At 43.4% G+C, this 135,379-nt stretch overlaps 2 protein-coding genes across 3 annotated transcripts in view; both read left to right on the forward strand.

Moving 5' to 3' along the window:
• Col15a1 (collagen type XV alpha 1 chain) overlaps positions 1-16,401 on the forward strand; it is a 108,645-nt gene extending 92,244 nt beyond the window's left edge. Inside the window, exons 30-40 of the mRNA XM_059254319.1 lie at positions 343-423; positions 914-963; positions 1,398-1,490; positions 2,212-2,356; positions 7,093-7,157; positions 9,360-9,488; positions 9,627-9,686; positions 10,414-10,473; positions 13,155-13,340; positions 13,577-13,692; positions 15,362-16,401. Coding sequence (XP_059110302.1) covers positions 343-423; positions 914-963; positions 1,398-1,490; positions 2,212-2,356; positions 7,093-7,157; positions 9,360-9,488; positions 9,627-9,686; positions 10,414-10,473; positions 13,155-13,340; positions 13,577-13,692; positions 15,362-15,575 — 1,199 coding nt within the window. The 3' untranslated portion in view covers positions 15,576-16,401. The remainder of the gene's footprint in view (positions 1-342; positions 424-913; positions 964-1,397; positions 1,491-2,211; positions 2,357-7,092; positions 7,158-9,359; positions 9,489-9,626; positions 9,687-10,413; positions 10,474-13,154; positions 13,341-13,576; positions 13,693-15,361) is intronic.
• Positions 16,402-55,257: 38,856 nt separating this feature from the next.
• Tgfbr1 (transforming growth factor beta receptor 1) lies at positions 55,258-118,357 on the forward strand. 2 transcript variants are annotated; one of them, XM_059254321.1, is made up of 9 exons: positions 55,258-55,432; positions 87,971-88,216; positions 92,477-92,719; positions 99,579-99,809; positions 105,483-105,650; positions 106,051-106,207; positions 108,396-108,520; positions 109,779-109,909; positions 114,103-118,357. In XM_059254321.1, exons 1-9 carry the CDS (start codon positions 55,336-55,338, stop codon positions 114,226-114,228), a joined length of 1,524 nt encoding a protein of 507 aa, XP_059110304.1. In that variant the 5' UTR covers positions 55,258-55,335; the 3' UTR covers positions 114,229-118,357. The 2 variants fall into 2 exon arrangements, with proteins under 2 accessions (XP_059110304.1, XP_059110303.1); XM_059254320.1 differs by lacking the exons at positions 109,779-109,909; positions 114,103-118,357 and having other exon boundaries at positions 92,489-92,719; positions 108,396-108,639.
• The last annotated feature ends 17,022 nt before the right edge of the window (positions 118,358-135,379 follow it).

Raw genomic sequence — 135,379 nt, forward strand, 5'->3', positions numbered from 1 at the left:
AGGGGAGCTGAGACTGGAGAGCTGAGCGGGATTGGGCCTCAGTCTGTATTCACAAACTGCCCCAAGGGAGTGTGAAGTCAGCCCCTGCTGAGTCACAACAGCCCCTGCTGAACTCAACTCTGTAACCCTCTTCTCTGTGACAACACTGCATGACTGTGAACTGGGTCAAGATCTGGAAACCTGTCTGATGCAGGGATCATGGTCATCTCAGGCTCTTTCCTACCCGCTGCCTTCCCTGGGGCCTTCTGCTCTGATGGACTTTGCTAAAGGGGTTGGTTCTGAAACTTGACTTCCCACAACCTATTTTTCCTCATTCTTACATGTGTGTGTGTTTGGTGACAGGTGTGAAAGGAGAGAAAGGGTCCTGGGGTCTTCCTGGTTCGAAAGGAGAAAAGGGGGACCAAGGAGCCCAAGGACCACCAGGTATGCCTGCTCCTGTTCTAGGCCTTGCTCAATCAGGCTAGCTACACAAGCTGGCCACCCAGCCCACGAGTGCTGCAGGTTCTAGTGAGAACCAGTCTGGGACCTGACATGTCAAAAGCAGAGCATTGTCAAGGGAGACCAGAGGCTAGGGCTGAAGGTAGAGTACCACCTAGTATGCTTCTATGCTCAGGACCCTGGCTTCCAGCCCCAGAACTACAGGCAGGGTGGGTGTGAGAGGGAGAGGACTGGCTTTCTGTTGTTGTTCGTAGGTACAATATGGCACCAAGAGAATCAGGGACTCACCCAGGATCCTGCAGTCCCTGGGTAGTGGGGCCTAGCTTAGGACTGGAGATGCCACCAAGCCTAGTGTCAACTCCAATAAACCAACGTAGTGTCGCTTTTACTAAGAGATAACCACGATTACTAACTTGGAAACTCTTTGCTATCTCTGCCATTACGATAGTGAACTTACAAAGCATTTCTTCTTCAGGTCCTCCAGTTGATCCAGCTTACCTGAGGCATTTTCTCAACAGCTTGAAGGTGAATATTGATTATTAAATGTTTGGTCTATTATCCTAGTCTGTTTGTTGTTGCTGTAACTGAATACCACAGACTGGGTAACTTGGAAAGAATAAAGGTTTCTCTAGCACATGGTTCTGGAGATCTAGGGCTACTTACTGGTTGGGATTCTGCAAAGTCCCAAGACTATGCAGGAATCACACAGCAAGACAGAACCAATATGCCAGAGGGTCTGTTTTTATAGCAAAGACGCTCCCTAGATCACAGGTTACTCGGTTAACCCAAAGACTTCACCTCTCATTGCTAGCAATATACAAGTTTGAGGGTGACATTTCTAACACATGGAATTTGGGGGTCCCACCGAAACTGTGGCAGCCTGTGACTCGGTTTCTTGAGTTTCTGTGAGGAAAGGTTCAGGCTAGTCTGACTGCAACCTCCCATGGTCTTTCTTCCAGGGGGAGAATGGAGATGCAGCCTTCAGAGGAGAGTCCAGCAACAACCTCTTTGTATCTGGGCCTCCAGGCCAACCAGGACATCCAGGCCTGGTTGTGAGTAGTGACTCCCTGGGGACCTGTGACTTTTCCTGTACCCTGCCCCCAATATGAGTAGGTGATTTTGGAGTTGAAGTCAGTGTGGTGCATACTCAGGCACAAGCAGGCTCTCCTCCTGTGTTGCTGGTTGGTGGGACATTAACTCAGTCTCTAGAGCTGCTCAGGCTATGTGAAGTTAGTGAGCCCACAGGCACTAGCCATGCAAACTGTGGCAACTTCACTCTGAACAGAGCTATCCGTAGTGAGGGGTTACCTCAGAGGATAAACAGAAGGTACCAGCAATAGCTTTAGAAGGACTCTTTGATTCTTGTGACATTGACTGAAGGTAGAGCTTATCCACAGGCCTGGTCTTTGTAGATGAGGTGGGCGGGTGGTGGCAGGGGGTTAGGGGGCACATCAGCCATCCAAGAGATAAGAGCAAGGTTTGCCCCAGGTTTCTGACCTTGGGGACCACATGGCTGACCTCAGCCCCAGCTGCGTCCTTAACTTACACTGTGGTTTGAGGCAAGTCCTCTCCACCTTGAAGGCTCAGTTCCTTCATGTGTGGAGTGAGAAAGCTAGATTAGATCTCCAGGGCCCTCTGGCTGCCTGGGCTCCCTGGTGTGTTTGGACTCCATGGGCTGCTGCTTGCTGGGACTGACACCACCTGCAGTTACTGGATCTTACAAATATCCTCACAAAAAGAGATTTCCCCATGACTATGTGTTTACCTCAACAGGGACAGAAAGGAGAGGCTGTCGTGGGGCCCCAGGGACCCCCAGGAGTTCCAGGCCTGCCTGGGCCACCTGGCTTTGGGAGACCTGGTGTCCCTGGACCACCGGGACCCCCTGGGCCACCAGGACCTCCTGCCATCCTGGGTGCAGGTTAGTACTGAGTGGTGCCTCATTCCTTCTGCTTCTGCCCTTGTGCTCAGGGTGGCTCACCTGGGTGGCATGTCAGAGCCTCCCTGTCTAACAGGGCTGTTTGATGGATGGAGCCTACCTTCTTTAAAATGGATATAATTCAGATAGTATAGCATATATCCACTTCAAGTGTCCAATTCAGTAATGTCGCAGGTACTCACAAGTCATGCAGCTGTCACAATTGCTTAATTCTAGACATTTCATTACACCAAAAAGAAGCCTCATGGGATGGAGCTAAAACTCAGTGGTAGAGTATGGGGGAAGCCTTAGGTTTGAGACACAGAACTGAAAGGAGGAAAAAGGAAGGAAGGAAGAAAGGAAGGAAGGAAGGAAGGAAGGAAGGAAGGAAGGAAGACTGTTTTTGCTAGAAGCAGTTACTTTCCCAGATCTACTTTTTGTATCTGGATTTTCCTATTCTGGACATTATTTATAAACACTATGTGCTGGCTAGTTCTAGCTCAACTTGATATGACCTAGAGCTATCTGAAGGGAGGGAACCCAATGGAGAAAATGCCTCCATAAGTTCGGGCTGTAAGGCATTTTCTTAATTAGTGATTGATGGGGGAGGGCCCAGCCCATTGTGGGTGGTGCCATCCCTGGGCTGGTGGTCCTGAGTTGTATAACAAAGCAGGCTAAGCAAGTCACGAGGAGCAAGCCAGTAAGCAGCATCCTTCCATGGCCTCTACATCAGCTCCTGCCTCCAGGCTCCTGCCCTCACTGCTTTTGATGATGAACTGTTATATGAAACTATAAGTGAATAAACCCTTTCCTCCCCAAGTTGCTTTTGGTCACGGTGTTTCAGGACCTTAACTAAGATACCATATAAACAGAATCATATAATCCAAGGCCTCTTATGTCTGCTTCCTTCACTTAGCATGATGTTGTTAAGGTTAATCCATGCTGTAGTATGTTTCAGTTCTTCACTCCTTTTTTCCTGGCCATCTTATTGGTATACGTTTTCATGTATTCATCCATCTATTAATGGTATTTGAGCTGCTTTGATTTTCTAGCTGTTTACATAATACCACTCATGAAGACTTGAGTCTAAGGTTTTGTGTAAACATGGCCTCAGTTCTCTGAGTGAAATTTCTGGGTCATAGGCAACTCTGTTTAACTCTTTGAGGAACTTCCAGACTACATTCCAAAGCAAATACTCATCATTTTACATTGCTGCCAGAGCGGGGGAGGGTCCCAGTCCCCTTCACCAGCACCTGTGAGGCGCTGTGGATAGGTCACACCTTTTCAGTGCTGATAGCTGTGAGGTGCTAGCTCAGTGTGGTTTTCTCTGTGTGACTTTCATTGAGTTTCCTGAGTGCATGATAGTGATGAGCATCTTTGCACAGATTCTAGAAACTTCCTGGCTGTTTTGTTAATGTTTTAAGGATCTGGATGTCCTAGTTAGGGTTACACCACAACCAAAAGCAAGTTGGGGGTGAGGGGAAGGGTTTACTTGGCTTTTACTTCCACGTTATAGTCCATCACTGAAGGACGTCATGACAGGCACTCAAGCAGGGCAGGAGCCTGGGGACAGGAGCTAATTGAGGGGCCATGGAAGAGTGCAGCTTACTCAGGCTGCTTTCTTATCAGCCTACGGATGGCACCACCCACAATGGGCTGAGCCCTTCCCCATCAATCACTAATTAAGAAAATGCCCTACAGGCTTGTGTACAGTTTGATCTTATGGAGGCATTTTCTCAATTGAGGTTCCTTCCTCTCTGATGACTTTAGTTTGTGTCAAGTTGACATAAACTTGGCTTAAGGACCAGTATTAATTGTCACTCTTGGTGCAGAATCCCATTCAACTCTTGGAACTTCTAGGATGCAAATGCAAAAATGAGAGGAACTAAAGAAAATATGCATCCACTGCCCAACACCAAGTACCAGGAAGTTTGCCGACCGTTTTACTACAGTTTTCTGGTAATTCAGGAAAACTAATAGTGAGGCTTGAGGAGGTAACTCTTGGAAGCACTCAAAGTGGTTGCCACGGCAGCATGGGCATCCAAGATCCCCAGAACTTCTGCAAAACTGTCAGGTGTGATGCACGTGTATAATGACAGTGCTGGAGAGGTGGAGACAAGAGGATCCTGGGGCTTGCTGTCAGTCAGCCTGGCCTAATTGGTGAGCTTCAGTGGGAAACACTGACCCTGTCTTAAAAATGAAAAGCAAAAAGCAGGTGGCACCTGAAAGAAGCTAACACCTGAGATTGTCCTCTGACCACCATACACCCTGGGTGTGTGTGCAGGTGCAAACACACACACACACACACACACACACACACACACACACACACACACGAAGACAACTAGTAGCTTTATTTTATAGCTAGTAAGTGACCCCCATGGGATCTAAGCCCAGGTACCTGTAGCTCCAAGGCCTAGGCTGTTCTTAATGGGCACATGGTGGGCACTCTACAGAGACAATAAAGCTGAACACCCCTAGTCCCAAAAGCTCAAGTGTGAAATACTCCAGTACCCCAAACCTTGTGAGCCCTGGTGTAGTGCCACAGGTTGAAACTCTGTACCCTGAGACTGTTTAACATCCAAAACTATTATTTAAAACATTGAGGACACAGGCTTTATCCTGGTGGTAAAGTGCTTCTCTGAAGCCCTAAAGTCAATCCCCAGGACCACACCAAAATAAATAAATAGAATGTAAAATTACTTTTAGTTTATGACACTGGCCCCATCCCCAGGATATTTCATGTATATATAAATATTCTAAAACTTAAAAACAAAAAACAAAAACTCTGAAACACACCTTATCCAGTAGCAGCAGTAAGCACATGACTGCTTCTTGATGATTGTGTTGACATGAGCCAGGTGTGGTGGAGCATGTCTGAGGGAGACCCACAGTGCCTTGGTGTCAGGGAGAGCCTTGCAGAAGGTGGCCTTGGTGCTGGCTTTAACATGGCCTTGGCTTTCCTGGTTGAAAGCAGAAACAAGGCTCAAAGCAGGTTAAGCGGAAGGAAAGTTTTCTGGCTGGAAACAGGGGCTAAGCAAGCAGCTTGTGTGATGAGTAGACCGGAAATTGGACCCCAAGAGCAGCCCGAAGCTAAGACTTACACCCTGCAAGGATGCTCTAGCCATCTTGTGTCTCTCTGCATGTACCAGCTTCCTCCTTGTTCCCCACAGACCACATCCTCTGCACAGAGAGGAAGATGGTTGCCGACAGCTTAGTGCTTCCGCTATGAGCTGGAAATCATGAGCTGCTTTCTCAACTCTAGTCTGAAATACCTTGGGATAAAGCAGTTCCAGGAAAAGATTCTAACTGGTTGTTGAGTTAGGTGCCAACTTTGGACCAATCATCTATAGTCAGGAGGTAGGACCATTTCTGTAAGGAAATGGTTGTGGGTGTGAAGGGAAAGACCTCGGGAGAAGACCATAAAGACTTTGATCCTGCAAAGGAAGGTGCTGGGTAGATAAAACCAGATGTGCCAACAGGGCCTTGATGGATGCATAGGCGTTGCAGAAGATACAGGCATTTGGCAGGGTGCGCACAGGAAACAGAGAATCTGTTGTTCACAAAAGCACCACTTTAGGGGGATCCAGACACCTTGCTGCACTGAGCAAGGATTGCCTTTCACATAACACATGACAGGTCACAGTTTATAAAACACTCGCATAGACACTACCCAGATAGTGATGGTGAAGGGAGATGAAGGGGATATTATTATACCTATAAGGAGGCAGACACTGAAGCTCGGAGAGGATATAAGACTTGTTCAAAGTCATTCATGCTCGAGGGACACATGGCTAGGACCCACATCCAAGTCCTCCCTGACCCTGTATCCACTGGCCACTTACCACCGATGTGTGGACATTCAAGCCCCATGTTGGAGCTGAAGACTTGCTTGCAATGTCCTGAAGAGTCAATGCAGTTGTTTTCTAGGACTTAGAGAGACATCTTTACATCTGCCAAGAGCTTTGCAGATGCTGGAGGGATGGGGCTTAGAGAGGCAGAAGAAAAACAAAGGAGAAATACTTCTAACACTTCTGTGTTTGCCTAAGACGGAGACCTTTCAGCTGGACACTTATGCCCCCTCATTTTTCTGGGGATTAGTCTGGCAGCCTTGAGCTGATTTTTAAGGGTCCTGTGACACTACAAGAACTAAGAAGCCCTGGCCAGATTGCAATGTGCATGCCTAGCCTGAATTTCACTGGTTCTCACCAGTATGCCAATGGACTGTTATAGTAGAAGGAATGTCTGCCAATGTCTGGCAAACAGCCTTTGGGAACCTGCTGCTTCCTTAAATGCACATCTGGCAATTGACACCCTGGTCATCACTCCTGTCACCGTCAACCTGGGCTCTTTCCTCTCTGTGGCCCACTTCCTCTACTTGGTCGTCACATGCTTTGTCTCTTGAATATGCTGTATGAGTCAGGGTATTTTCAGGTGCAAGTAACAGAAAATTGGACTGAAACTGGCTTTTACAAATAGCCACCAATGGGATTGCCTTACAGTCCTGAAAAGTCTTGGGCACAGCTTCATCCTGGGTGATGGTGAAGAATTGCAGCTCTTCCCCTGACCCAGTCAGTATGGTCCTAATTAATCTCTTGCTGGCTCAGATCCCCAGGTTCCAGTTGCAAGGTGGCTAGTCCACAGCATGGAAGGACTCTGAGCCCCCTCTGGGGGTCAGCAGGGACCCCTTGTACCAGACACTGTGCTCTATATAACTTCTCTCTTTTGTCTTGTCTCAGCCGTGGCTCTTCCAGGCCCACCTGGCCCTCCAGGACAGCCAGGACTCCCGGGATCCAGAAACTTGGTCAGTATCTTGTATATTAGCCACTCCACATTGGATAGACTTATCTCAGACTCTGGCGACAGTGTTTGGGGGCACAGAATCCCTTTTATTTTGGAATTAGAACTCTCTGACAGGGGCTGGGGATGGAGCTCAGTGGGTTGGCTGTTTTCCTATTGTAGGAGGCGTAGTTTGATCTCTGGCACCACATAAAACCAGACATGGTGGTGGATAGATGCCTGTTGTCCTAGCACTTAGGAGATGGAGGCAGAAGGATCCAAAATTCAAGGTTGTCCTCAGCAATACAAGTTAGAGGCCAGTCTGGGATACACGAGACCCTATCTCTAAACAAACAAACAAACAAAAACAAATAAAATTCCAGGACAAAAGAATGTGCCGTTCTACCAGTAATAGATGGCCATTTATTTCCTATTCAGACAACTTGTTCAATAAAGAGCTACAGAAAACAAAATGATTCGTTATTGAAATTATAGCCTGTGAATCTTTAAGTGACTGAAACCCAATCATGTTCTATTTTTAAAAACAGCACACACACGTGTGTAAACACCACCGCAGGTGCTTAGATGGTCACACTCACCCCAGGTTGTTGCTCGGCTGGAGCACGGCTCAAGTGCATTCCCAGCCCCACGGTGCACGTCAGGGTATGGTTTGCCCGCACTGATACAACGCAGAGAGACAGACAAGCCCCTACCAGACAGTCTGCAGTCCTGGAAGCCTCTTTGGCAGTTACTGGGTTTCATTCTTAAAAAGACTGACTTTCAAAAGACAGAGCTGTCCAGTAGATGACAAAACTCAGCCACTTTCCTCTTTGGGGGATTTCCATGTCACTCTGATGACTGATGTTATTGTCAAGGTGAGATAAAAGGGTTTTTTTTTGTTTTTGTTTCTGTATTTTTTCTCAGTTGCAACGAGACTCCTGGCTGATAGGTCCTTGAGACTGGGTGCTATTCAGAATCTTTTTTGCAGCTTCAGCCTCCCGAATCTGCTTCTAGATATGCTAAACGGCTGCCATTCTTATTTTAGGCAAGTTTTGAGACAGAGACGCTGCAAGCCTCCGCTTTTTAAACACATATTTAATATTGCAACCATCCAGCTAGACGAAAGACTTAAGTGCTAAGTATAATTGCCCACTTGCTTGCATTTCTTACCCCAAATGAAAATGGATCTGAAAGTCACTAAGGAATGTGAGATGACGCCATTAGCCAGTGTAGATGCTACAGAGCTGTGTTAAAAAAAAAAAAAAAAAATCAATGCAAGTGAAAAAAAAAAGCAATGTACTGATGATTTTGCTAAAACCAAAACCCAGCAAAGATAACTCTGTTGCTACATCTTTATCTTCACAGGAAATTATCATTTGTGTTTTTACTCATTTTTTATAATTTAGACTTGTGGCTCAAAGCAATGTGTGTTTTTATTTCATGGAAAAGAACTCCCTTAGCCAAGCATGATATCACACTCTTGAAATCCCAGCACTTGGGAGGCTGAGGCAGAAGGATTATGAGTTCAAGGCATGTCTTGGCTACAGGGAAAACGTCTCAAAAAACTAGGGGCTGGGGAGAAGATCAGTGGGTCAAGTGCCTGGCACACAGGCATGGAGATCCCAGTTCAGATCCCCAGTATCCACTTTTAAAAATAAAAAGCTAAGTGTGGTTGTGCACATCTATAACCCAGTGCTAGGGGAGTGGGAGCAGAGACAAGTGGATCACCCAGAGCTTGCTGGCTGGCCAGTGTAGACACTCGGTTAGTAGTAGACACTGGGTTCCGTGAGTGACCTTGGCCAGAAAGATAAGAGAGAGAGCGAGTGATAATGTAAGAGGCCCCATGTCTACCTCTGGCACCTCACCACACACACACACACACACACACACACACACACAGAGAGAGAGAGAGAGAGAGAGAGAGACAGAGACAGAGACAGAGACAGAGACAGAGAGACAGAGAGACAGAGAGAGACAGAGACAGAGAGAGAAAGAGAGAGAGAAAACAATCGTGGTCTGATGATATAGTTCAGTGGTAGAACACTTGCCTAGCATGTGCAGGCCCTGGGTTTGAGCCAGAGCACTGAAAACAAACTAGTTATTAGTGAAGTATCATTGTCCAATGCAATAAACCTTTTTCTTGAATGAGGGGTTATTTATAGAAGAGGGGGTGCATCACATTTTGCTACTGCTTGGTGACAGTTTGGAATTTAAAATGACCTGACAGGTCACAGCACTCAGCGACATGGGTGACATGCTGCAGAAAGCACACTTGGTCATAGAAGGAACGTTCATCTACCTGAGGGACAGTGGAGAGTTCTTCATTCGTGTCCGAGATGGTTGGAAAAAATTACAGGTAATTCTTCAGCTTCCTTTATAGCCCTCTCCCCTCCAAACATTGTGGATGTACAGAAACCCCCAATGGTGCCAGTTTTCTGTCTCGGGAGCTGTTTCTTACAGCTGTTTCATTTGTAACATCTTCCTTCTCTTATAGTTGGGAGAACTGATCCCCATTCCTGCTGACAGCCCCCCACCACCAGCGCTCTCCAGCAATGTGAGTAGCTCCTCTGCCTGCTCCCTGAGTGCCCCTGAGGCCCTGTACCAAGCTCTCCAAACCCAACCTGTTCTGTGTGACTTAGCTCCTGGTGAAAAACCCAGGAATTACTAGATAGAACATTGTCACAAGGGAGTGGAGGGAGAGCTGGGTGCAGAGGCTGGAGACCCCTGATCCCAATGCACCCACAAGCCATCTAGAAGAATCCCTCCCTCCCGCCTTTACTTACTTATTTTGAGACAAGATTTCACTAGTAGCCCAGGCTGGCCTGGAACTCACGGAGATCCGCCTGCCTCTGCCTCCTGAACGCTGGGATTAAAGGTGTGCACCACCACCCCTACCAGGCAAAACCCTTAACTTTACTGTAAAGAGCATAAGCAACGGGCATCATCTGTTGTCATGTTCTCTTGCGACCCTTCAAGGCCACTGCCATCACCCCATTTTTCAGATTGTAAAACTGAACCTTTGAAGAGGTGTTGGCTTTTAAGCTGAGGTCTTCTGCCTCCCCAGCCCAGGGATCTTAAAGATCTTGAGAACACTCCCTCCTTCCCTGATGAATTTTTCATTTGGCCATGAAAGTCCTCCCACTTAAGAGTCACAGTTAACGGCAATGCCTAGCTGTTTAAAGCATCATGCCAAGAGGCATTAGACTAATCGTGCTCTAGAGAGTACAATGTGTATCCTGAATGCGTATTCATACTTTATCCTTTCCCCTTTCATAACACAGCCATACCAGCCACAGCCTCCACTGAACCCCGTTTTAAGTGCCAATTATGAGAGGCCTGTCGTAAGTACAAGTCATATGTTTGCTTTTCAGGTAATGAGTAAGTGCTAAGCCCTGTGTTTGGTTCTAGTTATTATTATTTCTTTTTTAGATTTATTGTATTTCACGTATATGAGTGTTTTTTTGACTACATGTATGTATGTGCACCATGTGCATGTCTGATGCCTGTAGAGGTCAGAAGAGGGAAACATAACCCTTTTAACTGGAGTTACAAACAGCTCCGAGCCACCGTGTGAGTGCTGGGAATTGAATCCTGGTCCTTTGAAAGAGCAGCAAGTGCTCTTAACTGATGGGCCATCTCTTCAGCCCTGGTAAATAGTTCTTACCACCCACCTGCTTACAAACTAGCCAGGAAGGCACACACACAATGGTCAGTTGTATCATGGCCATTAGAGTGAGACAAACTGGAGATGCTGGCATCACTAGAAAGACAAAGGCAGTCAGTCTGGAGGAGGTGACCTCTAGCTTCAGACCCAAGAGATGCTAGAGTTCAGGAGTGAGGCAGGCAGGGAAAAATAAAAGTAGAGATCCCGGCAGAAGGGAAGATGGAACCTGGGAGGGTGGGGTGTGTGTGCTGCTCCTTCCTGTACTGCAATTCAAACTGGCCAGAGAACTAGACTTCACAGCAAAGGAAAAAGCTTAGGCTGTACAAGTCCACACGAGCTGGGGATTTGGGCCCTTTCCTGCAATCGATGAGAGCTACTGATAAGTTGAAAGGGAAACAGGGGGAAGTGGTAAGGCTGCTGTTTTGAAATGACTTTGGTTTGAGCACGCAAGTGCATTGGAAAGGACAGGAGCAGCGGTGCAAGGCTGCAGGCTGCAGAAGACGCTGTGGGGGAGACATGAGGAGGCAGGGGAAGCCAGGTTGCATGTGTGAGGTCAAGGATGATGCCCAAACTCCCACTGGGGGGATCCAGTGGTCACAGGCTCCTTCCTGGGCATCATCTGACATGGTGGGGATTGGAGATCGCAGTCACTTCAGGGACTTCACAGAACTTGGCCACAGGAAGTACAGCCAGCCTGGGAACTCTTGTCCCTGCTCTCGGTCATTTTGGTATTTCCACAGACTCCCTTGTACAGGAGTTTCTCTTCCTGTCCCCCTCTAGCCCTACCCCTACAGGCATGGTATACATGAGCTTGCACACAGCTCTGGGTACCACAGCACTGTCTCGTGCCCTAACACTCTTACTGTGTGGCTGCAGAGCTCAATCCACCTAAGTCAGTTCTGAGTCTTGGGAGGAGCAGTCTCCATGTTCTGTCTTAGATCAGTTACTCATTCCCACTCCAATAAAGAGCAGCAGGGAGATAGGATCAAACCCCAAGGCCTTCAAAGATCAGGGCATAAGCCACACAGCACAGGAATATGCTTTCTGGAATGCTGACACCTCCAGAGAAGACCTTGGGGTCAGCGGAGTAAGTCTGAGGTGGCTCCAGAACACCCCAGTGAAAGTGGGAAGGAGGGGTAGACTATGAATGTCTTACACCCGCCTGGAGGCCTTCGGCAGAGCCATGGTCATTGTCATGGGGATGGCAGGAGTCCCCAAGAGAGCCTGTACAGGGACAGGAGCAAAGAGGCTGGTGGAAGAAACACGAGAGGCAGATGAGGAGCCGAGGCCCTGAACAGAGGAAGAAGGCCGAACAAGGTACTCAGAGGTCAAAGGCTGCCGAGGGGCAGGGGGCAAAACGACTGAAAGGTGCCTTGAGGATTTAGAAGAGAGAGCAAAGCGTCTTTGAGACCAAGAAGATTCTAGGAGCAAATGCTCAGAGGAGAAGTGAATTTAGGTAAACCTTCAGTGAGTCCCAAAAGTTAGTAAAGTGGCGAATGGGGCTTTCAAGCAGTATATTGGGGTTTTAACTTTTAGATATTATATCTGTGTGTGTGTGTGTGTGTGTGTGTGAGACTCTCTCTCTCTCTCTCTCTCTCTCTCTCTCTCTCTCTCTCTCTGTGTGTGTGTGTGTGTGTGTGTGTGTGTGTGTGTGACTCTCTCTCTCTCCTGAGATGAGGCTAGAGAGAGAGTGAGCATGCTCAGGCCATGGACTGTATTTCCTATGAAATGCCAGCAGAAAAGGCTGAAGGGGGAGGTCAATAAATGGATGCTAACATAAGAGAGGAAACAAAGTCTAGAGCGGCTTTGGTTTGGGGCTGATGAACAGGGTGTCAGGAATGGGAGGCCAGAGTAGTTATATGACTCTAGTTTCTAGAAGGGTCCATCCCAGCAGTTTTAATAATAAGTGCTGTGTGTCCATTCCTGGATGTCTCTCTCCCATGATCAGCCTCTGGTCTGCTCAGGAAGAAGAAAAGACAGCCAGCAATAGCTGGAGGAAGCTTGGGAGCCAGGACAAAGTCAACTTAGAGGTCATACTGAGAACTAAGCTAGGAGCATATCCAGAGTGCTCAAGCATAACCAGCTGGCTCGAACTAGATCTCCAACGGGCTTTGCTTGGTCCAAGGAGAATTTTGCATCCTTTTTTAAATCTAAGAAAGATATTCCCACCCCAAGGGCTGTTCACAGAGCTGGAATGAACTGGCTGGAGCGCCAAGGCTGTCTTTACTGGGGATGGGCAGTTCCACTGTCGTTACAGGTGGCCAAGAAGCCTATGCCATGTCTTGCAGCCAGAGGTGGCTCTTCCTCAAAACAGGAGGTGCTGGCGGGGCTGCTGACTACACTGTCGTCCTCTTTCAGCTGCATCTGGTTGCTCTGAACACGCCGGTGGCCGGGGACATCCGAGCAGACTTCCAGTGTTTCCAGCAGGCCAGGGCTGCAGGACTGCTGTCCACCTTCCGAGCTTTCCTGTCATCCCACTTACAGGATCTCTCCACAGTTGTGAGGAAAGCAGAGAGATTCAGCCTTCCCATTGTGAACCTCAAGGTAAAGATAAACCTTCATCACTGCCTTTAGGCACACCGGTCCCCAAGTGTCCCAAGCACTTGCTACTCCGTGGCATCAAGGTGTGGCATCAAGGCCACACCTCCCCTCTTTTCAAATCACTTTCCTCTCTGAACTGGGGACTTCAGGAGAACGGGCATCTGAACCCTCAAGGATGAGCAAAAGCCTAGTTGTAGACCAATGACATAAAAATTCTAATGTGGCATTTTTCCTCATAGGGCCAAGTTCTTTTTAACAATTGGGACTCAATATTTTCTGGTGACGGAGGTCAGTTCAACACACACGTTCCGATATACTCCTTTGATGGTCGAGACGTGATGACCGATCCTTCCTGGTAAGTGCAGGCTGAGGACCTGGTTTGTAGCACTATAGGTGTTTTTAGGATATTTTCTAACAATGGGATGCCTTTATCAGCTACCCCCCCTCCCCGAATACTGCCAATCTGAAGCCACAGGGAGGCAGCCGAGTCATGGGAAAGCCATGGCCTTGGAGCCAGAAGACCCAGGTCTAGTCACTCACTATAAGACTTGGGCAAAGCACTTCACTCTGAACCTCAGCTGCCTTGTCTGTCAAATGAGTAGACAAAATGTGTATACTCTAGGACAGTTGTGCAGATGACTGTGAGTGTAAACAGTGTGCAGTAGACATACTGTGACTGGTGATCCTGCAGCCCTGTCCTATAAATGGCACTCTCAGTCTTTGAAAACAGCATGTGTTGTTCAGAATGCTCGGTGCCTATGCTGTAACATATCTAATGCCAGGTCTGGAAGGTAGTACACCGACATGGCCCCTTCTCTTTAAGTGTTTTCAGTGTCAAGGGGCAACAGATAACAGACCAAATATATATGTAGACATTTTTGTAGCTTTAAAAGATGACAACAGGAGCCTAGGGAAGCCATTGTTTTTTGAGGGTGAGAATCAAAAGTCGAGTCCTGCAAGAGGGGGCCCCTCAGGTGAAGGAGTCCCAGGTCTGACTATTGAAGAGGCGACTGAAGAAGTAACTGCAGTAGCAATGGTGCAGAGTCGTGAAAACTGAAGATGCTCTTGGGGGATGGCTGCAAGCTGAGTATGCTAGAAATAGAGTATGCCTAGAAAGCTGGTAACAGCCACAAGGCTAAAAAAAAGGATCCGGCATTGGATCATGGACTGTGGATGAGGAAGAACGTGTCTTAGTTCACTACACTTATGCCAATTCACTTACCAAGATATACCATGAAGAATTGCTCTTTAAGAACTGGGGCGATTGCCCGGCAGTGGTGGCACATGCCTTTAATCCCAGCACTTGGGAGGCAGAGCCAGGCGGATCTCTGTAAGTTTGAGGCCAGCCTGGTCTACAGAGTGAGATCCAGGACAGGCATCAAAACTACACAGAGAAACCCTGTCTCAAAATAATGATGATAATAATAATAATAATAATAATAATAATAATAATAATAATGAACTGGGGTGACGGCTCAGGCAGTAAAATGCTTGCTGCACAGGCGTGATAACCTGAATTCAGATCCCCATCATATGTCTAACAGCTAGGTGGGGGACACGCATCTGTAACTCCAGCACTGAGTGGTAGAAATTCGTGGCTCCTTGGGGTTTGGTGGCCATCAAATCTAGCTAAATTAGCAAGCTCCTGGTTCAGTGAGAGACCCTGCCTCCAAAATAAGGTGGAGAATGATTGAAGAAGATAACCAATATTGACCTTTGACCACATACATGTGCCCCTCCCCCCACATACACACATACACAAACCACACAACACAATAACTATAAAATAAAATAAGAAATAAAGAACTTCATGTTATTAAAAATGCCACTTAAAATGTAACACTAGCCAGGTGGTGGTGGCACATGACTTTAATTCCAGCACTTGGGAGGCAGAGGCAGACAGATCTCTGTGAGTTCAAGGCCAGCCTGGTCTACTGAGTGAGTTCCAGGACTGTTATATAGAGAAACCTTGTCTCAGAAAAACACATACACACAAAAAGTAACACTATAAAATTCCTTTCTAGGCCCCAGAAAGTCATTTGGCATGGATCCAACCCCCATGGTGTCCGTCTTGTGGATAAGTACTGTGAAGCCTGGCGAACCACGGACATGGCAGTAACGGGATTTGCCTCGCCACTGAGCACAGGGAAGATTCTGGACCAGAAAGCTTATAGCTGTGCTAATAGGCTAATCGTCCTGTGTATTGAAAACAGTTTCATGACAGACGCTAGGAAGTAATAGCCTTCCCATGAGTCTCAAAGAGTTTTCTAATTTTTCTTATGTGAAGAGTTGACACTGAAGTCTAAAATGTTGTAAATATTGTAAGTTTTTTTATATTACACATTTGTCAAAAGAGAAACCAAAGAAAACATACCTCAGTATACTCAAAAGGAAAGACACAAGGGACTCAGATCCAAGTCAAATCCAATCCACATATTGGTGCTAGATTCTGCAGGAAGCCCCAGCAGTATGAACACATCCTGACACAGAGTAGGGCAATCTGAAAACAGAGGCCAGAGTGACTGATTGCCCAGTGCATTCTTCAGAAAGAATTCCTTCCTTCCAACCATGACTATTGAGTGTAAGATGTCCTTCATGTTTGCTTACAAGGTCAGCTTTTAGACACATAGCCCCTTCCTAAGTGCTTGGTGATTCCATATACATGCATCCGTCCAGAGAAAGGGAACCACTCGGAAGATCCCATTCATATTCTTCTATCAGGCTTTAATATGGTTCCCCTTTAAAACACTATTGCCATCATGCTGTAGAGTTTTGCATGTTTACCCAATCATAGTTGAGCGTGGCATCTGTTTATGTAGTTCTGGCTTGCTGGGAAAGTTGAGACTCCAGGAAAGAAACAGCACATAATCATTACCTTTCTTTCCCTTGCTAGTCCTCCTTCCCATCCCCCACCCCGATTTTACCATTTCCATTTGGCAAGTCTTGAATTACGATTGCAGCTGAAACAGATGCGTTGAGATGAGTTTTCTGAAAAGTCTGTATCATTGTGCTATAGGCTTTGCTATCTTTTTCCATGTAAGAACATAAAGACATCTTTTCCAGATGCTTGCTTCTGTTTGACTTTTGATCCCTGGACCTTTCATTCTTTGCCACTGAGGCAGAAGTGGCCTGGGTGGATGTGCTAATCTTGTCACCGGCACTGGGGACGAGTCATTCCAGAATTGAAGAGGGGTGGGGGTGAGGTGGGGCAGATGAGCCCGAGTGGGGGACAAGCTCTGTTGTGATTGCACTAATGTCTCAGTGCATGACCGTGGGCTCTTCTCTCCGGGAGACTGGGGTAGACGCACAGGATCGGCTTTGCTGAGTAAATGTCACTCATCAGAAGTCCCCCCAGCTCTGCAAAGTGGGTAGTTTTTAAACCTCCACTTTACAAAGGAAGAAAACAGGAAGAGGTGGCTCAGGTCCTTCCTGGGTCCTGTCATATGGCTGGCATGTGTGGGGCTGGTTTCAGACTCAGGCTCTCTCTCCCTCCAGGGCCCAAGGTCTTTTCAAGGCACCACTGGATATGGCTGCCTGTTGGTCCCCTCTCCACCCCAAGTAAATGACTCTGGAAACATTATTAGTAGGCAAGAAGCATGCTGAGATATTTCCTCCCATTCAGTGGGGCTGGCCCAGAAAGCCACCATAGTGAATGTATCCTCCTAACTCCTTGAAGAAGGAAGGAAATTAAGAACAAAAATTAAATAAATAAATGAAACAAAACTAACAGTCCAGGAACCTCCACTTCAGATTTCACAGCAGGAAGAGCAGCTGGAATCTTTCTAATGAGTCATGAACTGAAAATGGTTACAGGGGAAAGCCCCAGGGGTGGATGAGTTACAGGTGAGGAGTGCTTGGCATGGATGACAGTGGTAGGAGAGAGAGGACAGGGGAATCCTGGGTCAGGAAGTATAGATGCCACCCACTTCAGTCAGAGCCACAAGACCTAAGACCACAGAAAGGACAAGGTGGAATGGGACTGAAGAGAGAAGCCAGGAAGAAAGAGATCCACCTCTCCTGACCCTAGGAGAGGGCATTGAGGCATGCCCCCCTGCACACACTGGAGGACCCACCCTCGCAGATGGAGTCCCAGAGTCAACTGCAGCCCCATGCACTCTGACAAACCATCACGGTCCTGTGCCTGGCATTCAAGAGTCTTTGCGGAACATCTGCCTCCACTTGAACTTTCCAGACCCATGCCAAAGTCCACCTATCTGGCCTGCCTCGTGGTCTGTTAGGCAAACTGCACAGGCTCCTCTGCTGGGCCATGTTGCTTGTGCCCTGTGCCATCTTGGCAAAGCCATAATTGCTAAGTGTCCCTTCTTTCCCCTCCCCTCTCCTCCTCTCCCCTCCCCTCCCCTCCCCTTCCCACAAAGCATCTATGACATCCCCTAGACCTGTCTACCTGGTGTCCTACTCTTCCTCCCTCTGGATGCCTGGTGTGCTTCACACCTGAAATTTGTCACTCAGTCAATTAAAATACAATGGCTTAAGGGTCTCCAAACCTTCATTACCCATTTGCTTGGAAGTCTTGGGGATACTAGAAGGCTGTTAAGCCTACTCTCACACTGCTCAAACACAGGAGGGAAGATTTGGCATGCTTGGCTAATAACCTCTATAAAGTGGAGGGCTTTGGGGTACTTGCTCTGAGTCTGTAAGAAAGGCCTTCAGATGTGAAGCTGTGGTTTCAGGCTTCCTGAATCTTCCACCAGCAATAGAACCAGGGGGGAGGAAACGGCTGCCCACCCATGTAGACGGGCGAGGGAGGGGGGCAGATCCCATGAGAAGGGGGGCAGATCCCATGAGAAGGACAACTTGGGAGGGACAAAGAGCAGAAGAATGGGCAGCTCCTGTGGTAGTGGGGAAACCAGTACCAGGAAGGCCTGGAGGACCTGCTGTGGCCACACGGCGTGGCCAGAAACAGACCCGGAAACATGAGGAAACTGGATCACAGGAACCACCCTCAGGTTTCCAGTCTCCTCTGGACCCCGCGGCTGAGTGCTGCGGCACTTGACTCTGAAAGGGACACAAGCAGAATCATGGGAACTGTCGGCAGCCTGGTAGAGCTGAGTATTAGCTAAGGTCCAAAGGAGTAAAAACAAAAAGCGGAATGAGCTGGTTCATGAGACCCAGAAGTGGGGCACAGAATGCAGACTCAACCTGGCAACGTAGCGCCTGGGTTAGGGTGTGTGCCTGTCTTCCCCTTGTCTGTCTGTCTGTCTGACTGGCTTCTGCTTTTCTCTGTGTATGTTCTTCTTCTTTTCAACCAAAGACAAGCTGCCTTCGTGGGGAGGGGTGATGGCAGGCAGCTTCAGACTTGTGTTTCCCTCTATTAAAGAAGAGCCCAAGAGGGAAGAAGAGACTTCCTCTCCCCCGGGATTGCATCAGTTCCTGAAAATGACTGTGCTTGGCCTCACATGAGTTGTGTGTCGACCTAGGCTGTGTGACTGGAAGCCTCACCAGAGATGATATGTGCAGAAAAAAAAAATACTTCCTCCATCCAAGATGCCTAAGGTTTTTGAAATGACTAGAACACTGAGAAGATCAAAGCACAGATTCATCACACCCAGCAACAGGGATGGAATGGTATGGGCATGGAATAACAGGCAGACGTGAGACCATGCCAGCCTTGATTTCTGGGAACTCAAGCATCTGAACAGGCAGTTATGAGCTTCCCCATGTGGGTTCTGGGATCTAAACTCCAGTCCTCTACAAGAGCAGCAAGCATTCTTAAGCCCTGAGCCATCTCTCCAGCCCCTCATGCTGATTTTTAAATGTTTAAATATCCAGGGCTTTCTAAGTTGATGCATATGATTGTCTTCCTTAGAACTCCTGCCCAGCTGGCCCCCCACTTAGCCTCTGCAGCATTGCCCCTCCTGTTTCCAAAGCTTCTCTCCGTGGACTTTAGCTTCTCCCCTAGTTTATTCTTCGTACAAGAAGAGACAGTTTACAAAAGACGCCACTATAATGCAGCAGTTTGGTCTGGGCTCCCTTTAGAGGGGGTTCATTTGCAAGCATCTTATAAAGGGGAAGTGCTCCCTGGAAATCCTTAAGAAATGAAACAAGGAGCTGGGCGGTGGTGGCGCATGCCTTTAATCCCAGCGCTTGGGAGGCAGAGCCAGGTGGATCTCTGTGAGTTCGAGGCCAGCCTGGGCTACAGAGTGAGTTCCAGGAAAGGTGCAAAGCTACGCAGAGAAACCCTGTCTTGAAAAATCGAAAAACCAAAAAAAAAAAAAAAAAAAAAGAAAAAGAAAAGAAGAACTGAAACAAGAAACAGACGGCAGGGCATGAAGAGTGCACCTAGTTATTGTTGTGGGTAGCTGGCTTACACTCCTCTCTCAGGAACTCTGGGACCCATCTTCAGGAACCTCCGAGTTTCCAGAGAACAAAGGTACTGTGGTATTTATATCCTTGTGGATTCAGCTTTAAATGACTGCAGCATCTTGAGTCATAGGCACCAGGATTGCCCTCTAGTAATCCTAGTCAGTTTTTCCTGCAAAGCTTCCCAGCAAACTCTAATGGATGGTTCCACCCCAATCATATGTGGAACTTTACAGCTGACCCCTGTTTCCAGAGACTTTCCTGACTCTTCCATAGATCTTAAGAAAACCCAGATACATTCCATCCTCAGTGAAGTCAACTTTGTCCTCACCCACAAATCTACCCTCTTTCTGACCCAAATTTTGGAGACCCAACTAATCTTGCTGCCAGTGAGGACCATGTTTCCATCATTAGCATAAAGGTTAATAAATTTTTCTTTCCAATCCTTGATCTGTCTGCCTCTTTTTCTTCAGTCTCAGGGCACACAGGGACCAGTCCTGGTACACCAGAGCTGGACTGTTCCAGAATGGTAGACCAACTCGGTTACTGAAAGGTCCGAGTGTGCAAGGGGGAGGGAGGGTGTTGTGTCAAACTCCAGCTTGCCGCACATAAGCAGAGTAGGCTCTGATGGCTAGAGTAAGCTCTCAGGGCAAGAAGTGCCCTTACAGGAATTTAGAGGTTTAGGGGTGGTACACCCAGACTTGTTATGTCACGTTCAGGAAACCACTCGGGTTTGATTTCAAGATAACAGTTGGAGTTACAACAACTTCTTAGAACCTTATTGAGATGAGAAGACTGAGGGGAAGAAAAAGGTGGTGGAGGAGGAGGGAGAGAAGGAGGAGGAAGAAAAATGAAGATGTGGTGCAGGAGGAGACGGTGGAGGAAGAAGAAGAAGAGAAGGAAAGGGAGGAGGAGGGAGAGGAAGAGGAGGAGGAGGAGGAGGAAAAAATCAAGATGTGGTACAGGAGGAGGTGGTGGATTAAAAAGAGGAGGAGAAGGAGAAGGGAGAGAAGGAGGAGGAAGGGAGGGAGGAAGAGGGAGAAGAGGAGAGAGAGGAGAAGGAAGGAGAGGAGGAAGAGGAGGAGGAAGAAAAAATGAAGATGTGGTGCAGGAGAAGGTGGTGGAGGAAGAAGAGGAAGGGAAGGAAGGGGAGGAGGAGGGAGAGGAGGAGGGAAAGGAAGGGGAGGAGGAAGTAGAGGAGGAGGGAGAGAAGGAGGGAGAGACAACCTTCAAGTACATCAACAGGCCAGAAACTGGACACTTCGTGAGAAGCAGGAACCTGGCTGAATATCTAATCACCACAGCAAAGAGCAGGCCTGGGTCCCAGCTGTGCGCTGACTGCTGGCCCATGCAAGCCAAGGCTGCAGTTCCATGCACACTGAGGAAGAGGTGGGGCCCTCACAGACACCTGTGCCGTCGAGCATGGCCTCAGCAGAGCTGCTCACGCTCATCTCTAGCTTTCCATATTCATGAACATCAGCAACAATCATGTCAGTCATCCGAGGCGTCCCAGCAGCTCCCAAGCAGGAACTAGCAGATGGGTCAGAACCAACGGTTTCTATTTAAAAAGAATGATTATAACAAAAAAGAGACAACTTTGTAAATTCAAATTTGTATTCTCAGTGAAATTTTAGAAGACAAGAAATTAGATAAATTTAGGAGGATCAGAAACAGTTCTTGGAGACAAAATAAGGGGCCAGTTAGGTGGTTCGGTGGGTAGAAGTGCTGCCGACCAAGCCTGCTGGCCTGAGCTTCATCCCCAGACCCATCACAGAAGGAAAGAACCAACTCTAGAGAGTTGTCCTCTGACCTCCACATATGCAGTACCAGAGAGTGCACATGTGAACACACACACAGACACACACACACACACACACAGACACACACACATACATACACACACATACATACACACACACATACATACACACACACACGTACATACACACACAGACACACACACATGCATACACACATACACATACACACAGACACACAGACACACACATACAGACACACAGACACACATACATACACACACACATACACACAGACACACGTACAGACACACATACATACACACACATACACACACGTACATACACACAGACACACACATACATACACACACATACAGACACACATACACATACAGACACACATACACAGACACACAGACACACACATACAGACACACAGATACACACAGACACACACATACATGCATGCACACATGGAGAAAGGATTTCAAAATTACATCATCTAGGTACCCAACCTGTGAAAAAAATCTTTTGGAAAATTATAACCAAATGAAAATTGGTAGAGAATTGAGATCTCACACAGTAGAGGACACGGCACCATAATAGAAATCTAATGAGAGAGAAAAAAAATCAGAATAACTTACAGTTATGTTCAAACCAGTGGTTTCTAATGTATAATATGTGTACATCATCTGGACTGAGGTGGCTTTTACTTCATTATTCTGACATGTGTTAGAAAAATGTAAGTAGATATTAAATTCACAATTTCACATTTATTTTCATTTACTATGAAACTAAAATGGATACATAAAGAACGTAAAGTGTTTGTTGAAGGAAAGATATTAGGCAACTAATGGCACAGGCTGCATGTTGTTAGGATGCATGCTGTTAGAAAGTATATGATTAGGATATGCATTGCTGGGATGGTGTAGGGTTAGGGAGTATATGGTTAGGATGGTATGTTAAGATGTATGTGGTTAGGATGTATATTGTTAGGTGGTGTAGGATTAGGACATATATTGTTAGGATTGTATTGTGTTGGGGTATTATGTTATATATATTAGGTTAGGGCGGTATATTGTTAGGATGGCTTATTGTTAGGATGTACATGGTTAGGACATATATTGTTAGGATGGTATATTGTTAGGATGTATATTGTTAGGATGTATATGGTTGGGGTGGTATATTGTTAGGATGGTATACTGTTAGGATGTATATGGTTAGGACATATATTGCTAGGATGGTATATTGTTAGGATGTACATGGTTAGGGTGGTATATTGTTAGGATGGCTTATTGTTAAGATGTATATGGTTAGGACATATATTGTTAGGATGGTATATTATTAGGATGTGTATTGTTAGGGTGGTATGGGTTAGGAAGTATATGTTTAGGATGATACCATTGTTGTTAAGATGTATGTGGTTAAGATGTATATTGTTAGGATGGCAAATTGTTGGAGTGATAAATGACTAAATTTGCACTTCTGATTCCTGGTGTGGAAGGAATGCAGTGGGGTGTGGCTTGAGATGGAATCCTGGCAGCAGGAGTTAAGTCAGAACCACATATCAGAGCTATGGCTGCAGCTGGGCTAAAGGGGTCAAGTTGACACAGGAAGCATTTACTACGCCTCAGCAGGCCACTCCTCCCCCTTGTCATTAGGGCCTCAGGCACCATTTTGTTCTCCATATCTAAGGGTTTTGTTTTCTGCAGTTTCCTTTATCCATGGTCACCTGCCATCCAGAAATATTAAATAGAAAAAGCCAGGCTAAACTATTCATAAGTTTTACGTGGTGCATCATTCTGTACAGCATAGCTACCCTCCCCTTGCTGGTTGCTTTTAACTGTCAACTTGACACACTCAAGGATCATTTGATCATTTAAAGAATATTGGTGAGGAATTGTCTAGATCAGATTGACCTGTTGTAAGCAGGTCTGTGGGATCTTCCATATATATATATATATATATATATATATATATATATATATATATATATATATATTCACAATGCATATGAATGTTTTGTCTGTGTACACATATGTATACTACGTACATATTTAGTGCCCTTGGAGGTCAGAAGAGGTTGTCAGATCCTCTGAAACTGGAGTAACGGATGCTTGTGAGCCACTGTGTGGGTGCTGGGAACTGAACCCAGGTCCTCTACAAGTACAAGTACCCTTAACCACTAGGCCATCTCTGCAGCTCCATTTTCTTAATTGCGTTGAGGTCAGAAGCCCTGCCCTGAATGTGGGTTGTACCTTTTCATGAGCTGGGCCCTGAACTGTGTAATAGTGGAGAAGGTGAGGTAAGCGGGCATGCATTTTCTCCCTGCTGTGAGAGAGACCAGCTCCCCTCGCTCCCCAGGGTACCTTTGAGCAGAGAGAAATAAGAATATGTAGATAGAAATACAGAGGAAAGATACAGTTAGAAAACACAAGATAGCCTCGGGAGGGCCTGTCTCAAAACCCACCGGCCCCTTCTGTCTCTACTAAAGGGCTTTTAAAGGAATGCCAAGGGGTGGAGGAAAAGACCTCCCCCAGCACAGCCAAGTGCAGACCATCTCAGACACCTGGAGATCATGTATGTGGTCAAGCCATCCCCTAATGCAGCCCTGCTGTGTAAAGCGAGCTCAGATCTCACCAGGAAACCTTTGTGAGCTCCCACAATGCTGTTGACTGAAGATGTGACTATTTGCCTCAAGTTCCTGCCTTGATTTCCCCACAATGACAGACTGTAACCTGGAACTGTAAGCCAAATAAATCCTTTCTTCCTTAGAGCTGCTCTTCTCAAGAGCGTTTCACTGCAGCAACAGAAGTAAAACTAGCACACTCCTGGCGGTCATCCCTTCCCAGCGGTCATCCCTTCCCGGCGGTCATCCCATCCCAGTATTAGAATGATTGTCAAAACGTTTACTAACTTTTATTTTGTTTAATGGCCCAAGGCAGAGAATACCTCATGCAAGTCCGGCAAGCAAATTTATGGCAAAAGAAAGAAAAACATATATGAATAAAAATTATAGTAAAAATATAAACCACTGACATAGGAGCCATTTTAAAATATGAAAGATTCCAGGGGGGAGTTGAAGGTGGGTATGATTAAAATACATTATATACACGTGTGAAGTTCTTGAAGAATAAATAACAGGTACTGTAAAAATATAAAAGATCCTATCAACAACTTATTAATTTGAATTTTAAGATGCAGATACAATGAATGACATGCTACGAAAATGTGAATAGCACAGTTGATGCAGACAATCTGAACATTTCACTCGCTGTAAATTAAATCAAAAAGAATATTGTTAAAAGTCTGCTCAGCTTCCCACATGCCACATATGTATGTATGGGTGGTGGTACTGGGGCAGTTCCTCAAGGAAAGAAAGATGCTATAGGAACAAAAAATGAAGGAGCACCACTGAGCCGGACTGTGGTGGTGCATGCCTTTAATTCCAGCATTTGGGAGGCAGAGAAAGGCGGATCTCTGAGTTCAAGTCTAGCCTGGTTAACAGAGTAAGTTCCAGGACAGTCAGGGCTACATAGAAAAACCATGTCTCAAAACAGACAAACAAACAAAACTCTGCCCACTGAGGCTGGGGATGTAGTTTCATTGGTAGAAAGCTTGTTTACCATGCACAAAGCTCTGGCTTCCATCACCAGCACCACATAAACCAGGGGTGGCAGCAAAGGCCCATAGTCCCAGAACTTGGGAGGTAGAGGTAGGAGGATCAGAAGCTCAAGGATATCTTTGGCTATGTAGTAGACTTGAGGTCAGCCTGGGCTACATGAGACTCTGACTCAGAAAAAACAAAAAACAAAAAACTAAGCTGCCCACTGCATCCTACCCCTTATATTAAACACTACACATGCACGTACATACACACCACACATTTCCTCATTTACAATTTCAAGACTATTTTAACTCTCAATAAAACAGACTCACTGCCTCTTTAAGGACTGACTGTCAAAGCGACATCTAGCTATCCAGTCCAACAGAAGTTCCAGGGTCTGTGGTGCAGTCCATTCCTCTTAATCAGGTTCTGGTGCTCATTAGTCAGTTATTAATTAATTACTGGGAAGGACAGAAAAAGGGCAACTTCCCTTGAGGATTTATATTCCCATGGAGCATATAAAACACACATGTAAACAGGTAAATAGATGTGGTGATTCAGATAGTCCTGAAAACTGAAAAGACAAGGTGACAGGGTTGATTGGGGCTGGGGGAGAACACGCCCTCTTCAAAGGCTGGTGTGAAGAGATGACATCCAAGTCGGAATGCTTGCAGTCCTCTTGTTGAGGTGTCTTGATGAAGGCGCAAACACGAAACCACTTGATTTCTTGCAATCGCTGTCACCAGCTCTATCCCTAAGTCTCTCTCCTACAGCATAGATTTTTAAAGACCCCTGGGAAAGTGCGTTAGCTAAGTCCATCCAAGAGACAAAAGACACTTTAAATAATTGAACCAAGGGAATTTGATGTGGACAATTAATTACATGAATAGTAGAAAAGCCTATAAATGAATGGATGACAGTAATGTCCATCCGGGTATTATGAAAAGACAAGTGAATGGAGAAGGATGTATTTGCAGAGCTTGGAGACCGAGGACCAGAACACAGAGATTGGCTTGTGCTAGGCCTGGAGTCATAGGGAGAGAGAGTCCACAGCAAGTGTTGCTGGAAACGGAGGGAGGATGCTTAGGGTTTGTTTTCCTCCTTGTTCACAGGACTCGTCTACACCAAGCTAGAAGTCAACTGAGCCAGCATCTTGGAAAGTACAGCCTGTAGGAAAGTGGTCCCCACCCCACAGAGAGCATGGGTGAAGAAGGGGAGAAGCCGGAGACACAGGACAGACACCGGAAGATTGCGTCACTTCCTGGCTAGTGAGTGACTATTCTCCTTGAGATCCAGCCTTAACATCCCCTGCAGGGTTTCTCCCTTGCCCCACCCTCACAACGCTCTCTTGAGCTGGCATCCTTTTCGGAAGGAAGATAGGAGAGGCATGTGATCTGGGCCTGAGAGATACCTTCCCCTTCCTTCTTCGTGCCCAGCTCCTCTCTCATGTGTCAGAGGTGGGCAGAAAGGGAAGAAAGCAAGACTAGAGTCTCTAATTCTCTGGCTGTAACTACAGTCCTGTATGGGTTGGCTGTTGTGACTTCTCTGACTAGTGCAGGCCCCCAATGCCCTCACTGTGGTGGGCCTTCAAACTCCAGGAAGAACACCTCTAGGTTCAAGCCTAACCACTTTCTGCCTGATCCACTGTGTCCGGCCAGACTCTCCTCCAATCAGCTCCCTCCTGCCCCATCTCCACCTTGACAGAAAGGCCAATTATTTCTTATCTCAGCCTAAAGGCAAATAGAATGCAGTTTCAATTTGAGAACATCTCCTCTGCCTAGGACTGCCTCCTCCCCTACACGCCACATTTTGGGGTTTCTGTGGTAAACTGAATGAGAGTAGTCCAGGTAGGTGCATATGCTTGAATGCTTGGTCCCCAGTTCGTGGAACTATTTGGTAAGGATTAGAAGGTGTGACCAGCCTTGTTGAAGGAGGTATGCCATTGGGGATGGACTTAGAGATTTTGAAAGTCCATGCCACTCCAGTTCTCTTTCTCTCTGTCTCTCTCTGTCTCTCTCTGTCTCTCTCTCTCTCTCTCTGCCTCCAACTTGTGGATACGATGTAATCTCTCAGCTACTGCTCCAGCACCATGCCTGCCTGCCTGATGCCATGTTCTCCACCATGACGGTCACAGACTCCAACCCTCTGAAACTGTAAGCAAGCCCCTACGAAATGCTTTCTTTATAAGTTGCCTTATAAAGGTCATGGTGTCTCTTCACAGCAACAGAAAAGTAACTAGGACAGGATCTTACCAATAGTGGGCATAGTGAGGAGGCCTTCCTTTTATCAGGACTCCCAAAGTATTCTCGAGGCAGATAATCATGACTGTCTCTCCCTCTAATCCCATCCCAGGCATCTCATGGAGATTGGGCCAGTAAGCTCTGGGAGGGGGAGGGGCATTTTAGTGGGCAGCTCTATTCATCACTTTTCTTACAATTGTTTCTTGTTGGTGTGAACCAATACTCGACAGAAACGAGATAAGGGAAGAGAAGACTGTTGGATCACGGCATCAGGACACAAAGTCTACCACGGTGGGGAAGGTGCAGAGATTTGAAAGACTCCATTGTAGCTGTGGTCGCGTGGGGAGGCAGATCCTCAGGCTTTGACACATCAGGAAACAGAAGAAGAAGGACATATCACCTTCAAAACCTATCCTCAGTGACCATTTCTGTTAGCTAGGCTCGAGGACCCAAAGGTCCCACTGCCTCCCAAAACAGCACCACCATCTGGTGACCGAGTGTTCAAACACATGGGCCTGTGGGGGGCATTACAGATCTAACCATAACAACAGCTAGCTCTCTTGAGAAGGTGTTTGGCTGACAACCCTTTGTCTTGACGGAGCCTTAGCTGGGCTTTCCAGACCACAGGAGAAGTACTGTGGAACAAGCCTGCTTTTGAACAATGGAAAGGAGGAAAATTCACAACGGCTGCTCTCAGAAGTGCTGTTGATAGCTTCGCAACTGGATTCATCTTTTTAAGTGTGGTGGTAGTGGGATCTGCAGAGGCCAGAAGAAAGCTCCAGATCCCCTGGAGCCAGAGTTGCAGGAGGCTGTCAGTGGCCTGATAAGGGTGCTGGAAGGTAAACCAGGGTTCTCTGGAAGAGCAATATGGACTCTTAACCATGGAGCCATCTTTCTAGCCCCTGATTTATTTTTAAGTGTTGAGCCTTGAACTAGGACCTTATGCATGCTAGACAAGCACTCCACCACTGGGCTGTATCACTAGCCTTTTTTTTTTTTTTTTTAATTTGAAAAAAATTTAAGTTACCTAAGTTACCTAATCCACCCTATAGTTCAGGCTGGTTTTAAACTCTTGAAACATTTGCCTCAGGCTCTCAAGGGGCTAGGATTATAGGAATACGTCACTAGGCATGGCTTTATCTTATTTATTTAGGTTTATTTAGGTCTCTGTCCTAGTTAAGGTTACTATTGCTCTGATGAAACACCATGACCAAAAAGCAAGTTGGGGAGGAAAGGGTTTATTTGGTTTGTGCTTCCACATCAGAGTCCATCACTGAAGGAAGTCAGGACAGGAACTCAGGCAGGGATGGAACCTGGAGGCAAGAGCTGATGCAAAGGCTGTGGAAGTGCTGCTTACTGTCTTGACCCTCTTAACTTGCTCAGCCTCAGTCTGCTTGCTTTCTTTCTTTCTTTCTTTCTTTCTTTCTTTCTTTCTTTCTTTCTTTCTTTCTTTCTTTGTGTGTGTGTGTGTTTGTTTGTTGTTTTGGTTTTTGTTTGTTTTTTTGTTTGTTTTTTCAAGACAAGGTTTCTCTGTATAGCTCTGGCAGTCCTGGAACTCACTCTGTAGACCCAGACTGGCCTCAAACTCAGAGATCTGATTGCCTCTGCCTCCCTAGTGCTGGGATTAAAGCCATGAGCCACCACTGCCTGGCTTCAGCCTGCTTTCTTGTGGAACCCAGGACTACCAACCGATGGGTGACACCACCCACAATGGGCTGGGCCCTCCCTATCAATCACTAGTCAGGAAAATGCCTTACAGACGTGCATAAAGTATGATCTTGTGGGGGCATTTTCTTAATTAATGTTTCCTCCTCTCTGATGACTTTAGCTTGTATCAAGCTGGCATTAAACTAGCCAGTCTCTCTCTCTCTAGGGTCTCATGCAGCCCAAGATGGCCCAGAACTCCTGCTCCCCTGCCTCCACCTTACAAGCGCTGGGATGACAAATGTGTACCACCATGCCCAGCTCCATATGACATTTTCGATTGTGAGGGAAAAAAAAAAAAAACCAAAAAACTACCCTTGGCACTTTTACACCCAGAGACTGTCTCACAAGTCACATACCTTCAGTAACATGAATTTTATTTCTGAGACTGATATGCCCATCTGGCTGTTAGCTCTCAGCAGATCTGTTAGGTTTAGTAGGACATGAACTGATGTGTGTTTGGATGACTAGTGTGACTTCTGTGTGCCGCCGGGACTGCAGGGCGAAATGGAACAACAGATAAATGATTATAGTGATGTCACCGAGAGTTTATAATGGTGTCTTGGGCTATGGGTGGAGCAGAGAAGGTGGGAGAAATAGAGAGATTCTGGTAAAATTGGAAAAGGAAACTTGCTAGAAGGTCTTGGTTACAATACAACAATCCTGGGCTTTGGGGCTGGCTAGCTGCCTGGATGGTGATGCTATTTCCTGGTATGGGAGTAACTCGATGAGGGTGAAATTTGCTCATACTTCTGTTTGTTTTGTTCATTATCCTATCCCCAGGGTCTGGAAGAGTGTCTGCTACTTAGTTGTTCAATAAATAGACGTTGAATAACTGAAAAGGCAATCGTTTGATCAGGACATAGTCTATTGGGCATAAACACTTTCCACCTAAGACCAATGACATGTTGAACCACTCTGTATGCTTGCCAAATCCATTTGAAGAAACATAAGAGGGAAATAAAGTTTAGTTGTTGTGACTAAGAACCACTCTCCAGGCTTTTTGGGCAAGAACAGCAAAACTCACTTTGTTTGTGGGAGAGAAAGCTCTTCTGGTCAGGCTATTTGCCCTGCCCCTGGGGATATGGGAGAATCCACTGAACAACCAAAAACTGACCTGCATCCTGGGGTTAAGTCTCCTCTTCGTCATAGCCCCAGAGGAGGGCTCAGCTTCCAGGCCTCAGCTGTGTCAGAGCTTCTAGTGATTAGGAAGTTCTGCACTGACCCAGGCCATGGCCCAGTCACTGCTGCCTTAAAACAAAGCACTCCTTCTTTCCTCCCTGGGCTTATCATTTCCCCATCACAGAATATGGTTTGCAGTTCTTTTTTTCTTTTTCTTTTTTTTTTTTTTTTTTTTTGGTTTTTCGAGACAGGGTTTCTCTGTGTAGCTTTGTGCCTTTCCTGGAACTCACTTGGTAGCCCAGGCTGGCCTCGAACTCACAGAGATCCGCCTGGCTCTGCCTCCCGAGTGCTGGGATTAAAGGCGTGCGCCACCACTGCCCGGCTAGTTTGCAGTTCTTAAAGGAGGAAGATCTGCAATGCCCCTGAACTCAGAATCTTGCTCTTTATTCACCTACTGCTCCCTCCTGCTTTCAAACAGCCTAGCTTTGATTGGAGTCCTCATCCAATCTTGATGCCTGGGTGTGATGTAATATTTGGGTTTTGTCTATGGTTCCTGGCTCATAATCCTCTTCTTGAGGCAGGTTATAGAAACTAGAATCTCTCTTCCTCAAGGTAAGTCATATACTTCCATCTTCCTCTGAGCATCCGGCTTGGAGCATGATGGCACATACCCATAGTGCCAGCTCTTCAGTAGTGGATACAGAAGGATCCTGAATTCCAAGCCATGAGGAGTTGGTATAGACGCCTGGTCTACTCTCCTGACATCAAATCATAAGACTCAAACTTGAGAATGGTTCCTACTTCATACCCTTGAGCGAGAGATGGTACAGAATCTAACAGGCAGCCTCCTGAGCTGCCCCACCCAGACTATTCATACCAGGACACACCCTTGCAGTCCGATCCTGTTTTGACACAGTTTTCTTTGTTTTAATCATACCCATGCAATAAAGTCTCCATGAAAACTCAACAGGACAGAGTTCAGAGAACTCCCAGATAGCTAAAGACTTGGAGAATTCTGAAGAGTGGTGCTCCCCAAGGCTGGGGCCATGGAAGCTGTGCATCTCTCTCCCACTCCAAGCCCTATGCACCCCTTGTTAGAGCTCACAAGCAGTCTGTAGATCCAGAAATGAACTCAAGCTGGACTGTAGAAGGATTTCTGGCAGTTAGACAAAAGCCAGCATTCCTTGGGAACTTGTGAAACAGGTTCCCCCCCCCCCCCCAAAGGAGTCATTTTTCTTCCCTCTGGCAGAAGGGACATGTGGTTCTTCTATGGATACGTACCTGTGGCGTCTATCAGCATATTAAAGCCCATGCTGTCCTCCAGCTCCCCTCAGTATCACAAGGACCTGTTATACATTTCAAAGTCCACACTAGCATCCTAGCCCTTCTCATCTCCTCCCCTATCCTACCCCAGCTCAAGGACTTCCCTCCCCCAGCTACTCATCCTTCTTATAACCCAGATACTCTTGCTATTCATGCATTATTCCCTCTTGCTATCCCCTCTCTCTCTCTCTCTCTCTCTCTCTCTCTCTCTCTCTCTCTCTCTCTCTCTCCTCTTCTCTTCCTCTCTCTTCTCTCCTCTTTTCTTGCTCTCACTGTGCTCTATTTTCAGTCTCTTCTTCTCTGCTCTCTCACAATCTCCACTATCCCCCCCCTCCCCCGCCCTCTAACATCTCCCACCTGAAGCCTTTGGGATCGTCCATAAAGAGCCCATGGCCTAAGTATTTCCTCGAGTTTTGTGAGATGCTCCAGCAAACTAATCAAATCTGAGTAGGTGGTTGTGGGAAGCCCAGTTTATAGGGCTGGGAAGAGAAGCACATGTTGCCTAGAGCTTACAGCTGTTGTCGGAAGGAATGGATGGGGTGTCACTTTGTGGACCACCCCTCAACCTGTGAGATGTAATGCTATTTCCAGTTTGATAGGATCAGAACAACTGAATTAGAGGACACCAGTGAAAGGGTCTGCTGAACAATTAATTGCTTGCTTCCTGCTTGGGAGATATCCTACACCTTCTGGGCTCACAGAGTGATCTGTGTAGTAAGTGTATAATAGAAGAACCTGAGCCTGAGCCTGAGTTTGTCTCCCACCAGTTCTAGAGAGCAGGGGTGGGCTGAATGGGAACTCGTCACTGTGTTTGGAGCCCGGTATCCAGAATCTACAATAGACCACTGCGCCTCCCCTGAGGGGGGTGGGGTGCTCTCTACCAGAAGAAGGTAAGGATGTCTGTCTTTCTAGGAAGGGATGGAGAGGCTGGGCAAGCAGACAGCAGAGAGCCCCCTCTTAGAACAAGCCAGATAGAACACAGCATCTGGGTGCGAGTGAGAGTTTGGAAGCTAGTTTTTGTTTTCTTTTCTAACTTAAAGAAACCAAGTTGGTGATGAGTAGGTGACTGCAAGCCCCCTTCCTTTGAGGGAAGCTGTCCTAATTAGGAAGTGAGGAGAGCAGGCCCTACCTTTGTCGTCTGGCTCAGAAGCCCCGGGAGAAGGAATCTTCCTCAGGTGGTGACTCAGCCTGGTGTGTCACCACTTCCTCCTCCGTCCTGCTCTCTCCAATTCTCCAAAGCCAAACAAATAGGAAGTGCGGCAGACGGACCCATTTTAGCAGCGGTCCACTCGGGTTTGTTTAGATGGGCATGAGTCCACTGGAAAGCAGTTCTTTCCCCTCGCATCTTTGCTACAGCAAAGACACACTTTTAAAGAGCCATTTCAAAGAAGCAATACTGCCGGAGCAAAACGAACCTGTGCACTGCTAAGTCGGATGGGCTAAATGTCATGACTTGTTCTGATCCTAGGATTTGTTAAAGCCCTAGCATGTCAGAATCAGAAGGCACCTCAAGATCATAGCCAACCCTCTCACCCTCCAGAGAAAGAAACTGGATGCCAGATATGGACCTGCAGTGACTTAAAGAGTCAGTGAGCCAGAGGCAGAGAAGAGGCTAACTCAAAGGTCTTTCAAATTGCTGCACAGTGATGCTGCCATCTTGTCAGCCAGTGATGCTTGCTAAGTAAATAATGGAGCATTTCCTGTCAATCTGCTTCAAAATGTCCTTGAAAACATGTATGGAAAATTCCAACCTGGTGCTGCAAGTGAAATGGTTATGTGAATTCAATTCTTGCATACCAAAAATATCCCTACAAAGAGGTAGCAATATTCAGATGTTGTTTGGCTTTAAACACGGAGTCCTTGAGCTTAGCCATCAAGGTCATGGCTTTGCTCAACATTACCTTGCTTCCACTGGCTTTCTTAGTTTCTAAATGTCTGAGGTCTAAAGTTTTCTTGACAGGGAGACTGCTCTTCCTGTGTTTTCTACCATCTCTGATACCCTGGTCCCCTGGCTCTCTCCACCTTGTCTGATGTGTTGGGATGTTCAAGCCTGACCCTTGCAGGTCTCCCATCCTTTAACTGTTGAGTTCGAGGGTTATTGGCTCTGTACCTCTAGTTTCACACACACACACACACACACACACACACACACACACACACACACACACACACACAGAATATAACAGAAGTTTCCTTTTCTGTGGACTTCCATGTCAGTTCAGTCAACTGTCTGGAGATGGGAAGAAATGAGTTCAGGATACTTATTTCCCAGTTTCGGGTCTGTGGGACCTTCAAGGGATGGCTACATCTATCTGTTGTAAAGCATAGCTGTCCTACAGCTTTACCCTGCATAGAACACAGCCTCAAAATCACAGAAGAGCTCCCTTCCCTCCCCTATTCAGGCATGGGTGGGGTCTTTGATGAGCCCTTTGGGGTCCTGCACTTTTCCCTGTGGCTTCTCCACACCCTACAATTCCTTTTTAAAACAATCCTTTTATTAAACCTGCCTCAAATTACCTTCCTTCTGTTCAGCTGGATTTCTGGTTGAGTAACTGTCTTACTCCAACCTAAAGCATTATCCTCAGTCTGTGGGACACAGTCTAGCCAGAGAGAGACTCTCTAGAGATCATTTGATGAGTCACTGTGACTGTAGGGCCCTTGAACTTGGACTTCTCAATCTTGATTACAAATTCTTATCTTATTCTTAAGAACTAGGGTGGAGCCTTTGCATGGATATGGCCAAAGGCCAAGAAACCAGACCCTGTCTGAGCCAGCGTTAGGTGTCCATGCAACAGAGGATCAAGGATTGCGTGTGGTGATGTGGAAGGAGTGTCTACCCTGCTAGCATCCAAGCACAGAGTACTTTTTCTTTGGATTGAAGAGAACTGGGCAAAGAGCCAGGTATGGTGATGCACGACCCAGAACTTGGGAAGCGGAGGCAGGAAGCTTAGGAGTTCAGGGTCATCCTTGGCTATGTAATGAGTTTAAGGCAGGCCCAGACTACAAGAGACCCTGTCTCAAAACAAAAGCAACCACAACATAAAGAAAAGCAGAGAGGGGACCTCATTGTGTGCTTAGGCCCAGGCACTAAGAATGAAGGTGATAATGATAAGGGGATGCTACCAGGACTGAAGGACCCTTGGCAAGACTGAATTATAGTCCTCTCCCCCATAATCTGCCAATTCAAAGTTCTCATCTCCTCTTTCTAGCCAGCCCATGCTCTCTTAAGCAGCAAGCCCTGTTTTGACAATGATGAGCTATTCAGCAATAGCCACGGTCTTTATTTCCATCCCTCATCGTGCTAGACACAAAATATGTTAGATTGAGAATAATTTATAGTCACTTACAACCTGCTTCCTTCCGACTGCCACTTGAGTAGAAAACTGTGTGGATAGCAGTTTCACAGAAGAAATAGACAGTTAGCTGCAAAGCTACCCAGAGTGATAATATTATCTCACATTTTTTACAGTGTTTCACAGTTTGTCAGACATTTTCTCATGCATTATGTATATTAGTTGATTCTCATAATAAACCTACTATATATGTGTGTGTATTATATATGCATCTATGTAAATGATATACATACATATATATATATATGTATGCTATGCATAATGTGTCTAGAGAATGAGGCTTAAGAAAGAAAATGACTTACCCAAGGTCATGTAAGCAGGCAGAATGAAGCTGTAGGTACTCCTTATGATCCCATTGTACAATGTAATAGCTGTGATGATGCCTGTCTTCTACTTGCATCAATGAGCTCATTAAGTGTAGAGTCCGTGATTGGTTATAATTTTTTTTTTTGCCATGTATACTGACTGGCATGTATGCCAGGTACTGTGAATGTGTACACTCAACTGCTCACCCCATGCCCACCTCTTACATCAGGAGATAAAAAGGTGTCCTTTACTCCAAAACTCATTCTGTCCCTTCTGTATCTCCTGCTTTTTCCCTCTCTGAAACTCCTAACCACTGTTGTGAATTTTGTCTTTATCACATGAATACATCGTTAATTATAGTGGTATTTTATTTGTACTGAAATGCAATTTTAATTGTATGTTAATAAATAAAGTTGCCCGGGGGTCAGAGCTATTAGAGCCATAGCAAGAGTGTGGCGGTGGTGGCGCACGCCTTTAATCCCAGCACTTGGTAGACAGAGCTAGGTAGATCTCTGTGTGTAAAAGGATACAGCCAGCATTGGAGACACACGCCTTTAATCTCAATCCCATCCATAGAAGACCTGGAAGTCTCTACAGACAGGCAGTGACGAGGCAGTCGTGTTTGGGTTTACAACCAATTAGAAGGCAGAACAGAAAGTCTTTATAAAGACAAACACATAGGAAGTAGCTCCCTTTCGGAGAGCTCTCTTGGCTGAAGAGGATCCCTGAAGCAGGAAGGGTAAGGCTCTTAGCTCTGACCTCTTGGCTTTCTTCTCTGAATCGGCTCTGTGTTTCTTATTTAATAAGACGGTTGGTTACATCTACAGTTAATAATATAGCATTTGTTTGTGTGTCACTGAACTCTGTATGAACGGGTACATGGCTCACTTATTCTCATCAGCTCCCCATGCCTTCCATATACATGGTGTCTTATTTTGCAGGGCATTGGACTGCCTTGCACACTGTCACTTCCAAGATGTTGAAAATGTGTGGTCAGCATGACAAAACTTCTTTGAATGCCTAGTTGGGTTGCATGCCAGTCTGCTACCACAGAGAAATCTTTCACAGTCACAGATCTGGTCTAAGCAGAAGGAAGGTTCTAGTGAGATGCTTTGCTACTGGACCCTTACAGTCCTGTTGTGGAATTCAGACATCTTCCATTGCAAGGTCTTCCTCCTGAGCTTCCAGTGACAAGTGCCACCCACCCCTGTCTGTTAACTCACTTTCTGCTTCCTTACATACTTCCCTCTCAAATTTCTGGAGAATTTATACCACATTTTCACAACAATTTCAACAACAAGCAGTTTTTGCAAACCTAAAAACTGGCATTAGGGGAGTAACCACCTTGCCCAGCATGCACAGTGTCCTTGGTTCCGTCCCCAGAGCTACATGGGATGGGAGGGAGAAATACTGAGATTGTGGGTCATAACCCATTAGTGAGTTATAGAGCCAATTTAGTGGGTTCAGAATAGAATTCTTTAAAGGGGCATTACTTTCCCAAGCAGCCAAGACTACAAAAACATCAGAACATGTACCTAGTAGCAAGGGGCAAATAATAGTTTGTAAAATTTTTGTTTTAAGTGTGTGTGTATGAGTGTGTGTGTGTGTGTGTGTGTGTGTGTGTGTCCATCCTAGGTCACAGTGTAAGATGTTTCTGTGTCTGTGGACCATGTTCAAAACATCTTTACAAGCCACTACTCAAGAAGACCATTGCAAGGACAATGGCTACTTACTCATCTACCACCATTGTAGGATGGTCTGTGGTTTGGATGGGCCCCAAGAGTGGCCATGGATGACTTAAACCAGCATCCATATTCTTTTTTTTTTTTTTTTTGGTTTTTTCGAGACAGGGTTTCTCTGTGTAGCTTTGCACCTTTCCTGGAACTCACTTGGTAGCCCAGGCTGGCCTCGAACTCATAGAGATCCACCTGGCTCTGCCTCCCGAGTGCTGGGATTAAAGGTGTGCACCACCACCACCCGGCCAGCATCCATATTCTTAACTCAGTGGCCAACATGATTGGCTCAGGAATGGGGAGTAACCTTGCCTAGACCAACTAGGACATGTTATCCCCCCGTCCACAATGGGAAATACATATGACCAATTAAGCTAGATATCCATCTTTCAGGGAAGCCAAGTAAATCTATTCATGGGCCTGTGAATCTTACAAGCATGCGCTTTAGAGAAGTTCTGTCTGGTTAGAGACACAAAAAGGCTGTTTACCATTTCCCCAAGTCCTACCAGAAAGGAGAATTTCTGGGAGAGGACACAAGAACAATTTCAAACATGGGACAAAGTAATTTCCAAGTGACATCATCAGAAACCCACTTATAAAATTATAATTTTGCTGCCTTCAAGAAAGCTTTGTCAGTGACCCCAGGTCCCTCTCAGGCTCTAGACCCATAAAACGTAGTTCATACATTGGAAAGACTTACATACTTAGAAGGCTGAATTCCTAGGGAGGGAGACAGAGACTTGGGAGTCATTAGCGTGTCCATGCTGGTAGAAGGCAGGAAAGCATTTGATTGTTCAAGGAGAGGTATAAGACAAAGAGAGATGGCCTAGAACACATTTGTGAGGAGAGACAGTGCTTAGAGGTAGACAGAGGGGAGAAGAGTCAAGACCGCTACACCTGAACTCTTGCTTCATGGTAGACCCAACAGGACAGTCTCCCTACCGGCTCTTCTCTCCTGACCTGCCAGGATGATCCACTCATCTGCCTGACTCCCAGAGCTTTCACAATGGAGCCCTGGGTAGTGGGAGGGTGGAGGGAGGCCAACTTCAATGCTTTATTTACAGTGTTCAGAGTCCTTTGTGAAGGAAAGAGAACAGGCTGACCTAGACGACACTTAGAGAGAAGTCTTACATATAAAAACTCTTCTGGAACCATTAAATTTTTTTCAACAACTTAGGTGACTTTAGTGTTTGGGGTGAGTTAAGACTGTCATTTCTTTTGATGAGTGAGTGAGGAGGTGGTTGCCTATGTTGGAGTTACAACAGCAGGACAATTAAGTGTATGTGACCATCTGCCTCACTAACAAAAGAGAGATGGGAGAAAGGGAGATCTGTGGATGCTGGATGGAGGGAGGGAGAAGAGATGAATGGATAAGTTCTTTGATTTATTTGGTCCTACCTCTGCAGGGGCATTGCCTTTCCTTCCCCTCCTGTGCTCTTGAAGACCAAGGAACAAAGAGAAAAGTACACCCAGGGAGCCTACCTCCACATTGCCTTTTTGTTGGAAGCAGGAGGGAAGAACTCATCTAAGAGGGATAAATGGAACTCTAACACAGGATTCAGGACAGAACATTCTAGAAGTTCAGACACTCATTCTACAAGGTCGGTGAACCTCTGGTAGTTTCTTCTAATTCCTTTAGCATCAGGGCTAAATTCCTTTGGAAATTACCTGTCTCAACAAGGGCTTGAGGTTACACTCTAGGGCTGGAGGAAGAGGACATGTACAGTTCTTGAGGGTTGGATAGGACGACTCAGGAGGTGATGACATGGGCTGCTCCCACCTAAGCAGGATGCTCATCTCACAGAGATGCTCTGAAATCTCTCCTAGGAAGATATCCCAGCCCTGGCACTTGGCCCATGGGAGATGCTTCTATGGCTGTGTGACTCGTGAGCATAGCTCAGCCCTGGCCCCACGAAGATGCTGGAGCTCTGCAACAACATTCTTACCTTCCTCTTTTTCTCAGAATCCAAAGGTGGCTAGGCTGCTGGCTTCTCAGCTCTTTCCTAGGAATCCACAAGGCCTAGTTCTGATAGGTTCATTCGCCCCAGATATGGTGTGCCCATACATATTGCCTTCTGGCTTTAGCTTGGTCTAGCAAGTTTCTAAGCTGAGTCCAAGGGCTGAGTCCCACAGACGATGAACCACTTGATAGTCTTGGAGATTGTAGAGCAAGGAGTACATGGAAGGTAAAAAACCAGAGGTTTTTATCTGGACACTAGGATTAGTTACTGGGACAAGGAAGGTGATTTAGGGGGAGAGAGAAGAAGTCTTTTCCTCTTGGGAGCACTCCCCACCTCCAAGAGTGGGTGCAATCAGCAGCTGTCAGTCTTTGTCTCTAGAGGTCCTTTCTGTAATAGGAACCCTATGACAGTTCCTTTGGGAACAACTTTGGTTAATTCCTCCTCAGCCACTGGTGCCATTGGGTCTGGGAAGTTACCAAACACCCCAGCGGTCCTGTCTCCACTGAGAGAAAGCAGACACCTGGGGTTCAGCCATTCACACTGCCTCAACCGCCTGGATTCAGTGGTAGTTTTCAACATGAGGCAGTGTGGCACTCTCCTCACCTGGCATTGGAAATGGGGGACTGTTTTCATATTTTGGTGACTGTTGTCACAAGGATGATGGATGTTTCTGGATTTAGTGACCAGAAGTGTCAAATACCAGTCACAACCAGCAATAATTTACCCTATTTGAGAGATTATTAGCTTCTCTATGGAGTCACCTTATAGCAAAAGATGGACACCCTGTCCTTGCTGGGCCAATCTATCTGTTTCTGGGATTTTAAAAATTAATGAAAAGCGCTGGAGAGTTCTCCAAGTGGTTAAGAGGGCTTCCTGTTCTTCCAGAGGACTTGAGTTGGGTTCTCAGTATCCGCATCAGGCAGTTTTTATATATATATATATATATATATATATATATATATATATATATATAAAATTAAAACACATTTTTAGGGAAAAAGAGAGAGAGAGAGAGAGAGAGAGAGAGAGAGAGAGAGAGAGAGAGAGATTCTCTACCTCTGGGTTCACCAGCTAGAACAAGCCTGAGGCAACTTGGCTATCTTCTCCCATCTCGTGAGGCGTGCAAAAAGATGTTTGGAGCAGAGAATAAGGCTAAATCAGAAAGGCTGAGATGAGAGATGGGGGTGTGTGTGTGTGTGTGTGTGAGGAAGCTCGTAAAATCATCTGGCCTTGTCAATTTTTGTTATGATGGCCAATATTAATTTTTTATTTTAAATTATAAATTTTGTTTATACCCCTTTGAGCTGGGTTCTTTGTAATCCAAAGAATCTTGACAATACTGATGCTTCAGAAATCAATGGTCCTCCTCTCTGGGTGACAGATGGTGTGAATGTGGATTTTAGAAGGCAGCCTCACATGGCTCAGTGATTAAGAGAATACACTGCTATTGCAGAGGACTCAGGTTTGGTTCCCAGCACCCACATCAGGCGGCTCACAATTGACTATGACCCCAGCTCCAGGTGATCTCTTCTGGCCCCACGGGTACTTGCACACATGATGTGCACATACATACATTCATGTAAACACATGAAATAAAATAAATATTGTAAAAGGCAGCTTAAGCCATCTCTATTCTTCCCACTTCTCCCTTCTAAAAATAGAGAAAACATCCAGGGAAGGGCCACATATCAAATTAGTGACAGATGTAGGATCTCAGCACAATGTCATTTAATAAGACAAAGCTGAAACTGCTGCCACTGAGATGTGACGCATCCTTACTGCCCCACCTGACACTCGGGAGAATGCCAAAATCAGGTCTACTGAGAATGCGAAGCTGGCTGGCACTACCATGGCTACATGGATCCCATTGCTTTGGCTTAGAAACTAGGACTTCGGTTGGAAATGGTAGTACAAGAGAAATGAATGAAAGGGCAGGGAGTTGTTCATCCTCTAGCTGGAGTTACCATGTGAGGCAGTAAAAGGACCAGGCAGGTTCTCTAGGGGAATAGAATCCGTGTATGTGTATGGACGTGTGTAGTAAAAGGGGGTTATACTAGAACGGCTTACACGATAGCGGCTGGGTAGTCCAGCAATGACTATCTGCATGTTGAAGTGCCCAGGAACCTGGTAGCTGCCCAGTCCACAAAGTCAGACCAGTGGACATTAGGTTGACATCCTTTGATTCGATGCCTTAGCAGTCAATCACAGTCTGGTGCTGAAGACCTGGAATGTTCCTGGAGAGTCACTGGTCTTCAATCCACCTTTAAAGCCAGAAGCTAGAGTCTGAATGAAGGGTGGCTGCTGCAGAAGTAGGTTAAATGCACTCACCAGCAAGGAGCGAAGGCAGAGGGTCTGAGGGGCTTTTTCCGTTCTCTGTCTGGCCACCTGGCAGAAGGTGCTGCTGACTCTGAGGGAGGGTCTCGCCCCTCAGCTGAGCCTTTCTAGAAAAGCCCTAACAGGTCTGCCCAGAGGAGTGTTGCTTAGTTGATTGCAGATACCTGAAGTTGACAATCAAGATTAAGTGTCCTGCTGCTCCATGGGGGGTTCTCATTTCCACCAGCAGGCAGTGGACCTCTCTTTCCAGCCCAGAAACTGGTTGTGGCTAGATACTGCCTAGATGGACGTGAGATCTTTCCTATTAAGCACGCAAGGCTAGGGCTTGCCGGACTTAGCTGTGAAAATGAGGATACTGATCACCTCTAACTAGCTTCAGTATTGAACCATTGGTGCACCCGGCGCCCTGCATTGCTCACTGTTTATCACTTTGCCTACCAGGTCCCCCTCCCCTCTCCCATCACACAGACAGTTTCAAAGTCGCTGTAGCTTTCTTTGCCAGAATGCAGCATTAACGCTAACAGATATGGGAGGGATTCATATAAAAAGTATTTGGTAACTACAATACAAAGAAATTCTGATTCCAACTCGTCTAAAATTGAGACGATCACTCTCACTTTCTTCTCATTTAAGCTGATTTCTCCAAATGCTTTAGTTACTGCAATCATTTTTTTAAACTATGCTGGTTTTTTTTTTCTTTCAAATATTTGTTACCCATACCCAACTTGAAACTCTCCAGGGACAGAGGATTAGCCTCTGCTTTGGAGGCTTTCCTAGGGTTTGTTAATTTGTGATTCCTTTTGTCCCATAAGTACTTGAAGACAAAAGATGGCTCTGCTCTTTGGGTCCATGTGAGAAGGTGTGTCCAAGCACTCAGACTGAATTCTGGTAGTTATTTACTCTTCTTTGGTTTTTGAATTGCTCAAGTCATCAAGTTGAACATGTTTCTGCAGATCTGCTGTGTTTCTGTTGAATTCTATCAGCAAATGTGGAAAGCTACTGTGTGAATGTAGAGCTGTGAATGTGCATGCAAACTGCGTGCATTTGTGTGTGTGTGTGTGTGTGTGTGTGTGTGTGTGTGTGTGTGTGTGTGTGTGTTAATGTGTGTTTGTAAAATTAAACTTGTGCAGGTTTCCAACCAAGAGGCCACATGGGCATGCACCTAACTGCCTTCTGGTCTGTTCTTTGTCTTTGTGCTTTCCAGAACATGTGATTAAAGGGGAATTTGAGCCAGAGGAAGGAATAGTGGCAGTCTCTGCTGAAAACCTTCAATTTGTTTTGACCACAGGAGTACCTTTCTGATTGACCAGGAGAAAAGCCTGGCTCTATAAGGAACAATACAACTTGGATGGGGCAGAAAGGTAAGAAGAAAAGGGCCAGTATTGAAGGGAGACGAGTCATGCAATCCAGCAGGCAATAAACAAAGCAAGAGTGACAGATGACAAACAGGCAGTCAGTGTGAAGATTCTAACAAGGGTTCTAGATGGACAGAGAGCAGCAGTATATTTGAGAAGCAGAAAGACATGTACATTATGGAGGTGAGTTTGCACAAAGCACACACTCAGAATTTATGCTGGGTGTAGGCCTGTGATTCCTGCCTTGGAAAGGGGAATAGTCAGAGGGAGGCTGGGCCAGACGGGGAGGAACTGACATTACAGAAGATGAAAAGGATAGCTTAGGTACAGACTTAAGGCAGGAGCTTGCCCATGAGCTGTGTGTCCAGAGAGAGACTGAGACAGATGAATGTCCAGCGGTCAGGGGACACGCCTGATCTGGGGGCTTCCAAAAGCAGAGCAGCAGCCCACTGTTGTGGGACCAGCTCTTGGAGGCATGGAGAAGCTGCAACCTGCCAGCCCTGAGGCCCCGCGCAGAGGGTATGGGAGGTCCGTACCCCACTTTACTTCCCAAAGGAGGATGGTGAAGAACAAAGGGCCTGTTTCCAGGGACACAGGGAAAGCAGCAGGGGGTAGGGTCCGCTTAATAGCTTCTCTATTAGGCAAACCAAACAGCCAAAAAAACAAGCAAGGATTAGCTATCAGTATTAAACACACACACATACACACACACACCACACACACACACACACACACACACACACACACCCTACACCTACAAATTTACAGGCACAAAAAACAAAGTTCACTTTTGTTTTTGGGTATTCATAGAACAATTATGAAATCAACCATAAACATAAAAAGAAATTACTTCCCATAAATTAAAAAAGAAACATCTGTTGGTCACATTATTTAACAACAATGTATTTAAAATGAGACATTCATAAGAAAGGCCTAAGTGAAAACAAAACAATACAAAACACAAAACAAAATAAAACAAAACATTTTCCTAAAGTAACCCAAGCATTTGGGGAGCCAGCTTGAAAGACGGGGGTGGGGGTAGACAGCCTGTGAGCATATTTCTAATGTTAGAGAAGTAGAGAGACAACGCCAGAAGCAGAATTTCTCTGGTGCTCTATTGGCAAAATAGCTTTGTTTCAATCCACTTGGATTCCTAGAGCAGTTCCAACAGTGCTCTGCTCTAACAGAGAAACTGCTAGTGATTTTTAATTTGTCTGTGCGATGGGAGAGGTTGCATGGAAGAGATTTTGTTCCTGGTTAGTAGATTGACCCACTCATGAGAAGGTTAAATAAAGAAGAAGAAGAAGAAGAAGAAGAAGAAGAAGAAGAAGAAGAAGAAGAAGAAGAAGAAAAAGAAGACGACAAAAACCCCAAACCACAAACAAAAATCGCTGAAAGTTCATAGGAAACACATCTTCCCAAATACATTTGTAAGTTGGCAATGAGTAAGGGATTTTTAGGCTAAAATACTAAGGGAAGGAAGGAGCTCAGGACTGGAGCACAGCTGGCTGATGCTTTGAGGGCATGTGCTAGACCAGCTCCCTCGAGCTTTGCTGTCTGCTCTCACAAGGCACAGCGACTAGATGACAAAGTTCAGGGACTGCCTGGGGCCTCTGGATACCCCTCCCTCCCAGAGCTGAAACCCAAAGGGTCTACACCCCCAGTGAAAGAATGAGCCAGAAATAACTACTAACCCCACGAACCCCCAGAGTTTCCAGAACCTAGGGGCTGGGTAAAAAATGACAAGATAATGGAATCGCTGAGAATCTGAAGCCACAGACTGGCACAGATTTTGAGTTTTTAAAACACTTTATTTAGTTTTTGTGTGTATGTATCTCTGTGTGTGTGCATGTGTGCAAGATATACACACACGCACACACACACAACACACACACACACACACAGAGAGAGAGAGAGAGAGAGAGAGAGAGAGAGAGAGAGAGAGAGAGAGAGAGAGAGAGAGAGAGAGAGAACATGCCATGGCACATCTCCACTCTCCAGTGACTGCTGCCAGGAACTGAAGTTGAATTCAAGGATCAACAGAACCAGGCGAATCAAGGCAGTGATGGTCCAGAGCCCTTGACTGGCATTCTGTGAAGCCTTTATTCTGGAGAGCTAGGAGTTCAAAGCAGGGACAGAGACACAATGAAAAACAGACAGAATAGTTCTCATCACTATGACCAGATGTGCTCAGGGTCCGGAGGTCTCATGTTGGAATGGGGGCTGTTTGAGCAGTGTTCTGGAGCATGCTAAGCTTCATGACTAAGGAAGTGAGAAGAAACATCTCACAGGAGGCATTCCTTGGGCAGCCAAGTAGAAGCAACAGGGTTCACACAGCAGGATAGTGTAGGAAAGTCTACTATATGTAGACCACAGTGGCAGGTGTGTAGAGGTCAGAGGTCAGAGGATGACCCACCAGACTTAATTCTTTCCTTCTATCGTATGGGTCCTAGGGATTAAACTCAGGCCATCATGCTCTTTGGTAGGAGCCTTTCCCTGCTGAGCCACTTCTCTTTAAAATTTTTTTCCTTCTTCCCTTCCCTTCTCCCTCCCTCCCTCCCTCCCTCCCTCCCTCCCTCCCTCCCTTCCTTCCTTCCTTTTAAGACAGGGTCTCATTGTGTAGACTGGGCTGGCCTAGAATGCACTATGTAGACCAGGCTAGCCTAGAACTCATAGAGATCCACCTGCTTTTGCCTCCTGAGTGCTGGAATTAAAGGTGTAAATCTTCCTCTCATATATTTCAATGCCCAGATTCATACTATCTGCATAGCTCAAGCAGTAAGTGAATAAAAATAAGTCAATATCCTAATTTTTTGTTGTTATTGTTTTTGGTTTTTCTGAGACAGGGCTTCACTGTGTAGTCCTGGATGTCCTAGAACTCACTCTGTAGACCAGGCTGGCCTCAAACTCATAGAGATCCACCTGCCTCTGCCTCCTGAGTGCTGGAACTAAAGGCATGCACCACTACCGCCCAGCTCAATATCCTAATTTACAGTCATCGTAGACTATCAGTTGTCCTGATAGCAAAAATAATGTGAAGCCTGCATATAAAGCCTAATCTTTGGATCAGATCTCAAAGAACCTAAGGAAAATGAGGAGTTTTTGATTTTAAAAAACTGATAGTGAAAAACAATACACAGTAGAAATAATCAAATTGAAAAATATACCCAAGAGTTTTAATAGAAAAACAAATATATTTGAAAAAGACCCATATAGAACTTGCATAAATTTGAAATATGCAACAATTGAAATTAAAACATCATGGAAACTGTTAGGAAAGAAAATATAAAAATATATCTCACTTTCAAATTTATCTCTAGGTTGAAAACTTATGTAAGGATAAATTTTACACATTGTCATAAAAGTCTCCTGCTAATAGAAACTCCAAACATTGTTGAGAAAAATTAAAGAACTGAAATATACCATGTTCTTAGAGGATCAGATTCAATACTGTAAAGGTAACAGTCCTTGCCAGATTGATTTACCAAGTGCAATTCCAATAGAGCTCTTAGATATCCTTTATCAAAAGGTATTGACAGGGCTAGAGAGATGGCTCAGTGGTTAAGAGCATGTACTTCACCTCCAGAAGACCCAAGTTCAATTCTTGGCAACCAAGCCAGGTGGCTTACAACTACCTGTAACTCTAGCTCCAGTCCAGAGCCTCTGTGGGCATCTACATTCATGTGGGCGAAGACTTACAAAGAATTAAAAATAATAAATGATAAATATTTTTGAAAGGTATTGAAAAACTTTCACTAAAACTTACATATCATTGTAAATATTTTAGAACAGGCAAGACAAAGTTGGAGAACTTATTCTTCCTGATTTTGAGTTACCATAAAGTATGGAAATCAAGAACCAGGTCATGAAGAAACACAAATAACTAAGTAGAAAAGAAAGTTCAGAAATAGATCCACACATATATAGGGATTTTTTGGGTGTATTCATTTTCAAATTCATGTGTGTGTTTTTGTGTCCATGTGTCCATGTACATGCTTGTGTATAGAGGCCAGTGGTGTCCTCCACCTTATTATCTATTGAGGCAGGGTCTCTCACTCGAACCCTGGACTCCTCGATTCAGCGAGTCTAGCTAGCCAGCTTATTCTGCTGATGCACCGTCTCCACTAACTGAGCTCTGGGACTGTGGTGGTCTTGGCGGCCTACCCCGTACTTGTGTAGGTACTGGTGATTTGAACTTTGACCTTGGTGCTTGTGTCACAAGTACGTGTCCACGAGACATCTCTGAAGCCCTATAAATAATATTTGAGAAAGGCGCCACTGTAGTTCAATGGCAGAAAAGTGCATTCAGTAAATCATATTGGATATAGAAAAAAACTTTGATTATTCCTCACATTTTACATATGTACTAATTTAAGACCGCTTAAGGACTTAAATATAAAGTCTTAAGTTATAAACAGTAATATTACCATGTATAAGGAATTCTTTGTGATTGGAGCTTTGACAGTGAAACTATTTTGTAGGATACTACAATGTGGGATACATAGGCTTGTACATTTGTTAAAGTCCATGGAATGTACAAATATTGTGACAATTCCTTCCTTGGAGAGATATATAATAAGATATATAAACAATATATACCCTTCTTCATAAGGTCCCAATGATAAACCAAAGTGCACCCTGGGAAACCAATGAATTCATCAGGCTTACTTACAGAGAACAAGTGAGGGATTACAGGAGTGTGGGAGACCCCAAGGTGGCCACCCTGTAAAGTCTTCACTGAGAAGGAATGATAGATTCACCATAGTCATACAGATGGAGTTCCCTGTAGTTAATCTCCCTAATCTATACACTTGAGTACCCAGAGGCCATGTCCAATTAAAGCAGAATTGCTTACATGCTGGGAGGAGTGGTTGGACTCTCAGGTAAGAATCTACTTCTTCTCTAAAGAAATATGCACAGCCAATGGGCCATCGGCTACAGTCTTTGCAAGCAGGCATAGCTGATCTGGTGTGAACAGTGGCTGTTTTGCTTGGAGAACCATGTTCTACAACACTGAGAATGGACCAAATGTAAACTGATGTGACTGTGTTTCCATGCAGGTTCACTGTTTGTAACAAACTGTTTGTAACTGTCTGGGACATGGATAGTGATGGGAGTCGTGTATGGGTAGGGGCAGGGGACACATGGCAAATAACTCCATGTAATTTCAAGTCATTTTGGCTATAGACCAAAAAATGCTTCAAAGAGTGAAGCCAAGGGCTGGGGAGATGACTCAGGTGATAGAGTGCTTGCTTAGTGTGCACAAAGTCCTGAGTTTGATTCCCAGGTCTGATCACTGTACAAAACGTGAGTGGTGGCACATGTCTGTGAGCCCAGCACTTGGAAGTTAGAAGCAGAAGGATGATAAGTTCAAGGTTACCTTTGGCTACATATTGAGTTTAAGGGCAGCCTGGGCTACATGAGACTCTGCCGAAAAGAAAGAAAGAAAGAAAGAAAGAAAGAAAGAAAGAAAGAAAGAAAGAAAGAAAGAATAAAATAAAGTCTATTAAAAATAAGAAACATAAACATGAGACTCTGCCTCAAAAAATAAATAAACAAATAAATAAATAAATAATAAAGCTTATTAAAAATCAGAAACATAAACACAACCAATCAAACAAACAAACAAAACCAGCTAGGAAAGAAAGCCAGGCTGCCTACAAAGGAGTAACTATTAGACTGCTGTCTGATTTCACGTCAGCAACAGTGGAAGGCAGGGCCACTCCACTACTCCAGTTGCTGAATGCAAACAATCCACCCAACATTCTGTGTCCAGTGAAAACATTATCTAATAGTGACGTTGAAAGAAAAACATTTATATCAAACCAAAGCTAAGATGACATATTCATTCTATGGTTATGATAAACATCATGACCAAGCTATTTATAGAAAGAGGGTTCATTTTGACTTATGGTTCCTGAGATTAGAGTCCATGATGGCAGAGCAAAGGCATGGCTGTGGGAGCAGCTGAGAGCTCACATCTCCACCCGAGAGGAAGGCAGAGAGAACTCTGGGGATGACAGGAGGAGTCTGAAGCCTTAAGCCAACCCTAGGGACACACTTCTTCCAACAAGGCCACACCTCCTCCTACCCAGACAATTCCACCATCTGGCAACCAAGTATCATCATGGCGACATCTAATCCAAAGCACCACAAAGTTTCAAGAAGACTCAAAAGGTTGTATTTCAAGCAGAATGGAGGTGATGTACAACAGGGTGTCAGAGATAAAGGAAATGAAGATCAGAAGAATCACTTTGCAATGTGATTTTACCAATTCTTTTATTTTAAAAGATGGAGTCTATTTCACCATTGAGTAGGAAAAAAAAATCAATGCTGACCCAGTTTCTCCTATTTTGTTTTTTAAAAAGTTGGTCTTTAAAAAAGGATTTTCTTCTTAATTACACGTTTACATATGTGTGCCTACATATGCATATAAACACATGAGTGCAGGTGGCATGGAGGCAGTCGCTGAAGTTACAGGTGGTTGTGCGAGGCTGGGTGTGGGTTCTGGGGACCAAATTGGGTTTCTCTGTAAGAACAGCACAGTACATACTCTTAACCCCTGCCATCTTTTCAGCCCCATCTCCTGACCCTCTTTATGCGGATATGTATTTCTAATTGACCTCATTTTTTGTGAGTCATATGCGTCAGGGTCCCACAAAGACAGGGAAGCTGTACCCATGATCTCTACACTATGGTTGCTTAAACAATTCCCACACAATAACACCAGTTAGCATCCCAATATGAGTGGGAGAATTTCATAAGGCTCTACCCTCAGATCAAGAGCTGCATGGGTACTGAGAGAAGGAGAATCAGTGTTCTCAGGGACAAGCTCCCTGATAGATTATCCCAAGGGGCCAGTCCTAAAGTCATGTACATATATAAATGGACTCAATGGGTGTGAGTGTGTGTGTGTGTGTGTGTGTGTGTGTGTGTGTGTGTGTAATAATTAAAGAAGAAGAGGTCATGAATTTGAGAGGGAGGTGGTGGTGAGATGGAGGAGTTGGAGTGAGAGAAAGAGGGGTAGAAATGGTGTATGCAATATTCATGATAAAATTCCCAAAACATAAAAAAATTAAGTTAAAAGTAAGGGGAATGATGGTACTATAAATAAATCATTTAACAAAACAAATAAGAATAGCCTTACAAAGTAGCATATATGCTATATCACACACACATATATGTCATGATATATATATGTCTACATATATAATAGAGTTGCTGAATTTGATAAGCAAATAACTTAAGCCAATAACGCGAACAAGACACAAGAGATTGGCAAGATAAAAATCAGTTTGAGCTTTGACCAGAAATACCTCAGTTTAGAAGCTGAATAGAGTAAAACCCAGCCTGTAATGTCCACTCAACTTGATAAGGCTAAGTCTCTGTGTTCTCAAATATGTGGGCCTGGGGTCAATGTCTGTAAAATCTCCTTCAAGCTTCAAATGTGTTAAAGAACATTCTTCTGATGGGAGTCTCAAGTCCAGGTTGTTTATACTTATGCTTTTGACCAATTTATTTAATTAGATTGCTTGAACGGCTCACAGATCTCAAGAAAACCCCTAGACTTACTAGCAGATTATGAGGGGTATTCCAAAAGCTGTGAATGAAGAGTTGCATAGGACTAGCTGTGAGGGAGAAGCATAGAGCATCCATACCTTGGAAGGAGCATCACCTTTGAGAAGCCTCCACGTGTTCAGCTACCCAGAAGTGTTCCATCCTCATGAAGACTTCATCTCATAAGCATGATTGAAACACGGATAACCACGTAAAACATGACTGGACAAGAAGATATGTTCTAGAGTGCCTAGCCTGCGTAGAGAAGCATAGCAAGGCTACCAGTCTGATTCTGCAGCATCCCTGGAGAGTCTAGAATAGGACCCTTTCTCAAGTTCAGGTATTCTGTCAAACAGGGTGGGTAAGTTTCTTCATGTTCACTGCCTCCATGATTGAAAGGGGTGTGTGCGCGTGTGTGTGTGTGTGTGTGTGTGTGTGTGTGTGTGTGTGTGTGTGTTGGAGACAGGGGTAGTTTCTATGTCCAGCTTCAGGGAAGATAAATTCTAGTTGCTGTAGCTTGCTTTGAGGATGAAAAGGAAGCTAGGAACCATGTATCATATACATGTATATCATATACATATACGTGTGTGTGTGTGTGTGTGTGTGTGTGTGTGTGTGTGTGTGTGTGAGAGAGAGAGAGAGAGAGAGAGAGAGAGAGAGAGAGAGAGAGAGAAAATTTCTATGCTTTGATTTTTGTCTCTGCTCAGTTCCTGCCCAAACCAGTGGGGTAGGGCAGAAGTGAGCCTAATAATGTGCTAACTCTAAGCCTAACAGCCAGGCCGTCTTACACACTTTCTCTCTTTATCTTGGATCTCTGCACTGCCATGGTAGCAAGCCCAGGCTGGCCTGCTGGAGGATGAAAACTACCTAGAGGAGCTGACTGGCCCTGACAGCATGCTCATGTCAGAGCTTAGCTGAGACTGCTTACATTGGCCTAGACCAGAGAAGCCACTGTGCCTACCCACAGTTCTTATGGACAATAACACGTGCCTAGGATTCCCAGCCACTAAATTGTGAGGTACATTTTATCCAGTTAGGAGCACCAAGAGTTAGCAGCCTCTCACAAGGATATACATCAATAATATTCCGAAGGTGAGAAAACAAGATAGAAAATTCTATATCAGAATAGGCACATGAGTAAAGTGTTCTGAGGGTTAAAACAAAGGCTTATCTTTCCTCACGTAGTAGGAAATAAGTAAGTGCTTTAGAGGCGGTGTAGTTGATCGCCGGATTTTTGGGGACCCATTTTCCTTCCTACTAAACCTAGTTTAAGCCATCACCATTATACTTACAAAAGGCTGCTGTGTCTCCAGGAGTTGCAACTATATTCCAGGAAGAAAGAGAGTGAGAATGTGGTGTGTTTGCCTCTTGTTTAAATGGTGTTTTAGTCAGGGTTCTCTAAAGGAACTGAACTGATAGACTATAGATGTGTGGGTTTATTAGAATATCCTGCAGGATGTGCGTAGTCCAACACTGTCTCTGTCACACTGGAGAGGCTGAGAATTCAGGAGTTGTTCAGTCCCCAGGCTGGATGTCTCAGCAGTGCCAGTCTGGTGTTGAAAGCCTGGAGGATTCCTGGGGAACTGCTGGTCTTCAGTCTGCATCGGCTGCCCAGAGAAGCTATTTCTAAGGTTGGTGAAGAAATGCTACAGCAATGGGGTCCAGGAACTTGCTGGTGGAAGCAGGCAAAACAAATAAACAGAAAAAAAAAAGAACACCACTGGACAATGCCATTTAGGGTGAGTCTTCCCACCAAATAACCTGACTGAGAAAGTCCCTCACAGGAGTGGCTAGAGGCTTGTGTTTTAGTAGATTCCAAATCCAGTCGAGTTGACAACCAAGGTTAGACACCACAAATAAAGGGAAACAAACTCAATTGGGAAGGAAATGGTTTCCTGTTCATGTTGCTGGACTGAACCCTGCTGCTTGCTCATATAGGTGTGGAGCTGAACAAGTTGAGATCCCCCCACGCCGCCCCCACCCCCGTGAATTGCTTTCCCTAAAGAAGTTAGGATTCTATTATTACCAAGCAAGTCTAGGAATGGACACGGATGAAGCAACTAGCACCCTTTGCTCTTTATTTCGGAGAAAGTATCTTACTTAAGAGAATCATCCAAAAGGAAAAACAGCCGATGTACTCAGTGTAAAGACAGAGGTTTGACTGTGTGGAGGGCAAGGTGCTGGAGTAATTTCTAGGCCGAGCTCCACAGATGATCTGCCAAGTGATGATCCTCTTTCTCTTCCCCTTCAAGTCAAGATTAGAGCGAACATCCTATTGGCCTTTTGAGAACCTGTGGAGACTAAGATGGGGATAGACATTTGTAATTGATTCCCTATGTGCAAGCATTCATTGAGGCCTCACAACCAAACTGTGTGTAGGTTGTTATCTCACTTTAGGGAGGGTAGGTGGGAGGTGTGTGCCCGTGTGGCTGTGTGGGGAGTGGGGAGGCGGAATGAGTGTTGGATTTAGGGAGTGAGTAGAAATCAGGCAGGTCACAGATCCATATGCAGAAAATGTCTAGGGTGACTAGGGTCTGTAGATCTCCAAGGCTGGAGGCGTCTTCCCACTGTCCAACCTTTCTCAAAACAAACGGGGGTTCATTCATTTCACTGTACGGAAGTAAGTCAATGTCTTCTGAAGTGGCCAGGTGTCCTGTGCAGCAGACCCTCCTGAGAAGTTGATTGGCAAGGCAGATTCTTGGACTGCCTCCAGAGGAACTTAAGCAGGCTTTCCAGGGCCCAGACCCAGCATCTGCATCAGAAAAACTGCAAATAGAGAGTCCCAATTTTAAGCTGACAGTTTAGTGTTCCATTCTAACACAGCTTATTTCCAGATCTGTAGCTCATGGAAATTTCCCCCAATATTAGGAAGACACAATTTAAAAATAGTCTGTTCCTCCTTCCTGTTCCTCAGTTCCTTAGTGAACACACTTAGTTCCACGGAAAATGTTCAGGACCTGGAAGTGTGTCACAGAAGAAATCCCCGAGTTGATCAGTACAGGTTTCATAAGGCAAAGGGTAGAGTTAGACTCAGGGTTAACATCATGCAGAGGGGATAGGCAAAGGAACTGGTATTAACCAAATATTTACTATGTCCCAGACACTGTTCCAGACACATTATGTCATTAAGGAACCCTGGCCTTGTGATTCAGTCCCTTTCATTTATAAGCGGGATAGGTGCTTTTATTGTTTGCTACCCACTAATAAAGATAACCAGAGAAAAGTCTCATGGGATTAATTATTCGTGTATTAAATAAAAATCTCCCGAGATCTTATGCAAGACACACACTAGACTAGGAAAAGTAAAGTAGGGGGAGGGGCATCTTGGCACTCTAACCCCAGTGGGGGATGGGGTGGTGGGGGTGGGGGGTGGGAGGGAGGACTGAGGCAGGAGGATTCTAAGTTCCAGTCTAGCCTGGTTTGCATAATGAGATCCTGCCTTTAAAAACCAAGGACTGGGGGCTGGAGTGATAGGTGAGTGCTTCAGGACATTGCGGCCCTCCCAGAGGAAGGCGTTCTGTTCTCAGCACCCTTGTCAGGCAGTTCCCAACCACCTGTGACTCCAGTCCCGAGGGATTAGAGGCCCTCTTCTGGACTCCAAGAGCACCGCGTTCACGTGGTGCACGTACTCACAGGCACACACATGAATCTTAAAAAAAAAAAAACAAAATAATCAAAACACGAAGGGCTGGGGATGCAGCTTACTTGTACTACTTGCTTAGGAAGTACAAGGTCCCTGGGGCGGGGGTGAGGTGGGGGCAGGCACCGGGAATTCCGTGTGTGACAAGGCCCTCTAAGTCTTCCGGAGCCAATTGCATTTGAAGCTGGCCCGTCTCTGCGGCCTCAGTGCACTTGAGCCTGAGGAGCTGGGGGCTGATGGTTCTGGAGCCCCAGAGAGCAGGCCCTGGAGAGCCAGCCTGTTCAGGCTCCGGCAGTCTGAGGACTCGCTGAAGCGTATCCCAGCAGCAGCCAAGGAGGAGTCTCCGACCCCCTTCTCTAACCCCCATGGTCTGGTTTCCCTTCACGGCAGGATCAAACTCTTGGAGGGTGGCTCTAAAGCAATTTACCAACCGATGCTAGAGGCCGGCTGATTCCCACTACTGAGCTTTATTTAATTACGAGTTCAAATCACACAGAAAATAAAATTGTCTCCTTAAAAGGTTCTGCGGAAAAATGCTGTCGGTGCCATGCGGCCGCCTCCGTGGCTGTGTTTGTGTCTGAAGAAAGGACTAGTCTGACAGGAAGAATTACAAATCTGGAGCTCATTTTGGCGTCCCAGAGGGAAGGTGGGTGGAGCGTCTCACAGTAAATTAGGAATTCAGAATGAAAACGGAGCTGAGTTTATTTGGGTTTTTAGTGACACCTCGAAATTATTACACAGGCGTGTCGAAGACAACTCAAAGTACCTATGACTGCTCCCGCTTCGCCCCGAGGCGGGATGCTCGGTAGGGCAATTCCCCCCTCCTTCGAAGCCCTTGGGACTCTCTGCTTCCACGCGGGGTCAGGAAGGGAGGGAGGGAAGGAGGGCAGCAGGGATCCCCGGTCTGGGTCTGTTACGGCGGCTGAGAGGCAGAGGCCAATCGGGGGTGTGTCTGAGCTCGGACTCGGGTATCCGAATCTGGGATCCGACTTTGGGACTGGAATTTGAGGCGACAAGATGATCTGGGGTGGATGTGGAGAGCTGGAAGAAATCGGGTTATCTTGCGGGGAGGCTGGAAGTTGAGGCTTGGGTCTAGGCAGGGGAAGTTGGACCGCGGACGGTACTCAGGGTCTGAGTGGCGAAGAGTTGGGCTTTGCTGATGCAGAGCTGTGCAGGGGAAGTCAGGGTGGGGTTGGGGTAGAAGAAAAGAGCGTGCAACGGTCACAGTCTTTCCCTAAGCAACTCGCACAGGCACACCCTGCGCTTAGCCGGGACTGCGGGCTCCGTCTGGCGCGCTGGCTGGACCCTGCCCCCACCCGCCGGTAGAGCGCCAGTCGCCCCGCTGTGGCAGGAGTAGGGGCGCCCAGCGGTGCGGGGGCGTGGTCAGAGGCCCAGCAGTGCGGGGGCGTGGTTAGAGGCAGAAGCCCGCGGCCGCTCATTGGCCACCCAGAGGCCCCGCGGGCGGGGCTCCCGGCTGGGTCCCTCTAGGGCGCTCTCGGGCGGCGGGGGAGGCGGGGTCGGCGGGAGCCGGGCAGCCAATGGGCGTGCGTCCCTCGAGCAGTTACAAAGGGCCGGAGCGAGGCCGCGGCGGCGGCGGGGAGGTGGGGCGAGGCGAGGCGAGGCTTGCTGAAGAGAAGCTGTGGCCGGGGCCGGGCCGGGCCATAAACGGTGGCGGCGGGACCATGGAGGCGGCGGCGGCTGCTGCTCCGCGTCGCCGGCTGCTTCTCTTCGTGTTGGTGGCAGCGGCGGCGGCGGCGACGCTGCTACCGGGGACGGAGGGTGAGCGGCGGGCGGGCGGCTGCGGGGCGCGCGGGCGGGCCCGGCCTCTGGCTCGCTTCTGCTCTTTCTCAAACATGGCGCGGGGCCGGGGGCGCAGGTGGCGGCGCCCGGCCGGCCGGGCTTTTCTGACCCGGCAGGCGCCATGCGAGCCGGGGCGGGGAGGAGAGGCGGGGCGGGGGCGGTGTCGGACGCGGGTGGCCGAGCGCCGGGAGGCCGGCCCTCCTGGGCTCCCGGGAGCAGCGGCGGGCTAGCTTGCGGAGGTTGGGGGCTGCCTGCCCTCCGGGGCGCGAGGCGGGCCGAGGACCGTGGCCCCGAGTCCCTTCCCAAGTGCGCCCGGGCCTGGGGATGCTGGGGCGTGGGCGGGCACTGGAGTGGAGGCGCTCGGGGGCTCGGAGCGTGGAGGACTCCCCGAGGGGAATCATAAAGGGTGCAGAAGGCCGAGACCCCGGGTGGGTGGCGCTGCCGTGAGTGTCAGCACCCGCCAAGGGCGACTCGTCTTTAACCGGGGGCTTTGTGTGAGAAGCAGGCGCGAAGATGCGCGGAATGTTCTTCCTTCGTGCGTCTGGGAAGAGTTAAGAGTCCGGTAACCAGAGGATTGTCTTGCTAGTACAAACTTGAACGTTTGTTCACTCCTCGGGATTGGGAACGTTTTAATGGGCTTGATCCTGTAGAATTGACCGAATGCTTCATTTTTCTCCAAGGGATCGTTGCTTTGGTATGTCGTTTCCTTAAGTGAAGGTAGTTTTAGAATCAGACCTCTGTGTAGCTGGGTTTTGAGGGGGGAATGTTGTGTGGTTTTCTGAAATATTAAAGCCCGTCGTGATACTGGTTGTCACCCCGTGGAGGGAAGAGTGAAAAACTTTTGTCATTTGCCGAGTTAAAATAGGAGAAAGCAAAATACCTAGGCTTAGCATTAGCAACTAAAATGCAGTGAAAATACATTTCTGTTGCTGAAAGTGGATAACAAATTTTTTAAAAAGCAAAACAAGCCAAAAAAAAGTCTCTTTATAGACTGTGGATGTCAGCTATTATTAAACTTAGTAGTTACTACTTATTAGGAGTCGATTATAATGCATATACAAAAGGTACACCGTAGTACAGTTGTCTGACACCCATAACTGAACCTTCAGGGCTACCAGTGAGTGTCCTGTATATTGACATGAAAAGTAAGGTGCAGGCGATTAAGTTCTTACTAAGTGCAGAAGTTAAAATTTGTACTTAGGCCTTTCTGAGTTCAAAATCGGTGCACCTGCTACACCAAAGTAGCATAGCCCACTTAAAGAACAGTTGATATTTAATACTTACAACTTAGGTATCTTCCTTAATTTATTTGAACGTTCCTTTCACATAGTTCTGCGTTAGAAGTTACAGTGGGTTTTTAACATTGGCTTAGGAAGGAACATAACTGTGGGCAAAGTGGGAGAATTGTTATAATTATGCAGCAAATATAAGTTGCCATTACTGTACACCATTATTTGGCTAAAGTAATTCATTCTTTTTTACCTAGGACAAAGCAGGACACATTCATGTGCTTAGCAGTATTGATTTGGATGCTGAGAAAGTTGGTCCATGCCCTGGAGGACTTTATCTCCTACTTAGGCAATTGTGTAATACAAAACTGGCCTAGATGCTTTTATTACTCAAAGCCTAGACTAGCACTTCATAAACTTTTCCCATTTGCCACCTTCTTTTCCCAAGAAATTGTATGTGACCTTAAGTATATAGATGTAGAAACCTAGTATATAAATCAAACATACTGATAATAGATCATAAATAAAATTATTCTAAAACAATTCATTGATACACAGTTTTACCATTTATTAAAGATTAAAGCAAATTTTTGTAGTAATGAGGTGGGTGAGTTTATTTTTACATAAAGAATTAAATCATCCAATGCCACTTCACATAATTACATATGTTTAGGGCCATTTCAGAAATTGTTGGAAATTCTGTCTTAATCACAAGATGAGATTCATTTAACAATGTTTTTTAAAATGAAACTTAAACAGTTTTTAAAATCAACATTCTAACACAGTACGATCAAGGATACACCACTTTGATAGACATGAGGAATGAAAATCTTTTCTGTATTAACCATTATGTTTCTGAAAGAGTAGAAAATTTGTATGTGTAGTTAGAACTCATAAAATAATAGTCTGGACTCTGTTTGTTGCCACTGCGTAACAGGACGTGTGTGTTCAGAACCAAAGCTGAAGTGAAGTTGCATGATTCACCACAAGCATGCACTGCCTGAAACACCTCAGATTCATTACTCATTTGATTTTGACTTAGTTTTTGGGTGCTGTGTATTCAGAAGCCCTTTACTGTTGCCAGAGTTTTTGTGACCCTCCCCCAGCACCTTTATATGGAGTTATGACTCAGTTTAAGAAGCTATGGCCAGCCCGGCATAGTGGCACATGCCTTTAATCTCAGCATTTGAGAGCGAGAGACAGATCTCTGTGAGTCTAAGGATAGCCTGGTCTACAGAGTGAGTTCTAGGACAGCCAGAGCTACATAATATAGAGACCTAGTCTGGAGCCCCCCCCATCTCCCCTAAAAAGAAGCTATGGCCTAGATAAGTTAGATTGATGTTTCATTGTATCCTTTTATACATTCAGAAGAAGCAGGCTCCCATGTTTATATATATGTGTGTGTGTGTGTGTGTGTGTGTGTGTGTGTGTGTGTGTGTATGTGTATGTATATATATAAAATTTAGCTTCTCTTAAAACTGGAAGTGGCTCTTTACTGTCTGAGTATTATTTATATTTCACTGCCAGCTTGTTTTCTCCAATATAGATTTTTTTAGAGAAATTGGTTCCTTGTCCCTGGTACACAGTATTCCTGTTTATATCTGCATCACATGTTAGAATGCCGTTTGTTGCCTGCCATTTCATGACTTTCTTGGAAAACATTCCTAACAGCTTAGTCCTGCCAGTTACCCCCTAAATCTATTGTTTTTTTTGTAGTGTTTCTTTCATGGAGGATTTTTTATGAACCAATGCCAAACTATCCTGGGCTGTCCATTGAGGTTTGAAGATTTCCTCTGTGTAGTTAGTACCCAGAGCAGCACTTGAGGCTTATGATTAGAGCCATTCAACTAGAGAGAGAACATCTCAGAACTGCAGACTCTTGAGTTCCCACCAGTTCCTGATGAGCCTTTTCACTGCATACGTCATTTTGTCCCTTTTATGGGAATTTGAGGACAGAAATTCTCAGACTGACATTCTGTGCAGGCTTCATTTAGTTCTCTTTGAACTCCATCTCTTGGAACTATATAGCATTAAAGTTTGTGTTATCCATTGCTACTATCCTGCATTGTTAACTAACTGTATGAGTATGTATTGAGTATCCAGGGTATGAATTATGCCTTTTCGTTACGTCCTTAGAACCTAGCACTGTGTCTTATATTCTGTTCTACATAAAAGTGTGTTGATTAAATAAATTCTGTAAGACTGCCCAGTCAAACAGAATTATTCTGTATTAATTTAGAATTATATATAGTATATATAATTGGAGATCATTGCATGGTATGATAAACAAAACAGCTATTTACTTTGTGATACTTTGTATAATTCATGAAATTGTAGAAATCAGATGAGAAAATTATGTTATTTAAATTTGAAGTTTCTGTTTTTTTAGCAATGAGTAGGACTTGTGTATAACCACTGCCTGCTAGGCTGCAAGTGTTTTGATTGGTTAAATACCTTTTCTGATTGGCTAGTGCCCTTGTAGTGAACATTGTTAAATGTTTTAATATCACTTTTTGTGGAGAGACATATTAGTATTTGACAGGGAAGTAGTAGTATAGGCTGAAGTGACTGGAGAGGGCTTCCTGGATACTTTCTTTTCTTTTTTTTTTTTTTTTTTTTTTTTTTTGGTTTTTCGAGACAGGGTTTCTCTGTGTAGCTTTGCGCCTTTCCTGGAACTCACTTGGTAGCCCAGGCTGGCCTCAAACTCACAGAGATCCGCCTGGCTCTGCCTCCAGAGTGCTGGGATTAAATGCGTGCGACACCACTGCCAGGCATCCTGGATACTTTCTAACTAAAAATGGTTTTGAAGAGTCTCTAGAATTCAGTTAAGCACAGAGGAGGATTTGATGATTTTTTAAGTTCTTTATGTTCCCAATTGCTGCAGGACAAGAATCAAGTCGAATGATTCTTTAGAGTTAGGTTCCTTAGTCTATACTGTGTGTTTGGATGTATTATCTTTCCCTCAGTTCTAAAAATTCTATAATACATGACTAGAAATGAGACAGAATGGTAATGTAAGTGGATGGAGTAAAGGAGAATAACTCTGGGGATTGCAGTGGTGAAGATCATAGGTATGTCATCATTTCAGTTTACCATGGAGGATCCCGAGAGTAATTGCGTTTCTCAGGGCTCCACAGTGCCAAACTGAGAAAGAAAGGAACTTTGATTTCCTAATGCCAAATCTTGTGTCCTGCCATGTGCTTTAAAAGTAAAGGACTTGAAGATGAGGAAGGAATTGGATTAGTGGTGATTTCCCTAAGTGAAGTTGGTCTGAATTAACAGAATTTAAGAAAAGTGAGTTTTTCAGGAGGGAGAGAGGATGCTTAAGGTAAAAATTCCCCCAGGGAAAAGTCACTGTTTTTTTTTTTTTTAATTGCTCATTAAGTGACTTGGTATAGTGTATAGTACTTACTGGTTGAGAGAAGTGGGCTGACAGTAGTTTTGGATTTGTCTTGGTGTTAAGTAAGGTGTAAGTAAAGTGTTAAGTAAGGATTAGATATAACTATGTGGGGAAGGGGGGCTGCAAACTGCAGCAAACTGTGAGCCCTTTGCTGTGCTTTCTTGTCATGGCTTACGTAACAATGTTTTTTAAACAGATGGACTGTGGTTTAATATCATGTGGTTGGGACGCATTCTTACTTCCTGCTTCTGGAATTAAGGGCAGATGCTGGCATGTTTCTCAGGGATGTTTTTGCTTTTCTTCATAAAACTTGCTCTAGGCAATTTTGGAGTATTCTCAAATTTATAGTCAGTTTGACCCAGCCTAACTACAGTATTTAGGGCAACATTGAAGGCTCCCCTCCACCCCCAAACCCATTTTTTGAGAAAGGGTCTCATGTAGTCAAACTGGCTTCAAACTTGCTAGGCACCTAAGACTGACCTTGAACTTCTGATCATACTGCTTCCACTTCCCTGAGTGGATAACAAGCCTGTACATCGAAGATTTATTTATTTACTATTTTTTTGTTTGTTTTTGGCAGTATTGATGATTGAACCCAGAGTTGTTTTTGTTTGTTTATTTTTAACATGCTAAGCAAGTGCTTGACCAGTGGAGCTACATCTCTAGCACTGAATGCCTTTCTGAACTGAGTTTTCTAAAGAACACATCCAAGCACTTTCCACAAAAATTAAAATGTGTTTTGCTGAAGTAGATCCATTTTTTAACTGTGTCCAGACACTGTAGGTCAGTCTAGTGACTACTTCATTGTGAATTTGTAATTGGTTGACTTACCAGGTTTTGTTTTTGTTTTTCCTTACATCCATTTTTTTTTAAACACCAGTGGAGTAAAGCTGATTATATGGGCCCAATTTTACTGATCTGGTATGGTCTTTTATAAAGCTCCCCCCCACCCCCCATTTGGCAACCTGAAAACAAGACATGCAAAAATAATTCCTAGCTCAAATAACAATCCCTAGCTATACAGATTATATACATTCATTAGGAGACTATAATATGAGCATTTACTTATCTTGTCTCATTTAACCTAGTGACCAACCCTAGATGCTAGTTAGTAGCACACAGAAGGAACAGCTTCTTGTTTACACACTGATTAATTAAAAAAAGACTGTGGTACTGCAAATCAAACCTGGGACCTTGGGCATTCTGGGCAAACCTTCTGTCCTAAGCTAAATCCCTGGGTCCACAAAATGACGCCATTTGTTCCAGGTCTAGGCAACCAGTAGATACCTGTGGATTTTGATGACATAGCTCCTTTTCAGCACTCTTTAACATTAACCAAAGATACTGAGGTTTTGTGTTTAGCCTTTCAATAATAGAGGGTTTTATAGCAGTAAGACTACTTCAGTTAGAACAGCTATAGACTAACAATAGTCCAACTACTAAGCTGCACATGATGGTGTGTTACCATTAACTCCTTATATCTAGGTAGATAGAGCTGACAGGAGTTTGCTTAGATTGGGACTTAGTTTGTATCTATGAAGATGTGTAAGTGAGAAGCTTCTGGTTTTCATTTGGCAGACAAGGAAACCAAAGTCATATTGTTAGAGTTACTTCAGCAGGAAGTCCTTTCCATGAGAAAATGAATCAGACCTTTTATTTTTCTACTTTAAAAATATATTTATTGTTTATTTATCTATTTATTTGTATCAGTGTGTGTGTGTATTTGTGTGCCCGTGTATACAAGTGCCTGTGTCCTTTATCATTCTCTGCCTATTCCTTTGAGGCAGAATCTCTCCCTGAACCTGGGGCTCATATTTTCTCAACTAGGCAGGAAGCCAGTAATCCTCCCATTTCTCTGTCCCTCAGAGCTGGGGTTACAAGCATTTGTAGGGAGCCCAGCTTGCTACATTTGTGCTAGGATCTGAACTCTGGTCATCATGATTTTGTAATGAGCTATTGTAACTACTGAGTCATCTCTTCAGCACCCCCCCTCCTTTTTTAAAAATAGTTTTGAAACTTGGTTTTGCTATAGAGTCCATGCTGGCCACTGTGTAGTCCCAGGCTTTCCTGGGGCTTGAGGCCGTCTTCCTGCCTTAGCTACTTGTGTGCTAGGATTACGGGCATGTACCACCATGCCTTGCTGTTTGAACTTGTCTTAATTGCAGTTTGGTTCTGCAACTGCAATTGACTCAGTGTGTAATTTTTCCTTAAAGTTATATTTTTTAGGTAATTTAAGTATCACTCATTAGCCCAATCATAGTTGATCACTTTATTTGTATTGATTTGTATAGCCCATATTAAACTCCTGCTTTTAAAAGTTAAGTATAGAAGTGAAAACAACTGAAATTTTGGATTAGAGAAAAGCAAAACGGAAAACAAAACAGAGCTATCAGCCATCATTAAAAATGGATGCTTTTTGCATCTCTGCACATTAAAAATAAACTCCTTTCTTTTCCAATTTTATTTGAGAGAGAGAGAGAGAGAGAGAGAGCGAGTGCATGTGCATGCTTCTGCAGATGTCAGGTGTATTCCTATATTGCTTTCAACCTTTTTGAGACAGGGTCTCTGACAGAACCTGGAGTTCGATGTTTCTGCTAGACTGGCAGGCTAGGGAAGATTCAGGGAGGGCTCCTCCTGTCTTTGCCTCCTCCAACCCTCTACCAAGTGCTGGGATTACAGATGTGTACAGCTGTGCTCAACTTTCTTCACCTTGCCTGCTTGCATAACAAACACTATACCAATTGAGCCATTACCCCCCCCCCCCCAATACTCTTAATCATTGTGTTTAGAAGTTTATCAGTGCTAATAAAAGTGCTTTACACTGGCAGAGTTCCAGTTTGAAAACATTTTTTTTTCTTAGCAAATATTTAGTAATCATCAATAAGATGAGGAATATAGAAAAATAGAAAACCTAGATGACAGGCTTTCATTTAAAAATGACAGTGCTGAGGAACAGTGACACAGACTCAGATGTAGCAGCCACAAAGACTACTTTGCAGAGGTGGTGGAGCTGTAACTCTGCCTTGCAGGGTGGTAGGATGTAGAGGATAGATAGAAAGAGAAGCATTCCTGATTCCCCAATCAGAATGGCACTTGTGGAAAAGGATCATGATAAAACTTTTAAGAATTTTAAGTGAAGGAATAAAAATTTGACATATTGGGGATAGATGTGTAGTAGAATTGTGAAAATTGGGCTAGTAGTTTTACTGTGGAAAAAGAATGTTTAATTGTACCACAGAGGAAGTGGGACAGGGCAGCTGCCTGGAGAGACTTTGGAATTGGTTTGATGATACTGGAAATGGAGTGGAAGAGGGGCTCTGGGACATTTCAGTCAAATCAGAATTATTCTGTTCCCTGGTACCCGAATGGCCTCCTCCCTCACCTCTTGAAGTTGCTCAGATGTCCCATTTTCTCAGTGAAGCTTGTTCTGACCCATTTTACAAATTGTTATACTCTTCTACTTTTTCTTTTCTGTAACACTTCCTTCCCACGTTTTGTTTACTTATGTGAATACCATATATATTCTCTATGTTTCTTTCTCTTTCCTACTAGAGAGCAAACTTCAAGAAAGCAGGTATCTTTTTGTTGGCTGGTGTATCTCAAATGCATAGAAAGTGCATGGTAAGAAAGTAAGTGGCAAAAAAAAACAAAAACAAAAACAAAAAAAAAAAGAAAGTAAGTGGCAGTAGGTCTTAGTAGTAAAAAGCAGAGTGTAGAAATCAAGGACTCCAGGTGCCTGGGCACCTGGGAAGTGTCTTTTGTAAGGAATCTGGAAGGAGAAGGATTAAAGGGAAATGAGTTCTGACTTGAGGAGGTAGAGGTAAGATAGGTAAGTGCAGTTGTTCAGTAAGGAGTGAAGAGAGCAGACTCCAGGCAAAGACATGTTTTGCCACTATCTTCCTTTTTATCCTGCACTCTTTTCTTTGGCTTCTGGTAGTCTGAAAAGCCATCTTTTTTTTTTTTTTTTTTTTTTTTTTTTTGGTTTTTTGGTTTTTCGAGACAAGGTTTCTCTGTGTAGCTTTGCGCCTTTCCTGGAACTCACTTGGTAGCCCAGGCTGGCCTCGAACTCACAGAGATCCGCCTGGCTCTGCCTCCCAAGTGCTGGGATTAAAGGCGTGCGCCACCACCGCCCCTGAAAAGCCATCTTAAGAGGAATATTCAGTCCTGAAGTCCCAGCTTAGATCTGGATCCTGCTCAGTCAGTTCATCGGCATGTTCCTCGTTCTTATGTTGCAGGACCTGCCTAACACAGAACATATGTGTGTAGAATTTGATCTTCTGGTTATACTGAACTAAATAAAAACATCCAGTCTATTTAGGAATTTGCCTGGTTCCTGACTGAGCTAGAAGACAGGAAGTCTCCTGTTTAGAGTTACACCATTGGTCTCAGGTCATGGTTGCTGATATTACAGGAATTTTCTTGGAGTTCTCTAAACCCTGTCCTATTAAATGTCGCCCCCCACCCCAATTCTGCTTCATGAATTAAACACTGGTGCTGTGTATCTCTAGACTGTTTCATTTTCTATTTGAATTGCTCTAACTGGTTTGTTTTCCTTCCAGTTTTGAAGGCATGTTCCCAGAAAGTTAGTTAGCAGTATCTTTATTTCTAAGAATGGATAAATAAAACCTGGCATTCTTGTCTGTAATTATCTTCTAATGGGTGTGTTTCATTGGGGAACACTGTGCAAAGGTTAAATGTTCACTTACATGGTCATTGTGAAGACAGTACACAGCAGTGTCTGTAACATACCTTGCATGAACCCAACATAGTAGATATTCAACAAATGGCAATTATTACATATTTAAATAAGTGAAGGGCTGCTTTTGGACTTGATTATGTCTAAGCTGTTTTTCATGGAGAATTCTGTGTATTTTGGTGTAACCCCAACTTTCTTGCTTACTGTTTTTAGCCAGTATACAAATTAAGCCCCGCTAGGATTCATGGTTTCAAGATGAGCATTATCTTCATGAGGTTGGAGAGATGGCTCAGCAGCTAAGAGTGCTTGCTACATTTCCAGAGGCCCAGAATTTGGTTCCTAACCCACATCAAGTGGCTCACAACCACTTGTAACTCCAGTTTCAGAGGATCTCACTCACTACCTCTTCTGGCCTCTGCAGGTGCCTGTACTCACATGTAGATACCTACACACACACACACACACACACACACACACACACACACACACACACATTCATAAACACACACACATACACACACTTAAAAGGTAAAATCTTTTTTGAGCACTATCTTCTTGTAACTTTCTTATTGTACTGAGATATTTTACTTGATTGTCTTGTACTCTGGCTATTCTTAAAAGAGGGATTTAACTCGGGAGGCAGAGCCAGGCGGATCTCTGTGAGTTCAAGGCCAGCCTGGACTACCAAGTGAGTTCCAGGAAAGGCGCAAAGCTACACAGAGAAACCCTGTCTTGAAAAACCAAAAAAAAAAAAAAAAGAAGAGGGATTTAGCTTGAAATAAAATAAGACCAGAAGTAATGACTGGGAAACATAAGGACTAGTTAGTGGCTAAAAGGAGGAAACAAGACATAAAACACTGTAGCTGAGGAAGGCTTTGCGTTTTAGCACAATACTTAGTTAGCTCTTAATTTTCTAGCAGCAAGGGCAAATGAGGAAGCTGAATATCTCACTGCCTATTACTAAGAATTCATGAGCAGCCCCCTTCACTCCCCACCCCCCAAGCAAGCAGCAAGATTACAGTGCTCAAAGAATCTCCAAGGTATAAAGTTATTGCTAGACCTGGCATTCCTGATTTCTTGTTCTAAGACTCACTCTTCAACACTTTCCTAGGGTTCAGTTTAGTACCTACTGCCACCGTTTTCCTTATTTAAGGCTCTGATCCAAGTGTGGACATATGAGTCCCTAATACCAGTGGAACAGCTGATGCAAAGCTGGGACATTTGAATTAAGCTTTGCTAGAAGCTGGAGGATAATGGATAGAGAACAGCATGAAACTATTTCGGCTGGCTTATAAAGACATTTTCCTAATGTTCTTAAATTGGCCTGTATCCATCTGGCAGGCATCATCAAAGAATGGTCACCAAAGATGAACAGAACCAGACATGTTTTTCTTCCATCAGTTCCGTGTAGGCCAGATGTTGAGAGTGTCTTTGCTTTGATTACTTGAGGGGAGATCACATGTACCCAGAGTATGTTCCCCCTTTTTACCAGTCTTATAGTAACTCTAAGATACCCACATCAGCTTGTGGAACATTCTCTATTTTGAGGCATTCTGGAATCTTCTTGTTTCTTAGCAGAATCTGTTTGTAAGCACTCTGAGAAATGAATGATTTGTGTTTGTTATTCTTCATGACTTATAAGGATAGCTTTTTAAAATTTTACTTATTTATTTATTACAGTAGTTATTATTATTACTTATTAGTTAAGTAGTTGTTGACTACTTTAGATCCTTTCCAGGGTTTCCTTGATTTCACCAACAGGGCAAACTTAAAGTTCACCTTATTTTTGATTACTTGCTTCAGGATAATAGTTCCATCTAGGTTTCTGAGTTATGGACCTCACTAGTTACATAATAGGGTATTTATAGTTCTAGGACACCTTGTACAGGCATCCTGTTGCATTTCTACAATATAAGATCCTTAAATATGCATTGAAATTCAAATAGATCCTGTGACAAAAGCAAAAACGAAAAGCCTTCGTACTAGAATCTAGGAATAATGGACATATTTGAGAGCAGTGAACATGGAGGATGTAGTCAGACCTACTCAGAATATAGAGACAAAAGAGAAGCAACTGTGGCTTCTCATTTGTATGTGTGTGCATATATATTTTTTGCTTGATTTATTCATTTCTAAATTGAACTGTAATGTGCTCTAATTGAGTCTCTTTGTTTAGCACATGGCTGTTGATTTGAGTATTCTCCAATTGAGAAACTGACATTTTAATTTTGTTATTCAGTGTGCAACAGATTTAAATAAAACATCAAGATGGTCTATTATAGATTTCCTTCAACAGTAATTATACGTAATTATTTTTACCAAAATAAACAGTTAAAGTAGTTTTAGTTATTTTATCTAATTTTATATTTGGAAAAAAATTGCAAGCCAGGGGCCAATTTGCTTGTGTTCCTCAATGAGGAAAGATATTCTGATTGCAAGCCCCACACAGCCTTGCAAAACAGGTTCTGGTACTGACAAGTAATTAAAGACAAAGCATAGCATGATGGATTTCTTTCTTCTTTCTGTATTGTGAATTGAGCATAGGGCCTTACTCATGATAGGCAAATCCTCTACCATTGTGCTTCATCTATCCCTAGATGAGTTATATCTATTCCTAGCCCTTTTTTTTAAGCATTGTTTTTGTTGTTTTGTTTTGTTATTGTTTTGTTTGCAAAGACAGGATCTTATTTAGCCTGGCTTTGAATTTGTGATCTTACTGTCTAAACCTCTCAAGTAGCTGGAACCTGTAAGCCACTGGGCCTGGCTTATGGATTGCTTTCTTATGAACTGAAGTGTTTAGTTATTCTTTATCAATAAAATCTCAGGAGTCCGATATTGGGATAAAGAACCTGAATGATTAGAGACGTGACAGAGAAGCTGCCAGTGACCTTCTCTCTTTCTCCTTCCTCAATCCAAAAGGGCTGAGAATCTTTGTACACCCTACCCTACTACTTCCTGTGTCTCTATATGTCCTCGGTTCTCCAAAACCTCAATGGCTGATTTTGGTCAGCTAGTAGCTAGCCCTGCCCTCTGATTCAAAGTAAACTTTATTGGCAGTCTCAAGAGTGTCAGAATATGATCAAAATATCCCACAACAATGAACTAATTGTTTCTTCGTCTAATATTTTGCTTTTCTTAGTGTATTTTACTTTTGTTGTCTTCTCTCTTGTCCTTATGAATGTAAAAGTAAGTCTATTTGTTCTCACACTCATGATTACCATTGTGTCTTCCGTGTTATTTTTTATTAAACAAAAAAGACCAATTATTTTAGTTAGATCTCATCTATCATTTATTTATTTATTTGTTTGTTTTTGAGGCAAGGTCTTACAGTGTAACTCCAGTCAGTCTGGAACTCATTATGTAGAGCACACTGGCCTTGAAGTCACAGAGATCCACCTGGCTCTGCCTCTTGAGTGCTGGAATTGAGTCAAATTCAGCTTGCCCTTATCTTATGATGGGAAATGTAAAGAAGGAAAGAGGTTGGTAGGGAAGGTGCAGGCATCAGGCAGAAATACAAGCCCAGAATTAAGGGTGCTTTGCAAAGAGTGTGCCCTGAGGAAATAGTCTCCCTAAGCAGCTGAATGCTTTCCTCTAATTTAGCTTGGAATCCCTGGAACTGGGAAAACAAGTCTCATAGAACAAGTGGTTGTAATCACCTATGGTCCATTCTAAAACATAGTTAGAGTTTAGTAATTGTTGACTTGTATTTAACGGTCGTAAGTCTGTAAGAAGAGTCTTCTATGCTGTATCTTCACTTTTCCAAGTGATACCAAGGCCCCCATTTCTCTGACCTTAGGAGGTCTTTATGTTTCTCACACCATTACAGACTTTCTTTAGTAACCACACTTGTGTGTAGCAGTTGGAAGCCTACCATATTTCTACTGCCAAGTTTCTTGATATCTAGGTTTGGGGGTCTGAAAACTTACTCTCATCCTAGACTTTCCTATACACATAGTTTAGGTTTAAAGGGCAAGTGTGTACCCCAAATGGAGTTCAGTTACTGTGAGGTGGTTGTTTCTACCCAAAGGGAGTCGAGTCAGTGGTTAAAATAGTATAGACATATTGCAGAGTTATTACTGGAGACTTCCTTTTGCTGGCTTAAGAAATCAACTTGAATGGTTTAATTCAGTTACGTTCTTGTAGGAGGGACTGTAGCTGCTTGTTTTCATAATGTCTTTGCTGGTGAAGATAACATTTCAGATGAGAGAAGGCAAGAACACACAAACTTGTACAACTACTGTGTGCTATTATTTACTAAGTTTTCAAGCTTTCTAAGAGTGCCTACCATCTATTTTTGCTAGGTTCAATAAATTCTTCATTCTGCAAACAAGTGGGAATTAAGTACAGCTAAAATACAGAGAGAATCAATCAAGGGTAGAGTGAATTTGCTTCAGTAGGACAGGGAATAAGAAGAGTTGAATGTTGGGAGTGCTACCTTTTTTTTCTTTTATCAAAAGTCTTAGAGAATTATTTAACACCATAAACTCTGTCCATAAGAGGCTTTTAAAAATCTAATTACAGGACAAATATTAAGTCTATGAATATTTAGTAAATCTGAACGATTAAATTATTTTATTTTTGATAACTTTCTTAGATTGTATTAATGCACCCAGAGGACTGTAAATCTACCTGTCCCCTCCCAAGAAATATTTAAAATGCCACCAAAAAATTCAAAATAATGTAATTTTTAAAAAGGGCAAATCTGATAACAAGAAAAAGCTATAATAAAATTAATACCAAAGTAACAATCAAGCTGCAGAGCATTAAGGTTAAAGGTATTTTATTTTGATAAGAGCTACCATTCCCCAGGATGCATTGTTAATCTTTATATAGCTAGTAAAATATGTATATATGACTAAAACTTAAAATATAAGAAGATATTTATAAAACAGCTGTAAATTAAGAAAAGCAGGATTCAAAGTATGGAATAAAGATTTGATGAATTCCAATTTTGTAATCATAAATAGCATTCTTTAAGAATTCTTCTGGATTTTTCCAGGAAGTTTACCACATGGAGGGCCACAAAGAACACTCAAATTAGAAATTAACTGTAATTATAAATAAATAAATAAATAAATAAATAAATAAATAAATAGCAAAATAAATATATTTACTGGGAAATTTTATTTTTTCTCAATAACCCTTTGGTTAAGGGAAGTCTAAGTACAGACCTCTAGAAATAAATATGCACCTTACATACCAAAACTACTTGTTAGTTCTGCTAAAGTAATACTTAAAGGAAAATTTGAAGGCAAGAAGTTTGGAGATCAAGCTGGAGATAGAACATTTCAGTAAATGCAAAGAAAATTGAAGTGCAGGAAAAAATAGATTTTATCAATTAACTACTAAGTTATTTTTTGTAAACATTAAAATAGATATTTGTTAAAGTTTAAAAAGGAGATCATGTGAATATAAAAATGACAAAAAGGAGAATGGTATCTTAGTATGTTTCCACTTTAGTTCCTTCTAAGATTGGTGCATTTTCAATCAGTGTGCTTGATCTTTCTGTATCCAGTGCTGCCCTCCCATGCTCTTATCTTACTTTTCGAATTGAGATGTGCAGTGAGCTGCCTTGCTTCTGGATGCAATGCTGGGGACTGAACCCTGATCTTGTATGCTAGGCTCTCCCACTGAGGTATATGCTCAGCTCCTCCAAGTTTCTTTTATTATGCAGTTTGCTAATTGCCTTTTTTCTTAAATGAATGTGTGGGTTTTTTTTATCAGTTTTTGTTTATGTTGTCTAAGCTGCCCATTTCACTTGTTCCTGTGTCAGCTCCCCCAAATGGTTTGCCTTTCATTAACTTTCCTCAAGTTTATAGTATGGGATCTTTTCTTCAGAGAACTTTTCCTTTTCTATACTCTCTGCACTTTGCATTGTGTTCACCAGTGGTGTGTTTTGTTCTCCATATTGTGAACTAGAAGGCAAGAGTCTTTTGTTGGCATTCTGGCCCGCCCCTTGGGGACCTGCCCTGCTTCGTGATGTAAAGCCTCTTTTAAGGAAAAACCCCTCCCTTCTTCCTCCTCCTCCTCCCTTTCTCTCTGTGAGGTGTTCACACCTCTGCTTTCCCTCTTTCCCTCCCTTTCTTTTTTCATCCTCTCTCTTTCCCTCTCTTCCTCTCTCTATTATAATAAACTCTCCATGTGGATACTGTGTCTGCATGGTATGAATGACTTTCCACTGTGTCATGCCACTGCCCGCCGCATCTGCATGGCATGTCTCCCTCACCCAGCGGGGCACCTTGGCCCAACCCACCAAGGCCTCCCGTGCTGTATCATTACAGTCTTACCTTCCTCATCCTCTGAAGGGTGTTTTCTCACTGTGTAGGGTTACACATGCCGTTGTTTTCTATGGGAAAGTCCACTAAGCACATGACACTACTAGATCATTTCTTCAGCAATCGGCCCCATAGGTCTTTTAGCTGTTTGCTGGCCCAAGTGTTATTTCCTGTACCCTAAGTCAAAGGCAGCTCTGGAAGGTGGTTACTTCTGTCTTCTTCCTCAGTTACATCTCATACCTCAGGCTTTTAGCCCAGGACGATCTACTATATACATCTCTACACAGCCAAGGAACAGTGTTCCCTACAGCCACTCTTGCTTTCCTGAGGGAAAATGTGGAGCTCTTCATCTTACGCCTTCAGTGAGAACTCTATAGGTTTTTGCATTCTTTTCTTTTTTTCCAAAATAAATAAGAATTTGTTGATGTTGCGCTTAGAACTTTGCATTTGTTCATCTGTAGAATAATGGACTAGAGTCAGCCTGAACATTTCATGGCTAACAAGTTATGGTATGAGCTTGTTATTCAGGAGTGTTGCATATAAAAGTATGCCTATTGCAGCACTGTGAATTTGGGTTGTAACTGAAATTGTATTTCCTGTAGATATCTTCTGTGCTTCCACAATGAAGTTCTTTTGCCATCCTGGTTCAGATACTACTGAAGAATTCCATGAATGTAGAGATAGTAGCTCTTGATAGTGCCCACTGCTTTTGTGTCTACAATTTATATTGTGCTCTGTGTCAGTATTGGTTCCTAGAGCTGTCTAAAGATTAGCTCTGATTATTTGCACAGCTTCTAAAATGGGTAGCAGCATGAAGTAGATGTTCTAAAGAAGTTGTTGATTGAATGTATAACAGACTTGGATTATTAAGTGCTTTGGGTGCTGTGCTGATATTTAACGCCCAAATCTACATTTAACTCTCAAATCTTCTGTAATTAGTACTGTTACAGAGCATAAGTTAAGACATTTAGGCTCAAATAAATTAGCGACGTTTTCAGATTGAGTTTATCCCTGACTGGTACAGTTAGGATTCAGTGTAAGTCTTTTTGTTTCTAAATTCTGTGTGCACGATGATTATGTTCTTATAATACCAACTAATGAAATTGAAATCTGCCAAGTAAAAGTGTAGACGCCTGTTTAGGAGAAATAAGAAATCTAGTTGTTTCATCACTCACTGTCAGAAACAGAAGTTTCCTGTTTCTTTTTAGGTTCTAGTGCAGTGCTGAGTACACCAGCCTGCTTCAAGCATACCCAGACTCAGGAGTACAGAACAAAACCAAGAAGAACTTGGCAGACTGTAATTATTTCACATGGAGCTTTACTTCCTGCTCTCTATGGAGTTAATAAAGTGATCATTTCCTGTCCTTAAACATGCTGCTAAAACCAGTCTTCTGTGTCTAATTGGGTCATAGTTGAGAATCTCATTGCAATGTCTTTCCCTCAGGTTTTTCAGTCATAAATACTGATGACCGTTTATGTGCTTACATTTTTGTTCTCATTTTTTAGACTAAATTCTAAGAATGAATTAAAAGGTAATTTTTCAAAGGATTTGTGTGTGTGTATGTGTGCAAATTATTTTCCAGAGTGAACAAAATTTTGAAATTGGCATGAAGTAGCTGCTCCCTAGGACGAATATGTTGGCATAGAATTGTGGAGGAAGTGTAGAGAAAAAAGATGGAACATAGAGAAGCACCTTAATGTTTTTATTACTTTATATTTTTATTGATTAGTTAGGAATTTCACATCATGCACCCTGATCACACTCACTTCCCAGCCTTCCCAGGCCTGCCCCCCTCAACCTCCCCCGCAGAAAAAAAGAAGAGGGGATGAAAAACCCAAGTCCAGTTTGTGTTGCCCATATACTCAGTGGAGCGTGGTCAAACTCCCAGTGGCCATCCCTTTAAAGAAAACTAAGTCCTTCCCCACCCGCTCTCCACTTTCCAGAAGCCATCAGCTGTGGAGAGCTATACTTCGGCATCTTTCTCACAGTTTTTAAGAGTTGTCTTTGATAGGTTTCTATTTAGGCTGTTAATTTTTGGGGTAAGGGGGTATGAATTGTCACATAAGCCTTCTATGTCCCTCTTTGTCAACTGTGAATCTGCAGTCATTGATACCACTGCAAAAGTAGCTTCCTTGCCCGTTGCCATCAGTGGGAGCATGGATTATGGACTTGCACATTGTTTCTGGTGTTTGCATCTACATGGTCTCTGGCAATAGCACCTATCACACAGACTCCAGTGACAGTACAGATCATGGACATCAACACAGATGGCCCTCTGCTGCAGCACAGGCCACAGACACCATCATAGTCCTCCATGGCAGCACAAACAGTAGACATTCACATGTTCTTCAGTGGTAACATAGCCAACGGACATCAATATGATCCCCAGCCGCAGCAGGACCATGGACATGATGGCCCTTGGTGGCAGCATGGCCCACGGACATCAACATGGCTTCAGGTGGCTGCACAGGCCACCCACATCAACATGGCTTCATGTATCAGCACAGATCATGGACATCCAAGTGGCCTTTGGTGGTAACACAGGGCACAGACATTAACATGGCCCCCTGGCTACTGTAGGCCAAGGACATCCACATTAACCTTGGGCTTCAACACAGCCTGGGGCAGTGGAGCACAGATACCAACGGGGCCTCCAAGGGCAGCATGAACCATTCTTCATCTCAAACATCCTGTCGTTGCTCAGAACCTGAGTGTAATACTGAGGCTGGGCAGTGTGTTTGGGGGGCTGGGGAGGTGGACTGAGTCAGAATTCAAACCCCAGGCTGCTGTACATCACCCTTTTGACCCTACTTAGCAAGGGCATGTTCCCCTGTCCACCACAGCCTTTTCTCACACCTGTAACTACCACTCTCCACTGCTCATTCACCACCCACTCCGTTCCTCCATCTTTCCTACCAGTCTATTACATATTCGTTCATCGTAGTGACATTGGAAACTGCAATGTGTCACACAGTGTATTTTTTGTCCAAACAGCTTTACATGCAAGTATTCATTGCAACGAGTCATTGGTCTGATTCAAGGTTTCTGGTTTCTGAAGCACCATAAATACTGAACCATTGCCAAGACTCGTCTCTGATATACTGCTGTTGCCCAGAGTCAAGATGATGTTGCAGCTAGGCAGGTTGTATGCAAGCTCCTGATTGCTGCACACATTCCTGCCCTCAGTGACTGCTGCCCTGAGGCGTGTGCACATGCGGGCAGCAGTCACAGCAAGGCAAGTAGCACATGCTGCAGTGGCAGTGGCTCTGTTTTGGGGGCCAGCTGGCTGGCAGGTTTAGGGCTGGTCCTATTCAGTAATGACCTGTTTCTATGGGAGTTCCAGGCTGCTGCACATCCATGCTGACAGCCCAATGGCTCATCAGGCATGACCTTTGTGCTTGCAACCTGCTGGCGGTCCATCTTTCTCTTTTGCATGCATCTCTGTTCCACCATCTTTCCAATTTCATGAGTCCACTTTTTAAAAGCATCTTTCCATAAGACTTTCTCCTTTTTTTCCTTTTAGTTGATCTGGAGCTATTGCAGACTCCTTTTCCACCTGTCATGTCACCCTTTGGAGCCTCCATGGGTCTCTCAGACTCCTTGGAGCTCTGCAGCAGGTGCTGGCAGCTGCAGCCATCTTTGTTTTTCTCCAATTATTTTTTTCAGCATCATCACGTAGGTATAATGCACTCATCTTTTTGGAAGTTCACACATCTTTCAAAATGTATGTGTGGTAAAGTCTTCTTCCACTCATCTTCTAGACACCCAGCCCTGTCCTTGGAAGCTGATGTTACTTATTTCTTCCTTTAAGCTTATTTATTTATTTATTTATTATTTACTATTATTATTGTGTATGTGTGTGCATGATATGTGGGGTGTGTGTGAGTGTGTGTGTGTGTGTGTGTGTGTGTGTGTGTGTGTGAGAGAGAGAGAGAGAGAGAGAGAGAGAGAGAGAGGTGTACCACTGCTAGAAAATCATCTGTAAAGTGAGGAAGTGAGGAATTGTCTCCATGGCCAGGGTAACTTCTGTTCCTACTTTAATTTTTTTGAATCTCTGAGTGTTTATGTTCAAGTGACACTTTTTTTTTTTTTTTTTTTTTTTGAGACAGAGTTTTTCTGTGTAGCCCTGGCTGTCCTGGATCTCACTCTGTAGACCAGGCTGGCCTTGAACTCAGAGATTTTCCTGCCTCTGCCTCCCCAGTGCTGGGATTAAAGGCATGTGCCACTACTGCCTGGCTTAGTGCCACTTATTACTCACTTATTACTATGTAGTCATTTAATAATACTGTTTATTCTTTGAGAGCTGTTGTCAGATTCCCCAAACCTCTTAAGTAGGTCTTTATGTGGTCCTTGTGTAATTGATCTCATTTTGAACTCAAAGGAAACCCTTTGTATTACTCCCTCCTGTTGAGTCTCCTCTTGTCATTGGATAGCCTATTCGTGCCTGTTTCTCTCTTACCACTTAATACTGTGCTAGCTGTTTTTGTGGAGCCTTGAGGAAAATGAAAGTCTTTTTGGAAAAACAAATGGTTGAGAATTCTGTAATGAGAGATGACTTAAATTATCAATAATGCTTAAATTATTTGAAAGTGGTAGGAATAAATGGGATTTTCCTGGGAAAACCAGTTTTTTATTTTAAAGCCCTACATTTGGAGGTAAAATGTTTTCTAAACCAGAGAAATTTACTTTATATTATATGACTTTTTAGCAAGCTCGGTTTGGCATTTTTGCTGCAGCGTAATTAACCTCAAGGGGGTTGATTGGAAGAAGATTGAGAGCCTTAAAAAACAAACCAATAGTTGGGTGTGATAGTGCATGCTTTAATCCCAGCACTTGGGAGCCAGAAGCAGGTGGATCTCTGTTACTTCTGGGTCAGCCAGTGCTACATGGTGAGACCCTGTCTTAAACAAAGAGCGAACTCAAGGTCTGGAGTAACCTGGAGGGAGAAGTTGGTCAGTCCTGTAGTCTCGTATGTACTGATAGGCAGCATATTGAAAGAAAGAAGAGAATCTACCTGGTATGCTGTGCCCAGAGGTAGAAGAGGTGGGAGGGAAAAAGGAGAGAAAGGAGAGAGGGACATGGCATGGTGCTGGGAATGGTGAGGGAATGTAGATGACTCAGAGGAATTGGAGTAGAGGAATAGGTGGATAGAAGGGGCTGACTGCTGTGCCTCAAAGGATTTGTCAGGTCTTAATTAGAATTGATCACCCTCACACTGTACAGTAAAGAAAGATACCCAAGTGGACTGCTCTCTTTTTATTAGTCACTTCATTTGACATGCTAGGTGTTGGGTATCTGATAGTCTTTCACATCACATCAAAATTAGAAACCTTGAAATTCTGACTTACTCTAGGGTATTTGAAAACCTCACTGGTAGTAATTATATTTCTGATATCGGACTGATTTTTTTTTCTTTGTGAACATAGTAGCTTTTCTTTTAGTGTGGAATCATAGTGAAATCTATGTATAGACATTTAATAACCAACAAAATTTTAAGACTTAGTTGCAGGAAAATAATCAGTGCAAATAATTAAAATGATGATTAAGTGAACAGTACCATCTGTGGTCACTCCTGTAAGCAAAGGTGCAGTGAAATCAATGAACTGGACCACTCTTTGGGTAGAAAGAAAGGTTTATTTGGGAAATTCAAAACTGCCATGGCTATCTCTCTTAGGGGCTGCTGCAACAACTTGAAAGAATATCAGGGAGGCCTGCAGGCCAGAAGAACCTGGGAGTTAGCCTGGGGACTTTGGTATGTGTTAAAGGCATGTGTTAATAGGGAACTGGGTGCCTGGTTACCCGAGGTAGTTGGCTGTGGGGCACATAAGGGAAGTAATTGCTCTTCCTTAACAGAAATCCCCTTCACAAGTTTCTGAGGAATCCTGGGTTTGGGCTTTTGTTTCTCTCCTAGCAGTCCTTCTGTTTACCTAGTCTGAGTCCAGCCTGAGCTGTCAGTTACGACATTGTCAGTGGCACTGCCATTTTGGGGGGCCCACTTTAGACCTAACAATCCCAAGTTGCAATGTCCTGTTTTACCTTTCTGTCCTGGAGGTTGGATGGTGATGGTTTCTACCCTATTCTCCCCCGCCCCCATGTCATTTTTGTAACTTTGATTGTGAAATGTATTCAATTTTAGAATGTTAAAAGTTCAAGGAAATATGGGTCTCAGAATTAAAGCTTTGCATAATCCCAGAGATTGGTGAATAGAGACCAAGTTGGACAGTATAGTAGAAGGTATGCCGGGCGGGTGGTGGCGCACACCTTTAATCCCAGCACTTGGGAGGCAGAGCCAGGCGGATCTGTGCGAGTTCGAGGCCAGCCTGGGCTACAGAGCGAGATCTAGGACGGGCACCAAAACTACACAGAGAAACCCTGTCTCGGGAAACAAACAAACAAACAAACAAAAAAGTACTAAACACTGAGTTTGGTTTTTATCTTTGCAATCAGTAACAAAGTCTCAGGCTAGGGGTCTAAATGTGAAGCTGTGCAGTTGAGCCATAGTTGGGTTTTTCCTTTATATGTATGTGTGTCAATATTAGGTATCCTCTTCAGTTGTTCTTCACCTTCTTTTTTTTGAGACAGGGTCTCTCATTGAACTTGAAGTGCACCAATTTGCCTAGACTGACTGGCCTACAATGATTTTCAAGTCATCCCTGCCCTAGTGTTAGAATTGCAGGCATGTGCCACCATACCAGGCTTTTACATGGGTACTGGAGATCTGAAGTCATTCATGTTGTGATGACTGTCCAGAGAGGATTCACATCCATCTGTATAACCTGAGTAGAATAATTGCTGTTAATAATTACTGGTCTCCTAACTATTGATTTCTATATAAAAATGACAGAATTGAGTTACAATCTTTGAGTTTTATACAGTTCTGTCAATCAGGGCCTCTATAGTGGAATTTTGAGTACAACTTTTGAGAAAAGAAATTTCGTTGTGTCAATAGATGGAGTTGCTCTAAACATTTTTTAAAATTTTATATATATATATATATATATATATATATACATACATATATGTAATTAGTTTCAAAATGTGTTAGTCCATAGTATCTGACTTGATCTCATTGAGATGAGCTAGATTGGGAATGGAATTATGTTCATTTGTTAGTGAAATTAAACGATTGTGTTTAGTCTTGAACCATTGTTTGAATTTGATTGTATTAGAGTATTTGGGATTCTAACAACTAAAAGTGAAATCCTACCACTGAAGAAAACCCCAGCAGTATCACTTTCTCATCATCGCTTGTATAACACATTATATACATTCTCCAAGTTCTGACTTGCATATCCTGTGAAGCTTTGCTTCCTATCTTTTCTACTTTAGCAAGTTGAAGCACTTGATTATTCTGAGTTTTAAGTATGTTTAATGTCTTATCCATTCTAGGAAACCACTTAAATACAAATATGTTTTTTATTTTTTGCTATACCTGGCACCTTGTATGTTGAGATGCACTGAGAGTAATAAAATAACTAAATGGAATGGGGGCAGAATTAAATTTAATGGCCTAATATTGCAGACTGGGGAGTAAAACTTGGGCTTTAGGGTAGAGGAAAGGAAATAACAGTCTATCACTTTTTAGATATGCATATAAATGTTTCTTTATGAAAGAATTTAAAAATTGAAATACTGTAGATGGAACAGTAAACTTTTATGTGTACGATGGTCACTGAAGAAATCAGATAGAAAAAGATTAAATTCTTTTACTTAAATGAAAATGAGGAAAAAAAAAAAAAACAACCAACCAACCAGAACCTTTGGGATACAGCTAAGGAAGTTATAAGAGGAAAAAATCATAGCTTTTACATTAAGAAATCAGCAGAATTCAAGTAAATAATGGTACACCTCAAGGTCTCAGAAGAACAGTCCAAACCTAGAGGAATGTCAGCAAGAAATAATATATACCAAACAGAAATTAATGAAATAGAGGCTAAATGAGCACTCCATAGTCAGTTGAAGAGCTGGTTCTTTGACAAATTTTTAGCAAACTAAACAAAAGAAATGATCCAAATTAATAAAATTAGAGATGTAATAAGCTATGAAGTTGAAGTAGTAATAATGTCTCCCAATGAAGCACAAGACCAGTCACTGTCAAATTCTACCAAACCTTTGAAGAAGAGCTAATGCTAATGCTTCTCAAACTGTTCCATAAAACAGAAAGGGAGGGAACCTTACCAAACTCATTCTACGAAGCCAGCATTACTCTGGACAAGGACATATAACACTGGACAAAGACATAACCAATAAAAGAAAGTTGTGGATTGATTTCTCTGATGAACATATGAAAAAAAATTGGATAAATTCTTACAGACCCAATTTAAGAACACATTAAGATCATGTACCATGAACAAGTTGACTTTGTTCCAGTGATGAAACATACAGAAATCAATAAATATAATACAGAACTTAGATATAAGGACTGAAATCACATGATCTCAATAGATGCAGAAAAAGCCTTTGATAGAATTCAATACCCCTTCATGATGAAATCCTTGAAGGAACTATAAACAGAAGCATACCACAATATAACAAAGGTTATATAATAGATAATGACTATAGGCATATCCTCTAAAGTCAGGGGCAAGACAGGAGTGTCCACTGTGTCTGATCTTATTCAATATAGTACTTGAAGTCTTAGCTAAAGCAATAATATAAGAGAAAAAAGGAAACAGGAAAAGAGGTCCAACTATCTTTATTTTCATACTATGTGACTTTTTATTTTAAATACTCTAAAGACTCTACCAGGTTACTTAGACCTGATAAACATTTAACAAAGTAACAGGACACAAAATTAATGTACAAAAACAAAACAGTATCTTTCCTACATATCCGTAACAAACATGCTGAGAAAGAAATTTGGGAAGAGTTCCCTTCCTAATAGCTTCAACAAACAGAAACTGCATAGGAATAAACATAAGTAGTGAGATAAGACCTCTACCATAAAAACTTTAAAGACCCAGAATAAAAAAAATGAGAAAGACCTCCCACACTAACTGATTAATAGAATTAGTATTGTGAAAATGATACTTTTATCAAAAGCGGTGTGCAAATTCAGCTCAATATCCTTCAAGTGATAGTCTTCCAATGGTACTTTATTTTCCACAGCTATTAAAAAAAATCTAAAATTTTTCGTATGGAAGCACAAAAGACCCCAAAGTATCAGTAGTCCTAAGCAGGAAGAGATGAGTTTCTAGAGTAAGAGGACATAGACATAAATAGACATAGTAACATTTGTAAACAATGGTGTCAGAAACATTTTCAAAAGCTTTAACAAATGGCACCCACAATATCAGTTCAGACTGGAGCAGAGATTGTATAACCTGAAACTTAGAGGAAAGCCAGTAAAACACTTCATGATACAGGTTGTATTAGATACATTTCTGTTGCTGTGGGAAAGTATCCTGACAGAAACAGCTTAAGGGAGAAAGAGTTTCATTTGGCCCCAAGCTTAAGGTTGTAGTTGATCATGTAAAGGAAGTCTTGGCACCTCAGGAGCTTGAGGCAGTTGACCACATTGTACTACAGTCAGAAAGCCAAGAGTGATGAATGCCTGTGCTCAGCTGCACCTTGGGACTCCAGCCCAGGGAATGGTGTCATCCACTTAGGCTGGGTCTTCCCACCTCATAAACTGGTACAGACAGTCCTTCACAGATGTTTATAGGTAATTCCTCACAGGTATATCCAAGGCTGACCTAATCTGGATAATCCCTTCCAGACATGCTGAGAGGCTTGTCTCCTAGGAGATCTTGATCTTAGATCCTGTCAAGTTGACAGTCAGTATTAACCATCACATACGCATGGTCAAGACCTTTCTGTAATAGAGTCCAGCAGCACAGGAAATAATGTAAGAATTGATAAGTGGGAACACATGAAATTAAAAACCTTCTATACAGTAGAGTGGAGAGAGCCTACAGAATTGGGGTGGGGATGCCAACTATATGTCAAAGAGGAGTCTGATATTTAGAATACATAAAGAGCTGCCAAAATTAAACACCAAAAAAAAAAAAAAATCACCTAGTTAATGAGTGGGTTACTAAACTGAAGAGAAAGTTGTCAAAAGAAAAGTACAAATGACCAATAAATACTTGAAAAAAGTATTGAACATTTTTAGCTGTACATTAAAACTGCTGTGAGTTTCCATCTCACCCCAGTCAGAATGGCTACCATCAAGAAACCAAATGACAATAATTGGTGGTAAGAATGTGGAGAAATGGAAATCCTTATCATTCACTCTTTTGGGAGTGTAAACTAGTATAGCCACTATGGGAGTCAGTGTGTAAGTTCCAAAAGACAAAAAGAAGGAGGAGGAGGAGGAGGAGGAGGAGGAGGAGGAGGAGGAGGAGGAGGAGGAGGAAAAAAAATAGAACTACCATATGACCCAGCCATACCATTCCTGGGTAGATTACAAAGGACTTTTATCTTAGCACAGATGCCCTGGTGTATTCTTTAGAGAAAGTCACTGCTGGTTTAGCAGACAACGAGAGGTTAATTTCCTCAGTCAAAGGTGGAAAAGTCATTATTTCAGGGGGTGAGAGCAGGCATACATCTTCTGCTGAGGGTAGAGAGACTACTTCTTCGGGTGAGATAAACCCTTGAGAATCTAAGGGTTCAGTTTTCAGCTTCAATGGAGTGGTCTGACACATTCCCATCCCAAGTGACAGGATCTCTTTCTTTACTAATTAATGCCCTTACTTTAACTCTTGACACTCTCTGAGTCTGGGACTTGAATTTTCACTTTAATTCAGCCAATCTTATAATGAGGGCCTCAGTTTTATTTTCCACAATTTGAGCTCTGTGGAAACTTAGAAACCTTTAGGCTGTTTATGCACATCTGGAGCCTGCCTATTTATCATTCAGTCCATTGCTGTCTTTCATTGTATTCTGAAGTACTAGAAATTGGTTAATTTTATTATAGAGCTCATTCTTTTCCTTTGTCAGTTTGTTTAGAGATCCTAGGAACAACTGACCAGTATCATAATTTTCCTTATTTTTCCATAAATTGTCAAAAGTTTTATATACAGAGTCACCAAATCTGTTGCCTCTCACAACTGGTGAATCATGATAATCAAATGCATTTGTCTCCTTAACTTTGTAAAACACACCAGGGGCTTTCAGTATTCTCTGAGCTTCTAGGAGAGCTTCAGTAACTGTAAGTGTTGGCAAATTGGAAAGCCTATTCCATATTCTTACAATATTGAACCTTATACTCTGTTCCTCTATAACCCTACTCCTGGTACCAATTTCTGTCTTAGGTAGGGTTACTATTGCTGTGATAAAACACTACGACCAAAAGCAACTTGGGGAGGAAAGGGTTTTATGCTTCCACATCACTGTTTATTATTCAAAGAAGTCAGGACAGGAACTCAAACAGGGCAGGAACCTGGAGATAGGAGCTGATGCAGAGGTCATGGAGGTGTGCTGCTTACTGGCCTGCTCCGCATGGCTTGCTCAGCCTGCTTATAGAAGCCAGAACCACCAGCCCATGGGTGGCCCCACCCACAATGGGCTGAGCCTTTTCATGTCAATCACTAGTTAAGAAAATGCTACACAGGCTTCCCTTAAGCCTGATCTTATGGAGGTATTTTCTCTGTTGAGACTCCCTCCCTTCTGATGACTCTAGCTTGTGTCAAGTTGACATAAAACTAGCTGGGACAGCAGAGATACTTACACATTCATGTTTATAGTTGCACTATGCACTACATGTATGTATTATGTATGTAGTAACATATGTAGTAAAGTATGTAACCAGCTTAGATGTCCATGAGCAGATGAATGCACTAAAATATAGTCCATGTATACAGTGGAATTTTGTTCAGCTCTATCGTGTAGGAAAATGGATATAACTGTAAATCATGTTAAATGAAGTAAGCCAGACACAGAAAAACAGATGTTTTCTCTCATGTGAAAGGATTTTAAATGTGTGAGCTGGATTTAGAACAGGGACTGTGAAGATGTGAAGGATCTTAAGTGAGAAGGTAATAGAATACCTGTGACATAAAAAGAGACTATTTGTGAAGGTAAAGGTGATGAGGAGAGGACATGGGGATAAATTGCAATATAGTGTAATGATACATATGTGTGAAAATGCAGTAATAACATTCATTGCTTTGTATACTAAAAATATTTAAAAATTGAAACTAAGACTTAGTTTAATTAAAAATATTTTTACATTTTTATTTGGAGTGTGATGTGTGTAAGAGAAAAATGTGCCACTGCAAATGTGTGTAAATAAGAGGACAATTTAAAAGAATCCATTTTCTTCTACTGTGTGGTTTCTTGGGGATCAAACTCAGGTTCCCAGACTTGATGGGAAATGCCTTTAGCCACTGAACCATTTTGCCAGCCCCTACTTTGACTTAAAAATGATTTGTGTGTGTGCAGGAGTGTCTATGGGTATGAGTGCCTGTGTATCACTGTGTGAGTAGAGCGCAAAGGACAGCTTTTGGGAATTGGTTTTCTCCTTCCACCTTGGGTTCTTGGCATCAAAAGTCAGGTGGCAAGCACTTTTATCTGCTGAGCTATCTTACCAGCCCAGAGACCTATTTTAATAAAAGAGAAAGAAGGTGCAGGCTGGAGAGATGGTTCAATGGTTAAGATGTTCCTCCAGAGGACCTGAATTCTGTTACCAGCACCCACATCAGGTGTGCACAACAACCTATTATAACACCCTCTTCTGGCCTCCTCAGTCACCCATATGCACATGGCATATACTCACACAGGCACTCTTACATACAGATGAAGAAAAAAAATTAAAAGGGGGAATGAGGTAAACCAGGAGCTGGATCTATCTAATAATAAAGTCACTTATATTTTTAGGGGGAGGTCAGGTGCTGGGTATAGAACCCAAGGCCTTGCACATGCTAGGCAACTGCTTTACCACTGACTACATCCCAAGCCCTTGCTTTTTTTGAAGCAGTCTTGCTGTGTATCTCACGCTGTTTTGGAATTTGGGATCCTCTTGCCTCTGCCTCCTAAGCATTAAAATTACAAGTGCACACTATCACACTTAGCTTACAGACTTGAACTTGTAAGAAATGAGAATTAAGTTAATATGTTTATGATAATCTGTTGTTTCCATTTTAATTTTTCACAAACTATATTACTATGTCATATAATAGCAATCCTGTATTCAGTCATCTGATTTAGACTGGAAAAACGGAATTTTAAAATTCCTTCAAGAGACAAAATCCTTGCCTGGCTAAGCATTGTGTTATATGATGTTTATATTGTCTAGTGACCTTTCTTGTTGAAAGAGTAATAAGAGAAGCCCTTCAGCATTGGCTTTTTTAAAATTTCATCATACACTGACCTCTTTGAAAAGAAAACTGCAAAATGTATTTTTCACGATGTTCTTTAGATTGTAGACATGAAATCAGGAAGCATAGAACTTAATGTTTTGGGCTCATTTACAATTATACATTTAATCTGTAAATTAAATGCAAAGACAACAACAAATAGCAAAATGCAAATTAATACAAGTATTTGGCATGACAATTTATGTTTCTCTTTCATTGTAGAAATAAAATGGCCTTAGGTCTGGTTTTAGTTTTGTATCTGTTTGTTCTAACTGCAGTGATAATAAATGCTACAAGTGGCCGTTCTCATTGGTAATGTTTCAAGACAGTATTAATGACCTCAGGGCTTGTTGGTAAGTCAGGGTAATGAGAGCTCACACCTAACCAAAACACTTGCTAGCAAGCATTCCTCAAATACCAGTTAATGAGATGTTTTTTTACTGCAAGATAGGGCTAGGATTATACTATTATTGAAGTCTTTACTAAATGGTTTTCTAAACCATTTGTTGCTGGAAGTGAGAACAGAAAGTGTCGTTGAATGTTATAGCCATATGTATTGCTGGTGAATGTTTGCAAGGTTTTCTACAAAGAAGGGATTTGTGTAAGGCTTGCATGGATTCAGGACACCTGTGGTACTAGTTGTCTTGACTCTACCAGATCTACAGTACCCTGTGATCCTGTGTTTTAAGTTTTACTTGTACGCTTTTGCTCTATACATACTTGAAGCTGTCTGTGTGTAAAGTGTGCCACAAGGACATTTAACCTGAATGAGCATTTCACACAGCTGTAGAAATAGTTGTGAAAGCTTGGTAATGCTTGTGGAGATGGTGGTTACTCAGGATTCAGAATGTTTATCATTGTTGATAGATTATGCTTTTCTCTTCTTTGTGACCTCTTGTGTGGGAAACCAGTTAGCAAATCTGTTTTTCTGGTACTACCTCAGGGTCCAGAATAAAACAAAACGGCTAAACACAGCCCTTCCTAGAGTAATGAGAGATACTAATAACAACCTATAGACAGATTGGTATGCATCTTCAAGGTATGCAGAGGTATGTGAGAACAAATGAAAGAAACCCCAATTATGTAAAGGGAGGACTTGAGATTACGTGTGGAAAGGATCTTTGAATAGGATCTTGAAGGATGAGAGGCAGAAGAGAGGTGGGTTTAACTAGGCAGAGAGAAGAACTAAAACTCTGTGCCAAAATCAGCATAATGATTATCTCTTTCTAACAGTATTCTTTCTCTTACTTTTCTTGAATTCCCTTCATATTTGGGTAGAGTTGAGTTAAACGGCTGAACTCTTAAGAAGAATGAAAATATTCTTTCAATTTATTATTATTATTTATGTGTATGAGAGAGTGAACATGGTGGAGGTCAGAAGACAGCTTTTTAGAGTTGATGCTGTCTTTCTATCTTTTATATATGGGTTTTGGGAATTGAGCTCAGGTGAGCAGGTTGTGTGGCAAGAGCCCTACTGAGCCATCTCATTGGCTCTGAAAATGTTTTTTTATAATGATCAAAATAAAATTTTGTTAGTTTGTTAATAGGCAAGTGTACTGATTGCAGCAGCAACCTTTTGAAGCAGCCGCTCAAGAAAAGCCTGCTGTTCCTGAGTTAAGAGTTTAGCTATCGTATTAGTTTAGGGTCCCCAAACAGCACACCTCCTAGTAGAGCAGGACACTTTCTTCTCTTAGCAGTGGCATGTGACAGCATGTACAAAGTACTTCCAGCCAGTGAAGCCCACTTGAGCCTTGGTTAGTGTCCAGGGCTTTTCCTGAGGATCAGTCACCAGCCATTGTATTAGTTAAACATTGCATCACTGTGACAAGCATCTGACAGAAACAAGTTGAGGATTACTGTTCTTAGCCTTAATGAAGGGTTTAGTCTGCTCAGAGTTTAGAGATTGTAGCCATCAAGTTGGGGAGGGTGTGGCAGAGCATCTTAAATGGGTCTCTCTCTCTCTCTCTCTCTCTCTCTCTCTCTCTCTCTCTCTCTCCCTCCCTCCCTCCCTCCCTCCCTCTCTCTCTCTCTCCCTCCCTCCCTCCCTCTCTACCTCCCTCCCTCCCTCTCTCTCCTTCTCTCTCCCTCTCTTTCTCTCTCTCTCCCTCCCTCCTTCCCTCCCTCCCTCTTTCTCCTTCTGCCCCTCTCCCTCTCTCTCTTTTTTTTCTCTCTCATTTTACTCTATCCAGATCCCTAGACCTTAGGACAATAACACCCACATTCAGGGCAGGTCCCCCCACCACCTCTAACCCAAATCCTCCCTCAGAGGTGTGCTTTACAAATCTCCTTGGTAGTTCTCAACCCAGTCAGGTTGATGATCTAGATTAACTATCAGTCTATAGGCTTATGGTCTGCATAACAGCTGAGCTAAGAACTTACTGCCTCCATCCCAACAAACAAAAAATAAGTTTCTTCTGTAAATTACATTGTTAGTGCCAATGATCTGGTCAAATTGGTACTATGTGACCCAAAGCCTTATAACATACAGAAACATTCTTATCAGAGAGCATATCCTAGAGGCTCAGCACTCACATCCAGTCAAGGACAGTTACTCTTGGGAATATGCTGTGTTGTTGAACTCAGGCCTGCTAAGTACAGCACACTAGCCATTTAGAAAAATAGCTTTCTTCTGGCCTGTTGTCTACCTAGCTACTCCCTTTCTAGATATAATGAACCTCCCAGGTCTCATCATTGTTGGCCATTCCACCTAACTGGACTTTTCCCTTGCCACTGAGTAATTGGATCACTTATTGTGTTGTTCATTCAGCAAGCAGTTTTTAATGCTGCTGTCAGGCATAGGGCTCTATGGTAGATTTTCAGAATTGGTATGGGTCTCTGACCCCACAGAACTTACATTTTCTTAGAGGTAGAAATAATAAAAGCATTTCTGGTAAGTTAACCTCATTAGAGGATATGGGTGTATATGTGGGAAGATGTCGGTGACAGCAGATACTTCCATAAAGGGGTCGTTCCTAGAGTTGAGCCACAAAGACCTAATAGGTACAGTGGACATGTAGCTAGTTTGCCCATGTGACTGGCATATATAAACTGTTCCTGGAATAGTCTACCTCATAATAGTTAGAAGGTACATGTCTTAGAGTTTGCACAAGAGTGAGTAGAAAACCAGTGGTTCAATAGGAATCTATTTCTATTAACTTCATTGCTACGAATCTACTGAAATGACATTTCTAGGCTGTATTGAGTTTGTGGCAGTATTTTCACACATTGCTCCCCAGTCACCTGTGAGGGGTGTGAGGGGTGTATATGTGGACGTCTAATTTAGGGCCAGTAACAAGTATAACTCTACTTTGTTTGAAATGGGAGGACAAATGCTTGCCTTATCTAGATGAAATTATGTATAATTCTTTTCTAGGAAGCAGATTTGGGGAAGGTAAAAGCCTAGGTTGAAATTTCACTAAATTACCTAGGCTTCTATATATATATGTGTGTGTGTGTGTGTGATTCTTCGACATTCTAAGAGTAATAAAAGTTTGTTATTTGAGCAGTACGTAAGTTGTGTTATAATAGATCAAAACTGTATTAACAGTGTAAATGTTAAACTTTTAAACTAAACCTTGGGATTCTTTTTCCTAATAAAATTTTGTTCTCTTTCTCCAGCATTACAGTGTTTCTGCCACCTCTGTACAAAAGATAATTTTACCTGTGAGACGGATGGTCTCTGTTTTGTCTCAGTCACAGAGACCACAGATAAAGTTATACACAATAGTATGTGTATAGCTGAAATCGACCTAATTCCTCGAGACAGGCCATTTGTTTGTGCGCCATCTTCCAAAACTGGGGCTGTTACGACAACATATTGCTGCAATCAGGACCACTGCAATAAAATAGAACTCCCAACTACAGGTAAGTTGTTGTATTAGCACCCCTATCTTTCCTTCAGGGTGCTAAAAGAAAGCTTCTAGACTGTCTACAAATTTAGAACTGCAAGGGTTTGCAGAAGTCATCAAGCTCATCTTGTTGAAGGTAGAGGCAAAAAGTGACCTGTCCACAGTTATATGAGTAGCTAGGATCTTGACTCCTGGGTTTGTGTTGTTAGAGAAAGCAGTGCTAGGAGACTCAGTGAGATCTGCTACACGGGAGTAGCCTCTGCAAAGTGAATTCTAGAATCTCATAGGGCAGCATGTCCTTAAGTTTTCCCCTACCTTGTCCTCAGAGTGAATTTCTCATTCCTTGTACAGTGTACCTACATCTTAACGCAATCCAATCAACAAGCCTTTTAATGGGCAGAAATCAAGTGCACTGAACAGTCTAGATGTTTTTATTTTATGATTTTTTTTACCTTGTTTATGATCTGTATGATGTGATACCATGTACTCAATACTTTTTTTTAAAGGTCCTGGAAGGGCTAGAAAGAAGGCTCAGCAGTTATGAGTACTTGTTACTCTTCCAGAGGACCCAGACTTGATTTCCAGCACCCATATGGTGCCTCAGAACTGTCTATGACTCGAGTTCATGTGATCTGATGCCCACTTCTGACCTCCTCAAGCACGTCTTGCATGTCGTACACAAACATACATGTATATAGGCAAAACACCCATACACATGAAAGAATAGTAAATGGTGCTGATAGAGCCAGTAACTTTAAGATTCTGAATTAAATAGAAATTTGCCACTTTCTCCAAGTCCTAGATTCTTACTTTAATAGTCAAAGGAATATAAAATGCGAGAAAACCTATATTAATGCTAGCAGAATTAATGGAAGAATGAATGCCAGAACAAGGAAGGAAAGAAGGATGGAAGGAAGGAAGGAAGGAAGGAAGGAAGGAAGGAAGGAAGGAAGGAAGGAAAGAAAGAAAAGTAAAGGCATGGTGGCACACACCTTTAAACCCAGAACTCAAGGGGGCAGAAGCAAGAAGATCTCTTGAGTTTGAGGCCAGCTGGGGCTACATAGTAAGGCCTGGTGTCTCTGTCTGTCTGTCTCTGTCTCTGACTGTCTGTCTCTGTCTCTCTCTGTCTCTGTGTGTGTGTGTGTGTGTGTGTGTGTGTGTGTTTAATCAAACATTGAATTTGCATCTTGATGTTTAGACACAATAAACCCTAGAGCTACAGGAATACTTCTACTTTGTTAAAAAAAGAAAAAAAACTTCTGTTGCTGTTGTTGTCAGTTTTTGCCTGCTTGTTTGAGTCAAGAGTCCCTTGTAATCCAGTACTTATTTAGAGATGAACATCCAAAGGTTGAACTCTGACCTCCACATCTCCTGCAGCGTGTGTGTGTGTGTGTGTGTGTGTGTGTGTGTGTGTGTGTGTGTGTGTGTGTGTGTATGACACCAGACTAGTAAAAATCCTGTGCTTGCCTTCAGTATAAAACTAGGGATGAGCTGGGCAGTGGTGGCGTACACCTTTAGTCTCAGCACTTGGGAGGCAGAGCCAGGCGGATCTCTGTGAGTTTGAGGCCAGCCTGGGCTACAGAGCATGATCCAGGAAAGGCACCAAAACTACACAGAGAAACCCTGTCTCAAAAAAACTAAAAAAAAAAAAGCTAGGGATGAGTTGCTACAGGAGCAAATGTTAGATTCTCCTTTCAGGAGCACCTCGTTCCAGTCCTCAGGGTAAACCCTGGTGCTCAGGTGCTCACTGTGACTGGCCCAGTGCTCAGAGCTCATGTTGACTAAAGTAGGAGGCACACCTGTAGCTCAGGAAAGAGGCACAGAAGGGAGACAGCCTTCCTCAGAGTTTTAGCAAGCTAATGAAGCTCTCTGTGGTTAGACTCTGTGGCTCTACCAGCCTGTAATTTCTCGGTGACATTTATATGGGCATCTATAGTTATAATATGGCAAAGAAAATGGTGATTCCTGAATTTTCTCGTTTCTATTGTTTGAACTTGAAATATTTAAGTGGAAATTTATAGAACCCTATGGAGAACTCACCTCATTTCTCCTCATTTCTAATTCCAGTTAGCAAGCAGCAAAACTGTAGCAAAGGAAAAGAGTCAGTGCTTCAGAAGATGTAGCCTAGATGGATAAGTTCAGTTAGATGGCCTCCTATGCTATAAGCTACCACTTGTTAGCAAAGAACTTTTAGTTTTCAGTTATTAACTATAAATGAGAAAATTAAACCATTATTAATGATTACTTCAAGAGAACCACTTGCTGTACAAATAGATTTGATGAGAGGTTGAAGATAGAGCTAGGTAATCCAAAATACTTACTAGAAATCCAGAAAATGACAGACTACAGAAAATATTAATCAAGATTAATGAAATACTTAAAATTATTAAAATTCATTTTCTTTAAAAAAATTTTAAACTGTAATTATTTATGTGTGTGCATGAGTCTGCATGTGCTCTGTGTGTGTGCGGCTAGGAAGAGTATTTACAGCTGACTCATACACACTGTACTAGGAGAGCTCTTGAAACACAGGAGACCAGACTCTGTTACCTATTGGGTCAGCTCTTATGGAGGAAGTCCTCAAGCCCTGCCAGTTGCTACTTTCCAGCCTCCTACCATGTCTTCTCTCTGAGTGGGTACACTGTATCCAGTGTACACATGAGTGTATCCATAGGAACTGTACATGGTTGTGTGAGGGAGAGGTGCAGGCACTGGTGTGTTTAATCAAATAGAAGATGGATTTTTTTTTCACTAAGTATTTTTAACATTTATTTATTTGTTTATTTTGTATATGTGTGCTGGTGTACATGTGCCACAGTGTGTATGTGTGCGCATGCATGCGCACATGTCAGAGGACACCTTGTAGGAGTTGGTTTTCTCCTTTGTGGTTCCTGGGGATTGAACTGAGGTTATCAGACTCAGTAACAGACATTTTTCCCTACAAGCCACCTTGCCAGCCCAGTATAGTTTTTAAGCATGGGAAAAAAAGTGTCAGTGCATTTAACACGGGTTACCTAAAAAGGAAGAAAATGTTCAGATTTTCCACTTTATTCAAGTATCAGGGGGAAGTGAAATATTGGTTGCCGCCAAAATTCTTAAAGTAATCCAAGACTTTTCATATACAAAGGTAACAGCTGTCTTCAGGTAACTAATTAAATATGCAGTATATAAAGATTTAAGTACTCTTTCTGAAAGAAATTGCTAGAAATAGAATTCTGTATGATAAGTTAATCGAAATGAAGATGTAAAGAATGAAAAATATTGGTAAATGCCAAAAAATTATGATTAATATACTTTTAAGTACTATATTTGAGATTATAATATCACATTCTCCCTTTCCTTTCGTCCCTCCAAACCCTCTCATAAATTTTCCTTGATCTCTCTTTTAAATTCATGGCCTCCTTTTTTTAGTTGTTGACACATATATGTGGTTATTAATGTGTTTTTGAAATGAGCAAAAATTAATTTATTAAGAGTTTAAGAAAATAATTGGTATGTAATTAAAAATACAGTTAGCAAAAATAGTTTAGAAAGAATGTGTATGTACAAACTATTGTAAAAAGAAGGGCTTTTAATCCCAGTGCTAGAAGGCAGAGGTTGGAGAATCCCAAGTTTGAGGCCAGCCTGGATGACCTACATGGTAAAACTCTGTCTCACAAAAAAAGGGGTGGGAGGGTTTAAAAATAAAAATAAATAAATGAATAAATAACTAGAATAAAAAAAAACAAAAGTAAACAAGGAAGTGTTTTGGTTTTTAAAAGTTGATGAAAATGTATATATTAAAATATGAGCCTTTGCAAGATCATGAGGAAATACATAATTTGTAAAAGCTGTATATTTTCCCCCTTGCTATAAACCTGCTGTAGACTTGGAATAAGAAGATAAGACCAAAGTGCTTTATAAAAACCGAGTTGTTGGAAGTTGTTTCAAATGATTGGTTCCTTTACTAGTTTATCTGAGGTGACAAATGAGGAGGGAGGTCTAAGGTGCTGGTTAGCTGATCAACCCAGTGATGGTTTAGAAGATGGGTTGGGGATGCACAGGAAGAGTAAGAGGGAACTGACAGAGCTGAAGGTCCAAAGGGGAGGGGGCAGGAGAGAAGGTAAGATGGGGAGAGAGAGGACGGAATGGGGAGCTTGTTCTGGCCTTGAGCCCTGTGTGATGAGGCTCTAGGACTAAGTGATAGCCGTGAACACTGGGGAAAATATGGAGGGTTTGGAAAATGTGGGTACCACCTACAGTGTTTTTGTTCTTGTTGATGTTTGTTTCATTTGAGGACCTTTTTCAGAAAAGCAGTCCCCTGGCCTCGGTCCTGTGGAGCTGGCCGCTGTCATTGCTGGTCCAGTCTGCTTCGTCTGCATTGCACTTATGCTGATGGTCTATATCTGCCACAACCGCACTGTCATTCATCATCGAGTGCCAAATGAAGAAGATCCATCCCTAGATCGCCCCTTCATTTCAGAGGGCACCACCCTAAAAGATTTAATTTATGATATGACAACATCAGGATCTGGATCAGGTGATGTCAATGTTTACCTTTTCTTAAGAAATCTTAATAAATCACTTTGGCCAATTTATTTAATTAGCTGGTTGGGGTATTTGGCTTAATATGTTAAAACTTTGAGATAGTGTGAATGCTGTTCTAGATTGCAGCCTAATGAAGGTTGTTGAACTTGGTGTCTGTCTGACTACATAGTTTAGTGTAGGTAAGTTGGAGATTGCTTTTCCCATTGAAACAAGTAAGTCACTTACACAGTTGTACAAACTTCAGAGCATCCTCTCCTATAGAATGATAGTTGGCTTTTCTGAGCTTGGGAGGTAGAAAGTAGGACACTTTTTGTTTGTTCGTTTGTTTGATTTTGGGGTTTTTTTGAGACAAAGTTTCTCTGTATAGTTTTGGCTGGTCTTGGAACTCTTTCTATAGACCAGACTGACCTCGAACTCACAAATTTGCCTGCCCTACCCAAGTGCTGAGATTAAAGGCCGGCACCACCACTACCCAGCTAGGACACCATTTTTATAAAGATAGAGCTGCCATTAAGAGATGCAGTTACCATTTTGCAGTTCTGGGACTGTTCGCCTGGAATTTGGAAGGCTATTTGCCATTTTAATAGTATGAAATTGTTATTTTAACGCAAAATTGTGTGTGTGTGTGTGTGTGTGTTGCATGTATATTGCGTGTGTGCACCTGCCTGCCTGCTAGCCACGGTGTACATGTGGAGGTCAGAGGACAGCTTGTAGGATTTAGGCCTCTCCTCCACCATGTGGATCCTGGGGAACAAACTCAGGTTTCAGGCTTAGTGGCAAATACCTTCATCCACTGAGTCAGTGGCCGGTCCAGTTTATTGTCTATTTTTAAAATTAAACTATCGCATTTTAGTAACTTTTTACATTTAAAGAAAATTTAAAAATAGTAGTTCTGTTAGTGAATGGACTGTGATGTTAGCTTTTCTCAGTTTTGTTTGTTGATTTTTGTGAACTCAGAAATAAACTGGCTAATTGCCAGAATCATCCTGAGATAGATTTTTGCATAATAGTATTTTACTTTTAAACCAAAGGGAATTATGTTTTGTTTTTTCTTGCCTGTAGTTTGGAAGAAGACTAAGGGAAGTGTGTCTGCTTTACAGATTTGGAATGTGTGGCTAGTGTATGTGTGGCTAGTAATCAACAGGTCTAGATTCTGATACAAGCTCTGATTTTGGTCAGTCTATTTCCTCTTTGGGCTTCTGTTTCCTTATAGAAATATAGAACAGATACTTTTGGTAAAAATGCTTAAAAGTGGTTTACTGAGGTCTTGAATGTGGCATACTATCATTTGAAAACTATTGATCAGTTTCAAATAAGGGCTAAATTTGTGGCCATAATGAAGATTTGGAAACAAAAATCTGGCTGATTTTAAAAGAAATGATACTTTAAAAAAAAGTTGAAGTAGGAGTTGTGACTGAGGAATAGTGTAGTTCTGAAGCTCAAAAACCACATTAATGCTCGGAACACATGTAATAATAGATGTCTTTACTTTAAGGAAATTAATACATAATGGTGTTATATGCATGCCTGCTCACTCATTAAGTATTTGAGGAACCTGATTCTACTATGACCTGAAGCCTTTGGTAAAAATGTGGCAATGAATATTCAGTAGTGTGTTCTTTTTCTGACTGCTAGAACAACATGGAAGCTCCCAAGCAGCCATAGGGACTCCTTAGTTAATCCCATATGAGAGTGAGGCAGTGAGAGGTTGGACTGGGCTAGAACATCTGGAGTACTGGAGATATGACACACTTTGGGAAGGAGAAGTAGACAAAAAGTATGTTAGGACTTTCCTGGTTTCTCCATTGATTCTGAGTTAATGCAAATGGTTCTTAAAGAAAAGTCTCCTCACAAGGGATCCTGGTCCATGATAAGTAGGAGACAAAGTTGCAGAAAACTAGGGTGATTACAGACTGTTAATTAGTCCTTTGGATGTGTTCTCGTATTGCTGAAGTTACATCCAGGGAAATTACAACAGCTCACAGTCACAAGCCCACTGAAAGGATTCAAGACGTTGCTATGTAGATGACAGCTGATTTCTTTCTTTCTTTTTTTCTTTTTTTTTTTGGATTTTTTGAGACAGAGTTTCTCTATGTAGTTTTAATGCCTGTCCTGGATCTCACTCTGTAGACCAGGCTGGCCTCGAACTCACAGAGATCTTCCTGGCTCTGCTCCCAAGTGCTGGGATTAAAGGCATGCACACCACCGCCTGGCCGACAGCTGATTTCTAACAGAGGTCTGTTTATTTGCCTTTGCAATGTAGCTGTGTGAATTGGAGGATGGACTTACTCTTTGTCTTTCTACTTCCCTTGTCCATCTGGGGCCATCAGGAGTTGTTCTCTTGTCTGAGAGCTTCCTGCCCCCCTCCCCCCCTCCAGACCTCTCCATCATTTGCTAGCTCTGTGACCGTGCAGCTGCTGTCTCGTGCTTGAGTTATTCCATCATTAAAGTCAAAGCAATGAGCAGTGCAAGTCATTGGATTGCTGTGAAGTCCAAATGAGACAAGGTGTGTGTGTGTGTGTGTGTGTGTGTGTGTGTGTGTGTGTGTGTGAGAGAGAGAGAGAGAGAGAGACTTAATACATTGAGTTATGTCCAGATGATAGGGAGTGGTGTTAATTGAAAAACATACTAAAGAACACTTACATAGGGCTTTTCCTGCACTGTGCAAGGAAAAAAAAAAGCTTTGTTTAGGATCTCCTTGTCTATCATAGTTTACAGTGTGCAGAATCCTCTGAACTCCAGAAAGGCAGTCTTTTTCCCTGTGTTCATATTAAAGCTTTAATGCCACTTTGTGTGTAGGACTCATACCTGTGACTATGTCCTGTCTATTCATAATTCCCTGAAAATTCTCTCACTCATTGAGGAAAAGATTAAACTGAATGTACCTTGGATTTGAATGCCCTTTGTTTTAATTAGTACTATGAGTATATTGGAGGGAAAGTTCTAGTTCTACCTTGGAAAGGTACTTTTAATTTTCAGAACTGGAAGACTGAGGACCTAAGTTACAGTACCTCTAAATTTGAAGATAACCTACTCCCTCCTGCATTAATTTTAGTTACAAGTCATACATGTGCTTGTATTTGAGCTGCAATTAGATTGTCAAGTATATGGCAGTCTCTTAGTTCAAAGTCCTTAGGGCTTGTGCAGGTGTGTGATCTTGAACACATGGTTGTTAAGGCCTAATTTCCATTATTGAATGCATGTGAAGCGTCACGTTGACATTTCCTGTCAAGCAGTTTTAAAGGTAGGGGAGATTAAAACAGAATGTAGAGATCTATGTTAGGCTTGCTTTTTTATTTTTTTTAAAAAAATAAGGTTTTATTACATTTATTATTATTGTATGTATGTTTCTTTGTGTGCACACAACACATGACATTATGTGCATGTAGAGGTTAGAAGTCAGTTTTCTCCTTCCTCCTTGTGAGAACCAGGATAGAACTCAGGTTCTTAAGCTTCAGAGCAAGCTCCCTTACTCACTGAGCTACCTTGCTAGCCTGGCTTGTTTATTTCTGTAAGGGAATTGTTACATCTTAAAAAAAAAAAAAAAAAAAAAAGCTCAAGTACTCATATGGGTTAAACCCAATATAAATAATATGAAGAATCTAAATTTGTTCTCATTTTGTATCTAGAAAGAGGAGACAAAATTTCTGCTTGTTAGCCTTAATTAATCGTTACTGTGTCTATGTCTTTGTCAGGCTTCTTCAGACTTCCGATTTATGCTTGTTTTAATTCCTCCTTCCCTCCCTACCTCCCTTCTTTTAGGTAGGTTCTCTGAGGCTCAGGCCAGCAGTCTTCCTGTCAGCCTACCAAATGCTGGGATTATAGGCCTGGACTGCCATACCTGGCTTGGCTTGCTTTTTGCTTATTACTTGCCTTCCAGATTCATCTCCTGAAATGAGCTCTTTTATGGCCCTGCTCTCTTTCTCAGAGTAGTTCATATTTTTATGTGTGTGTGTGCATGCACGCGCACTCGAGCATTTGTGTGTATGTGCATGAGTGCTATGTGTGTATAGTGCTCTTAGAGACCAAAAGAGGGCATCAGGTTCCCTGGAGCTGAAGTTAGAGGTGGTGATGAGTGTTGGGAACACCCACCTTGACATGGATGGGTATTGAGAACTGAACTCACATCCTCTGAAAGAGTAGCAAGTGTTACCTTAATCATTGAGCCATTTTCTCCAGCCCCTGAAATGAACTCTTTAAGATGCTTTTTAACAAACCATATGTTATTGTATGTGTGTGTTCCTGCATGTGTGGCACTGTGTGCATGTGGAGGTCAGAAGTTGACTTGAGGGAGTCAGTTCTCTCCTTCTACCATGTGGTTCCCTGAGGATCCAACTCAGGTCATCAGGATTGGCAGCAAGCATCTTTACTCACTGAACCATCTGGCCTGCCCTTAGGATACTTTCGATAGAATTTGTGGTTCTGTACAAAGTTTTAAGAAAATTTAGTAAGTCAGTATTTAGACTAAACCATATAAAATAACTGGGAATTGATTGTTTATAGTGCAAAAGCGCGCCTTGATTTAAATACGAATTTTCCATATGGATCTATTTTTGGTTGTTGTTTTTTAAAAATAGTCCTTTTAAGAGATTTAAAAATGTTTGTATGTGTATGAGTTTTTGTCTGCATGTGTATATGCACCATGTACATGCCTGGTACTCTTGGAGGTTAGAAGACAGTATCAGAGTCTCTGGAACTGCAGTTACAGTTGATTGTGAGCCACCATGTGGGTTCTGGGAACTGAACTCAGCTCCTCTGCAGTCGTGGAGCCTTCTCTCTAGCTCCTTATGGACCTGTTTTTAACTACTAGTCTCCTTGTACACAAAAGCAATGCTTTCTAATAGGACTGCTAACTGCTTTGTAGGAAGTGGAGAAAGTTGGTTAGCAAAAGAGGAAAAACCCATGTGAGGAAAGGTGGAAAAAAGTTTCTGCCTGCTGTGGGCTATAGTATTTGGATTCCTGGGTATTTCAAGTTAAGAAGCCAGAAAGGGAGTGGCTTCCTTTTACTGTCACTTTGTTTATCTAGTTAATAAGTGGCTGTCTTAGTTACTTCTAGTGCTTTTCTAGTTAAGACACCATGACCAAGGCAGTTTAAACAGTAAAGCATTGAATTTGAGGCTCACAGTTTGAGAGAGTTAAGAGTCCATGACCATCATGGTAGAGAGCATGGCAACAGGCAGATAAGCATGGTGCTAGAGCAGTAGCTAAGAGCTTACATCTTGATTCACAAGCAGAGGCAGAGAGAGCTAACTGGGAATGGCATCACTGAAGTCCTCAAAGCTCCCTCACCTGTAGTGATACACCTCTTCCAACAAGGCCACACCTCTTAATCCTCCCAAACAGTTCCATCAACTGAGACCAAATATTCAAATACATGAGCCTATGTGGGCTGTTCTTATTCAAACCACCACACTGGCTTGTGAGTGTAGATTATGAGTGACACACATTTTGTGTGTCTATAAATTACACAAGTAAGTATTAATATAGAACATAATGCACATTGGTATTTTACTTGTTAGTGTTAGTGTAATTTAAAATGACAGTTCCTGGGGTTGGTAAACTACTTTCTGTATAAGCATTGGGACCCAAATTCAACCCCCCAGAATCCATGGTAAAACACCAGCATGGTGACACAAACCCTTGTAATTCTGGCAGTGAGGAGGGCAGTCAACCTAGTCTGTTTGGTCAACCCCAGTGTGAGAAACATTCAAAAACTAAGGTGGCTGGTGCCTAAGAAGGTTGGGTTTTGGCCCTCACATACATGCATACACACATGTACCTAATATACACATAAACACACACTGCACACTCTCATGTACATACACACAATAAAACAAAGTAAAAACTAAAATAAAATGACAACTTCTTAGTGGATGAGTGAGAGATGATAAATTATTGATCCAAATATAAAACTCTTAATTGTTATAAATACTAAATTGTTGTAAATCACTAAGTGAAGTATAATTGTTTTAAAAACACATACTTTAGAATAAGACAAGGTTAACTAATTTAAAAAATACAAGTACCTTGCTGGAGTAAGTTACTTTTTACCAGTGGTTCTCAACGTGTGGGTTGTGACCTCTTTCACAGGGGTTGCCAAAGACCATCGAAAAACACAAATATTTACATTACGTTTTATAATAGTAGCAAAACTATAGTTATGAAGTAGCAATGAAAATAATTTTATGTTGGGGGTCCATCCCTACAACATGAGGAACTGTATTAAAGGGTTGCAGCATTAGGAAGGTTGAGAACCAGTGCATTTCTTTCACATACTAGTTCAGGTAGGTAGCCAGGTTCTAGCGAGTACATTCCTTGCCTTGAAATGGTTTCTGTGGCATTTTTTAATGATTTAATAAAAGTTAGGTCAGAATTTACTCCTGTTTGTTGTGTTCATGTTCTTTTTTTCCTCCTATAAGTAAAGCAGTTACTAGATTTTAAACTGTTTATCTTCTGGTGACAGCTTATCTTTTCTTCCACTTTCATTAATATCCTCTCTCATGAATGAGACTGGTACCCAAGAGATACCTTGTTTATTTCTTTATCTGCCTTTGCTGGATACTCCTGTGTAACCACTTTCTTCCTTCTCTCTTCTTTCCCCCTATCCATTAAAGGAAAAGTTCAGCTTACTTCCCCAAATCTCTAGGCAGTGGTCTCTGGATTCTTTTACTATATTTACTATTGGTTTTTCCCTTTTCATTGTTTGGGGTTGGGGGAGGCAAATGTCGTCTTTTTCCAATAAAGCAAGCCTTAAAGAGCAGTACCTGCCTCTGCGTTTGCACTGCCTGCTGTCTGTCATGTGTGAGATGTGGACTGCTGATGATTTATGCTGTACTTATTTTTGTATGTAGGTTTACCATTGCTTGTTCAGAGAACAATTGCCAGGACCATCGTGTTACAAGAAAGCATTGGCAAAGGTCGGTTTGGAGAAGTTTGGCGAGGCAAGTGGCGGGGAGAAGAAGTTGCTGTGAAGATATTCTCCTCTAGGGAAGAACGTTCGTGGTTCCGAGAGGCAGAGATTTATCAGACTGTGATGTTACGCCATGAAAACATCCTAGGATTTATAGCAGCAGACAACAAAGGTCACTGATGTTTCCTTTCGTGTGTGTGTGTGTGTGTGTGTGTGTGTGTGTGTGTATGTGTACGTGCGTGTCTGTGTACACATGTGCGCTTATGCAGGAGTGCATGAGTGTGGATGATGTTGAGTATCTCTAACAATCACTCTCCACCTAATTTTTGAGATGATGTCTCAGTGAACCTGGAACATGTCTGTTTGTCCAGACTGATTTGCTAGAAATCTCAGGGATCCATCAACCTGCCCAGCAGTGGGATTACAGGTGTGCATCACCACATCTGGAGTTTACATGGATGCTGGGAGTCTGAACTTAGATCCTCAGGCATGCATGACAGCCATGCCACCAATTGAGCCATCTTCTCAGCCCCATTTCCTTACTTCTAGTGGAATATAACAAAGTCTAGAAGAGCTTTATTTTTACAGAGATGGTTACTAAACACCATCGGATTTGGTGAGAAACAGATTTGCTTATTTTTCCGAGACAAGGTTTCTCTGTGTAGCCTTGGCTGTCCTGGAATTCACTCTGTAGACCAGGCTGGCCTCGAACTCACTCGATCTTCCTGCCCCTGCCTCCCGAGTGCTGAGATTAAGGTGTGTGCCACCACTGCCCGAACAGATATTTTTTAAAAGGTAAGATTGATTAGGTCAAATAGAATCTTTTAGAAATAGGACATTTTTAAGATTTTCTTCATGACACTATATTTTAAATATTTATTTTGTGTGCCACTGTGCACATATGGAAGTTAGAGGACAGCTTGTTATAGTCTTTTCCTTCGACCATGTGGGTTCCAGGGATTGAACTCAAGTCATCAGCATTGGATTGGCAGCCATCTTACAGGCCCATGACAGTATATTTCTAAATCTTTTATTGATTTATAAAATAGAAAAAAAACTATAAAAATGCTATATACTTCTGTTATTTTAAATCTGACCATTAGTTGAGTATAGTCATAAGATAGAAGGAAAAAACTATAAACTGGTTATTTAGAATTTGAGGTGAGATCAATAAGACATCTCAGTATAGACCAGTCCCCTCACACACACACGCACTCAATGCTGTGGTTGGTAGAACATCTCAGTATAGGTCAGTCCATCTGTCTATCCCTATCTCTCCACCCCTGCCCAGTACTAGAGTTAGTAGGATATTTCCATATAGACCGGCGTGTACACACACACACACACACACACACACACACACACACACACACACACACACAGGGTGCTGGGATTAGTAGGTCATCTCAGTATAGACCAGCTTCCCTCACTCAGTCCTGTTGTTCCTGTGGTTTCTACATGCTAGACAAGTGCTTTACAACTCTGCTGTATCTCCATCCACATGGCCTTGTTTTTGAGGAAAGTAAAAATAATTTGTCAGTGTATTCTGTTTTGACCTGACAGGGGTTAAATAATTCCTCAGTACTGTGAAGAAGCTCGGGTAAACCAAAGTGGTTTCTCTCAAATTGCCTTGCTACTGGAGCCACATGAACACTGCAGATAATGTAGTGCAGGTGTGAGATGGGGTCAGGGCACATGCTCAAGAAGCAAGGAAGCTGCATCTGTGGAGTCAGAATGAGGGGTGACTGCCAGCAGTGACCTTAGACCCCTCTTCTGCTTCATGGCTTCCGTTAGTACCTTTATGCCACAATTCCTCCTCCAACATCTGTGAGGACTTACATTGTGACCCAATTTTTGCTGTCCTAGCCCCAAATCTAATGTATTTCCTGCTTTCCTTTTTTGTTTTTGTTTTTGTTTTTTTCAAGACAGGCTTTCTCTGTGTAGCTTTTGGAGCCTGTCCTGGATCTCACTTTGTAGACCCCACAACAGTGACTATCATTTGTGTCTTGGTGAGACCTGAAGGAGGCTGTCCTTCTCTTTTTCTAGTGTCAGGAGGTCGTATGAGGGGTTTTACAATTTTTTGTGTCTCTATTTTTTTAGTTTATTTTACCATTCGTTAAATTTAGAGACTGTATTAGTTCACTCATGTCACTATTGGGACAAAATACCTGGCAGGAGCAACTTTAGAAAGGAAGGATTTCTTTTGGTTCCTGAGGGAAGGCATGGTGACAGCAGCGTGAGGGCGATGGTGGTGGTGTCGTCGCCTCTGCACTCGCAAGTAGAGGGTGGTGCCCGGCCCTGTGTCCTCTGCTGCAGCCATGGAGTAGTGCTGTCTGTGTTGAGGGTGGCTTTCCTCGCCTCATTTAAACCTCTCTGGAACCCCCCTCACAGACACACCTAGAGGCTTGTCTCTGAAGCGTCCTAAATTACAGTCAAGTTACAGTTAAGATTACACTACAGGGCCCAGTCTGCTTGGTTTTCCTTGGTTTCCTAAAACACTCACTAGCTGTGTTGTCCACTTCCTAGGCTCTCACATCATGAGGCTTATGGCGCTCGATTGTGGTAGGAGCAGTAATGGGTAGTAGGCCACGATCATCGTGGCTCCTAACAGTCCAGTATTGCATTGAAAAGGAGAGGAGGAAACTGAAGTAGTATGACAGTTTGACTGCCCTTGGTTCTCACTTGCTTCTGTTTTGACCGTTTAGTTCCCTCACCCAATTCTCGAGACAGCATTTTTAGTGTATTTTTATTGTTTTTGTTTATATTTTCTTTTGTGTTTTAAGGTTGCTGCAGCTGGCTTTGAACTCATGATCTTCCTCACTCCATCCTCAATGCTGAGATTACAGTGTGTGTCAATACCAGCCTACTCTTATTTTTTACTAGTTGCTTGTTTTCTCAAGCTTACTCTTCTGGCTGATTTGTAAGAAGGCTCTCATTCTACAAACAGTGATTGTTCCCTTAAAAGACTTACCCAGATTTGTGATTTCAAATTCTACTATTCTCTCATTTGCACTTGAAGCTTAAACCTCTTACAGGCTTCCATGAGGCATGGTCCAGGTTACAACACACAGGTGCAAACCCCTGAACTTGTGCCCTGAAGTGCCATTTGTTGAAGCAGCAATCAAGTGGATGCTGTCATCTGGTGGTCACAGTGGGAACTGACTGACCCTTCTGACTTTGTCCCATCCCTTTTTTCTTGATGAGGTGTTAATGGGCAGAGCCTAGACTTCCTACCCCAGGTCTCTTTTTCTTTATCTACCCCAGGTCTCTTTTTCTTTATCTTCATCCTCTTGATTTGGTTAATTTTGCCTAGGCCAGTCTTAAACAACAAAATAAAAAGATTTATTTTAAATTATATGTATGTGAGTGTATCTGTGTGTAGTAGGTATGTGTGCTTGAGTACAGGTGCCCAAGAAGGCCAGACACGTAGGTTGTCCTGAGGCTGGAGTTACAGGTAATTGTGAGCTGCCCAATAGGGTGCTAGGAGCTGAACTCTGATCTCCTCAAGAGCTGTATGTGTTCTTAACTGTTGAGTCATCTCTCCAGCCTCTTAGACAGCTCTCTTTGTATGTATACCCTCGTCCCTCTTCTTCCCTGGTTGGATACTCAGGAAATCTCCCTTCCTGCCATGTTCTCTATCTGTTGTGTTTTCGAGCCTTTGAGAACACAGTTATGGTTAACAGACATGCACATGAGCTAGTGATGTACCCATACCAAGAAAAAGACTTTCTAAAATGCAGGAAGAACAGTTTTTAAAAAAGGAAAAAAGAGAAGAAAAAAAAAAAAAACTACTATCACTAACCTCTTAAGTTCTTTTTGGAAGTACCAAGAACTACTTTGCATGGGATTAAAGAGATGGCTCAGAGCCCAGGTTAAACTCCTGGCACCCACATGGTAGCTCACAGCTGTCTGTAACTCCAGTTCCAGGGGATCTGATACCCTTTTCTGGCCTCTGTTAATACTAGGCACACAAGTGGTAAACAGCCATACATGCAAGCAAAACACCCAAGCATAAAATACAATTAAAAATAAAGGAATCCAGATTCTGTAGTTCCATCTTCTTTTTTGATCTCATCTTCCTTCTCTGTTTCTCTCTCTGTCTCTCTCTCTGTCTCTCTCTCTCTCTCTCTCTCTCTCTCTCTCTCTCTCTCTCTCTCTCTCTCTCTCCCCCCTCCTCCTTCTCTCTTTGTTGTTTTGGGTTTTTTTTTGTTGTTGTTTTTTCAAGACAGGATCTCTCTGTATAGCCCTGGTTGTTCTGGAACTCAGTCTGTAGACCAGACTGGCCTCCAACTCAGAGATAAACCTGCCTCTGCCTCCTGAGTGCTGAAATTAAAGGTGTGTGCCACAACCTAAAAGATGCAGATCTTATTTTATGGTTTTTTTTTTCCTTTTGTTTATGGCTAGTAGAGATCAGCACATTTTAAGTTCTCATGTGCCAAACATTGTATTACCTACTTTAAAAAGAAATCTAGTTCTATATTCTCTTTTAACATCTAAAGAGTCTTCAAATTAAGTTGTTGTTCTTGTTGTATAAAAGAAGCACAAGTCCATTGAGAAACTTGTCCAAGGCCTTGTAGTCAATAGCATACAGACCCTGGATTCCTGCCTGGGTCAGTATGACTTGTTTTAGTTAGGTTTTCTATTGCTGTAGTAAAGCACCATGACCAAAACCAAACTGGGGACATAAGGGTTTATTTCAGCTTACCTATCACAATCACAGGCCACATGAAAGGAAGTCAGAGCAGAAACTGGAGGCAGGAAATGAAACAGGCCATGGAGGTATACTTTTTTTACTAGCTTGCTACCCATGGCTGGCTCATCCTGCTTTCTTTTAGCACTCAGGACCACAAGCCTAGGGGTGGCACTGCCCATAGTGAGTGCCTCTTTCCCCCTCCCCCCACCCCCAGCCCCATTGTTCATCAGGCTCATCCACAAACCAACTTAGTAGGGACTTTTTCTCAGTTGAGATTCCTTCTTCTCAAATGACTCTAGCTTATGTCAGGTTGACATAAAACTAGCCAGTATATGACTTAAGGGTATATCTTTTACTGGATTGTGTTATCTCTTGTTTTCCCATCTACTTCTAAGTTAAATGCTATTTAGCATCCTTACTGTTACTCCTTTGGGAAAACACATTTCAGATGCATGTATCAGCTTATCAAGGAACTCATAGCACCCACATTCCAAGTTGTTTAGGTTCCAAATCACCTTGGATAAAATGAGACTTAGTCTTTCCACCTTTCTCCTCTGACACTTCAGTTCCTGTCTGAGCATCAAAGGTACCACTATTTTTGTTTATCTGAGGTAGCAACATTGGAATTATAGTCAGCTTGTCTGGCGTCTTTGAGAACTGTACAGTCTGTCACTAAAGCTTATCAGTTCTCACAACGCTCACTTCAGTTTTGTCACATGCCCTGACATCCACACTGAGGCCGTGCTGCACGGGCTCCCTGGATGTTTCTCATCCCGCTCCTTGCTGCCCTTCTTCCCCCTCCAAAAGAAACATGGAACACTAACTGATCAGACCCAGGTACCTTCCTAGGCATTGAGGAGTCCCAGCTCTGCTTCTCTGTAGGATGAAGAAATCAACATGATTCCTTTTTTCTTAAATGAGTCATTTATCCTTGCTTTAATCTCAAGAATAGGGGATACACTCCGAGGGTCTGAAGTATATGCACATAAAAGTGTAGAAAGACTGAATATATGAATGTGAAAGGAATTCATGCAAACTTAAGGTGACATTATGTTGCAGTTGTGTGATCAAGATTGATAGTGAAAAGTGGTAACAGCTTGAGTAGACTGTAAGTGCTCTGCAGCCCAACTGAAATGTATGTCTGATTTGCAGACAATGGCACCTGGACTCAGCTGTGGCTGGTGTCGGATTACCACGAGCATGGATCCCTTTTTGATTACTTGAATAGATACACTGTTACAGTGGAAGGGATGATCAAACTGGCTCTGTCCACGGCAAGCGGTCTAGCCCATCTTCACATGGAGATTGTTGGTACCCAAGGTAACACTTTCTATAGTTTCTGTTATTTAAACTTAAGTTCTAGTGAATGTAATACATGTTCAGAACTACTCGAAACCTAACTGGAAATACGTAGCTTTAAAAAATTTGAGTGTTTTACCAATGAAAATCTCAGAAATCTGGAAATTTACTTAGAGATCAACAAACAAACAACTTTTTCCCCTTAGTTTTTTTAGTTCTTAGATTTATGTTGTCTGAAGATTTAAACAGAACTTCATCCCTTTTGGCACAGTGATTCACTGAGGTTAGTAGTAGCGTAGTTGTTATAGGTGGTATAGCTCAAGTGCCTTCACACTGGGACAGGTGAAGCTTGGGGACCTAAAGTGAATTGTGACTGGTGTCACTTGTTAAGCAGTCATGTCTAACTTTCGGTTTCCAATAGGAAAGCCAGCTATTGCTCACAGAGATTTGAAATCAAAGAATATCTTGGTGAAGAAGAATGGAACCTGCTGTATTGCAGACTTGGGATTGGCAGTGAGACACGATTCTGCCACAGATACAATTGATATTGCTCCAAACCACAGAGTAGGCACTAAAAGGTACACTTAGGGAATAAATGGTTTTAATAATGCCTTATGTCAACTTCTTCTCTTTCCTATTTTATATATGTGTGTGTCTCAACTCAAACTTGGTCCCTTATTAGACTGTTCACAGGCTTTTAGAGTCTTTGCTACTTTGAAGCCTAGTTACCTAACTAGAAAACGAGCCTATTGATAGAGCAGCCCTTCCAGAAAGTATTATCATTAACTTAACTAGGTTAGTTCTAAGAACAATAATGTCTTAGTTAAGGTTTCTATTGCTATAAAGACACACTGTGACCACAGAAACTCTTCTAAAGGAAAACATTTAATTGTGGTGGCTCAATTACAGTTCAGAGGATCAGTCCATTATCATCATGGTGGGACATAGTGGTGTACAGGCAGACATGGTGCTAGAGAAGGAGCTGAGAGTTTTGCATCTTGATATGCAGGCATCAGTAAGTGGTCTTTTTCACTGGGCTTGAGCATATATGAAACCTCAAAGCCCACTTTCATAGTGACACACTTCCTCCAACAAGACCACACCTACTAATAGTGCCACTCCCTATGGGGGTCATTTTCTTTCAAACCACCACAAATAATAACTAATGGTAGTCTATAGCTGCCATAGTTTCTGTTCTATAGCAAGCCTCTTTTTGTATTTACTGTTGTCTTTCTTCCTTAGAACTTTTGTGTATGCTGTCCTTAACTCATACATCCCTTATTGTTTCCTTAATATCCCTCCTGTCTCAAGGAAGCCTTTTCTGGTCCTCAGGACCCTTATATGTGCCGTGCACAGCACAATGATGAATAACTATGGGAGGCACTTATTCTAACTATTCTCACATTATGTTCTAACTGTCCACTTATGTGTCTGGGTCTGTGTATTCCATTGGATTGCAAGAAGCTTAGGAGCAGTGTTGTGTTCCAGGTATTTGATGAAGTGCCTACTACACTTTTATTAATATTTGTCACATTCATGCAGTCTCAAAAGAACCTCCATAGTATTAATTCAGATGAAAAAACTGCCTTGTTGCTTAAGTAATGTGGCTGAGAAGCTGAGATGGACTCAAAGCCTTACTGTGTTTAAACATCACTTTACAACATTTCTTCAAAACTAATTCCTTGAACTTGGAGAAAACCAGCAGCTTTAGTTTATCTAAATTGTAATTACAATTTCTGGGTTCCATGGGGACTTGGCAAAATTCATGCCTGGCTGAGTAAGCCTCAGTAGTGGTCTGTAGGACATGTAACTGAAGCAGAATTTTAGAAACTTCATAGCAGAGCCAGGCAGTGGTGGTACACAACTTTATTTCCTGTACTTGGAAGGCAGAAGCAGACAGATCTTTGAGTTCCAGGCCAGCCTGGTCTACAGAACAACAGGATAGCCAGGGTTACACAGAGAAACCCTGTCTCTAAAAACTTAAAAAAAAAAAAAAAAAAAGAAAAGAAAGAAAGAAAGAAAGAAACTTCAGAACCTAGTAATTGGTAATGTAGCATCAGCATGACTGACATTCCTTTTATCTTTTCGTTTGTTCCTTTCTTCTTTCCTGTTTTTTACTGTTTGGGTAAAAAGGCTTTCAGATTAAAATATGTGGTCTCTAAATAGTACATGGGGGTGATGTACATTGGGGTGTTTGTAACAGCCACAGCTGTTCATTGTGTCTTTGATAAACAATGATCAGAAGGCAGATGGCATGGAGCTGCCATTTCAGCACTTCATGGGATTTAGTCCGCATCATTAGTTTGCAAACCAGGTTAGAGACTTAATATTTTGCTTGAGTCTGATATGATCTCAGTTATATGTTATTTTATGTGTGTGTCTGTATAAGGAGGTGTCTGAAAGGAATGATCCATGTGTTAACACTCACGGTAAGAGGGTGATTTTTTTTCACCTTGTACTTTATGTACTTGGGGAATTTTTTTATAGGAAGTACGAATCATTTTTTAAAAACAGCAGAACCACAATAAAAAGAGAAGAAATTTACTGGGTTTGATAGTGTATACCTTTAATCTGGACACTTAGGAGGCAGAGGCAGGTGGATTTCTAAGCTAGCCTAGTCTATACAGTAACTTTTCAAGCCAGCTAAGGCTTCATAGTGAGGAGACCCTGTATGTCTGTGTTTTTTCCAGAAGGAAAAGACAGTGAATGAAACAGTTAAAAACTAATGTGCTATGTATTCGACTAAAATGTTGACTTCTCTCGTAGGTACATGGCCCCTGAAGTTCTAGATGACTCTATAAATATGAAACACTTTGAGTCCTTCAAGCGTGCGGACATCTATGCAATGGGCTTAGTGTTCTGGGAAATTGCTCGACGCTGTTCCATTGGTGGTAAATCTCTCTCCTTCCCCAGTACTTTGTCATGAGAAGTCAGTCAAGAGTTGTCTTTCCTCTTGACTGAAACTCTATAGTCAGTAGTCTGACGGGTGACCACTGAGAATGCCACAGGAACAAAAGATAAACCCTGCCAATATACAGCTTTATCCGGTGTCTTCTGTTGCTGTTTAGTCTAAGACAGTGTCAGAACCTACCCCTTGTTGTCTTGAATTCAGCTGTTTGAAAGGCCACCTGAGAAATAGTTTTTAGTATGGACTTGGCTACAACATCTTTTTTTTTTTCTTTTTTTTTTTTAAAGACTGTAGTTTTCTCCAGCTTGATTGTTGAGGATCCATATACATATAAAGATAATTGCATTAACATTGGGTACTTTTTAGATTTAGTTTGTTTTAAATTAGATTGAGAACTTAATATGTCAGTGTTTGCTCAAAACACTATCTCTTGGGCTTAGGAATCTGGGTTGAGACTTAGAACGTGAAGGTTTTGAGATAGTAAGGGATAGAATACGTTTGGTGCTATAGCATAGGACATGTTATTAACAGGCCCAAGCAGGGGAAGGGATTTGTGGGATTCACTTCTCCTTATAAGAGTGTATCATGCATCCAGAGAGAGACTGCAGTCACAATAATGTCTCATCTTCTGCCTGGTGGAGTTCTAGTCAAAGTGTCACCCTGGTCATCACAGCACACTGGGTTCAAAGTGGCCTTGGTTTCTTTTCTATTGCTGTGATACAGTGCTCCAACAAAGGCCGTCTAAGGGAGGACTCACGGTTCCAAGTTATAGCTGTCGTGGAGGGAAGTCACGGTGGCAGGAGCTTGAGGAAGCTGGTCACATGACATCCATAGCCATGCAGCAGAGTAATGAGTGCATGCTGATGCTCACCTAGCTTTCTTTATTTATACACTCCAGGATCCCTTGCCCAGAAAGTAGTCCTGCCTGTAATTAAGATGAATCCTCCAATGTCGATTCTGTTAGTCAAAATAAACCCTCACAGGCTTGCCTAAAGGTCTGTCTCCCAGGTGATTCTAGATTTTGTCAAGTTGGCAACACTATCCTTCACAAAAGTTCAGGCCCAGTGATGACTCAAGTGGTGGGTTATTGATGCAGATGTGAGTGAGATACATAAAGCTGTGATCCTTACTTCACCTACCCAACGTAGAGACAGACCACAGTAATGAGCCTCTCAAGTAATCCTTCCAGTGATGTGGCAGTAGCTGGTTAAATTGGATTTTTTTTTTTTTAACCAATACAGGAATTCATGAAGACTACCAGCTGCCTTATTATGATCTTGTACCTTCTGATCCATCAGTTGAAGAAATGAGAAAAGTAGTTTGTGAACAGAAGTTAAGGCCAAATATTCCAAACAGATGGCAGAGCTGTGAAGTAAGTGTTTCCTTTTGATACAAGGCTGTTTGCTCCACTGTAACACGAATCTTAAAAGATCTTATTAATAAAAAACCCGGAGCCAGATATTGGGGTGAAAGCTGAAAGATCAGAGGGATAGAACAAGCCACAGCTACAAGTTCTTACCACAAGGAAATCCTCAGCCTAAGAGAGAGCTACTTCCTGTATACTCAACACCTATATACCTTTCTGTGCCCTGCCATCTTACTTCCTCTCTCCACCTAGCTTCATTACTTCCTCTTTCTGCCCAGCTCTATCACTTCCTGTCTGTACAGACCTCCAGACCTCTATGGTTAACTAGTGCTGGGATTAAAGGTGTGTGCCATCAGCCTGGCTCTGTTCCCAGTGTGGCCTTGAACTCACAGAGATCCAGATGAATCTCTGCCTCCTGAATGATAGGATTAAGGGCCTGTGCTACCACTGCCTGACCTCTATGTTTATTATAGTGGTTGGCTTTCCTTTGATCCCCAGCTTTATTGGGGTGCACAAATAAAATATCACCACACTCAACTGTGTCTGCTTAGAGGCAGAAATTTGTCACTTCTGTAAGGAAAAATTCTCAGACTCTTTTTCTTTTTCATAATAAATAAACAAAAATAGAATAGTTTGCTTTTCTTGATTGTATTAAAAGAACTATGAAACATTTGCAATGGTCAGTGGCATGTCTGAACATTGTTAGATCTGCCAAGTGAAATAAGGTGCCTACTGTTGAAATGAATGCCTCCTTCAGCCATGTAGCCCAGAGTACTGTGACAGACAGTGGTCAAGAATGAGGAGGACTGTCAGTACTGGCTTGGCTCCCTTTCAGACTCAGAAGTGGACAGGTTGCATCAGTTCTCTGGAACTTAGGCACACCTTTGTGAGATGAGGAGCTTGGGTACAGTCATTGCAAAGCTTCAGTTGTGTGACTTGTGTTCCTAGGACTGTGTAGGGCTGCTCCTCAGGAGGGAGGAGGTGCTTTCCAGCAGAGTCCGGGTATGTCATCCCCAGCTCTTACAGAATGTTGTAGGAATTCATTCTTAGCTGTAAATTCAAAGAAGTCATTAGACAGATTTTATTGACAGCTGTTACTATTATGATAGTGCAGCAGGATGTGCCTTCCAGACTTGAAGTTTCTTAGTTTAGGTGGACTTTGTAAAAAAGAAAGAAGAGCTGGACACCTCAGTAGTTCTCCACTGACATCAGTGTGCTCCCTCTGGGGTGTGGCTGAGTTGGTAGAGTGCAAGCTTAGCATACCAGAGGGCCAGGGATTGCTCCCCAGTATCACTTTCAGGCAGGGGGATGGTACACAGGCCTGTTATCTCAATATTCCAAAGGTAAAACAGGAGGAACAGGAGTTGGAGCTTAACTTCAGCCAGTTTCTGGCCAGCCTGGGCTGTATGAGACCCTATCTCAAAATAACAACATTAGATCTCTTAATGGGGCCCTAAGGAATTATACCAAGGTGGTATTTTGTGATTTTAGGAAAGTCCCTCTTGTAGTCTGGTAACGTCTACAAAGCTCTACTATTTATTGTTGGAAAAGTACCAAACTTATACATTCCTAGAAAAAAAGTCCAGGTAGGACACATACCTAAACGTTAGTAACAGATTACATGGGGAAAGCAAACTTAAAGAGAAAAGATATTTTTCTTTTCCTTAAGAAGTTTTTTAGAGTTAAACAATTTTTTTTTTTTTTTTTTTGTATGACATCTTAAGCAAAATGCAGTGTGCAGACCCAGAGGAGGCAGCTCAGTGTGCTCAGTCTTCGTGGGATAGAACGTGATAGAACTCGACAGACGAGGGTGTGCTCTGGGTAAAATTGTCTCTGGGTACTTGAGAGTGCAGACTTGAAGTACTCACACACATTTAATAACTGAATCAGTTTAAAGACAGATGGCTTTTAAACAAGAAGAAATCGGTTAACATTAAGAACATGTTCAGTGCAGTTACTATTATGGTAAGCCTTCACTGCCATGCTATTTTCTCAGTTTGATTACTAGTTTTCTGTGTACTCACTGCTAGTTCAAGTTTCTACTTCTCTAGGGCTTACAAGTCTCTTAGTTGCAACACAGAAGAGTATGGAACTGGCTAAGCTTGCTGGCACAGGCCTCTAATCCCAACTGCTCAGGAGGCTATGACAGGAAGGTCACAAGCTCAAGTCCTGCCTGGGCTACTGAGCTCTAGTGTAAGGCCAGCCCTGGTAGTGTAGTGAGACTTATCTCAGAATAAAAACTGAGAAATACCCTAAATTCAGCATACAGCTTAGTGCTAGAGTGCCTGCCTAGTGTGTGAGGCCCTAGTTCAGTGTCCAGCAGCACATGCAGAGGTGTACACACATACCCCCAAACTGGCAAATACATAAACGTCTCTTCTAGGGCCTTCTGCTCTTTCCAGTCTGGACTGGTTGCTCTTAGGGTCACTGTGTGGCCTTTGTCCTGGAATTCCTTTTGCTTTTTTTTGTCCTTCCTGAGCCTCCGTCCTCCTGTTTCTTTGTTTACTCCTATCTTCCAGGACTCTGTTCCCCTCCTCCTGGGAGTAATGCTTTCCTCCTTGGCACGTTTCATCTCCTCTAAATTGTTTTTCTTCTTGACATTTACCACCCTGAAGGTCTGTATTTCACAGTAATTTATTAATGGTTTATCTCTGGAATGCAAGCTTTTTGAGGACAGGGGTTTCATAAGTTTGTTCACTGCTGAATCTAACATGTACAGAATAACTGAATCTGTTTGTTAAAGGATAGGCATTTAAAAATATTTAAGTGAATGTATATGTATGCGTTGCTGTACATGGTCCTTTATATCTAGGGGCTTGTATTTTCTAGGAAAGACTTCTGAAGAAGTCTTAGATAGCCTCCCATTTCCTTTTGTTGTTTTTCTTCACCTCTGGTTACCTGAATATAAGACTACCCGCCCTCCCAATTTTTTTTTTCACTTATTGGGAGATTTATCAGCTTCATATTCTAATTCTGTTTTTCCATGTATATTCTTAGTCTCTTCTCCCTTTCCTTCCTCCCCATGACCCCCACCTCACCTTTCTCTCATATTTTTAATTTCTGGAAGAACTTATTTGTTCTCTGAATGTTCCTCCTATTTACTATTTACAGAACCTGATTAGTCCATCACTAGACATTTGAGTAGTGCTGTAGTATAAAATAGAGGGACTGAAAGGAATATTAGAAGAGAGAGTAAAGAAACTTTGAGTATAATATAGACTGCACAGAGAGAATAAACTCTAACAAAACACACAAGCCAGTGATGAATATCGGTGTGGGGTGGTGGTGGTGGTACGGAGAGCTGGACACAGGGCCTTGCACATCCTGTGCAGGCAGTGTTCGAAGGATCTGTGCCCTGCCCACTAACAGTAGAGCTTTGATAGGATGTTCTCCGTCTGCATCTTCTGTTGGTTTCAGTTTCTCCATTGCATGTTACTTTTTAAACTGTATGATCAGACCCTTTTCACTTTTAATGAGGGTTTAGGTACCGGTAGTACTCCTGCCATAAGACTAGAGCTTACTTAAGTTCTCTTTAAGTTATCTCTCTGGGTTGTTTTCTTAGAAAGTCACTGTTGGTAATCTGTTCAGGCCTGTTCTCTTGGGCTGCCCAAATCTCAGAGGAGATACCTTCAGCATCCACCCCAGAAGACTGTGTGCAAGTACTACTGCCCTGTTGTGGGAGAAAGCTTACAGTATGAGAATCCAGTATGCTTCCAGTGTGAGATGCCTGCTCTTACTCTCTGAACTAGAGATCCATCTTTTCTCAGATAAAAACCCTCAAGCCTTCTGCTGAGATGGAGAGGTGGCTGGATTCCTAGCTGTGAAATGTTAGAGGGGCTCAGGCCGGGGTTCCAGCACTTTGAGCTCTTCTCCCTACTTTCTTCCCTAAGCTTTGCTCTAAAGTACTTAAAACTGCAGTTAAGTTCTCACCCAGTGGCTTAGGTGGCATTGTGGGTCTTTTCTTTGACTCAGTGCTCATTCATGATTAGCCTTTTGAGGTCTCCTCCCCTGTCCACAGCCTCTCCAGCAGCTGGCACCTGGATCTTGATAGGAACTAAAGTCCACATTTGCTACTACAAACAATGCTAGAATATGACCCTTATATGTATTTTTAAAAGTCACAGGTGGAAGTGACTTTTTCCCAGATTAATGGCAAGTGGTATGTATACATTAATTATTTTTCTCATATTTTCTTGTAGGCCTTGAGAGTAATGGCTAAAATTATGAGAGAATGTTGGTATGCCAATGGAGCAGCTAGGCTGACAGCTTTGCGGATTAAAAAAACATTGTCACAGCTCAGCCAACAGGAAGGCATCAAAATGTAACTGAAGCTTCGTGGGAACTCTGCTCTCTTCAGATCTGCTCCTGGGTGTGTTTGGGAGGCCGATTGTTCTACCTCACTGAGAGAACGGAGGGCGCTGCTTCCTCTTGCTGCAGTGGAATATGGTCCATTGAAAGCTTCCCAGGCTTTCTCTGGGCCCAGAGGCAGCCACAGGATCCTTTCTGTGCACTATGGATGGTTCTTCCCAGGACAGTTAGAGAATGTTGTGTAGTCTCCTTTTGTTCTTATTAGCAAAGCTTGTTTGTAAAAGATGACTGCTGGCCCTTAAGGAGCTGCTGTGCTGGTGGTCATCCCTGAGGGTGAAGGAGCTGCAGTGTGGCGTTAGATGAAGCACTTGTGATTTTCACTCCTGGTTAGTACATTCTCAGAGGATTCTGAACCACTGGTTTCCTTGATTTACTTTGAATGTACTGTTCGATAATCTTTCAGGATCTTAAACTAACACCTAAAACTCTATAGTCGAAAAGAAATGACCTCGTGTAGGTGTGAGGAGCACAACTGATGCAGTTGTATTTGTGTACGGCTCCTGCTCCTTCACACTCAGAACACAACATGCCTTCAAAGTGGCTTGTGCTACACCAGTAAGTGCCACTTCTGTGTCTTTCTAAATGGAAACGAACAGAACTGCTCAAAGTCTGTGCCAAGTCCTGTATCGTTTTCATTCAAAACGTTTATTTTTCTGAGTAACCTAAATCTTTTCTGGGTTTGTTTTTGTTTTTAAGAGTTTTTGTGGTAGATGTCATTCAGTATTTATGCCTTTCTCCTACCCAAATGTGCTTGAACCACTGAGGCAATGCAGTAGCATTAATAAGCAGAGTTATTGGTCATGTGGGAATATCCCCACATCAAGCTTTGGAGCTTTGCAGTTGAGATGTGTTTTCTGAGTTTATTTTAAAAATGAAGTGGCACTTCAGACACGTACAGTGCTTTATGGATTTAATCATTGTGGCATACAGACTCATTCTTCTAAAAGGAGAGGTTTGTCTACTGCCTTGTGAAAAGTTGTATGCTTTTCTGTAAGCCATTTTTTTTCTTTATCTGATCAAAGACTGTTTTTTTTTCTTTTTTGAAATGAATTGCATTTAAAATTCAAATGTGGTTAATGTTAAATGATAGGCCTTTTCTAAGAAGGCAGAGATAGTTAATTTGAATATGTAACAGGTGTATTTGACTTTCACATGTATTGTAGCTGTAAGTATTTGTGGATTCTATCTTGGGAAGGGTAGAGTTAATGGAGTTCTGAGGTCACTACACTCTGAGGAAGGCAGCTTTGAATTTGGTCTTTCTTAATCTCATGTGTAGATCTTGCAACGGCATGATTACATGGTGGCGCTGAGTACAGTGCACCCTGATACTGGGAGAAGTGGCAGCTAACAGCCATTGTGAGTAGAGGATCTCTTTTCATATATTCTTGGCCATATGAAATGTTCAAAGTCAGCCTGTTAGGTCTTCTCACTGGTCTGGAGTCTTTGCAGGGCTCATATGGCTTTCAAAGTCCTTTTTATCACTGTGATCATATTCTGAGGGAAAAATGTTATCATTGCTTGAGGCAAGATATTGCACATAGTGACACCAGTTCCCAGATAAAAAGGTCAAAATAACCTTTAGCGGTAGTCAAGAAGAGATTGTGACTGTTGATGCTGAAGCAGCTGTTTTCTGTTAATGTCTTATCTCAAACCTAGAATCAATTTAAAGACTATTTGGTCTTAAACCAAAGTAACTGTAGGATGAATGACATGTTGCATAGGCATTAGTGTCAGTTTCATGTATTTAAAAACATCATGGGGAAAAGTGCTTCGTTTAGTATTTTTTAATACAAATTTGCGTTTTTTTCTGTAATTACGATTCATCAGTGTAGGTAAGCGTGATGGTTTGTTGTTACAGTTGTGTTCTGTCACCTGCTTAGTGAGCTCTAGTGCTATGATCAGGTACTTTTGGGGCCTTTGTTTGTTTTTTGTTCTTTCCATTTCTAACCCTTTGAGATCTGCTTTATGGAAATCCAGGGGACCAATGCATTTTATCACTAAAACTATTTTTATATAATTTTAAGAACATACCAAAAGTTGTCTGAGTTAAAGTTGTAATACGGTTTCTCACTTTCATACAAGGAAATGAGATTTTTCTGAAGATGCTTCTCATCACATCAGAAGCTGAAGAATCATTATGTTGTTCTTGCCTAAGTGGATAAAATGTGCTTTTGATGAATCAGGGAACTTTTTTAAAGTTGGAATTTAGTTCTCAATTGAGTTTACATATTTATAGCTAATTTTTGTCCAGGGATAGTTTGATAATCCCCAAGTGGCCAATATGAAAATGAAAATAACTTAAAAGCTGAGACAGGTCATGGTTACTGTGGCTGTGACTACAGATACATCTGATTAGAAAAATACATTTATGTCATTTTGTAACATATTCTATTGATATTGTCCATCAAAAACAGCTCCCCCGCCCCCCTGCCAAGATGTAGTATGGCTACAACACATCTTCTGATTTGTCAGTACCCTGGCAGAGAGAGTGTGAGGGAATTAGGACTCACTGAGGCATAGACCAACTGGGCCCCATGTGTTTTCAACTGTGTTTCTCCTAGTCTGCCTTTCTGCTGGCCCTGGGCTCAGAGACTTTTGTCCCCACCCCACCTCCAGCCTTTGGACTGAAGAGCTGCTTTTGAGACCTAAAATGAAGTGGTTGATAGAAGCTGTGTGACATTTTTCCACTTGCTCGGGTCATTGGGTGTCACAGGGAGTGGTCTGCAAGTATGGGGCTGGGAATGCTCCTGCTGGTAGCTCTGCTTTGATGTTAGCTCTGGGCAGAGTGGTGACACTCTGAGTTAGCTCTGGGTGACAGCCAGGTGGCAGCAGGCGCTGCCTCAGAAATAGTGGCTAGCTGTGTTCCTAGTAGAACAGTAAGGCCTGAGGAGCTGAGCCTGGAATCCTTCTACTACAGTAGTACTCAAGAAGTGCCTTGAGGCCCTGTGTGGTGCCGTGGCTCAAGAATTCCACACTTTGGTTCTCACTACAGATTTAAGTGGTCACTTGACTGTTTGCAGTCCATACATGTTTGACTCTTTCCCCATTGTCAGATACGTAAAACCGATGACGAAGTACTAATTAACATCCACACCAAAATCTGCCCAGTAGACATAGCAAAAGTCTGTGTTTTCACTCCATGCACTGAAGGAATGGTTGTAAGTCATATCTTTGTTCCTTGGTCCTGGGAGTGGTCTGGCTCCACATGTGGAGATTCCAGATGTTGTTCTCTTACAGTTCAGCAGAACATGTCAATGTGTTGAGATTCTGAAGAATAGTTCTGGATGGCAGTGCAGCTTCATGTGTTGGATGTTGAAATTTCTGTGGGCTCTCTCTAGGAAAGCTGAGGGCTGTCAGTACATTATTTTCAATCCTGTTATGTACTCTTACTTGTAAACATTTTTAAAAAGTGGTCAGTAACATTCAACCTCTTTCTTAAAACTTAAAGTGAATTTGTTTTTATTTTTCAGTGAGATTTGTGAGTTGAGTATCATGAACTGTGTTTTGATAATCCCTTTTTCACATTGTGCCAATGGAATGGAGTATTTGATATTTCTTTATAGGTCAAGGAGATGCTTCAAAATGTCATTTGCTTTAAACTTAAATTACCTCTCAAGAGACCAAGGTACATTTACCTCATTGTGTATATAATGTTTAATATTTGTCAGCATCCTCCAGGTTTGCAGTTTTATTTCTATAAAGTGTGAGTATTATGTTGCTAAGTTACTCAGATGGTACTGTATTGTTCATATTTGTACCCCAGATAACATCATCTATACTTTGTTTTCTGTATTTTATTGTGTTTGTGAAAAAAATCTTTCGACTCTGTTGGTGTGATCTCTGCCCATTTCAGAGATGTACAGATGTCCATAGAAGTTTTCATTTAAGTTGAATGATTTTGAGAAGCCTGTGAAGAAGAGAGAAAAACAAACTGCGTTTCCCCATAAGTTTTTAAAATTGTACATGGGTATGTGTAGTAATATTCCAGATGAACTGTAAATAGAAACTAGGGAGATGCTTAAGTTACGTCCTAACACTACAATAGAAAATGGAAACAATGCCAATAAACTACTTTTTCCCACCAGTGCCAGTGGCTGCATTCTTTTCTGAAAGACAAAATTGAATAAGCTCCCAAGCTCAGTCAGGGTATCGTAAGAATCTACTGTTCATGGGTTTGTAGAACCGAGTGTCTAGAAGCTACCCACTCTCCATGGCTGGTGGTCCCCTTCCGTTACCTAAGCCAGCCACAGCTGCAGATCCTTTCCACATTTCCTTCTCTGCCTCTCTCACCTCTGCTGTTACGTTGCATCTGTTTTTTCTGCTTTGCTCCTGGGCCTCGTGAGGCAAACTAGGATGTTCTCCCATGCTAGTAATCTCCATATCATCCCTTCCACTTCAGCACCAAGGTTCATGCTGGATTAAGTAGTCAGATGCCAAGTGTGGGGAGACATTGGGCTACCACAATAATTATGTATATTCTTTCGTTAAGCTGTATAAAGCAGTAATTACATACAACACTACTGTTAGGTCTACAGCATAGATACAGAGTATGACAGCACATGGGAGATGAGGAAATAGAACAGTGCTGGAACAAACCTGTGTTTTATTGGAATTACTTGAGCCTCAATCCAAAGATTGTGATTGACATGCATATTATTGCAGCCTAGAGCAACCACTAGAAACATCACTCAAATCTTGGTTGGAATAACAGCAAAAACAAGAATAGAACAGTAAAAATATTTAACATAAAAGACAGAACAGAATAAAAGGGCCTTAGACTTTAGAGGCATTTGCAAAATGGCAGGCACGGTTTAACTAATAATTGCATTAAATGAGCCAGTTATGGTGGTGCCTGCTTATAATTTCTACATGCAGGAGGTAGAGGTCCAACAATCCCAAGTTTGGGATAGCCTGGGCCTGCATGTCTCAAGGGAGCTTGGGCTACATAGCATAATCTGTCTCAAAACAAAATTCAAAAGCCATTAATGGTGGAACTTTTGGAAGAATATCGGCTTAAAGTACCCACAGAGGTACTCTTTAGATTCAGATGTAAATAGTTTAAAGGTGAAATTATGGGGAAAACACATAGTAGCTGTCTTAGGATTTCTATTGCTGTGAAGAGACACTATGACCATAGTAACTCTTACAAAGGAAAACATTTAATTGAGGTTGGCTTACATTTTCAGAGTTTTAGTCCGTTATCATGACAGGACATGGTGGCATGCAGGTAGACATGGTGCTGGAGAAGGAGCTGAGAGTAAATACATCTTGATCCACAGTCAGTTAAGAGGGCACAATGCTTTTGCACAGGACCTGAGTTCAGTTCTCAGCACCCATATTGGTGGCACACAACTCGTATCTACAAGGGATCTGACATCCTCTTCTGGAGTGTTTGTTGGCATAAAGGTAGGCATCCAGAGCAATGAAACAAAAGTTCGGGAAATGAACCCTTAAAAGTATACTATAATATATTAGAATGACCCAGTGAGAGAAAGGATAGCTTTAGCGGATGGTGCTGGGGATGGCCATATTCCAAAAGGAAAAAGATAGTAAGAGGGTTAGTTAAATCTTTTTGACTTCCCAGTTCTGCTATACGGAAGCTAGAAGGAAATACAAAAAAAAACACGGGAAAGACTTCAACAAAACCCATTAAGAAAACAAATAGATAAATTGGACTTCATCAAAATTAAAGGTCTTTTAGGGCAAACAAAACATCATTAAGAGTAAAGGGACAAACCAGACTGAAAGCATTTGCAAATTATATACCTGGAAAGACTTGTAGGATATATAAAGAACATTATAATTACATTTACTGTATATGTGTGGGGGTGCATATTTGTGCATCATAGTGCACAGAACAACCTGGGGGGATTAGGTTCTCTGCCATGTAGACTTGTGGAGACTCAGACCCAAGTTTGTTAGGTTGGTGGCAAACACCCTTTGAGCCATCACTGGTCAAATATATGAAGAACTCAAAAAATCAGTAAGACAATCCAACTGAAAAATGGCTGAGAATTTGTAAGGCATTTTCCTAGGAAGACACATGATGGCTATTAATTCTTCATAGAGACTATTGATGACAGGTGTGGTGATACATGCTTGTAATCCCAGCATTTGGGAGACTGAGGCAGGCGGATTGAAAGTTGAAGGCCTGCCTAGGCTACATAGCAAGACTGTCTTTAAAAAAGAAGAAGAAAAAGACAATATATACCAAGTGTTAACACTTTCCTTGCAAAGTCCTTCGCTCATTACTGGGATGATGTAAAGTGGCAGAATCTCTTTCAGAAACCAGTTGGATTACTTAGACAGCTAAACATAACCCTGTTTCATGACCCAGCAGTTCCATTTCCATGGATTTATATGCAATAGGCTTGTCAGATAAGATAGAATATTTCCAATGAAATCTGAATTATCAGATAAACAGAAGAAGTGTTTATTTTAAGAATATCCTAAGCATTGAATAGGATATGCAGGTATGACCAGGGGTCCATTTCACAGGTGATTCTAGAGCAGTGGTTCTTAACCTGTGGATCATGACCTGTTTGAGGGTCCACAGACCCTATTACAGGGGTCTCCTAAGACCATGAGAAAACAAATTTACATTAGGATTTGAAGCTGGCAAAATTACAGTTATGAAGTAACAATCAAAATAATTTTATGGTTGGGGGTCACCACAGCATTAAAGGGTTAAACCACTGTATTAAAGGCTTGCAGCGGTAGGAAGGTTGAGAACCACTGCTCTAGAGTCTGTCAAGTTGGCAACACTTAACCATCATAGGAAGATAGCCCTGGATTCCTCCATAATTACAAGTGACAAGCAGAACAAAAGGGCTGGCGATAGGCACAAGGGAACTCTGGGACAGCATGGATGTTCTAAAACTATTTTGGTGGGTTCACACTTGTGTGAATGTACTCAACCTCGTTCACTGAACATGCAATGAGTAAACTTTACGATGTTTAACCTACTCTGATAAGTCTTTGAAAACAAAGCTTGCCGACTGCCATTGTTCTCACCCAATACTCTGTGGCCATCATATTGAATGAGCCTCATCAATGTTGCTTCTTGCTGTTCCTTTGATACTGGAGCCACCTTGCCCCTGCCCTGTGTCCTGCTCATTTAGTCATCCCAAGGCTCAGCTCCAAGCCATTCCTTCAACAGTTCTTCCCACCCTGCCTGTGCTAGTTCATCTGTCCTCCGTGGGCCCGCTCTGCACTTTTCTCCCATTTTAGCCCCCAGCCCCCTGAAAGAAGCGGCTGTTTTTCACATTTACCAAATATCTAAGTGTTATGTGAACCCATAAGAGTCTGTCAAAGGATCTCAAGAATTTATTAAAATGTAAAATGGGGATAACATACTTAATGGTACAGAACGAAATAAACCCCGCCGCTTACCCAGCTGTCGTCTCCATTCCGCCTAAGGGTGATGGAAACCAACTGCAAGCTGCTCCATACTGCTTGACCTGGTCCTCGATACCCAAGAGAGCAAGAACCCTCTCTCTCTCTCCACTTAAGCGGTCACATACGCAGACATGACCATGCCCATCGGGTCAGATACCCCAAAAGCATTGGTGGAATGAATTCCCATAACATCTAAGGATTAACAAAATAGTTTGATGATGTGCATGCTAACTGCTATGTCCTTGGAGTCTTGGGGAGCATGGCATATTTGGGATGTTCTTTCAGTAGTACAACACTGCTTCTAAAGCATCTATCTCCTTGGAATGGCTCCACAATCCACTTTGTTTCTGCTATTCTAGGCATCTGTGTAAACGAACCCCAAAACAAGGATCATGTCTAATCTATTTCCACAACCCTCTCACCTACCCCAGGGTTGGACTCAGAACAGGCCCCAGAGAGCTTGTTGAATGAATGCTATGGCTTGCCATAGTCTGGGCTGTAGAAAGCCTTGCCAGGTTAAGCGCTTTGATTCCTCCTGGACTCTGCCCGCAGTCACGGCTGTGTTTGAATTATTCCAAAGACAGTCCATGTGTCTTTGGGGCCTTGCACCAACCTAGCGGAGTAGGCACCAGAATTACTTGTGAAATGGTACATACATGTATGCAGAGGTCCTGCAGTCTAACTTCCCTCTGACATGCAAACATCTTTGCTGGGACATGTGGGGTGGAAAGGCTCACTTTCAGACATCAGGGTGAATTCACTGTTTTCATCAAGTATTATTTATGCAAAGTAAGACTTACTGAAAACCTTTTTCTAGATTAACAAAAAAATCTTACCTGTCAGTTCTGCCCTGTTTATCTCCCTAGGCCCACGTCGATCTCTGCCCTGGCAAAGCCAAGTTAGAAATTTGACATTATGTTCCATTGGGCTCTTGAGTATGGCGAACAAACTCCACCACTGGCCAGAGTGCAATACACTTTTAATCTCATTACTGGGATAACAGAGGTTAGGCAAATATCTGCCAGTTTGAGGCCAGTCTGGTCTACTTAGAGATTCCTAGGCCACCCAGGGCTGTGTAGTGAGACCCTATCTCCAAAACAAAACAAGCCCCCCCTCCCCCATCTTTCTTAAACATTGTCCCGTGCCTTCCCAAAGTTCTCTCTGTAAAGATGTAAGCAAAGACCCCATTGCTTACATTGATTGTTATGCATGCTTACAGTGGAAGATAGCCCTGTTTTCAACTGTTCATAAGTCTCAAAAGATAACATGCAAAAACAAACAAAAAACCAGCCCTTCTTCCTATTCTCATGTGGTCTTCATTTACCATGGTCTCTTATTCTTGTTCTCCCTCTCTGTTCTTGATCCAGCTGGGATCTCCTGCTCCCCTAAGCTCTCTTTCCCTCGACCCTTGCCCTTCATTACCTCACTCACGTCCAGGTTGCTTATGTAGATCTCATCTATTTCTCTGTCATTGGGTGATCCCTGTGTCTTTCTTGGGTTCCTGTTTTCTAGGTAGCCTCCCTGGAGTTGTGAGTAGCAGTCTAGTCATCTTTGTGAGCACATGACCACATGAGAATAGGAAGAAGCAAAGTGCTAGAGAGGTCCACAGAAATCCACAAAGATACCTCCACAATAGACTACTGGCAATTGTTGAGAGAAAGCCCGAACTGACCTACTCTGGTGATAGGATGGCCAAACACCCTAATTGTCATGCTAGAAACCTCATCCAATGACTGATGGAACCGGATGCAGAGATCCATGGCCAGGCCCCGGGTGGAGCTCCAGGAGTCCAATTGGTGAGAAAGAGGAGGGTTTGTATGAGGGAGAATTGTTGAGACCAAGATTGGAAAAAGCACAGGGACAAATAACCAAATGAATGGAAACACATGAACTATGAACCAATAGCTGAGGAGCCCCCAACTGGATCAGGCCCTCTAGATAAGTGAGACAGTTGATTAGCTTGATCTGTTTGGGAGGCATCCAGGCAGTGGGACTGGGACCTGTCCTCAGTGCATGAGTTGGTTGTTTGAAACCTGGGGCTTATGCAGGGACACTTGGCTCAGCCTGGGAGGAGGGGACTGGACCTGCCTGGACTGAGTCTACCAGGTTGAACTCAGTCCTCGGGGGAGTCTTTACCCTGGAGGAGATGGGAATGTGGGGTGGGCTGGGGGAAAAACAAGGGAATCCGTGGCTGATATGTAAAATTAAATTATAAAATTTTTTTAAAAAAATTAAAAAAAACAAAAACAAAACAAAAAAAGCAACCCTAACAACAGAAAGACCTCATTTGGAGCTCCCCAGTCCATCTCCACAAGGGGGCAGTGCTGCTCTTCCATTGTGCTTTTGGGTTGTTTATTGGTTTTTTTGTTTGTTTTTTGTTTTTTGGTATGGATTTGAATGGCTGAGGCTTTAGCTGAGTTCTTTTTGACGCAGGTTTACTTATTTCGCTGGAGTCCTTTTTAAGAGCAGCACATCCCCAAGGCTGAATGCAAATTAAGTAGATCTTTAATACTTTATTCTTTTACAGTTTTAGATCATAAACATTGTACATGCTTCCAAAAATGTGTAAGAAGAAAAACACAAGATTCCCAAGTGTGTTGCCATGCATGTAAAATGTATACGTGTAAAACATAAAGATATGTAGCATTCACAAGTGCATCCTCGCTTGCACACGCAGGCTCACACACACCATCCCTCCTTTTCTGCAATCTCCGGTTGCTTCTGTACCGCATGTATTCCACACCAGTACATAAGACTCCATCCTCCTCACTCTTAGGGCTATAACCTTTCCATTCTGCTCCGGAACCATGGTCAAGACTTTTCAGACTTGACCTTCTGAATACTTAAAAACCCAAGAAAAACCACAGTGTGGTGATGTGTGCACATTCATCTCCACAGAAGGTGCTCTGATCTATAGAGGAAGAGGAACCACCCACCCAAGGCCTGCCTCTCCTCTGCCAGGACTCTGTTTCACCATTATGTTTCCACTTTACTCGCTTTACCTCAGCCACCCCGTGTTTTCATTTGTTTGCCTTAATCTCTTTGTCTTGCTGGGATGGAACCCTGTGCCTTTCCTACCCCCCTGAACCACACCCCTAGCCCCTGAGCTCACATTCTGAAATTACATCCTTAGGTGCCTCCTGTTTTCTCGTGTATTTCCTGGAGTAATTTCAGAGTCTGACTGCACATGGGACAAATGTCCTACAAATATAGTTGATGGCTGGTTGAATCTGGGGTATAAATCAGAACCTGATCCACTTTCCATTGGAACCTCAGGGGCCTGCTTTTAAAGCGTTTCTGATGGGAAGTCTGGTGGATTCCTTTGTGGATGGCCTATTATTTTTTTCTTTCTGGAAACTCGGAAGACTTCCTGTCTTTTTCTTGGATGCCTGAATTTGTTACTACAAGTGTCTATGTCTCAGGGGTTTCTATTGCTGTGAAGAGACGCCATGACCATGGCAACTCTTATAAAGGAAAACATGAAATGGGCGGGCTTCCAGTTTCAGAGGTTTAGTTATTTATCATCATGGTGGGACATGGCAGTGTGCAGGCAGACATGGTGCTGGAGAAGTAGCTGAGTCCTACATCTTGACCTACAGGTAAGAGGAAGTGAACTGAGATAATGGGCATGGCTGGAGCATATATGAGACTTCAAAGCCCACCCCTACAGTGACACACTTCCTCCAACAGGGCCACACCTACTCTTAACAAAGTCACACCTCCCAATCGTGCCACTCCCCATGAGCTGATGGGGGCCAATTGCATTCACACTACCACAGTCTACATATGGGGCTTTAGTTCCGTTTACCCTGCTTGGCACCCGGCAGGCTTGTAAAACCTGAAGACTGTCTTTTTTCCCCAGGTCAGGGAGGGTCTCCCTTACACCTTTGATTCCCTCTCCTCCCTGTAACCCCTTTCCTTTGTACAACTTCCTATTGAATTGATGAGTGCTGGCAGCTGCATCTTTTCTATCCATCAGCTCTTCTTTCATCTTGTTGGTTTGTTTGTTTGTTTGTTTTGAGACAGGGTCTCTCTGTGTAGCCCTGGCTGTCCTGGAACTCACACTGTAGACCAGGCTGGCCTCAAACTCAAGAGATCCACCTGCCTCTACCTCCCAAGTGCTGAGATTAAAGGTGTGCGCCACCACCTCCTGCCTTATCTCTTTACAGCTTCCCCATGACCTCTGTTCTCAGACTTCCTGGTACCTGGCCTACTTTTCTGCCATTTCCAGGATCACTTTCTTACTCTTTGTGTTTGCTGCATTTGGGGCGGGGGGGTGGGGGAGACCATCACTTACAATTTCTAGAAACTACTTCTTGTTTTGATGGCAACTGGCTCTGCCTTCCGAGGTTGTCCATTCTCCCAAGTCTCTCCAAAGACACTAGTTATTTGAGCTTTTTTTTTCTTTTTGCATCTTGCTCTTTGCTGGTCTTCTCTCTTCTTTCTTCTTGTTCCTTCTTCAGTGTGTGATTACTCATGGCTGTGCATGCACTTTGATAAATGAAGCCATCCTTAGGGATGGCTGGTGTGGTCTATTCCCCTAAAGGGCAGGGCTGGCTTCAGGGTCCACAGTCCTGGGGCCATGTCACAAGCAGGCTTCTACCCACACTTGCCAGGGTAAGCAAGGGCTTGAACAATGGACTAAAGAGCTCCTGCTGTGTTTTCTCCTTGGGTAGAGTAATCTCTACCCCCATTGTCTCCACCCCCATGCCACATGCCTCAAGCCCTGCTCCGCTTCCCTTGAGTTCCAGCATCCATAGTTAATAGCCTTTCCTGAGTAAGCCACCCACTGCTGGTTGCTTCTGGTTGCAGGTATGTGGAGGGAGGGAGGAGGGAGGTTGTCTAGTTGGCTGTCTGAGAAAGTGGGTCTTGGTTGCCCCAGGGCCCTCGCTTTCTCTTTCTTGGGTCTGATGTGGCGTGTCCCTTCGGTTCTGTTGAGAAGAAGGGTCTTCATGCCTGGAGCTCACCGCTGCTAATCCTCCTTTGCTCTCGAGTTCCCAGTGTGTTCTCAGACTCTGGCCTGCTGCTTCCTGTCTTGCTTTCTAGCACTGAGAAGATGTCATTGCTCTGATAATTCCTTGTATTTTACACTAGTGGCCCCGTGGCATGGTGGGGAGTCAGATTTGTGTGTCAGTTGGTGACTTCAAGTTGAATGTAGTTTTTGAATTTTTTTTTAAAAATTCAAGTAATGTCTTAGTTACTTTTCTATTGCTGTGGGAAGCACCATGACCAAGACAACTTACAAAAGAAAGCATTTAATTTGGGGCTTAGAGTTCCAGAGGGTTAGAGTCCATGACTACTGTGGCAGGGAGCATGGCAGATGGTAGGCATGGCGCTGGAGCAGTAGCTGAGAGCTTACATCTTGATCCACAAGCACATGGCAGAAAGAAAGAGCTAGCTGAGAATGGGGTGGGCTTTTGAAACCCCAAAGCCAGTCCCCAGTGACACACCTTCGATAAGGCCACACCTCCTAATCCTTCTCAAACAGTTCCACTATCTGGGGACCAAGTATTTAGATACATGAGCTTATGAGGGCCATTCTCATTCAAACCATCACATGTAACTCTGAAGATATACAAAGGAGATTGGCACTATAATCTAGCTGGTAGAGTAAAAGAGGATTGGGGGTGAGGCTGTTGGTGGTGTGCTTGACTTCCCAGCACCACTTAAAAATTAGAGGCCAGCTTGGCCCTATTTTTGTTTTTGGTTTTGGTTTTGGTTTTTTGGTTTTTTGAGACAGTGTTTCTCTGTGTAGTTTTGGAGCCTGTCCTAGAACTCACTCTGTAGACCAGGAAGGCCTTGAACTCAGAGAGATCCACCTGCCTCTGCCTCCCGAGTGCTGGGATTAAAGGCGTGCACCACCACTGCCCAGCTTCTTTTTTTTTAATGTTTTTATTGTTTAGTATTTGGAGGGGCCATGATATGTGCCACAGCACACGTGTGGAGGTCAGAAGATAACTTGTGGAGTCAGTTCTCTCCTACCTTTACATGAGTTCTGGGCATCGAACTCAGGTCCTTAGGCCTGGAGACAAGTGCTTTATCTACTGAGCCATCTTATGGGCCTTAAACCCTTTTGAACAATTGATATTTGTCTGGTATTCTATCACAACACAAAGCAAAGTAACTAATCCGCAGACTCACAGCGTCCTCTCCATGTCCACACCAATGCTATGGCTGAGCTCCTTGGGGGAATGGCTGGTTACAGCCCTCAGCATCTTGTGTTTTGACTGGCAAAATGAGTTCTGTCTCCAAGTGTGTACTGCTTTCTTAAGGCGCCCCACTTCCTGCTGGGCCGTGTGTTATACCACCACTTCCTGGGCCTGTTCATCAGCCTTACCTTCCTGAGAAAAGAGATCGATGTCTTCTAGTCCCACAGGACGACCTCTCCTTGCAGTGAATTCCAGTAAACACACCTTTTCCCACCTTGAATCTCTGGTGACAGGAGGTGGTACCCAAGGTGGAACCAACCATTAGCTCAGCTTGGGCACTACCCACAGGGGTCCTAAAGGTAAGTGTCTCACAGCTCCAAGTCCCTGCTTCTTTTTCCTCCCCAAAGACCACATTCCCACGCTGACCCAGGGTCCTGAGCTGATCCAGGGACAGCCCTGGCCACTGGACAGTGTCTCCTCTGAACAGCCACCATTTTGTAAAAGGACAGAGGAGCCAGAAGTCCACCGAGGGTCTTTAGAGCAGGGCGGGGCAGCCCTGGAGCTGAGAGCCAATGCACAGGCTGCTTCTTGTGTGGGCAAGCTTGCAGTTCCCTAATTTTCTCCAGTTCTGTCTCACTCTAAGCCCATATCCTTTACTGTAGCCAGTCTCCTGCCTCATGCTGGCAATGTCTTTGTCTGTCTGTCTGTCTGTTCTGTCTTCCCACCACCCTGCCCCTCTGTTTTTCTTTCTTTGATATACATTAATGCACATACATGTGCACACACACACACACACACACACACACACAGTTTCTAAACTGTCTCTTTGTTCCCACAGTCCATCACATAGGCACTCAGGACCTTGCTGAAGAGCCAATGTCTTTAAATAATTTTTACTTTTTGAAGAGATAATGTACCAGCGATTCGGAAATCAAAATGTCTTTCACCGAGCTGTCCTGTTCTCACCCTCAGTGAACCTCACCCCCACTGCCAACCACACCCACTACCTGTCTGCTCTCCACCCCTTCTTTATGCCAGTGTGAACATATTTGTGTTCTTCCCCCCTTTTATACACAGGTGTCTAATACTCTGCTTCTGTTATTTCCTACCATGACCTGGAGGCTTTTAACTGACAAAAGATCCATTTTTCTCTTTCACAATAAAACAAGGATAGCTACAATCCTTGCTTGTCACAGTAATTTATGTCTTTGAGAGAAAAATATATCACCCTATGACCTCTTCTGGAGAGGGAGTCTCCAGGGGAGAAATGGCCTCAGTGAAAGGCAGAATGCATAAACCAGGGAGTGGGCTTGGGAGGCCAAGTACCCCAGGGAGGTAGAGGAACTTCCTTACCAGTGGGCCTGAGAGCTGGAGACAGCCTAGATTACATGAGTGAGGCCAGCTGTGAGGAGAACTGAGCCTAGGGGATGTCCTCCAGTCCTGAGTGACCCTGGGGTTGTGTAGTAGATATCATCCAGGTTGTCAATCTGTCTGATAGACGGACTTTAAACACCAGAACCTGTACAAGGTGTACACTAAGATCTGCTGCAAGGGATTGGTTTATGTAATTATGGGGCTGGCTGGGAGAGTCCAAAATCTGAAACCTATAGGAAGGGAGGCTGGGACCCTGGGAAGAATCAGAAGCCATGTCCACAGGGAAGTCTTCCTCCACACGGAAATCTTCAGGACAGGCTCAGCCCAGTCCCTGAAGCCTTCCAACAGATGATCCAGACACACTCTGCTCATCAGGGACACTCTCCCTTACCAGGGCTGGTTAACTTCAATGCTGTCTGCAAAACTCTCTCATCACTACACTAAACCAGCATGTGAGTGTCATCCTGCCTGTCCCAGGCTGATGTGGTGACAGCAGAGACTCAGGTCGGGTATTGGAAGGAAGGGTAGAAACTGATTTTATTTCTCCAGATAATAACAGGGCGATCTCTGATTTGGTTGCTTAGTCCTTCTACCTATGGAGTGATGTAGTTAGGACCCGGCTTATCTTGGGCAATACCCAACTTTGGAGATGTACGGCAGGAAACACCCTGGTGAGTAGCACACCTCCAGGGCCCCTGCTCATCACCCAGTGCCTCTGCTATTTTCTCATTCTGGTAACTGAAGGGTTAAATATAGGCAGCCTCTGCTGGCCTCAGGGGTTTCTCCAGTACTCTGAGGCCATTAATCATCCAGGCCCAAGGCTGCAGGAACGACACTTACCAGCAATTAACCTGCAGTACAGGCAGCGTTCACTCCCGCCCCTCATCTGCACACCCAATTACTCTAAATTAACATTTACCAAGCAAAGTGCCTGTTAATTGGAAGGGCAGTAGAAAGAAAGGCCACACACCTACCCAGTCTAACTTAATAACCTCAAAGGCAGCCATTAATTAAGAGGGAAATGTTTCTGTTTGGATCTTGCTTAGAGGGCCTGCAGTTAACTTTGTCTGCGCTTTGGAGCTCCGCCCTGCACCCTACCCTCCTTTCCGACCTCCATGCTAGCATCTCAGAGGATGAAAACAACAACAACCAGCACTCATTAATAAAACTTTCCTTTGAAGAACATTGCCCCAAGACAATCTTATTGCCGAGGAGAGGGAGCCCAGGCCAAGGAAAAGGACAAGAACGGCCCAGAGTCAAGGGCTGCATACCCATCTTTGTTTGATGGGCAGCGTCCCCTCTCATCTCTGCCAGACCAGGCAGGTTTGCCAGCTTTTGCGACAGTAGAAGTATAGGAGGTCTTTCAGAGAGGACAAGAAGAAATAGGGAGGAAGGAATATCCTTTCCCTAAAGGAAATGTTCTAGAAGGTCCTCAGTCCGACTCGTACCTTGGGCCCTCCTGACTTGGGCAAGTGGGTTCGTTGGCGCCGTCATCCCCGGCGCAGTACCTGGAAGGTTCTGTTACCCAGCTCTTCTCCTTTACCCTTACGTCAGCCCCAAGTCCTGCCCCCTTCATAGTGGCATCCTTTGAATCACGTTCTTTTCTTTGCAGACTTGCAGCCTTAGGCACAGCAGGACTTTCTCTGGTCCACAGCCTGTGTGCCCCTGATCTAGGGCCGGTGTGCCTGCCCCGAATTTGAAATTTTAAAAAGACTCTGGTTCCCCCAGGCTGCCTCTAGTCAATTCTCTGGAACATTCATTGCAGGCTGTTGTACAGCATCAGGACTAAATTTTTTTCAGCTGCTTTAGACATCTGCCCTCTGTGCGCTCACACCGGGCTGCTCTCTGCACTCCTGTGCAAGGCCAGCCCTGCAGTTGGTGCTAGAGTAGCCGGGAGTTCCCCACCTGGACCAAGCCTCTTAGGGGGCCCTGCCCCTCTCTTCTTCCTTTGCCTCCAACAGCACTGATGTGAGTCATCCTGGTCAATCCAGATAGCCAGGTGTGGCAGGGCACCTGTCCTCAGTTATTTGGGAGACTGAACTGGGAGGCTTTCTTGAATTCAGGAGTTTGAGGCCAGCCTGGGCAATAGAAGAACTCCCCTCAATCAAAACAAAACAAGCTTCCCAAAGACAAAACATCCCCGCTCTCCCTATGGTCTCACAGCCCCCACCTGCCCTCCTTCCTCCCTGGGCCCTGAGCCTCTCCAAGCAGGTGTTGAGCCCCTTGTTCATGCTCACCCCTCTCCCATCCTCCAACCCCAGCTGCTGACCTTTTGCCTGAACCGCCTCTCAGACGCAGTCCTGCTCAAGTTCAAAACAGCATCCTTGTCACAGAATCCAAAGACAGTCATTTTAGGGTTTGGTTTGGGGTTTTAAATAATTGTACCTTGTGGCATTTCCTGAAGCTGGCGACTCCTTCCCTTTTTCCTCCCTCTACCTCTCCCTTCAGCTTCAGGAACCATTCTATATCTAGTTCTGCCTGTCCCCCCACTCTTCCGCCCTGCCCACCCCATCTCTGGGCTGAGCTCCCTCCTCATCACACAGTCTCCACAGGAGTCTCTTCTGCTCTGTGGACTCCATTACTGTCTGGAGGAAACGGACAAAAATCACCAAGACGATACAGTAACTGTGAAGGCTCCAGTCTGTTCCGTGAGCACAGATCCAGTCCCTGGTGTTGGATGTGAGTCCAGCCACCTGAGGCATCTGTCTTGTGGAGCCTTATAAGCATCCCCCACTGTTTCCACACAAGCTCCTTGCCTTCTCTTGGGGAACACCTCCCTTCCAGGCTTCTTATCTGAGTGAGAGTATCTGGGGTGTGAATAAAGGAGAGACTCAGCTCTGCCTCCATCTTTCATGTCCATCATCTCTCAACCCAATCCGTTGGTTAACTTCAAGTTCTACGCACAAACTCTAACCAGTTCTGGGTAGTTCCAGGCTCACCTCCCTCCAGGCAGAGTCAGCCTGAAACACCTACATTTTATGAGCGATCTCCACTGGGTGGCATGGCATGCCCACAGGGACAAGGGCGAGCCCTAGAACTTCACACACCAACTGAGTTTAGCCCCGTTCTTCAGGTTTCTGATGTCACCAGCTAGCACGATGCACGGGAGAAATTACTGTGTAGTATGAGGGTGCTAATCTCCATCTTGATTTTCTCATTTAAAAAAATAAAATGAGTCCTGGAGAGACGGCTCAGAGATGGTTAAGAGATCACACTGCTCCTGCAGAGAGTCTGAGTTCGGTTCCCAGCACCCGCCTTGGGTGACTCAAAACCTTCCATAACTCTAGCTCCAGGTCTCTGACATCCTCTCTGGGCTCTGTGAGCATTGCACTGTTCCCACATGGACAATACATATACACAATTTTAAAAACAAAAAAATCAAATAAAACATCCAGCCAACGATGTTGGTTCTCAGAACTTTGGCATCTGGTTTTTTCCCCCTCTCCTTCCTTCCTTCCTTCCTTCCTTCCTTCCTTCCTTCCTTCCTTCCTTCCTCCCTTCCTTCCTTCCCTCCTTCCTTCCTTTCTTCCTTCCCTTTTCCCATTCCTCCCTCCCTCCCTCCTCCTCCCCTCTCTCCCTCCCTTCCATCCTTTCTTTCTTTTCTTCCTTTTTGTTTGTTTGTTTGTTTTTGTTTTGAGACAGGGTTGTAGCCTTGGTTTTACTAGAACTAGATCTATAGACCAGGCTGGCCTCAAACTCAGAGATCTGCCTGCCTCTGCCTCCTGAGTGCTGGGATTAAAGGCATGCGCCACCACCACCACCACCATCTATTTTCTTTTTTCTTTTTTTTTTTTTTTTTTGGTTTTTCGAGACAGGGTTTCTCTGTGTAGCTTTGCGCCTTTCCTGGAACTCACTTGGTAGTCCAGGCTGGCCTCGAACTCACAGAGATCCGCCTGGCTCTGCCTCCCGAGTGCTGGGATTAAAGGCGTGCACCACCACCGCCCGGCCACCATCTATTTTCTAATTTAAGTTTCATAACATCTGTAAGACAGGTATTACCGTTGACCTATCCCACAGATGAAAAAAATTGAGTGTTACAGGATCTAACTCACAAATGGTCAGGGACCACAGAATGACATTTCCATCAATGACAGACTGCACATGATAGTTTTCCTTTAAGGTTATAGGACCCAGTGACATTTGGTCAGCTTCGTTTGTGGATGCGGGCAGTCTGTAATATTTGTGCAATGATGACATGGCTTAAGGATGCATTTCTCAGAATGAATCCTCGTCCTCAAGCCATAGACGATACGATTAAAGCAGAATATGAACTCAAGTTTCCCATTTCCTGTGTCTTTTTCATGACTCCACGGGGATGTAGATGCAGAGGCCACTCTGAGGAGCAGGCTACAGACTGAGTCCTTCTTACCTTTCCAAACTTCTACATACTGCTCTGTATCTGGGGCCTGAGCCCCCACCTGCATTCTGGGTCAGAGACAGCCCTCTCCTACACATTACCTCAGATGTAAGGGACAGGGATGGCAGCCAGGCACAGGATCAATAGCCATCTGCCGGGCTTCCCCTTGACAAGCTAATCTTTACAGTAAACATTTCATTATCTCCTGCTAGCTGCTGCACCTGCTGATGGGAGAGAGAGTGGGGTGTGGGAGGGGTCCTCTGCTTTAAGGAATAGCACCCATGTCGACAAGGGTCTTTGGGGGCCCTGGAAGCCAGCTAAGCTCAGCTAGCGTTCCTCTGTTGTGGAGGAGTACAGATTGTCCCCCAAAATTGGGTAGCTTCTGAAGACACACTCTTGTTGGCTCTAGCTGTGTTCACGGCCTGCACTCTCATGGCTCACTGTCCAGTGGTCAGTTCTCATAGCTTGGCTTTGTTCTCATCCCGCTGTCTCCCCCAGGGCCTCCCGCAGTGACCATGCCTGCTGTATGAAAAATCACAATAGCCAGTGCCTACTGAGCACTCATGTCCTGAGCTAAGGGCACTGGGCTAAGTGTCCTGTGTGCATGACTGTACAAATCCCGCAGCAGGCCTGTGGGCGGGTGACCCCAGGCTTCCCCATTTTGCAGATGAGCAGAGTGGAGGGGTAGAAGCTGAGTTTGTCTTACCCAGAACCCAACTTCTTGGCCACCTTGTTCGCTGGCTTTCCCACACTATGAGAAGCTACCCGAGGTAGGGGGGGGGGGGGCTGGAGGGGGTGTGCGGGGGGGGGGGGGCGGCTACACTGGGAAAGTTATTCCTGCTCACAGTTTGAGTGACTTCTGTCCACCCTCCCTTAGCCTTTTGCTAGTCAAAACATCACAGTGCGTGGTGGAGCAAGGCTCCTCACCTCACAGCAGCTGGGAAACAGACAGGGGAGGAGGTCAAGGGCCCTTTTGTGGGCATGTCCCCAGTCGGCTAACTTCCTCAGTAGACCCTGCCTCTTCAGAAGGTTGCCCCACTTTACAATAGTGCCAAGTCATGAAAAATGTGTGCTCATTCATCTGAAGTGCGTAAATACGCGTAAATGGGCGACAGTCAGAGGACAGCTTGCAGAAAGAACTGGTCAGCTCTTTCCTCCTGCCATGTGTACTCCTGGGCGCCGCCTTAGGTTGCCAAGCTCCGTCCGCATCCAGCGCCTTTACCCGCTGCACCATCTTGACCCCCTCTCCTCCCCTCTCCTCCCTGTTCCGTGTCTTGAGACAAGGTCTCACTATGTAGCCCAGCTGCTTTGGATTCACGGTAAACGTGCTTTGGCCCCACGGTGCTGGGACTGCCTGTGCCACCATAGCTGGCTGAGGACCAAGTCGTTATTTCATGGGCCTTCGGGACCATTTCAGATCCAAGATTAGCATCCGCCATAATCACATTTGCAGTTCGTGAAATGATGTAACTAACATCTGGCCCCTCCCGCCGGATTGAAAGGCGTGTCCCCAGGTCACGGTTTGAATCTGAACTACCTCCCACCCCCACCCCCAGCTTATGTTTTAACTCTCAGTCCTATGCTTCTGACACTATTTGGAAGGCAGCTCTAGAGGCAGCCGCTGAGTGGCAGGAGGAAGTCACCGAGGATGAGCCTTTGATAGAGGGGCCCGTGCCAGCTTCTCTCACTGCTTCCCCGTCCACCTTCTGTCACCTTCTGCCACAGTCATGGACGCTGCCATGCCTTCCCTCTGGGATGGACTGCAACTCTCTGAAACCCTGAGCCAACTTTCCCCTGAAAATTAACGTTTTCATCTGTTAGCCAACAGAC

This window comes from Peromyscus eremicus, chromosome 2 (genome assembly GCF_949786415.1).
Source record: "Peromyscus eremicus chromosome 2, PerEre_H2_v1, whole genome shotgun sequence".
Classification (NCBI taxonomy): domain Eukaryota; kingdom Metazoa; phylum Chordata; class Mammalia; order Rodentia; family Cricetidae; genus Peromyscus; species Peromyscus eremicus.

What these genes read in the sequence shown, in the direction of transcription:
- Tgfbr1 (XM_059254321.1), top strand. Translation starts at nt 55,336, where the DNA reads ATGGAGGCGGCGGCGGCTGCTGCTCCGCGTCGCCGGCTGCTTCTCTTC. An exon ending in TCGACGCTGTTCCATTGGTG is followed by an intron (nt 108,521 to 109,778) that starts GTAAATCTCTCT and finishes TAACCAATACAG; the next exon opens with GAATTCATGAAGACTACCAG. An exon ending in ACAGATGGCAGAGCTGTGAA is followed by an intron (nt 109,910 to 114,102) that starts GTAAGTGTTTCC and finishes ATTTTCTTGTAG; the next exon opens with GCCTTGAGAGTAATGGCTAA.